Here is a 135,578-nt window from a genome sequence, read left to right on the forward strand (position 1 = left end):
TTTTAACCTCAGAACGTTTTTAGAATTTTCATGTGATTTGACTCATACATATGTGAGAAGGAATGAGAACAGTGGACTAACATTGGTATTTTCAAATAACTTTTAGGTAACTGGAGGCTCCAGTGGAATTGGAAAATGTATTGCTATTGAATGCTATAAGCAAGGTGCTTTCATAACACTGATTGCAAGGGATGAGGTAAGTGTATGTGTAATTTTACTGACTAAACTGTTCACAAAATCTGGATGGGGGAGAATAGTTTTGGACTTGATGATTATTCATACTTCTTCAGTGTATATTTTAAGGGGACCCTAAGCATTCCAGATTAATGTATTTGAATAGCAGAGGTGGCTGCCTTTTTAAGAAGCATAGCCCAACATGGAATTTGTGATTAGCTTGCCTTAACACTTTGTCAGTGCTGTTGCTTTTGTTATATCATTGTCTAGATCTGTGCCAGAGCACAAAATCAGGAAAACCCCTATATTGGTTAAAACTGTAGAATTTCTCTGCAGTAAGTGACATGTGGGAACTTAATAATCTCTAAAATTCACAAACTATACTGGTGTCTAACCAGCATTAGATCATATTTTTTTACTAGTGAAAAACTCTTCATCAAGACAGCTCTGGAAAGAAAAGCATTGTTTTTGTTGTTGTTTTTTAAATAAGAGGTATTCAGAAATTAATTTGAATTACTCTGTTTTCAGAACAGGCTGTTTTATTTGTTGCAAAACCCCTAATTATTCTGGAAACAAAAGAACTTAATTTTTTGGAGGCCCTCAGTCACAGCTGATTTGATAATTCACTTACACTTGAGAACTTACTTTACATAACCTTGAATGTAGTCAGAATTAAGAGAATTTTTCTTGGAATGATTATTACACTTTGACTTTACTGGAGTTTTGGGGTTTGATGATTTCATGCCAGTGATTATTCTGCAGGAAGGTTTATGTAATATCACATAAATATGAAATAGAGCCAAAATAAAGGAGAAGAATCAATACGTGCAGTCTCAGGTGCTCTCTGTAGCATGAAAGAAAAGCATTAAACTGTAGAAGTCATTACTGGCTTTAGAACACAAAGTGAAAAACAGAGAAGTGAGTTCTTGATAAATTTCATGTTTTCATATCTTTGTAAGTCTTCAAAATGACAGTAAATGCTTGACTGGTTGAGGATAACTTTGGGGGCTTTAGGGGATGTTTTTAAACTCTACTGAAGTACTGAGAGCTAATACTGCTCTCAGAACTGCGTTTCAGTTGTCTTTGTGTCCATTTCAGAACAAGCTGTTGCAGACGAAGAAGGAAATAGAAAAGTACTCTGTTAATGACAAGCAGGTAAGGTCACTGCCAGGAGGGGCTGCTGCGTGTTTTGTTTAAGACAGTGACTACAACAGTGTTCACTGGTCTCGTCTTTAAAACAAAGCTGTTTGACAAAACTGAGGGAGGACTCAGTATTTAGATTCAGGAATGCCAGTCTGTTTACATGAGATGCTCTGAGCTCTTGCTATATTTGCTGTTGCCTAGCTAGTGCATTAGCCTGCTTTTCTTAGAAAAAGATGTCTTCATCTGTAGGTGTAGAATGCTTTTTTGGATAGCTGCAATTTCCTGTCACTTGATAAGCATTTTATTCTTTCAAATGGAGTGGAAGAACCAATTTTTTTTTGCCTCAAATACCATGTTTTTGCAATTCATAAATGCAACATCTGTCTTGGGAAAGAAGTTTAGTTGCTTCTTCCCAGGTTTATTTCACTACGTCATGCTTTTGTTCCTTTTCCTGACAAAGTACCTGTTACACAAGTTAAATTTGTGAAGTTCTGAGACTTCTAAACATAGAAGCTGCTTTGCTGAATAGATAATGCACTCGTGCATGAAGGCAATGATTTAGAGCTTGCAGAAGTACTAGCTTAGAATAGCTAAGCTTGCTGGTTCAAAACCTGCAACCTTGAGGTGAAATATTAAAACAATTTTTTCTTACTACTAATAATGAAGGGCAGAGGGGAAATAGTACTGAAACTATTAACATATTTGACTTCTTGTGTTTCAGAAACTTTGTTGATCATGAAAGGAACTCAGTAACTAAGTTCCTTTCATGATCACTAATAGAAGCAATTTATTTGTCCATAATTTTGGGAGGCCCTGAATCCCAGCTCATTTGAAAATTTACTTACATTTGAGAACTTACTTTAAAGTTCTCAAGAACTTTAGAGATTTGAATTGATAAATTAGATATTCTGTTGAAAAGAAAAAAGGAAAAAAAGCTGAATATTTGTGGGCAAAAATGTTTGTATAGCAGCTGATACAAAAAAATTTAATACCTTAATTTATAAGATAAGATTCCGTCTTTGCTTCCTTATATTTTTGTCAAATGGCTCCAGCTGTTCTTTTCTTTTTCTGTGCATGCTGCCTTACTCAGATCAACTTTGTTTGAAAATCTAAGCCATTTGAGGTGAGGAGAAGCTGTATTTTGCCCATTAAAAAAACCCAACCTGATAACCATTTTCTTTTAGCTGCTCTAGCAGTTTCCCAATCTTAGGATTACAGTTAATCCCTTGTCAAACACTCTGTCAGGATGTTCTTGTTAAAATCTGTCCTAGCTTGATAGATGCAGACTTTTAAAAAGACTATTGTTCATTGCATGTACCTAGGAGTTTCAGTGAGCATCTCCAAAAGCTCCTTCAAGGCTGAGCAAGCTCCAGTGTGCACTGACTAGGACTTTTTTTGCAGAAGCAGTTTCAGGCTTGCAGCCAGGTTAAGCAGCTGGCAGCGGAGGTGATGGGCAGGCTGGTCCTCTGTAGCTGCTGTTGGGATGGGAACGTGGTCTCAGGGAAGCCTGACTGATCCGAATGGAAAGAGCAGAACTGGAGAAGGCAGGGAGTCTGAGGCAGAGCTGGCACCAGAACAACAGATCAAAAGCTGTAAAGTGACAGTAGGTGAACAGAGAAGCTGTACAAAAAGATTACTGAAAGGCTGTAGAGAAAGGTGATGCCTGGTAAAGATAACATACACAGACTGTTGATCACAGAATCATGGAATGGTTTGGGCTGGAAGGCACCCTGAGGATTGTCTAGTTCCAATTCCCCTGCTCTTGGCAGGGACACTTTCCATTAGACCAAATTGCTCAGAGCCCCATCCAGCCTGCTCTTGAACACTTCCAGGGATGAGGCATCTACAGCTTCTCTGGGCAGCTTGTGCCAGTGCCTCCCAGTAAAGAATTTCTACCTAATATCTAATCTAAACCTACTTTCAATTTAAAGCCATTTCCCCTTGTCCTGTCGTTACATGACTCTCTTCAGCTTTCTTATAGGCCCCCTTTAGGAACTGAAAGGCAGCTGTAAGGTTTGCCTGAAGCCTTTTCCATGATACATAACCCCTCTCTCAGTCTGTCTTCATAGAGGGGCGCTCCACCCCTTTGGTCATTTCTGTGGCCTCCTGTAGACTTGCTCCAACAGTTCCGTGTCCTTCCTGTGGTTAGACCCCAGAGCTGGATGCAGTGTTCTGGTTGGGGGTCTCAATAGAACAGAGGGGCAGAATCCCCTGCCTCTCCGTGCTGCCCACGTTCTTTGGATGCAGCCCAGGACACATTTGGCTCTCCGGGCTGTGAGTTCTCTTTGCTGGGTCATGTCCAGCCTCTCATCCACCAGCACCCCCAAGTCCTTCTTGGCAGGGCTGCTCTCAATCAGTTCATCTCCCAGCCTGCATCAATGGGGAGGATTGCCCCAGCCCAGGTGCTGTACCTTGTACTTGGTCTTGTTGAACTTCATGAGATTCCCCAGGACCCCCTTCTCAAGCTTGTCCAGGTTGCTCCTCCTGTCCTTCACATCTGTCAGTTGCAGCACCAAGCTTGGTGTCATCTGCAAGCTTCCTGCAGATCTCATTGTCTGTGTCACTGAAGACACTGAATTGTCCTATGTCAAGCTAAGAGGCAGAGATACTCAGATTATTTTTCTCTTGGGCATGTGCTGTCGCTGTTCAGCTCTTGGATGCACACTTGAAACCAAGTTGCATTGACAATCAGTTTGGCCTAGATGTATCTTTAATGTTTCTCTTTTGCCTGTGATTTAGTGCTGATGGTGCAGCCTCTACTGATGTAGGTGTGCACTGGAACAAAATCCTTACCCTTAGGGGTTTTTTCCCAGTATTTTTTAAATGCTTTTTCTAATCTAGAATATTCTCAGTTACTTTACTGAGTTGATCTTTTATTGGGGAAAGCTTTATTAATGATCCAACACCATGCAATATTTAGAACAAAATGTGATGAGCAGGGCTGGGCATAAAAATACTTCTGGTAGCATATTCTGTGTCCTAGATGTGGACCTATGGTCCATATTTTGGAGTAAAGGAAATTAGTATATGGTAGCAGAAAGAATGTATGATAATGGAAGCAAAGAAGTGAATTGTAAAAGGTGATAGTAGTCAGTAAAAGCTGTGGTAGTTTCCGAGTGTGTTTTTCACAGTGTAACTAATCTATGCAATCTGTTAAATTAATAAATTGCTCCAATTTTTATAGAGAGCTGTGATTTACTTCATCTCCTTACTGATCTTGGCAAAGATAGCCAAATGTTAATTCAATGTTGTTTGCGTTCAGCTGCTGTTTTGTTCTTAAACTTACAAAAAATATAAATGTTTCCAGAATGTAATAAATGCCTTAAGGCGGTTCCTGTCAATAACTTGTGCCACAAGTTTACTCTGCTGTCCAACTGCACACGATGCTGGGAGGCAGGAATAGCCAACCTGCTGTACAGGAATGGCAGGCAGATTCTGTTTATGCGGCTAAGAAGTGTCACAGTCTGACCAGGGGCAGGACTGATGAATCACTGGCTGCCAGAGCAGTTGGTTACACTGTGGTGAGCCTTTTTTTATGTATGTGTTTGCCCACGTGATAAGCGGTCATGAGCATACTTGTTACAAACTACTGATGACTTTGTTTTATTTCATCTCTGACTTTTAAATTAATTGACCAAAGTAACAGAAAGGATAGAAGTTGGATCAAGAATACAGGAATTCCTCCTGTTATTGCAATAGGAATTGGCTTTTCTGCTCAAGATGAGGAATTGCCCCAGACCCCTGTTGATGGCTTAGCAGAGAGAGTGGCATATTTGTCAGTACCTGGTGTTTGCAGCACTCTTACAGTTTGGAAGTGGTAACCCAAAATAAGCAGTGCTTTCTTTGGCCAGAAGTTGATTTGAAGGTGCTTGAAAACCTGGATTCTGAGACCATCTTGCTGAAAGTAGTCAGTAACTTTCAAGGAAAACAGGGCCTAACTTTTAGCTGCAAGAAAACCATATCACTATCACCTGTTTTCCTTCATCCTGCCCACCCACCCATCCCCTCTGCCTCTTTCTTCCTTGGTTATTTTAATTTTTCTGTATCTTTCAAGCTAAACCCCTTAACGTCTGATTTTCAGACAAGGAGTAAATATGTACATGTGCCTTCACATTTTGAGATATTTGTGACATTGTGCAATGAGTCAGTTTCTCATAGAATTTTTGTTTTCATTTTGTCCTTGAGGTGTCCCAATTAAATATTATGTAACTAGGTTTACTACTATTCTTGAAAAAAAAAATAAATCATGAAATAAGGAGGTAGTGTGCATTGCAAGTGCTAAAATTAGCAGGTTTTTAACACTTGGTTTCTAAATTTTGGACCAGATTTTTTTTTTGCGGTGCTGATGCTGCCGTTTCAGGGTAACACTGCAATCATGCCTTGATATGAGGTGGAAAAAAACATTTTTTCCTTAAAGATGAGCCTAAGCCATACAAATGGTTTGACTTATGTTTAGCTGAAGAAAGTTAAATATATCACTGGGGAATTTTGATTGTCTTAGTTAAAATAGCTTTTACTAAACTTGATGTAAATAACTCGGTCAATAGTGTGTCTTAGTACAGTAAATTAGAAATTGTACTTTGCACATGAGTCACTGCTTTGAAGAGCATGAAGTGCTTATTTGTTCTTTATGTAATCTTTATTGTACTAGAACCTGTGTGTGAGGGAGAGGAGCTTGGAGGCAGCAGAAATTGCTTTCACCAGTGTGGAAGATGTTCAGAATATCTTGTCAAAAAGACTTTTTTTGTGAAAAGGATATGACATTGGGCTTGTTTCATTTTGAAAGGCTCTAAGTCAACAATTACTGGACTTTGTGTGCTATGCAAATGTGCTCTTGCTTTTCTTTTCTAGGTTGTACTTTGTATTTCTGTTGATGTGTCTAAAGACTACGAACAGGTGGAGAATGTTCTAAAACAGGTGAGGAAATAACTGATTCACCTACATATCTTAAGAAACTTCTCTGTGTGTTGTATTTCTGTTGGAAATAGTTTCTTATTAGGTATGGTGATTCCTCATAAAGAATATCTTAACCTCTGTCCCCTGTTCCAGGCTCAGGAGAAGTTGGGGCCAGTTGACATGCTTGTAAACTGTGCAGGAACATCAGTTACAGGAAAATTTGAGGATATTGAAGTGAATTCTTTTGAAGTAAGTGAGCATACTTTTTTTATTTAATCGTATGATAATTTCTTATTTAACCATTCTAACAATTAGGTTGCATTCCTGTGTCTGCAGACTTGAACAGTGTTACACTTGACTTGTGCTAGCTCTCAGAGTCTCTTCAGATTTGCAAGGGTTGCTTCTAACTTCTCACCTAACGATTTCACATAGTTTCTTTTTTTTTTTCTGGTGAAGATTTTTCAAAAATATTTTTAATCTATTTAAGAAAAATGGAGCAGTTATCAGTGTTCAGTTCTGAGATGCACAAATTGTTTCAGCTTGAGAAGCTGCTGCTCTGATGAAAAAAAGAAGCTTCAAAACACCTGTTTTCTGGTTACTTTTTGCCCTCAGGCCTCCATTCATCTACAGATAATGCTGAATAATCTGAAAATACTAAATGGGCATAATTTTATAATAATTTTGAATCTATTTTATTGTTTGTATAGGCTATCAGTTGTGTTTTAGTTCTTGTAGAGAATGAAATTAAAGACTTCCCTTTATCCTGGCAAAGAATAAAATCTCTGGAACATGAAAATACATAGCATTTTTCCTGTTGCCTGTTTTAGAAAGCTCTTTAAACTTTCAGTATGTTTTCATGCATCATGCATAAATGGATTGCTTCCTGGAGGCTGTTCAGGTTAGATTTTCCCTGAAATATTATTCTTTTTTCCTTCAAGGCCATATGGTTCACAGTATTATCAGTATCCTGGATGCTATTAAGACTTACAGGATTTCTTTTGGCTTGGAGTGAGATTTTTAGCTATAAAACAGTTTATGAAGCTGTAGAATAGAAAACAGTTGTTTCTTTTGCCAGAACAGATCTGGTGAACTTGATTGTTAAAGCAGACTTAAGTAGGGTTTTTTTTTATAAATAAGACCAAACAGATGAAGAATTCTGGATCTGTGGCTCAAATACCCAAATATTAATCTTGTTTGTGCAGAGATTAATGGCAGTGAATTACCTGGGCAGTGTTTACCCGAGCCGAGCAGTAATTGCTACCATGAAGGAACGCAGGATGGGAAGGATTGTGTTTGTGTCATCTCAGGCTGGGCAGTTAGGCCTCTTTGGATATACAGCTTATTCTCCAACAAAATTTGCTCTTCGAGGGTTGGCTGAAGCCCTGCAAATGGAGGTATGTGTGCAATAATTTTTAAATAATTTTGATCATAAATAATTTTGTTTCAACTGTCACCACAGGGCATTTTCATTTAAATAGGTTGGGAGGGGCGTTATATTGTGCAGCCTTGCTAATATCTGTGTGCTATTTGCCCTCATTTGGCAGCAGGACAATCCTATTGTTCTACATTGGTTGAAAAAACTAACCTGATTTCTGTTGCATAAGATAGAATAGATTGAATCTATTCCTAGAACTGCCTATGAGATGTGCAGACATTTTTGAACTTTTTATTTTAATTAAAAGGACTAGATTTTTAAGACTTTTGATTAAAAGCCTTCTTCAAGGTTCTAAGTGCAAAATGATAATGAAGATATGACATGGATGCATGAGACAGGCCAATGATTGCCAGTTTGTTTGAGAGTCTGTGGTAAGTGGTATGTGAGCCATATATGAAACTGTAAAACTCCTAAGCTAGAATTTGAGGATTGTCCACCAAAAAAAAAATTGGGTTTGCAATGACTTGCCCTTCTATATTTTGATATATATGAGCTTTTTATCCTGCAGTGATCTAAGCTTATGTTTAAGACCAAAACCAAACAAACACTATCTTCATTATTCAATGGAACAAGGTGGGTAAGTACATTGTAGTAAGGCAGAGATGACTGATTTGAAAATTACTTTTGTCATTTTCCTGTCAAGAATGTATATTTGAGTAATTGAATGTTTTTATATAAAATGCCTTTCTTTGGTTCCATACCCTTGTATAGTCCTTGTCATATGCCTTGGTCAGGAGAAAAATGTAGGGTTAAACTGCCTCTAATAATTTGTAGTTTGCCAAATAGAACAGTGTGAGTGCAGGGTTTTTCTTCAGACTGGTGACAGATACTTTTGTGAAGACTGAATTATTCAAGACTAAATTAGAGTGTTTATGGGTGTGTGGTGTGGTATTTCAGGAAGTGTTTTCAATATAGAATGTTTCATAATAGAAATTAAAATTATCAATGTTTTACAACATTTTGCTTTATTGTAGCCCTCTGAATATTTTCATTAAAAGCTTTTTTTTTTTTGTATTGGAGTACAGATTTGCATTGTAGCAGTTCGAATAGGGTTGCACTAAGTGATGTAATTCTATGACACGTACATACAAATACATAACTAAATACAATCCTTAATGTAAGACCTTCCATTTTCCCTCACATTTTCCAATTATTTTTTGTCTCGTTAGACTTCGACCTCTTGCAAGTTTATACCATGAGTTCAAAAGCCTTGAGACTCGTAAAGATAACAAATCTGAATTTTACATGTTTGTTGGTTTTTTTCCTCAGTGAAAGCATTTTTGGCCTTGTGTTTATAAATGTTGGGTACTGTTATTTGACAGTGGTTTAGTCTTCTTTTAGAAATTGAAACTGGTAAAATTGTAGACTTAAACTACTTTAATATTCATCCTAAATGTCTTGAAAACCACTGAGATTCACCAAATAATTTGCAAAGTTTTTAGGGACTTTTATTAGAAGAAGCACCACAACCACCTTTTAAAAATCTTTGCTGTTTTGTTTCTCATTTGACAAAGATAGAAGTCTTGAAATTTCCGAGTACTTAACCCTAGAAGCAATTTGAATTCGTGCCTGCTGAACATCTTAATTACAAGAGAAATTGATGAAATTATGAGGGACATGTAAAGGCTGTCAGTATTAAGATAACAATGTGTTTTTTTAATGTTTTTGTAAAACACAGGTAAAACCTTACAATGTCTATGTAACAGTGGCCTATCCTCCAGACACTGATACTCCTGGCTTTGCAGAAGAAAGTAAAACAAAGGTAAATTGCCCTTCAGTTTTCAAAATCAGTATTTTTAAAGCATATTAAGGTTTTAAGAAGTACTCTTTAAACACTTGAATTTTACCAGTTTTTAACTATTCGGAATTATATAGCTTGTAGGATAATTTTGTGTAGTTTCTGGTCCTGAGGCTTTAATACTTGCCTTTAAGATCTGAAACATTGCAGAATATTCTTGCATGCAATCAGAACACTGGTGTGGGATGGTAAATTGTAAAATCACTATTTGTTTTGATACTAAAGCTTAATTAACCAAAAATAATATTCCTATTTTGCATCTTCGATAATGTGTGGGTGTTGCGATAGATGTGACGGATCAAAGTAAACCTCTGTTCCTTCAGTGGAGCCTGCAACCAAATCATATTGTATGAATGCATGCAATGACCCAGTTCAGTAATGGCTGTTTTGTAGTATTACAGTAGAAGAGAAACTCTCTTGCACACTGTGTTCATAGTGGAAATGACAGTATCACTTTTCAGAAGGATACGTCAGCAGCAGGAGGCCTTTTTCCATTTGGATTACCTTAAAAATGAAAGTTTTGATCTTTAGTCACCTCTTGTCATTTGCCATCTCCATATGTGTGAACTACAATTCTAAAAATCACATTCAGGCCCCCTGTCCAGACTATAGCATCAGGTAACCATAAAAAAATTTCTTTATTTTTTATTTGCATACTGTGAACTAGAAGTATCTGAGGCTATTATGTTTTCAGCATGCACCATCACGTATAATTGGAAATTGAGCTTGAATTCCATTTTGTCTTTCACCCTTTGAATAAGAATCAGTAGGGATTGTGTAACACAATTCTTACTTCAACATTTCTTGATACAGATATTCTGTATTAAATGTATACTCCCACACATCCGCATAAAGTGCCCGAATTAGACATCTGCAGATACTTGTATAGCTTGCATATTCTCTAGGACTTTTTCCTTCATAATAGCCTATTTCAAGGAACCAGCAGGCACCAGCAGAATGTACTGTTCATCTAAGATTTCTCTTTGAAAGAGATTCAGAGAGATTTCTCATTTGTCAAAAAAGTCTTGTCTTTTAGGAGAGAATTATCTTTTGTTTTAGTCTACATGACCTCTTTGGATGACCTGCTCCTAGCATGATAGTGTACCTTAAATCTCTGCAGTATTGCATTGCTCTGATATTAGATACTCATTTATTGGTGCATTTATTTAATACCGCTGAATTAATATTAATACTTAATACTACTTAGAACATATGCCTCTATCTTGCATCTCATTTTTCTCTGTAATCATCAAATGTAGTAAAAGAAAAAGTCAGGAACTAGGTTACCGCTTTCCTGTGTTTAATCAGTAAGCTTTTTTGAGGTAGCTGCCTCACAATTGACAGCTGTGCCTTGGCCAGCTTAATAGCCAGATCCAGCATTTATTGGCTGATTTCTGCCTGCCTTATTCCCAACATGTCATGAACTTTAGCTGTTGCTCCTGAAAAGGTACTATTTTTTTCCAAGATTTAGAGTATTTGAATTACTGATCATAACCCTGTATCTCATTCAGATTTGTTTGATGCTGGCTAGTAAGCTCAAAAGTAAATAAGGGGCTGTGAAATGGAGATCTGGTGACATGAGCCATATCACTGTTGAAATGCAGTAAAAGGCTTTTGTGTGTGATTTCTGCTGGCAAAGACACTGATGTGCCCCTGGCCACCCTTAAAATACACATACTAAAAAAAAATAAAATTCAGTGAGCTTGGTCAATGAAATCAGAACTCATAATTCTACAAATATTGCAAAATAGGCCTCTTCCTGTGAAATTTAATTACTGTAGTACTTTGAATTGATGATGAGAAACCTGTGGTTGCTCAACTTTTCCCTAGAAGTGCTTTTTTAAAAAATAATAATCTCAGAATTAAACTAGACCCAGTATTAGAGTAGGCTGGAAAAGAAAAGCAAGCTGTTTTATAGGATCTTAAAATATTTCAGGCCTATCTTATACTTCATTTCTGGCAAAAAAACATAAATGAGCGAGTGCAAGTACTGAGGAAAATAGTTAAAGAGTTTCAATAGCTTCTACTTAAAATAAAATACTTGGGGAGAAAAACCTCACTTTCATAGTAGTAATAAACTATATGCAAAAAAATACTACTCAAGGAAAAGTTGTCATTTCCCTTCATAAAATTGGACTATTATTTGTGAATGTGCTTATAGCTTTGTTTAAATGGATGTTTTAGATGACACTTACTAGCAGTGATGTCATTTGTGACAAGAGACCCAAACCCAACATTTGACATTCATGTATTTTTCTCCTGTGTGTTGTTAGTCAAACTTAAATTGGTGTTTTTCTGTTAAAGCCCTTAGAGACGAAGCTGATTTCTGAAACCTCATCTGTTTGCCAAGCAGAACAAGTCGCCAGAGTTATAGTGAAAGATGCCATAGTAAGTAAATTGTAGTTTTTGAGCATGTTCTGTGTTGAAGAGACTAGGATCACGTGTCACACTTGCTTGAGACTGTAAGATAATGGCTAAGCTAAGTGCAAAACCAATTACCACAGGACAGTTCTCTTAGGTTAGTTTGAACAAGAGCTGTTTCCGTTATTCTTCTTTTGCCACTGTACCCACAAATGATTTTATACAGTCTCTCGGAAGTCAAAGGTATGTGAAGTTGTGCATAGACAGAATAAAATGATGCATCAGTATGATGCAATGTCTCAAAGATGGATTATGAGTTACTTGAAAGCACTGAACTCTATTGACATTTTATGTATCAGATGCTATTTGTCTAACCTCAGAAGCTTGTTGTACTTTATTATTTTTCTTGAAGATGAGTTCATATAAAAATAATTTTACAATAAAGGAATGTAGTTGACCTTTTTTGGCTTTTAATATCTGAAGTATGTGATTTATGAGTGATTAAAATACATAAAATGCTGTTCTTAGTGTATTGCCTTTTTAAGATTTTTTTTCCAATGTTTTGTGTTAGGGAATGCCTCCATTAATAAAGCACCTCAGAATAGAAACAAACGTGAAATTTCATGATTGTAAAGCACACCCATTGCATCCTAAAATCTGCAATTACTTTGCAGTTCCAAATACTCTCAATCTTCAGCGTGGTTTACATCTACAGCAGGTGTTCAATTGTGAAGTTTTTACAGTGTTTGCACAAATACAGCACATAAACACAAAATTATATCTGATTTTGTTTTAGAAGCAAGTACTACCTCAACACAGTATTCTCCTCTGGTGATGAAGGAAAGCTAATCTCTCTCATTTTAAGCATCTGGTATATCTATACCATACTTTCTACACTTTGGATCATGTATTAGTTCAGATATGGTCTTTATGCACTCTGGCCATCAGCAGAGAGACTGAAATAGAAAGGAGAAGGTGTTCGTGTACCCTTAGGTGTGTGTTGGGAAATAATCAGCTCTAATAACCTCTACTTTGCATAGATTCACCCCTAACCCTGATTCAGGAACTCCACCTTTTCCTTTCACTTCCACATTCCATGGATTTAGTTTAGATTTAACGTTTCAGAAAGTCTCTTTTCTGGCATAAAGTCAAATGGAAACAAATAAGAGAAGCCTGGGAGTAGGAGCTGTAAACCTGCAATTTACTGTTAAATAATTAAAGTTGTTTAGTTGTTTGGGGTTTCTTCCTGATGTCTTTCCCCACCTTTTCTCCCCTCTGAATTGTTTAGCAAGCTGTGTCTTGCAGTTAAAAAACCTTGATGTAGGTGAAGGAGAACTTGCTACCTAGCATTTAAAATACACCCCCTTGCCAAATCTCATGTGATAAGCAAGCTAATTTTAACAAAAGGCAAGGTGTATTTGTCATACAATTACAGTACTGGTTGGTGATCTGTTAAAGTATCATTCTGTTTCTGAAATATGCTTATAGCTGCAAAGACTGTCATGTATTTTCTATAGAAGTAAGCATGCCTCAAGAAGAAATTCACAGCCTTTATATCTTGTAGAAATCTGCAGTAATTTAGCACACTCTCTCTAAAGAGAAGTTAGCTTCCTTTTCCATTTTTAAGTGAATGCCTTTTAGAATGTTGCTGTATAGCCCAAAATATTTTTGAGTATTTTGTTTCTTAATGTGGTCATATTTTTTTTACAGTAAAGTATTGCTAGTGATAGTAGTTATCTGTGTCCATCAAGAATAGCAGTTAAAATAAGACACATCATGCTTTGCCACAACTGAGTAAATTACTTTTTGTTTTCTTAATCCTTCCATCCAGCAAGGGAACTTCAACAGCTCAGTTGGATCAGATGGTTACATGTTGTCAATATTGACAAGTGGAATGTCACCAGTCACTTCTATTACTGAAGGTCTCCAGCAGGTAGGATTTGGGAAATACCTGTTATCGTAATTTCTGATAGTTTAAAATAATTTCAGAATGTAGAACATTATGCCAGCATGGTTTATCATTTCATCAAAGGGCTGTTAATACTGTGGCACTTGAGTTTAGGAAACTGCAGTAGTATTTTTAAGCTGAAGTAGCAAGTTGGGGAGTGAGCTAAGAGTATTCCCTGCTACTCAGTCCTGAACTGTTACATAGTTAGCTTGGTTTGGTAAGTTTGTTTTCTGAAGATTATATGACATACCTGCTTAGAACTTCTTCTTTTTAATTTTATGACTCAATAATATGGTGCAATCCAGGGTCCAAAATGAATTGAAAGCTGTTTCTCTCTGTTTCCAGGTTGTTTGCATGGGCATTTTTCGCATCATTGGCCTATTTTACCTAGGAAGTTTTGACAGCATAGTTCGTCGCTGCATGATGCAAAGGGAAAAATCTGAAAGTGCAGATAAAACTGAGTAATCTTTACTTTGAGTGGAAAGAAGAATGTCAAGCAGTCCTGGACAGCTTGCTGCTTAAGTGGGACTCAGTTTTGCTCCGGAAGGATTTAGGGTGGAAGTACTTGCATGTGTGACAGAGGAGTCCCCTCAAAAGCTATGAAAGAAAAAAAAACAAAAGTACAAATCCAGAAAATGCCAAACTATGCAAAAGTGTGAATGAGGATTAGATACCTTTTTTTTTTTTTTTTTTGGTGATTGGAGTTGGAAAGAATTTGGAGAGCTTGTAAGTGATCTGCAGAGTAGAATTTGAGAATGGACTATGGGCGGTAATTCTGGACAAATACTTACGTTTTCTCACTTTGGTGCTTATGGATGAAATAAGCACCATGACAGACCGGGCTGAAGTAGATTGAAGTCCCCTGAACAAGTTGGTGCCTTTTGCCAACGTTTTGGGACTGCTTTTGATTTAGAATGTTAACTTTTCCTTTGGCCAGTCTACAGATCCTTCTGTCAATGACGGCTTTCCTTATTCTGTCCAACATATGACTGTGGAAACCTGAAGATCACAAATATGTTTGTATGATCCAAGCTTTCTCAGTGTGGGAGTAATTAAAAAGTATGGTTTAATATATGCATACTTTCTAAAGGGAGATGAAGAACCCGTTCCCACAGAGAAATGCTAGGAGATGTCATCGGGTCTGTAGCTCTTCTGGCCTTTGAAGTACGTTGTGAACAAAAAAAATCAAACCAATATCAAGTGTGTCAGTTATGACTCAGCATTTTAAGCCATTGAAACAATGTACAATTTTTACAGATACCTAATCTGCCATTTTTTGCTCTGGAAAGGAAAGTGGCTTAATGCCACTGTTCTGCACATTAATTTCAAAGCTGCGAATGATGAGCCAAACCAGTAGTTGATTCTAGAATCAATTGTCATTAAAATGCCGGGCTCTTCCAGTAGCAGGAATGTAGCTTTTTAGGGCAGAGGGGTCAGGAGGGGGGAGAGGGGTGTGTCAGAATGTCAGAATGGCCTTCCACACTGCATTTTATCACTGCACGGAAAAGCTTTCACATGAGAAATTACATAAAATACTCTCCTTATATGACCCACTTCTAATTTGTTTCATTTACATTATATGAAACAAGGCTGCTCAATAACTGCTTCAGAATACACAGAATCCAGTGGTTGTTTCTAATAAATCTCATTTAACACTGAAAAAGCTTGATGCATAACAATGATGTTTTAAGGGTGCACTATGTATACAGTTTATTTAATGGACCACTATAGTAAGTGCCTTGTGAGCTGCTTTTTTTTTCAAAAGCTGCATATTTTGTATTTGCTAGCACTGCTGTGTTTTCAATGTCGTATTTCCATTTTCATTCAGTACTCTGGATCTAAAATTATGTGTAAAACTGGGCACTTTCACTTCTTTGAAAGTAATATTTGACAACCAAAATAAGCAAAATTGATTGCTTTTTTTAGGAGATCCTCTATATATCTATTTAAGAAGAGGTATTCAATTAAACAGAAATAAAATAATAGGTGGTTAACTGGAAAACCTTAGAATGTAATTTATTGAGGCTATTTTTTCCCCTCTGAATTAGGTTGATCACTTTTCAAATTTTCTTCACATAAAATAACTTGCTTTAATACCTGGTTATAAACATTTTTGGAGAGGATCACACTGGCGCCGTCATTTTAAGTGGTGAAAATTCATTAGATTGCAAATGTTGAGGCACTGTTGAATTCTTCACAAAGCCTGTGTTTTAGGTCCTGCCTCCTGATTTTGTTTAGATATGTGAAGTTGTGCATGCCTATAAATATAAGACCGATTTTGATAATATAGTGTATTCCTGCATTTTTAAACAGCTTGGCTTCAGTGCAAAGAAATCTAGTGTGCATTTGTATTTCCTGTGCTGCTTAATGTGAATGACATAAAGGAGCATTTATCATACATCCATTGTCAACATTGCTGTGTTTCTTAAAGCAACATAACAATGCTATTCATAGAATCATGAAGTGGTCTGGGTTGGAAGGGACCTTAAAGATCATCTCATTCCAACCCCCCTGCCATGGACAGGGACACCTTCCACCAGACCAGGTTGCTCAAAGCAGCATCCATCCTGGCCTTGGAACACTTTTTCAGACCCTGTGATCTATGTTATTCTTGTTCTGGTGCAAATCAAATACTCTTTTGACCACCTGGAAAACATACCAAAATGAGTGAATTGGTTGTGTTGTAGTTTGAATGAAATGCTTATGTAAATGACTCGATACCAGCACAAGCTTGAAGGTCAGGACTTAAAACCAGTAAGCCTTTGGATACTTGAATTTTTGGATCTTCAACTTGGAATGTTAAAGGGTTTGCATTTAAGAAACATGACCTAGAAGGTCAGAGCACACACAACGCTGTGGCAGCTGGGCCTCTAAAGCTTTCAGATTGGACATCTTGGATCACCACTCACCTCCCAGTAATGACTGATAGAATTCAGTGCAAGTGTCTGGATAAGTAAGACTACCAGGGGAAAGTTATGGCCCTGATCTACAGACACTTCAGTTTTGCAGACCTGATTTTGCAATCAGTGGTAAGTGCTTGTATTGACAGTGAAACTGTAGGTTGAACCCCTCGGCAATTGTGGAGATTGGAACAAGGTATGTTTTTTAAAACAAGAAGAATAATCTTTTTCATTGTTCTAGTTTCTGCTGTTGCAAGTTAATGATGTTAATTTTAGCTGATAAACTTCTCAACTGTTTTACTGTCAAAACAAGGTAAATTGTCAACTACAGCAACCTTTGGTGTATATTTTGTTTTCTTATGCAAATTCTCTTACCTACCAGTGTACTCATTTTAAGGTCCAATATAAAGTGAAGGAGATGCCTTGTAATCTTGTGGAAAAATGTTTAGCAGTTGAAAAACTCTCGCCAGTTTAAATGTTACAAAACCTCTGCATCGAAATGTTTTAGCAGTGTATTAGATCCATGAAGATCTTCAAATAGGCTCTACTTTCTACTTATTGTCTAATTGTCAATAATTTAATCACTTGTGCCATATCAGTTGGAGTCTTGTCTCTTGTTTTCTTGGTCAGCCTTTAAGATTCAATTTAGGCTTTGATAGTCTTTTTCATTCCATGTAGTTTCTAATGACTGTTTGCTTTATATACAGATTTATTATAATTTTACCTAGTTTACTTCACCAAGGTGTTCACGTGCAATTTAAATAGATTTAATATTTTAATAAGGAAAAATATATAGGTGAATAAAGTTTATTTGCTGTGAAAAACTCTAGGCACTTTTAAATGGTAAAGATATATAGCGTTATTTGTAAAAAGAAACTTTGTGCTTATTGCATCATCATTTTTTGTGCCAGAACTGTAAACTAGTTTTCATATTTTATATTTCTCAAAATAAATGGAGAATCAACAAAGCCTGTAACTTTTAACTTCTTTGAGAGGATAAATTCATTTGCAGGGCTTTGGTGTGGCGGGGTTTTTTGGTTTGGGTTTTTCTTTTTTTAAACCTGAGATTAGTTCAGCAGGAGTCTCTCAGTTTTTGGGACAGCAGAGGGGGCAACGTGTCCTTCCATTTTAGCAGCTTAGGGCAGAGGTGAAAAAGGATGTAAAGAATTCAACTGAGTATTGTCAGCAGACCCAGTATCCTCAAACTATAATGAAAGTGAGATTAAATTGAACAAACCTGCCTTTGTTGCTGGAGGTACTGCCAGTATGTCACCAGTGCTTGTGCTCTCTGGAAATGCTTGAGAATCCTGAGGAGCCAAGCAATGCTCATTCTTCCTAGCAGAAAACAATAGAAGTAATAGTTAGGGCAGATGGCTTTCTGTACCAGCACTGAGCACGCAGCTGTCTAGAAAATCACTGTATTATGTTGGAGCTCTGTGATAGGAAGGGCTTGAGTCTGTAGCTTGCCCCCAGCATAATAGTGAGGGAAAAATAGTGCCAGGATACTTATTCTCAAAGTAAGTTCAAAATCTCAAATGCTCAATCTTTTAAAAAGACATTTGTATTTAATTATCAGAGAGAAAATCAAAGATGGATTGAGGAAAGCATGTACTGTCTAAAATGTGTTGCTGATGCTAATCTTTTAATTCCCCAACATGCTAAGTTTTGAAATGAGAGAAGGCCATTTTGCAACTGGAGCTCCTGATTTTTCCACTTCAGTACAAGTAGCAGGCCAAACACAGATTTCTCCTCAATCTTTGAGGAGATTGATAGATTTCTACTCAATCTTTTTCATAATTTAGCCTTGTAAGTGAAATAAGATTATCTTATAGTTCCATTTAGTTGGGTTTTTTCCTGCCCAGCCAGTACCAGGCATGCTGTAGAGTAGGTTTGTGCATGATTGTCACAAGCTGGTAGTAAAAACTTCATGAAATCATTTCCTGTCCTCTGTCACTGGAGGGAAACTTCGAATGAGGTGTCTGTCTTGCTATGCCTCTCATCCTCTTTTACTACTTCCAACCTAAGTTGCTCTAAATTGGTGGGAAAGGTCAACCGTGGATGATGGCCTGTGGTGGAGGGAAATAGTCCTGGTAAGCTTTTGGACGAAACTTGCACTGAAGGAAGTGGAAAGTGCAAATACTGGGTTTTTTTTAACCCAAAAGATGCATATCTAATTTTTGGAGGGGAGGTGGGGCAGAATCTAATTTGAGGTGGGAGATTAATTTCATAGAATTGATTGGGAAGGTTTGCTGTTTGGGGAAACCTTGATGCATATAATACTAAGTCTTCTCTGCTGTAGAATACTGCCAATCCAGTCTGAAATTATCTTTTTTTAAGTTGAAAACAAGTTTGTTTTCAGCTTGGAGGGGAATCCCCATGTTAATTTTAAACCTTTCCAGTTCTAACTCTGAAATTGATTCTGCTGTCATGCTGCTAGAGCAATGTAAATAAACATAAGGGGGAGAGTAAAACATATATGACTGACACAATCATGCTACCAAGCACCAAGAATCAACTCTTTTGACCAAAAAAAGGTGTTAAATCTATAAAGATACCAACTGTAAATAATGTATATAAAATTAAGTCTAAAATGAAATTTTTTATGACATAGGTTACTTGCAGCTGAGGGGAACAGCCTTTTCAAAGCTAAAAGATGCTTTAAAAAAAGTTGTTAAAATGAAGTGTGTTTGTCTTTATTTCAAAGCATTTACTCGAAGTGCTTTCCCTCTTCTTACTTTAAGAAGTTTTAACAGGTGTAATAAAAGTTTATGAATCAGAGATGGATGTTCCTGTTTGTCTAGAAGACTGTTTCGATTTCCTATTCCTTCGTGCAGAAGCTGCCTGCTTTGCTCCTCTGCAGTTTCATCTGGGAAGTTGGTGTCCAATCCTTTTCCACGCAGCAGAAAGGGCATGGGCGGCACTGCTCAGTCACAGGTTGGTGTCTTGCGAAAGGTGGCGAGACAGCTCAGCCCTTGTGAAGGCAAGACCCTATTGCCACATAGAGTAGCCATGTCAAAGAAAAAGATATCCAGGGCTGGATGCAGCTGTTTGTCTCCTTCCAGTCAGAACCATGGGGCCTATGGATCCTGACAAGAAATGAAGATGGTTGAGGGATGAGTACAGTAAAAGGCATCTGAAAGCCAGGAGCTGTTTGCTATGTTGGACCCTAAGGATATTATCCAAGTATCTCATCCAGCTGCCTTTCCTGATGAGCGCAATTAAACCCCATGAAATAAACCATAATTGCAGGTTGGGCGTGCATTAAGTGTTTTACAGTAGCATTATCTGCTCTGTAAGCGCTTCCAGCCAAAAAGGATCCACTCCACACCTGTAGCATTTGCAACACCAGCAGGATGAAAGGCAATCTCCCATTTTAGGAATGCACTCTGAAGAAGTGAGGGAGTTGGTTCAGGTTAGCATGCCACCATCCTGGTTAAGGAGGAAAATATACATCCAGGCTTCGTGGCTTGTACCTTTTCCTATACTTTTTACATGCAGAAAACTGTTTTTTAAAGCATTCTATACAATAGACTGCTTCTATACAATATTCTATACAATAGCTGCTTCCTAGGCAGCAGTGTTGAGCCACATGTTGAGCAAACCAGATGAGAGAGAGTCTAAGCAATAAATGGTGGCATGCAGCTGATAGAGAATTATGTGCATCCGTGCAAGTCTCTACAAGAATATTGCTTTCAAGGCATTTCATCCAGCTTGGCAGAGAGACCACAGATCCATGGGTATTGTGGCCTCATGGACAGAAACAAACAGGAAAGGTCATGTGGTTGGTGGTTAGTTTTACTAAGGGCAAGTTAGAAAGCTCTTGCAGGAACAAAGGCATGCAGAGTAAATGAATGCTGGCACGGGAGGGAGCAGCACTGAATGCCTGGAACTGAGGGAAGCACGGCAATAGTGGGTGGCACAGGCAAATGCCTCACTGGACACAGCACCAAAAAACATTTACAGAGCCATTGGCTGTGTGAGGAGCAGCTTGCTAATTTGCATATGTGCAAATTCCCCACCTGTGGGCACAGTCTTAGTGGACTCTTTCAGTAAAACCAGTATTTAGGCTGTGCTCCAACACCATAAGGCAATGGACCTCTTCAGATGTCACAATTGCATTTACCTATATTGCCCTAAATATTTCTTTCAGATTACTCAAATTTAGTTTACTGTTATTGAGTTTTTTTGGTTGTTGTTGGTGGTGGTTTTGATGTTTTTCTAGAATAGAAAACCTCTGCAGATTTTCAGGAAAAAAATGTGGCAATGTCCTTGCTCACTGTGAGTGCAAACACACATCCTGCTTGTTTTCGTGCCTGCTCAGGCAGGGCTTTAAGCAATCACTTGCTTCCCTCCAACTTCCCTGCACACGAGCCAAGGAAATAAAAGGGTGGGCAGTTCACCAGGAACCAGGATTGTTGCTGAAATCCTGTTGATATTAACACAAAGGTACAGGGAAAAGGTGTCTGCTTTCAGGTTGTTGGGAAGTTTAGAGTTGCCAGGCATTACAAACCTTTTTTACATCGTTTGTTAACAACACATCTGCTGTACAGTGGGCATCTGGGAGGCCACTGAAGAAGGAGCAGGCTTTCCGGGATCCTGTCTGGTCAGGTACCCAGCATGGATAAGAAAGCCCTCTCAAGAAAATAATCTGTCCCTCATGCTACCAGACCTGACTGATGCCTGATGGCAATGCTTTTACCTCTCTTAAGTGTCAAAAGAGCTTTCTGCAGGTGAGCTGCTGCTTGCATTCCTAATAAAATTCCAATTCTTCATACAGCTAATTCTTCCTATAAGTCTGATTAACTTTGGTGGGCTGACTCACATAAAGGTAAATGTGAGCGGAAGGACTTGCAGGATCGGATCTTGAGTAGTCAGCATCTTATTCTGCTACCTAAAAGCCCTATAATGATTTCTTAGCTGACTTTGTGCACTGATTGCATGTTCTTTAATAAATCCGGAGCTTCTCTTACCATTTCTTCCATGTGCCTCCAAACCATGTTCCTTTGTTTTGGATGTCTTTTTAACTGTTGTTTTATCCTGCTGAGCTCAGGCAAACAAGCAAGGTAAAAAGCAGTGCTGTGATGCAAACTCTTGAGACTGTAATAGATGTTTATCACCCATTCAGGTAGCAAGATAATTGTTTTTAAGATGCCGCTCCCTTCAATTAGAGCCCAACAGGTCAGATGCAATGCTTTTGACCTTTCATGTTAAGAACAAGGCTTTAAATGTGCATAATTTTGTTTTGCTTTTTTACAGAGTCCCAATTTGTCATTCTTCAAGGCACAGTTTTTGTTTCCCATGACTCAATGCTAATGCCCTTGCTGGAAGCAAACACTTCCCAGGATTTTCCCTTGTGTTTTTCATATTTTTTTGGTACAGTCTCAGCTGTGTTTGGTGTTAGCAAGCTTTCCGGTGAACCATGACCACTATTTTCCTATTAAACTTCTTTAAAAAGCTGGGATCTATCATTCCTATAGCAAAGTGCTGAATGTAGAGCTGGTGAGGAAAAAGCATCATCACTAAATCCCTTTCAAACAGGGTATCTCATAAAATTTTGCTGTACCTGTTTCCATCAGGAATCAGTTATGAATTATGAAACTCTTACTTTACTGATTGTGTCCTCAGTACACTCCGTTCATTTAGTTGGCCTCACTTGCATTTCTACATGCAAAATACCTTTAAATACCATAAGCAAAATCAGTGATATTTTCAATTCCTCCTTACAAAAGCCCATTGATTTTATATGCATCTTTTGCATCCGTCCCACACTGATTTATTCTTTGGGCTTTAAAATTGATCTTGCTAGAACATCATTGTGCAGCTTACCCAGACAGGGTTTCTGTGTTACTCAACATCTCTGTCTGATGTATTTTAAGTTGCAGGACCAACTGCATTAGATTCAATCACCAGCACAGTGACAGACTGAATGCATATCCAGGTTGGTTATGGCCATTCTGATTTCCTGTATCACTTGTTCCATTTAAAACATGGAAATGGTTACTTGGAAATGTCAGGTTACTTTCAGTGTTGAGAGACCTCTTTTTCTTTGTTCTCTTTCGGTGAAAGAATATAAAGGTGGTGATGTTACTTGGTTGACAGATCCCTTGTCTGAATTTCTGCCATCAGAAGCCCTCCCATTGGAAACACTTTACTTTTGGGAGTCTTTCATATGGATGGAGGTGAGATGAGCTTGTGGTCCAGCATTAAACCATGCTGTGAGTTACACACACGCCCTGCTGAGATACAGATTGAGCAGAGCATCATCAGTCTTACCTGAACTCATTTCACTTGCTGTCCTGCAATCTCTGTCTCTCTTAACCCCGAGAACTCCACCATCCACAGCCATCCCCGTTTCACACACGGGCAGGCGGGAGTGCACACAGGACGGATGAGAGGGCACCGCCTCGCTCCCTCCGTTTCCCGGGCGGGTGTGAGGGGAGCGAGGGACGGAGAGGTCCCGGCTGTCCCCGCTGTCCCCGCTGTCCCCGCCGAGCCCGGGGCCAGCGGCGGCCGCTGGGTGGCAACAGCCGCCCGCCGGAGAGGGGAGAGAGGAGAGGAGGGAGAGGAGACAGGAAGAGAGGGAGAGAGGGGAGGATGCTGGCACTGGGTATGGTGCCGAGTGCCTCCCCGTGCCCCGCTAAAAAACAGACGCCAGAAGGATTAAACACCCTGAAAGGCTCCTCAGGCACCTGGAAAGGCTGTTTCGTACATGTCAGAAACCAATTCCTCGGTGCGGCCTCGAAACAAATGTCTGGATCACCGGGGGCACAGGTGAGCTCCGTTTAGGGGAATCCTTCTCGTTTGGATGCGGAGACTTTCCCTGTATCTGTTGGAGGGAAAGCCGCTCACCCTTCCCACAGCAGTGCCATTTCCCCTGAGGAGCAGCCGCCCTGTGAAACGACAGCTCCGTGCCTGAAGGAACCATCTGTGAGAGCAGCCTCGGAGGGCAGGGTGCATTATTCATCCCCAGTGCCCCCCGCCCACCCAAGGGAACTCACCGTCACAGCTTTGTTTATGCATTTTATGCATCCTTCTGGGTTAGGAGTAGTTTATAGACAAGATTGTCATCGCAATCACTATTATATCGATAAAAACTGGCAGAATTTATCAAACGTCTCTTTTCCCCTCCTGTACTGAGCAGGGAGAGGTGCTAGAATGTCCCGCTCCCGGCTCGGCTCGGCATTTCCCCGGAATTGTCCCTCATTCCAGCCGGGGCGGTCCCGGCATCACAAAGCCCTGGCCCCAGTGCCGGAGCTCGGGGCGGCAGCGGGGCTGAGCCACCGCTATTTCCCCGCTCTGGGCATTTAACCGGCTCTAAAGGTTAACTCTGCTTCCTTGGTCAGCTCCGGATTGACCTCATCCTCAAGCGGCTGCAGCAGCCCCTCTTCAATGTAAAAACCTCTTCAGGCCGGGCTCAGGGACAAACCCGAGCTCCGTTTGTACAAAAGCTCTGGCCTGTCCCCGGCCTGAGGGCGGGGCGGGTGCAGGTGTGCGGACCCCGGGCGGGCACAGCGGGACGGCCCCGAGCCCTGCCCGCCCCCGGCGGGCCGCTTTGCTTTCTGAAAAGGTGCACTCGGACTTTTTTCATCTGCTTTTCTTTTCCTCCCCGTTTTCATTTATTTGCAAACCCAAATCCCTTTAGCCGGACCCGCGCGGGGCGGAGGGGGCGCGGGCGGGACGCGCTCCGGGGAGGGGAGAGAGGGGAGGGTGGGCAGCCCCCGGTTCCGCCGCCGCTTCCCCCGCACGGGCGGCCCGACCCGGCCCCGGCCCCGGAGCCGCCCCCGCCCCGCCGCGCCCCGCGCCCCCTCCGCCGCCCCGCCGCCGGCCCCAGCCCCGCCGCGATGGAGGGGAGGGAGGGCCCGGCCCGCGGGGGGCTGCTCTCCGCCGCCGCCTATTTCTTTTTTTTCTCTTTTTTTTTTTTTTTTAAAGCACACCCCCCCTCCCCTCCTCATTTCCCCCTTTTCTTGAATGAAGCGTGAGGCGGAGCTCTAGGAAACCACCGCGCCCGGCTACGCCGCGCCGGGCCGGAGCCTCCCCCTCGGGCGCCGCTCCTCCCCGCCTCTCCCCGCCCCCCGCCGCTCCGCTCCGCTCCGCTCCGCTCCCCCCGCCACCGCCGCCGCCGCCGCCGGGAGAGCTCCCCGCCCGCGCCCGCCGCCGCTCGGAGCCGCCGCCGCCGCCCGGAGCCGCCGCCGGCAGCAGCAGCAGCAGCAGCAGCAGCGCGGAGCCCGCAGGAGCCGCCGGGGCCGGCGCGGTGCGCGGGGAGCGCGGGCGGGCGGGCGGGCGGGCGGGCGGGGGGCAGCGGCCGCGTCCCCATCGGCACCGGTCACACCGCACACACCGCGCCCCTCCGCGCCAGCGCCGGCGGCTCGTCCTCCGCCGGTACAAAGCTGCTTGGGAAATGGCAGCAGTCAAAAGCAATTCTCCTTCTTTATTTTTATTTTCGTTTTTTTAATTAATTTTTTTTTGCGCTCTTTCTTGTGAAAAAGAATTAATTTCCTAAATACATACGATTTTTTTTTCTTTAATTTTTAAATTTTTTTTTTTTTTTTTTTTTTTTTTTTTTTTTTTTTTTTTTTTGGTGTGTGCGTGCGTGTGTGTGGAAGCACCGGGTTCCTGCGATCGGTGTCTGAATGAAACTACGTAAATGCCTATGTCTGTACGTTGCACTGGAGGGAAAAACAGAGCACTTCTGCGAGAGCTTGGATTCAAATGTGGTTCATCTGGTCTCCAGGATTTTCCGTCTCTTTGGGGTTGTTCGCCTTCCCGGGCTGCGAGGCGGGATTTTCTGAGCTTTGACACATCTTTGGAGATGTCTGTTAAACAGGAGTCTGGGAAAAAACATTCGAAATCGTAGAAATATTTTTTTTTTTTCGCCCCTTTCCCATCCCCTTGGTGACTTGAAGCATCAAAGCGACCAGAACTTAACGCTTCTGAAGACTTGTGATGTTTGGATTTTATTGTTGCTATTTTTCTTTTAGAGGAAACTTGACAGAGGAACATATTTATAGTCCAAGTAAGTACTTTACAGAGGAAATTTAGTTTGTGTAACTTAACAAAAAAAACCCCAAAAAAACCCAAAACCTAGTGTTGAGGTTTCTAGCATAAAGTGCGTTGGATTAACGTCCATCCAAGGCTGCTTAGCAAATCGTGTTGAATTGCATTTTTTACAGTGCGCGTTCGTCAGCTCCTTCGTGTCCGTGGTAGTCCAGCACCTAGGGGAAAATGCACCTGATTTTGAGTCGGTATAATATTTTTTAAGATGTATTTCAACACCGAGGAGGAAACGGTCCTAAAGTAAATTTATAATAAGTAATAAATGTGCACCTGGAAGTAAAGTATTTACAGCATTTAAACCCCTATTTATGCCGTGCATCTCAAACCAAGGAGGAATCACTGAGAAGACAAAAGTACCTCCGACACCCCGAGAACTCCCCCACACCAGCATGAATGAAACCGTGCCCAATACGATAACTGGATTATAATTTTTTGGTGTTATTAATTTTATTATTATTGGCTGCTTTACTTTTTTGGGTTCATCCTGCTCCTCTTCTTCCTCTCTCCCTTCCTGTTGCTGCTTCCTCTTGGGAATTATGGCTCACCCGGGGAGAAGAGGCTACGATAACCGGGAGATAGTGCTGAAGTACATCCACTATAAACTCTCGCAGAGGGGATACGACTGGGCTGCCGGCGAGGACAGGGCACCCCTGCCTCCAGGTCTCTCTGTTCCTGCTGCTGCTGGGACTTCCTCTGATCACACTGGGCCGGTGTCTCCGCACCCCGAGCCCCCCGGCTCGGCTGCTGCTAGCCAGGTGCCCCCGGCCGAGGGGCTGCGCCCCGCACCCCAGGTCGTGCACCTCGTCCTGCGCCAGGCGGGGGACGAGTTCTCCCGACGCTACCAGAGGGACTTTGCCCAAATGTCTGGCCAGCTGCACCTGACTCCCTTCACGGCCAGGAGCCGCTTCGTGGCCGTGGTGGAAGAGCTCTTCCGAGATGGGGTTAACTGGGGCAGAATTGTGGCCTTCTTCGAGTTTGGCGGTGTCATGTGTGTGGAGAGCGTCAACCGGGAGATGTCCCCCCTCGTGGACAGCATCGCTGCCTGGATGACTGAGTACCTGAACCGGCACCTGCACAACTGGATCCAGGACAACGGAGGCTGGGTAAGTCCCCCGATTGCTTGTTTCCTCTCCCAGTTCTGACCCATGACTGGTGGGACCCCGGGTTGGGCAGTGCCCAGGAGATCACACTCATGGGAGCGGAAGGGGGTGTCTGCACCGGGATGTGCCAAAGCAGTGCAGGCCTTTTGCCAGATGTCACGTTTCACCTCGATGCAGGCTTTGGTGGAGTGGTTTGAGGTGGGGGGAACAGCTACAGCTCATGAGCGAAAGGGATGAGCGAGGCACTGTCTTCATCAGTGGTCTCCACTTTCCTGTGGTCTCCACTTCTCCTGTCCACGCTTGCCTGTTGGCAGAACCAAGGCAGGTTCCTAGCCAAGGCAGGAAGAGGGGGCGGCAGAGATGCCCATCCATCTGCCAGGGAGAAGAGGCACATTGTGGCAAGTCCCGGGCAGTGTCAGGACAGCAGGGACCGCCTCTGTGTGTGTGCATGCAGAACCCTTACCCGTGAGGGCCAATGCCCCAGAGTGATGTGCAACAAACACGGGATCCCGGTGTCACCAGCAAGCAGGTGGTCGTCGGTGACAGTGTCTGCAGCTGTGGTTGTCACTGGAGTGGGGTGTTATGGTGTAAGACATGTTTGGAGTGAAAAATCTTTGTCTTGTGATGAAACAAAGGTTCTGGGAGCCGTGTCGGTGGGATTGTTCTGGAAAATGGGTATTTGTTGTGATCCGATGGGTGGCTGTGTTTTTGGGGTCTCTACCTTTGTCTGGGGTAGGCTTCAGCATCAACTAGAAGGGGAAGATTTCCACATGTGGAAAATGGACAGCTTTTTCACTTGTAGTCAGTCAAAAGCCTTTTCTTTTTCTCTCTCCCCCTCTTTCCAGAATAAGTAACTGCATTGAATTAGAAGAGTATTCCTTTCCTTTTTTCCTTTATTAGTTGATATACTGGAACAAAATGTGCTCCCAGCCACTCTCCCACAAACCAAACCTGATATATATATGTAAAGCTTATGATATTACTGTTTTGAAGGGAGAAATGGCAAAAGTTATACTGAATAAGAAACCTAGGTTGGGAGCTGGCATAACTCACCTGGAAATGGAGGTCAGCTAGGTAGGACACTGGCAATTTCAGGTTCGGTCTCCTGTGAAATACAGGAAGCTGACTCAATTACACAGCACACCTTTAACAGGTGTGTGTAAAAAAATATTGATTACATGTATGTTTCCCAGTTAACATGCTTTTCAAGCCTAGTGTTTGTTAGCAATGAGTCTCTTGGTAAATCAGCATTAGGCTAAATAATGTGCTGCCTGCACTGACCATCTCTGTAAAAAAGTGAAGGTGTTGCCTTCACTGCTGCTGAACCTGCCTGACTAAAGGGGATTCATTCCAGGGATGCAGAGGACATCTGCTGCTGTAGCAGAGTGAGCAAGGCTTTGGGGCCCTTTTCTCAGCAAGAATTCACACTGCACACCTCCCAAAGGAGTGCTGCTGATCCCTGGCTACAAGTCACACTGGAGGCAGGATTATTCCCCTGCTCTCCTCTACTTCCATCAAGAAGAAAAAAATTCAAGATTCATGGGGCCAGAAGGGGGAGCAAAAAATGTGTGTGTGTGTGCATGTGTGTCTGTGTATTATATACAAATACACACACATATACAGACACATGGTTGTGTATATACATACATACACACAGAATGACTCCAGAACTTGGTCGTTGGGACCACACTCAGGAGAGGGAGGTTTATCCCCTGACCCCCTAGATCATGGATCACTACAGAGGGTTTGTTAGTTTTGTGGGGGTCTTTTTTCACAAAACAGATAATTGGAGGGGAAAAAAAAATCTGCAAATGGTTCAGGCTCTTGCAGACCTTGGCTTGTTCGGAGACGAGCAGCTAAAGGGTTAGGGATTTTGTGATTGCACTTCTGGGCTGGGATGCCTAACTTGTGCGTAAGTCCCTCCTCAGGCTGGAAGCCCGTCTGCGGAGCTGGGGCCCTCGGTTCGCTCCAGAGCCAGTGAAGTCATTCTGTTGACTCCAGTGAGCTTTGGATCAAATTGTAAGCGTGCTGGGGATGTATTGTCCTGTGGGTGTATTGTGTAAAGGGAAACATAAATAATGAATAAAACTGAGAATGTGAAAAGACAGGTGTTACCAGGCGTGATTGGCCAGAGGAGGCGAGTGCTGGAGCTGTTGCTCGACAGTTAGAAGTACAAGAAACTCAGACTGTAAACAATGACTGCCTTTAAAAGGAAAGGATACTTCTTATCTATAGCCATTTAATTGTTTATTGAGGATTCCTATCAACAAAAGCTCCAGAATTTGATGCATGTGATACCGTTTACTGTCGCTTGTTATTTGTAATGTACACATGGAAGATGTGCAGAATACTACCTAAAGGTGGCTTTTGCCTGTCCCTGTGGTACATGGCTGGTACCTTCGAGCACTAGCATTATTAAACATGGGCAAAATCTTCTATCTGGTTATAAAGAACAAAAGACTAACATGAAGTTGCAAACACAGCTTTTGGGATCCTCTCCCCAGGCAGAAGAAATCAAGGAGGGTATGGGGCAGTGGATTTTTCTTTTCTTTATTTTTTAAAATCTTTTTCTAGATTTCAGGATCTGTCAGTGTAAAAGGATGCTTTAATATATGTGCTTGGTCTTCAACTTGCCTCTTGCACCATACCCCTGTATGAACCTTATTCATAAATGGCTCTTCCAAAGTAGCCTTGTATGTGGTCATGCTTGCTAGGACTTCAGCACAGCCACCTGCAAGATCTCCCTGTCATGCAGGGTGCTACAACAGGCAGGAGCCCTGGCTGCTGTAGCCTTCTCCTCCTTTATATTTTGGCTCCCTGGTATTTTGTGGAGTGGTCAGTTTATTAGAGGCTGCACAGTACCAGAGAAGAGAGCATCACAGTTAGTCATGAGAGGATGTTTTACACAGCAGGTAACCTGGACAACACTGGCCTTGTGTCTCATGAAGGGGTGGGCCTGTGTTTTAAACTCAGGTCTGAAACTTGGTTGACATGCTTTTCTTACTTGTCTGTTCAGTCTGAATCCATTCTGTAAGTTGGTAGTATGTTTTCAGGATGTGAATTCTTTATATTGCAAGGGAAACAAAGAAGGAAAGTGTACTGAAGGGCAGGGTGGGAGGGGGATATAGCTGGTGGAGTATAAATTTTAGGCACTAGACATCACTGATAATGGTGTCTGGGGTTGTTAATGCCCTTACAATACACAGCCTCATGGGTTTGTTCAAAACTTAGAAAAAGCAACAGATGGGGACTGCATGTAATCTGCATTATTAGCTTGTGGTTCTGGTGGCAAATAAACGGCGCTTTCAAAGATCTTCACTTTGGCCAGGATACCGCAATATTGTACTTTGGCCTGATAACATCTTAATTGTATTAAAAAAGAAAAAAAGAGGAGAACTAGCTCATCTCTGCAATTTTGTGGTACTTAGTATAATGTATGCTTTCTGATTAAAAACTTAATGGCTTCGTTTTGATTTCCAGAGCTGCAGAAGGACTGGCTTGGCAGTGGCCTGTGGCACTTGGCAACTTTTTTTGACATTGACATGGGGAACACTGAAGGGATGCAGTCAGTGTGGGAGAAACAACTGTGTTTGTCTTGCAGTGATGGGTTCCCTCTTTGGGCACTCAACCTAACAGACGTGGGAGCCATGCTTAGCTCTGGGCAGTTTTAGTCCAACATATGGCTTTCTCCCCAAGCCATTCAAGAAAAATAAGAGCACGAGCACTACAGAAGGAGACACAGGCACTGTCATATTTACACAGATATGTACATTTTTGATGTAAAGTAAGCAAAGAAGCCCAGGTGAGAGAAGCAGAAAGAAAATTCAGCCAAGAACGCTTAATTTTAAATTACTATATTTACATTTGAACCAGGAATGCAATGCCCATGTGTTTTCATTTGATTCTGCTCCTTTATTGTGGTTCTTTATATTCTGCTCAAGAGTTAAGGTCGCATGTGGGGAAGGATTTAGGTGTCTGAAGTGGACTTTTGGTGGAACATAAGGGCTTGTATCCTCTGAGTGCCTGCCTAGCCAGAGCAGTGACAGAAGTCCCTGGCTTCTCACTGTTCCTCACCCAAGCTAGTCAGGAGCTGCTTCTGCCATGAGAGAAGGGAGGCACTTTGTGGCTGTGTGGGACACCATTCCCAAGAACCTCCTTGTCCTGAAGCTGGCAGGCACCCTCTGGACCAGCTGCTGTCACTTTGGCGCCATCATCACCTGCAAATGCATCTGAGGAGAAGCCCTCACTTTTCCTGGTGGCTCCTTAGTTTAGGCCTCTCCTGAGCTTTGGCAATGAGACTTTCTCCAGCCTGGCAGTAGTGCATCATCGCATCTCCCCCATCTCAGAAGGTTTACCCTTCCAGATGGCTGCTGATTTTGCTGAGGTGTCTTTCCTTCGGGCAACAGGGCTCCTTCTAATTCTACAGGGGTGAGATTTCATCTGGTGGAGGAGGAAGAGCTAGAGTGTCTTAATTCCTGCAGTCTGATGTGTTTTCTCAGGTGGCTGTCCACAGCCAAATGAATAAATGCTTTTTAGATGAGCAACAAGACCCCAGGTTTCCCTTCTCTTGAGCTGACTGTCGTAATAACAGAGCTTCCTCTTTTATTTTGTGCCTAGTAAATCATTAATTTTCTTTGCTTGGTGGCACACCTTGGAAAGGAAGCTTGGAGGATCGCTGTGCTCTGCAGTGGTCTGTGGCTGTGTCATGAAGTTGAGGCATGGCAGATACATCTGCCTCCAGGACAGAGCTAGAGATCATGGATCAGTGTGGCACAGGGCCCTTCCAGAGCTCCTGTGTGAGGCACTGACCAAAATCCCATCCCTTTTGGGCTCTGTGTTTGTGCTGCTCTGCCAGGCACTCACCTGCACAACACGCTGCTTCTTGTGCAAGTCCCAAGCAAAAGCCTCTTGCTCTATCAGTGCAGGACTTCACCCTGCTTGGAGAGGGATGCCAGGTGCTTTGCCGAGGAGAGCATGGAGCAGAGGCGCTCTGACTTTCTTTGGCGGCGACGTGCGGCCTTGTAACGACTCAATCCCCAGTGGGGCTAACCCCAAGTCACTGTTTGACTGGTAAAAGGAAACTATCTGAAATCCACTCAGTTAAATAAGTGAATTGGCAGTTTCAAGTGTTGCACCTTCTATGTCCTTTGCCAGTCTTTGTGGCTTTGTGGGTTTATAATCGAATTCTCAAAATATTATCAAAATATTTTTCTTTTTGCTGTTGCTGAAGAGCAAGAAATTCGTTCTGTGGAGGATCTGTGCTGAAGCAAGGAGGAGAAGAGCTAGGGCAGAAAGAGAAAATTATTGTGGTTCTCTAGTCCCTTTAATTTATAATAACTTTCTCTGTAACTTGCAAAAACAGTAGGTTGCGTATTTTCTCAGAAGTCTGTTTTATTTCTAGAAAAACAACAAAAAATGTATTGACTGTGACCTTTAAAATTTCAGAACCAGGGGTCTCACTTGTGGAGATGATGTCATTTGCCTTGATCTTGCAAAGAACTGTAAAGTTCAAACAGCAATCCTATTAAAAAGTTTTACTTTACTTTCAATATTGAGAAAGAAGTTTGTTCTGTGCCTGCACTAACACAGGCATCTCCCGAGCTGCTGTGTTAGCTCTGCTGGACAGTAAGGAGCTTAGTTTTTTGAGTATGTAGCTTGAAATTCAGAGTTGGTAATCCATGAAGAAAATCCAGTTGAATTTTTCTGCCGAGGCACAAGCCTTCCTCCGATGGCAAAGCACGGCTCTAGCAGGAGAATCACAAGACCTATGCAATGATGTGTGAAATTGCATGTGGAGCAGAAGCATTTTCCCAGCGGCCAGATCCCAGGGCCTGGGCTTCCTAAGGCAGCACGGGAACTTTGTACTGCATCGCCAGCAGACATTAAGCCCTTGTGCTCGATACAGGTGTCCTGGATGAGAGGGTCATCTCTCTGCAGGTTGGACCTGGCATGGTGGAGGGAGGTGGATGTAGAAACAGGAGTGGCGCTCAGGTGTCGCTCTGAAACCTCTGCTGTGGTTTTGGTCGTGTGGTGGTTTGTGCCCGGCGCCCGGAAAGCCAGCCTTGTGCTCTGCCATCGCCACTGAGGGATGCTGGGCTGGGGCTTGGGGCCAGGGTGGCTGAAGTGGTGGCTCTCTGCTTGCTGGTGCCAGGTGCCAGCAATCGTGCTGTGTCCTTGTCTCCCATCTTGCTCTGTACCCCCTCTCTGAACAGCCCAAAGTCTTTTAGCCCTACGCTGGGGCTCTGGGAAGGCAGTGGCCTCCGGCTTCTGACCTGAGGTCTGGGTAGCCCCAAACTGGGTCAGCAGCCTGGGCAGACATGGAACTAAAAAACAGTGTGAAAGATCTGACTGAATAACGACTATCCTTTTAGCAAGGAGGATTTTTACTTCTTGCCTGATTCATTTCCATCCCTTTAGGTGATCAGGGTTATGGTGAGACATTCTGGTTCTTTGCCTGTTTTTGCTTTTTGCTTCAAGGTGGACCAGCAGTGTTCAGCTTCCTGACTGCCCCCTTCCATCCCTCCTGCTGGCCCTGGGCACTGGCTGCTGGGGAGGGTGCTGGGCTCTGCCACCCAGCCATCAGGAATTGTGTGTTCCAGGTGTGGCTCTGCCCTGCCCACCTCCATCCCTGTTTTATTTTCCTTCACACCCTTGGGAGGGTGGAACCCAGCCCTGTTTGGTTTGTTGGGTTTTTAAAAATAATTTATTTATGAGCACCTCGTGGCTGCCCTCCTGCTGATTTAGTAATAATAATAACAACATTTGTTACTCACTGGCAGCAAAATAATGATTATTTCTAAGGGCAGTACTGGCCTGTTTTGTTTTCCATTTCATATATAATAATAGGATGGATGAAGGTGTGCAATGCCATAAATCTTCTCTTCCCCAGCAGGATAACATCCAGGCCTTCTTGGCAAACATGAATGCTGATGACAGATTTGAGGGATTTTTATTTTACTCTGGCTTTCAGTCTCATTAACAATCTGATGGCCTATTTTTTTTGCCTTTTTTTTTTTTCCTTTTGGCTCCCAAAAGACTATGAAACTAGATAACTTTACCAAGTGCATCTGAAAGTCTGGAATTTATTTTTTGCTATTTTATCTTAATGTTAGTTTGCTGTCATAGTTATTGTATATTGATAGAGTTTGCAAAATTCCCCCTTGCTGGAAAGTTTCTTTCCAGTTTCTGGATTTTACAGTTAATGAGTAAGAAAACAAATCTGATGTTAGAAAGTGTTGCCATTGACTTCAATAGGAACAGGAAGAGGCACTTAATTGGACAATTGTAGTTGTGTTTACTTTGTATATGCAGCAAGAAAAATAAGATCAAATGAAAAAACCACAAGTTTTCAGCTAATAGAGAAAACCAGTCTTTTCTGCAACACATGATTAACCTTTGGAAGTTGTTTTCATGGGAAAGCTGTGAATAGAAGTACTGAGTTGCATTCAGGAAAGGTTTAGATATTTATTTATAAGAGTTAGGAAAACATCTATGCTTCTGTTTGATTCAAATTGCTTGAAAGGGCAGTCATACACCTTAGGGTGAACTTAATATCAGCTGCTGAAATCAGATCACCAGGTGCTGAGGATAGAGCTTTCTCCAGGAATTTCAAAATTATCAATTTCATTGCTTCTCCCCCAGAGCAGCTGGTGCTGGTCAGTGACTGAGGATAATGGGATGGATACGCTGCTGGTCTCATCCATCCAGGGAAAACTTACTCCTGCATGTGTTTTGTTGAGGTAATTGTAAATATACTTGGTGTGTTTCTATAAGAGCACCCTCATTACAGAATTTACTCCTGTGCTGACTGGAGCTTTGCATTGCTGCTTCTCACTTCAAGTTGCATCCTCCTTGTATTTGTCACCGAAGTTCTGCAAAAAGAGCCAGGTGCTGAGTTAGTGGTTTGCCTCGATGATCTTAGAGGTCTTTTCCAAACGAAATGATTCTGTGATTTTGAGTTAGTTGAAAGAAATGGTCTGCATCCTTCAATGCATACATGCTTTTATTGCTATTTTATTTAGGAAGCATTAAAAGAATGATTCCATTTTGTTGATTGAAAAGGCTACTCAGTGGGTTTCAGGGTACTTCAGTGAGTAATTTAAGAATGTGGGCCAGGTACAATCAAAAAGAAAAGGCTTCATTTTACCCCACGTAGTGACGGAAAGGTGCCATCGCGCAGTTGTTTGAGAAGGTAACCAACAGTCAAAACTTAACTTCCTCTTCTTGGCTGTAGTACTGAGTAGATGATAGAAAATGGGGCAAATCACTAATATCTCTCTTTTCCAGTTAACCCATACATGAAATAGGTGTTCTTGCTATACAGCACACAAGGTATGGGGTATTTGTTGTTGCCCATCATGAATTGGGCTGATGGTCTATAATTAAAAAAAAAAGAATGATACAAGGTACAATTTTTAACAAAATGTCCAGTTTAATAATTTGGAGCTTAGAATAAAGCTCAGATCTGTAGCATTACATTTTGTCATTGCTGGAGCTTGCTAGCCTGGGAAAGAGCAAAGTAAGTCAGATTGTGAAACTATCTTGGGTGAGATTTGAGTGGAGAGGAGATAAAGGAAAGAAAAAAGAAGTTAAATGGAAATTAGGCTTAAACTTTTTCAGCTGCACTGTTAGGATATGTTTAGCAATGCTTGTGATGGAAGGAGATGAAAGAGATCTGTTTCAGGTGTCGATTTCTAGTTTTTATATAGGGGAAGGGTGAGTAATGAGAAATGGCAAGTGACAGTATTTGTGTTTTCCTTTTAGTGTCAGCACAGTTCATTGGGTGTTTCAAGAAGAATTTGTCTTTCCTTTTCTATTCCCACTGTACGTAAAAGCTGTCTGTGGCACTTCAGGGAAGGAGTAGTGTAGGTATATCATATGCACCTGTAGGAAGTATCTTTATACGCTTATATTCTTGTGCTTCCATTCATAAGCTTTTTTTTTTTTTTTTTTTTTTTAATGTGAGTAATAATCAAACCTTTTGGCTTAACCATGGGCTTGAAGTTACTCTTAACTGTCTTGCTGAACTGAGGTTTAGAAGACAAAATTCTTGTTGCATGCCTTGGAAAGACTTTCCTGAGTGAAGAGTGCAATCTAGAAAGATGGGATAAGACAGACACCAGGCCAGTGAAATCTATGGGACAGTCCTGTAGCCTGTTTTTGTGATGGAATAACTATTGCAGGCTTTGTCTCTAAAGGAGTGAGCTCCTTTCTTAATATTCTTCACATGTTCAGACTGTGTGCTATAAAATGTAATAGAGGATCCTATTTCTAATCTCTTCTTTTTAATAGAGAAAAATGAGTTAGAAATAAATCAAAGATAAATACACTAGTGAATGAGTTGGCATTAACAGTGACTAGTAAATGAGTTCCATTAGCAGAATAAGGTGGTCAGTGCTGTAGATAGATAAAACCTGTTGAAATTCTCAGGAATGAACTCACAGCTTAAGTAAAAAAGAAGACACTAAAGAAACTGAAGTAAATACTCCTTTGTTCATAACTGAAGCAAATTCTACATTGTGCTCCAAGTGTCTGCAAATTTTTGCCCAAGTCAGACATATCCAAAGCCCCTCTCCTGAAGTGATCTGGCACGTCATATTAAATCACACACTCCAAATATCTAGTCCTCAGTCTGCTGCTGGATGTGCAAGGTCTCAAATACAACTGAGAAGGAATCCTAATGCCTGTGTTATTTCCAGGTTCCAGCTTGACCTGTTCCTTTCTCCGTTTTCCAGATCTGCAGTAATTAGCAGCACTGCTGTGGAGCTTGGCTGAGGGAAAGGCTTTGCTCCTCACGGGGCCAGAGTGCCGCAGCAGGGTGCCCTGACAAGGGAGAAAATGAACCAGTCTCTTGAAATGTCAGGTGGCAATCAAGGCTGCAAGGAAATGAGCCGGCCTGGAGTCTGTTCAGGCTTCTGCAGTAGCTCACAGCTGTCTGCAAAATATCCCTGCAGTAGAAAATCCGTGTATTTGGCTCCAGACCGAATGTGTGGAATCCTTGCCCGTTTGGAGTCAATAGCTATGTTTTTTTTCCATTGTGGGTGCTAGAACTGGTGGTGTCTAGCCTCACACAGCAGTGAGTGTGTGAACAGACCCAGAAAGGGATCAGGAAAGTGTTGTACAGAGCCTTGGTTACAGTGGATGGTTGGGCACAGCTGTGCAATGGTGGAAAACTGGAGCAAGGCTGCCTCAGGCTTTTCCTTGAGAGTGATTTTCAGCCTCCCCAGGCATCCTCACTGTAAGAGGAGCTCATGATGCCACAGACATCCTTCTGACTGAGCCTGTGTGGGACAGGGGTGGTAGTGTCCCACCAGGACCACAGCAGTTTTCTAGAAATTGGTCCTGCTCAGCTTGGCCAGTAAAGCTGTTCTTCAGCCCCAGGGGCAAGCTGGGGAGCCCCCCTGGTGCTGTAGGAGCATGAGAGGGGGGCCCTTCCACTCTGCTCTCAGTCTGAGTGGCACGGCTGGTGGGGAAACCTGCCAAGGCATACCTTTGTACCTTTTTTCATACCTATTGAAGCAGACTGCTTCACAAGGGAATAGTGTATTTATTTTACAAGCAACTGGGTTTTTCTTGCCTTGTTTTTAAAAAAATATTTTATTTTCCCCAATGTGGTGAGAAGGATGCTTATGACATGGTAGTACATCCTGCAGACTGGGACTTCTGTGTGAGTTCAGTGGACTGAAGGAAGAGGCAGCACTGGCACAATTAGGCTGTGTAAACTGGCCTAGGGTTTGTTTTAGAAAACGTGCTTTTTTTTTTTTTTTTTTTTTTTTTTTTTTTTTTTTTTTTTTTTCCCTCTCTCTACTCCCTTCTTTCCCTCCCTGCAGACACAATACATCATTCTTGCAAACACAACTGTTTAACTTTAATAACTGGCCTAGAGCAAAAACTGACAGTGGGAGACGAGCTGTTTGGTTTGCAGTTGCTGACAGCTGGAATAAACTACCTGTTCTTTTGGAAGGGATGGACAGGCGGCTTGTTTGGTTTTCAGGAGACTTTGATCCCTAAAGAAACTCCTCTCAACAAAAGAAATAATGACTGGAACTGTGGCAGTTCCATGTTACTGACTGCTCTTTATATGTAAGGCTCCAAGTTCGATGGGGAAGCCCTTTGTGCAGGTGTCCCTTGTCTCTGTACTTCAGACCTTTCTGCTGAGAGCAACTCCTCATCCTGAAAGGTCACCAGTGCCTTGGGAGAGACCCAGAGTCCTACTAAAGTCAGTTTCCTATGATCAAGGTCTCCATCAGGCTGGTTTGACAGGAGCTCTTCAGAATAGTTAAATGGCTTGGGTTCTCAAAACCCTGCCTTGAAGCAATGAAGGCTGAATGATTAAGTTAGAGATTAAATAATTTTGCAATGAATGGTTCTACCTCTGGCTCCTTAAGAAAGTCAGCCTTCTTACTTTGCCAGTTCTCAGAAGAAAATGGCAAGAGTCCCATTTCCTCTTCTCTTCCCTCAGGGCCTGCCACCCTTTTTATTTTTATTTTTTTCCTCCCAGGGCCATTAGACAACATGCAAATTATCGTTAATAGGGCCAGAACAATACTGCATTCCCAGTGGGATCGTGAGGGTCAAAGCCACCGTGTGCCAGCCCTCAGTGTGATACTAATTTTGGCCATGTCTGCCCCAGGGTTTGGAGGTCAAGTGGAAGGGAGCTGTTGAGCACAAACCCAAGCAGGACCTGCCCCTGCAGCCCCCTGCCCACCACAGGCTCTGGCCAGCCTGTGCTTGGGGCTTCTTTCAACCTCCTAGCAAGGCTGGTGTGCTGCAAGGCACTGGCTCCTTCCTCCACCTCTTCTGCAACCTCACTGAAGGTTCCTCAGAAGGGACAAGTCCTCCCCTGCACAGGGACCTTGCCACCTTGAGCTTCGGTGCAGAGTCTGCAGAGGACAGGGACAGGTTGGGGAAGCTGAGGAGAGGTTACTCTACCCCACATTTCCTTCGTCTGCCAGTCCCTTCCTCCCAGGAACCCTGAGAGTACTCCCATGGAGGAACATGTTGGCAATGAATCTTTCAACATTGGCTTTGGAAACTGCCTGGACTGTGTACCACAGCTCAGAGGGAAAGGAAGGGCAGCTGCCTTCAGGCCTTAGCCTTGGGCTGGGTTCTGTCTATTGCCTTTGCTTTGAAGTCATGGGATTTTGCTGTTGGAAGTGTTGGCAGGGGGATTAGGGCATTTGCAAGACTCCTTTTGTAACACATTTTGCAGGGAAGTGGTTGTAACTATATTTGAAAGTGAGTGTAGGGGACAAAAAAAAAAGTCTGACATCACTGAAGTAAAAGTAGAGAGAATTGGATGTCTCTGTCAAGACTGGGACTGCAAGTTCCTTTTCTCCTACAAGACTTGCTGAGGGATGGTTATGCCTGCTGCAGAGCAGAGGCTGAAATACCCACCTTGGTTGCACTTCGACAAATGGCAAGACCTTAGCATCATGTCTTCAGCCTAGGTTTTGGTGGATGAACGAAATTTAAAAGGAATGCATTAATTTTTATAAAATACTTCCAAGTAATAGTTTGGCTGGGCCTTTTTTTCCCCCCCTTTTCTCTCTTTTTGACCTTGGCAAGGATTCTGTGTGCTCCCCAGTGCTGTGAATTCAGTCGTGCTTACCTTTAGAAGGTAGCAACAGACTTGCTGAAGTCTCTGACTTCCAGGGAAGCAGAATGAGAGGGCTCAAGCAGAAAGTGAAACTCTTTAAAAACACAAATGTAACAGAGCAGCCTTCTTTCATTTTCCAAACTGAGCATAATGCAAAAAGTAAACAGTTGGCACAAATTACTAATACAGGTTTGCCAGGAGGCTGATCAAAAACACACTGAATTCAGCAGTATGTTTTGCACGAAGTTCAGCAGGTTTTTTGCATCAGATTCGTTGCAAGGTAGAGAAGGATATTTTTGAAAGAAAAATGCCATTTGAAAAAATGTGGAAAATTCTCCTGCTCTACCTCCTACATGTTTCTATTGTCAAACAGTCACTGATCTTATTTTAGACTTGACCTTCGTGTTCTTTCCACAGCACACAGGCTGAATGACATGTTATTCAAGTTCTCAGACAATATTATGATATATCTGCTTTTATATTTAGCTGTAACTTTTATTCTCCTTATAAACAAACCCACCTAATGCAACCACCACCTATCCAGGGAAAGTATTTCCATTCCCCTCGGCTTAATCTGTACAAATTTGGCATGAAAACATTCAATAGTTCCATAATAACCTTTGCAACAGGATGCCTGCTGTGCTGACATGCAGGTCTAGAGCGACTTGTACCATGTGCCAGGAAATTGCATTCTTAAGAAAAATCTAGACATAAATTCTGAACAATCAACACTTAAATTTTGAGAAGTCTGGCAGCAAGCTGTTATCTGCCTCATGGGTTTTCACTTTAATGACTTTTTTACTTTCTGAGCACTGCCTCTCTGTGCTTTATACAGACTGTATGCCCCCGGCCCAAGTAAGCTGAGCTTTGGAGAGTGGAGAGAGGAGGCAATTCCCTCTTGTCACTGTTGTGCATTCCAGCACTGCACCTTGACATGGCAGGATGGCTTTTCTTACTAAAAGAAAGCAGAGCTTAGCTGGAAGTTACATAAATGGGCATTTAGCTCTCAGTGGGCATTCACACAGCTGCTGGGCTGCAGTGTAGTTCAGCCTTGCCTTCCCACCTGGCGAGCTGGAAAGAGGATGGAGGATGGGAAGGGATGGAAGTACTATCAGCTCCATCTATCCTAAATCAGCTAGGGGCATCTTTACCCTGGGGCAGAATGGTATGTTGGAGTATGAGGGGACTGAAGACAGGGAAGAAAAGGTTATCCCTGGCTTGAGGTCTCTGAACACTTAATTCTTTTTCACCCATCTCACTGAAAATGGAGCAAGCAAAGTGGAGCAGCATCATACGGATGCCCATCTTCCAGAACTTCTGCCCTGCTGACAGCTTGGACAAAGGCTCCACGATTCTGAAACATTCCCCAAACTTCCATTGTTCCTACTTAAGGGAGCAACAGCATGGCTGGAAGACCTTTATGTGCCTCTCTGCCAAGACCTCCTAGGTGTGCATTGCATGTTACATCAACAAGAAAAGGGTGGTTGTAGATCCCTGAGCTTTGCTGCTAGGAGATTGCAAGAAAAATTGTCAAGACACACACAGCTCCTTAGGAAAGAAAAAACCTGCTGTTTTTTGTGATGAGTTCAGTACAGCAAAGGGCCAATTTAATCAGCCAAATATTAAATGGGGTTCTAGGAGGAGGCAGGGTTGGGGGGGGGGCGTTCCGTGGATATGAACTTGAAGCACAATGAAGGGCTGAAAAACCGTGTGAACTGAACCCCATCAGGAAAGGCTTACTAAAACTTGAGCCAGGAAAAATTACAGAGTTCTATAAATAGCTAAATTGAATGAGTTTGTGTGTGTGGATGCACACATCTATCTATGAGATCATGTGTGTAACAGAAATACAGTAGTACTTCATGTGTCGAGGTTTTTTTAAGTAGTGGAAAATGTTTTAATGATTTTTTCTTTCTTTAATTTTTTCCTAGAGACAGTACATTATGTTCTGTCCTTAGGGCCAAAAACACAAAGTGCCTATTTTCATGAGGAATCCTACAGAAGGAAGAAGGGAAAGTATTATGCAGTGAAGCAAGAGTATAGTAGCCATTCCACAGTGATTACACATCCAAGCAAAGCCTGCACTAGAAAACTCAAAAATATATTAGAAGCGGAAAACAAGATGTGTGAAGTGTTTCCTATTCCCTTCCCACACTTAATGAGAAGCAAGCAAGCAGGGAGGTGATCATGGAGTTTAAAATTTAACCCCTTGTATTTGATAATACTGTATTTCAGTGGCAGGCAGCAAGCGTGTTATGTACACACTAGATTGAGGACTTCCTCTGCTTATTAATTTTGCTCCCTCAGAACTTTCAGTTATTTTCAGTATGTTAAAATAGTCCAGACACAAACCAGAAGTGGCTGGAAGCACTAAATAATGCAGCAGACTTTGAAGAACTAAGGTAGTTTAAATGAATCCCAGCCTGAGTAGCTCCTTAATTGAAGTACAAAACTGTTTTAGTTTTTACACTAATAATTTGTGATTCCAAGTCTGACACCGCCCCCCCCCCCCCCTTACTTTTTAATACCTTTCATTCATCCGGTGGTGGTCAAATGATGAATGGAATCAGTCTTCTGGGAAAAAAAGAGCACTTTTCCATACAGAATTCAAACTAATTAAAGAATCTGTGCAGTTGTTCAATTTGATTGAAGAGCAAAACACAATCTGGAGTGGTAATGCCCTCATACCATGAGGGAATCAACTTTGTATTCGAGTCCCCTTTGCCGGCTTGTTTAATCGTTTATGATAACATCAGTAGCTTGGTAAATGATGTAATGGGAGTTAAATCAGGATGACCAACATAAACATCTGTCAGTGCATGTGAACATTTGATGTATGACCCCAGGGCCCAGCGCAGCAGTCAGTATCTTGGCAAGCAGTCCTTGGACATCCGCGTCAGTCGAGGTTTCAGGATCGCACGCCGCCGAGGATCCGTGTCCTGTGCTCCGTGCCGGTGACGGGGTATGTGATCTGGCTGCTGGGTGTCGGGTGTAGCACTTGGCAGCAGGTCCCCTCCTCGCTGTGGGCACAGCTCACCCCAGTGCCGAGGGTCAGGCCAAGCCATCAGTGAGACTTTGCTGGCACTTGGTGTTGGGCAGGCTCGTGCTGGTCCTCTGAATGCAGGGGGGTTTTACAGAGGTAACCAAGGTTGGTCTGAGTAGCCATGTTGTTTGAGATTCACAGTCCAGTTTGCACCCAAAATAATCAGCCTTAGTGTTTTGTGAACATAATTTCAGACGAATGATTTCCCAGGCTTGGATTATGCTGGTGTTATTTTCATTCAAAATCATCTTGTCATCATGTTCTTGCATAGATTTGTAATTTTCTGAAAGCAAGCTGGCTGGTATGTTCATGCTGCTCGTAAATCTTTTTTTTTTAAAACTTTTTTCATTTTAATGGAAGTCATGTGGGAAGCTAAAAGTATCTAATACAGGCAAACATGTAAGTTACTGGATGTGTTTGCCGTCCCCAGAAATGGACAGAAAGGATGTGAAAAAAAAAATGTGTTACAGAGGAAGCGCAGAGCTAAGGAAACTCTGCCTGTTATATTTTTGATTAAATTGGAAGGCAAAGGTCTTTCTTGCAGAGGTAACACAGGTGAGAAATGCCACAATGAAGAGTACAGGGGGGTGGGGTGCTTGTGGCTCCTTGGTCATCAATGAGCCTCAGTGTAAGCAAACATGAAACCATGGTTGGTCCCATGTGCCTACTTTGAGAGCAGCTTTGCTTTAACATGTGGAGATAGGGGAAAACTCTTCCCATTTATGCTGCATCCTTGCTGTTATAAAAGTGGTTGCTTTCACACAAAAATTAGTCATATTTAGCTCCATTTTAATTCCTTCAAGGTACTGCATGCTTGTAATTGACTTCAAGAAGAGCCTTTTATCAGTCAAGAGTAGGTATATGAAGTTGCAGAATGTAGCCTTCCTATTGCCACGAGTTTTCAAAAGAGAGCTGGCAGCACCTCTTGTTTTTTCTTATGGATATAATATATAGAATCTGTTGGCAAAGAGAAGGAGTAAGTTATATATTCTGTAGTTTTTAGTATTTTTTTTTAGATGAAGTGCAAGCCATTCAGGAATGCAACTTAAGCTCAGTTACTTCAAAATAAAGCCATAGAAATAAATATAATTGCAAGCTAAAATATTTTGTCTCTTTAAAGAGGCACTGCCAGCTTTAAAAATGATCATAATTAGCTGGATATGTTAAAATTAAAAGTGCCAGAACACCACACAGTTATTCTAAATGAGAAGGAAGACTGGAAGAAGAAACCACCCCTCCTTGCCAGCAGTTGTACACACATGCACCACACATGCCCAATTTGGTTTTTACAAAGTATGCTGTCAAGTGAATACTGTCATGTTCCCTGTTTAATCAGTTTCCTGTTTTATTTGTGCGCTGTTGTATATAAAAGGAAATCTGCTTGTAAAGTCAGGCTGTTTAATAATTCATTCAAAAATGATTAGAGTTCAAGGAGAAAGTTGTTCCTTTAAATGACTGAACCAAACAGGAAAAAAACACGGGTAACAAGAGGTTGAAAGTCACTTCTCCCAGGATTATGTATGGTATATTTAAATTCCATGTTCAGATCTAGACATTTGGCTTAAAGTAGAATGTCAGTAGTTATCATCTTTATTTGGGTCCTCCTTTATTCCCCTTTTGGGTAAATTTTGTTTGTTCTGGTTCTTCAAAGGTGCTTTCTTAGGCAGTAAGATAAGAAAGATGATTCTTTTCCTTTGGTCTTTACATGTACTGTGTCTTCCCCAAACAGGCTGAAAAATCCCGGTTGGAATTATTTTTGCCAGCGGTAGTTTTCATCTTCTCTTCAGACTGTGCTCTACAAAGTAACGCAGTACCCATCCCTGGGAAATGTCCCCACTTTGGAGCTGGGTGCTGGGCTGGCAGGGGTGGGGTAGGAGTGGCAGTGAAGGAGCTGGTGGGTGGGGTGGCAGGGCTCAGGGCTGGCCGGGCTTCAGCCCTTGGGGTGATTGCGCCTGTGCCCTGGGAAAGGGCTTGCAGTGGGATTTTTGTTCAATGTTTTCCCTCCTTGTGCAACAAAACAACTACCAAGGGCCTGGATTCAACAATGTGTTTAGACCAGAAACTTCTCTTTGAAATCCCTGTCAGCACTTTCCCAACATTAGCTGAGGCAAAGAAACAACAGAGCATGGGGACACTGAAGCAGAGATGAGAGCCTGTGCATTGTACTGACTTCGACCTCCAGAACTACCCACGTGGCCCCAGAAAGCATCTTTCTATTAATGGGAATATTTCCTTCAACTGCTTTGCTTTCCAGAAGCAGCCTAACCAGCTGTGACCCGCACTTGCAGTATTTGCTGGGGGCTGTTTCCCTGAGTGCTCCTCAGAGCTTGCATGGTGAGACACAAACCTTTCCAATCAAGAGAGGCTCAGCTGGGGTGGTCTGCACTTCCCCCATGCAAGTCTAGTCTGTTTGCATGTGATTAGCATGGGCACCATCCTGGGGGATGCTGCTGTGCCTTGCACTTGGATTCTTGTCCTCCTGAAGCCACTCTAGAGGGAATGGAGCAGTGGCATCCAAGTCACTCGAGTGTGATGATCCCACTTAAATGTGACTGAAGGCCAAAAGGTGATAAAGATGTGAAGAGGAAGAGAGATAGCACTTGTCAGATAGCACTCTGGTCAGCAGAGCAAAGGATATTTATAGGTCAATGTCACACGTATGGTCAGGAACACTTTGGGCACGGAAATGCATCATCTAATTTCTTGAGCCAGAACAGCCTTTATCCATGCCCCTGGTATCACATAAGATGGTTCAAGTCTCAGCTTTAGATGTCTCAGCATGGGAAGGAGTTTGGTACGTTCCAGCAGTGTCATTGGGATGTATCCACCTTGTTGTAAGTGACAAAAGGACCCTGGACCTAGTGGTGTCTTGGAGGAATGGGCAAGTGGCAGCTGGCCGTGGCCTGCAGGCAGATAACCAGTTTGATGCTAGGTACGGTACCAGCAGATGGTGCTGAAGAATGGATAGCACAGTTCCCAGATTTTGCAAGGACCCATTAAGACTTCTTGTGGCATTTTGGGAGCTCCTTGCACACCGGCCTTTGTGTGGAGGTGGTATTGTCTGCTGAGTGCAACCTGGGCCTTGAGCTCTGAGCCAAACAGGTTATTGAGTATATCACAGCTTTGGTTTCTCGTGCTGCACTAAAGATGTTGCGTGTTTCAGAATTGTGCATGTCACCACTATGGCGCTTCCTCTACCAAGCATGCCCTGAAACTGCTTATTCACTAGTGGTAAACAGTGTTATTTAGCAGCTTACCCAAACACCCAACAGCTGCTCATTTTCATCGAAAGGCCAATGGTTGTTGCCCTCCCGCTATTGCCTCTGCACTCTTCTGCACTCATGCTCTTGCCTCAGAAGATCTGCAGTCCTTGTGGGCATTGTCCCAGTCCCAGCAGGCTCTCACTTGACCTTGGTACAATTTGAGTCAGAGTCGAATCCATCTTTTTTCACCCCGGGTGGTGTCCTACTTGTTACAGATCAGAAATGCTGGAGTTCATAACTGGGTAGGTCATTGCTAGAATGTTTTCCATTTGAAGTAGGAAACTGTCTGAATGAGGGGAGAAAAAGTAGAATTTGAGATTGTTTCATGAAAAATAGATTCTGTATTTTACAAGTTTAATTATGACTGATTTTCCAGTTTTAGCTTTATATGCTTTTAATGTTGAGTCTAAATTAGGCCACAGGAAAAGGATGGTCTATCTTCAAAGAAACATTTAAGCTGATTGTGTTCTTCAGATTCACGGAAAACAGCTGTGGGTGTAGCATTAGCTCTTGAGTTCTCTTCCATGCTAGCACACAAGATGCGGATGCAAGATGGATACTTCTGCTGTGTGGGAGGTTTGGAGGAGAGGCTCAATAAAACTGGTTGGCAAAATTACCACCAGAGCTGTAGAGCTGTAGGACCTTTTAGAGTATGGAAGCCAGGGGAAGTGGACAAGAGGAAAGGCATCCCACATCCTCCTCATGCAACTATGAAGCGTCTGATTTTCATGGGCAGAGACCACATTGCATAGATGGATGAATACATTCTTTTTCATCGCTTCCTGCCTGTTAAGAAAAGTTTCTTTGACTACATAATTATCATTGCTTTGATTGAAATGCAACCCTGTACGTACATATACATTTATATACACACACACACACACCCCACCACAGGTGGAAGGTGATACCACAGGGAGGTCTCCCTTGGAAAACACGTGGTGATTCTGCCAGCAGAGACTCTGATCTTTTAAGATTTTGTAGTGACTGTTCCAATTTCTTAACAGCTTTTTATGTAGCTCATCCAGGAGTGTTAACCTCCACTGTTCATATTTGTAGTGATCTGTGCATAGGTGACTAACATTTCTCACTAGTCTATAGCTTGACATTTTTGATGACGCAGATGTCCCCTGATTTCTCTACTCATGTGTTATTCAGAAATAGTATGGAAGAGAGCTGCTCCAGAACAAGTCCATGAACCAGTAGTCTTTTTCTTTTTGAAAGAGGCCACATTGCTTCTCAACAGTCTTTCAGGTATTGCAGCACTGGTTTTGGCCGAAGAGGAACAGAGAACTCTTACTGCAGAGCAAAGAGTGGTAACTCGTGGAAGAATTCATAAATAGCTGCTCTTCAGTAATCCCACATGAAGCTGGGCTCTGTTCTTTCAGTGGACTCTGTAGAAATGCTGCAGGGCTTGGTTTAGGCCTGCTGAAGACCTGTCCTCACCATTTATGTTATGTAGTGGTTGTCTGAATGGTGACTTCTGAAGCACCTAGCTTGGCAGGCAAACTGAACAAGCTCTGTTTAAATAACCACGCAGGTACGGAAGGCTAGCTGACGTTTGGAATTGTCAGCAAATGATGTTGAATAGATATTTTCAGAAAAATTGTTGTATGTTTCCACTTCTTCAAAGCACAAATTCAAGGATGAGGATGGTTTGAGAATATTAAAAGTGCAGGGGTACAAGTGCTCATTTGTGAGGTGCTGGAATTTTGTTTGGGCAGGCAGCTATTTGCTGCTTTGCCAGTGGTAATAGAAGGAATAGCTGGGCCTTGCAAAAACATGTGTTTCTCTTCTTTTGAGAAGCTCCAGCTCTTTCAGCAAATACAAAAAAAAAAAATTGGAAAACATCTTAATTGTTTTGGTATTATGGGTTTCATCAGCACCTGGAAGAGGAGTGCAGTTCATAATTTAAAACCTTTCCAGTCTCTCTTCCAGCACATGATGGTTGGTGTTTCTGAGAGGCTCTCTTCACGTGGATGTCTGTACAGGACCTGCAGCCCATTTGCTTGTTTTAAAGCTGAAAAATAAAAGTACTTTTGAGTGATATTCACTCTTCCTAATTTTCATAATATGTTGCCTCTGGGCAGGCTGCAATGCCTTTGCATAGAGGACTGGGGCTATGGGAGAGTAACTGCTGAGCCTCCCCAAAGCTCAGCCTCCCCAGAGCTGCTTGCCCTGGCCCTGAGCTGCAGCAATGATCAGGCCTTGTGGGCTGCAGTTCTGCCCCAAAAGCCAAGAGTTTTTATGTGATTTTTTTCTGCAGCAAATGACAGTATTTCAGTCCTTTGAATTACTCTTTGTCTCTTTGGACTTGCAAGTTACTGAGACGTAGGAAGCTTTCTTGTTTATTGTTGCCTCTCTCACTTTCACATGACTTTTTATTGAAGACCCAAGCACTTCTTCAGCAAAGTGTTAGATTCAACATTCTTTTTAAATTAAATGTGCTGAGGTGACCTAATCAGATGGTAGCTGGTTGACCACAGAAATGGGAACTATGATACTGTGTAATCTAGTTTAACGTTAATTCACTCTGTGACCTTAGGCAAACAGCTTAGTTGCTGCAAAATGGGAATGATAATTCCTTTTAAATGTTGACAGAAAGTTGAGTAAATAAGCAAGTTCTACTCTCTGTGGGTCAGGCAGTCTTATCCTCAGAGAGACTTCAGAACTTCCATTATTTCAGATTACTTTGGAGTTAAGGGGTGTAGCACAGGCGTCTGGATCACTGAGGACTAACTATGCTTACCAATACTGATCCCCATACCTCAGCTTTGTTATGTGTCTGTGATTCAGGATGGAGTGAGGAATTTGTGGTGGTTGGGCTGGGTAATCATGGGGGTCTTTTCCAACCTGTGATTCCATAACTCCTGGCCTTGTCTCCAACAGCAATGTCATTCACCATCTTACACTTCGTGGCATGTAAACACAAGACTCTTACACCTTGTGGCATGTAAACACAAGACAGATGGACCTCTTACTTCCCCTTCAGGCAGGAATGTGGCACTCTGTTCCATGGTGGTTTTAGTTTTGCAGTAGTGCATCTTTATACTAAATAATGACATAAATGATCTCAGCTCTGTAGGGTTAAGAGCAGCAGTGACTTCATTTGCCACCAGTGAGTTTGCCCGAAATGTCCCATGAAGCCTAAAGCAGACTACTTTCTGTTTAACATCCTGGTGACAAAACACCTCATGACAGCAGAGCAACCTTTACAGTTTTTCATTTCTCAATTGCATTTCTTAAACTTTGAAGTGCCATTTATTTTGATACCTGGTATTTCTCAGCCCATGCTTTTATTTGGTAGGAATAGCATTAACGTGTATTAAAGGCAGAAAAACCTGTGGAAATGGTTAGAAGTTATTCCCAGAATGTAAATAACTTCCTAAATTTTGAGCTCTACAAGTCTGATGTGTTTTAAATGGCCTTTTAGAGAGCAAAATGAAACTCAGTGTGGCATTTAACCAACAGTTTACAGAGGTGCTAGTTATTCCACTTGGCTATATTTAGGAGTCCAGGAAACAACAATGACAAAACACTCTTGCAAAAAAATTAAAGGAACAGTTTCAGCTATAAAACTGATGTCTGCAGCAAAAAAACACAGCTGCTAAATGTTACAAATCATAATAATTGTGACAGAGTTACATCCCGATCTTTCTTTAAGACATCTTCACCCATGTGAAGGCCTCTTGATTTAAACAGGACTCAGCAGCAGCGGGGAGGTTTGTGTTAGAGGATCCTGGTAAAATTGGACTGCTCATGTAAATCAAGGCTTATTTTTGCATTCCAAAGGGTGAAAAAGTCACATGAGGGGAGTGAGATGCTAGACGTGTGAAGAAATCCGTATACAGCGACTCCATGCTGGGGAAGTCTCAGCTGGATGCTGTGCCCTGCTTCGAACAAAAAAGCAGTTGACCACTGTGAGAGGGAGTTTTGGGGACTCCCCCATGGCTTGGGGAGCATCGTCTGCAAGGAAAATCAGAGCAAACCTGCTTGTTTTGCTCTGTGAAAAAGTGCAGAAGGCTGAAGGATGGAAGGATAAGTCCTCAAATGAGTGAGGAGTAGACAGAGAGCAAATGGACAAGAACAGAAGTGACAAAAACCACATAGGTGAGGGATCGCTGCTAGCATAATGAAACCTTACTTAGTAAAGATGAAAGAGTACAATTAATGTGTTTTAAGTGGGTATAATTAGTCCCTCTCCATAAAATGAAGTAGGTGAAGTACTTGAGCTGATATTTTGCACTCTGCCTTATGAAGTGATGTAACTTTTACCAATCTTTGAAATACTGATTGTGAATGAGTCAGTGTTTCTCAAGGGCTTTGGTCAGCTGTTCCCATTTACTGGTCTGGAATCTCACTTTTATCATGCAGTCTCTCTGAGTTTCCCTTCATGTGTTCAAGTTAATGTCAGTATACCAAGAGACTGTCATAGTATCATGGAGGTTGGAAATGCACTGTGATACATGCTATTTAAATATAAAGGGAGACAGAGTTACCTGCTTTTGCAGGTCTGTGGTTGAATTGTTTTCCTGCTACAGTACAGTTCATTAAGGCTGTGAATTCTTGTCACAGCACTTTTACAACCCTAGTATAAATGCAGATTTATCATCAAAAGGGTGTTTTTTGCTGCAAGAAAGGAAAGGAAAGGGAAGAAAAGGAAAAGAAAGAAAAAAGAAAAGAAAGGAAACACCACTCATCTGCACTTTTCCCCAGGATGAGTGGTGTTTGCACCACCTGAGCTCACCTGTGCAGCGAAGTTGCCTGTTAACTTGGTCAGCTCTTCCTCCTGCTGCCCCAACCTCAGCACAGCTTTGTGAACCGAGAGGCGTTGCAGTCTAGAGGGCACCTGCTTGAAAAGGAACATCAGTGGGCCGGCTGGACACAGACACCGTATTGTTGGGAAGAGGAGGGAATTTGTCTCAGAGGTCTGGTCTCAGCATCCTCCAGCTGTGCCAAAGGGAGAGCCTGGGAATGACTGTGTTAAAGACTGGATTCACTTTTAGCTCTCCTGTTTCTCCTCTACAACTTTCACTGCTGTTCAATGGTGATCACTCAATGGGCAGAGCACTCCTTTTGCTCTGCTCTTGGGCAGGTAGCAAGTTATTCCATAAACAAGCACCCTCTTTTGCCTGTCCTCCCTCCCACCCCCGGCCCCTTGCCATGAGCAGGTCAGCAGCAGTGGTCAGAGGCACCCTTAATGAGGTCCCTAGCTGCTCGCTGAGCTGATTTGGTTGTGGTTTTTAATAATGCGAGGTTATTTTGTTAGCGGCTTTACTTTCCAAGTCTTTTCCCCCTTCCAGCACCCCTAGGTACAGCTCTACTGGATCAGTTACCATCTGCTCCAGTGTTTGCATTTAGCCTGCAGGGCCTGTGATCTCAGAAATATTTCCTGTAAATGGGATCTCTCATGCCAGGCCTGTCACACAATAGATATATAATTGGATAAAACCTAAACTGAAAACAACAAACAAAAAGAAGAAAACTACATATTGTGCCATACGCAGCACGTGAGCCGGTCCGAAATGAGATACACTCCTTGTTTATGTCTGAAGCTGCTCTTGTATGTCTTTTTTATTCCCTTTTGCTGGTTAACAAAATCAAATTAATGTAATAATTAAATTCCATGGTGCATTTTTTTTCCTACTTACTCTGGAGCAGCTTGCGGTGTTCCTGCAGAGCAGCAGTAGTGCCACAGCAAATGCAGTTGCTGGGTTTTGAATCTTGATCCTGGTGTTGGATACCAGGTAGAGTCCATGCTGAAGTCACAAATCCTTCTCCTCCATGGTTTGGCTGCGTGCAGCATTTCTTGTTGGTTGGGAGGCAGAGTGATGCACAGCCTGGGAACAAGACTGGACTCTGGGGGAAACACCAGGTAAACCACAGGCAGCCGATCCCCTGCTCACTGAGAACAAGGGTGAAGATGGCATCACTGATCCTTGCAAGGGAGAAAGAAATGCAAAATTTCTTTCAGTTCTTTAAACCCATTTTGAAGGCCTCCTGAGCAGAGATACAGGTTTGTGTAAGATGCGTGCTGCCCTCTGGGACAGCTTGCCTTTTGGATTTGCCAACCTTTCTACAAGGTGGTGGAGGTGATGAAAAATATCTGATGCAATGAATCCATACCTAAACTAAAAAAAAACCCTAACTGATTGTATAAATCAGAAATTGTTCACTGTGATTTTCCCCTTGCTCATACTGTGAATTTTCTTCATCATTGCTGCAAGAACAAACTGTGTGAGTTGTATTTGTGCTGTTATTCTGGTAGTAATGAGCTTACAAATATTTTTTCTGTTTTGTTGGAAACTGCAAATGCTCTACTCTAGTCATAGCTTGCAAAAGCTGCTCAGAAGTGCACTGCAGAACATCAAAAAAAAGAATTGAATTCAGCTTCAGTCAAGAGCAGTAATTGGTTTTCATAAAAAAAAAAAATCCCCAACCAAAGATGTTCATTTGTCTCTGGAAGATAAAAAAAAAAGCCCAGAGTTTGGATTTGGTTGCCTTCCCCCTAAAGTAATAACAGTAATCCTAATAAGCAGGCAGATTTATAAATTTTCACCAACAGTCAGTGCCACGATGTTATACTAACTTTGGTTTATTTATGACAAATGCAGTCTAAAGCACCAGAAATATAAACCTTCAATCCTTTTAAATTCCAACATAAAAGGATTACATTTTATCAATATAGCTTATCTCCTAGCACTCTGCCTTTTTTATGAACCCACAAAACATGCATTTTGTCTTCTTTTCTGCTTTCTTTTTTTAAACATAGCCAGCAATTTCTAAATCAGGAATGCAATCGTAATGCTAGTGCCATTTTTGGCGATAGGCCGTTTTATTGATTTCCACAATGCTGGCATTTCATCAATAACAGTAGAATACAGGCCCATAAATTCACCCTTCCCAAAAAAAAAGTGGCCTGATCTTTCATAGCAGCTTCCCTTTGCCTTTGAGTTGAACTGTAGGTTTAGTGGTTCAGGAAAAAATCAGGTTTGATGAGCCTTAAAGAAACAAATAAACCAAGCCAGAAGCAATCAAAAGTACATGCGAGTTCATAAAAAGTGAGCCTTGGTTTCTTTGTCTAGAAGATTAACACTTCCTCAGGAGGGCTGTAATAGGATTGAGCCTTCCCTGTGGTACTTCAAAGACATGTGCTCCTGAAGACTTTTACTGAGTAACTTACAGTATTGTTGAAAGCTTTGCCTCTGCTTTACTTCTGGTTTCTTCCACTACTTCGAGGAAGATCTGAACTGAGGATCATGTTACTCCTGCTTATTTTTATCCCCCAAACATTTTCCCTCTTCTGTATGCAAATATTGGATCCTTAAAGAAAAAGAATAATATAAGTTGTGTAACAGTTCGAGATTTTAAAACATAAATACCCATCTCTTTCATGTTACTACTTCAGTACTTTCATGTCATATTTTTGCATTTAATGCCATCTCCTTTTCTCCAAACTTGAGCTCTTCTCCCGACCTTGGTTCAGATGCTTAGGCTGCTTTTCATGGTGGTGGAAACCTTGAATTCCATCAGACTGGATGCAGAGAAAACCACTCCCTATAAATGTTAACTGCTGGCCTGGAGATGGCCACCGTTCTGTGCTTAGAGAAAAGAAAGGAGCCGTGTTAGGTGGGAGAAGCTGGTCTTGTGCATGGGTAGGGATTCTCTACTGGTTTGGCTCCATAGCTAATAGATCCTACCTGCTTGGGTTGGGCTGCTTTGAAAAGTGAAGTTGTGGTGACCCAGCAAGTTCCGTAGCTCCAGGGCTATGTGGTGCCTGGCTGGGCTCCCTGGTTCTCACTGTGGGTCTTACAGAGACATGAAGAGCCCATGTCCTGTTTAAATGCTTGCAATTGCTGTTTCTGGATCAGACCATGAGTTGATGTGCCTGAAGCCAGGCAGGGAGCAGAGAATCAGGCCTGGGTACGTTTGGCCAGTTGGTTGAATCACAGGATGTAACTTTCTCTCGATGCCTCTAGAAGACATCAAGTAAAGAACCAGAAAGTCCCCAAGCATCATGATAGTTTAGTTCTTTTTCTTTCTCTGACAAGTTTGGCTCTTGTACTGATTGAAATGAATGGGATTAGACAGGGAACACCATTTATGATTTAATTTCTCACTTCGAATGTGCTGTCAACCTCAGTAATTCTATTGCCAGGATTTCTCATAAAGCATCTTGGTATGCTAGTTAATACATTTAAATCTACTTAAAAAGCCTCTCTCTCTCAAGAGCAAATGGAGCCCTGCTTAGCATTCCTTATCAGCTTGCTTAGGGGGAAAAAAAACAGTTGTCCTTGCTGTATTGGCTGGCAAGAGGAGTTGCATTCTTACTCCATGTACTTTACTAATTTGTAATCTTTCACTCTAACTAGGTTGTTTCCATGTTCTAGAGATTCAGTTGTTTTAGTATCAGTCTTGACTAATAATGTGGTGCAGCAGCTCAATTTCGATGACCACAAATAAGCAAGCAAAAGTTGTAGACTAATTCTGGTAGTCAGAAGTACCCAAGCAGAAGTTTCCTGCCCACATTCATGTAAGCCCCAGTGAAACAGTCTCCTCTGCCCAGCCTCTGGGCCTGCTTGTCACCTAAGCCATTACCAGGAAACATTAAACAAGCCATGGAAAGTCCCCTTTGCTGGCAATTTTCACATTACTAATCAGCACACAGGGGCTCCAGCTACAGGATGAATAATCCCAAAGTTCACCAGTATGGCTTGGTGGTGGTGGTACTTGTCACTGGGAGGGCATTGAAGGCTTTTTGGAGCAACTGGGTGAGGTGGGACACACTTCTTGTCCTCACCCAAGGGGGAAGGGGTGGTGGGTACCTGGGGTGGCCCATGCTGCAGCTGGTGACATTGTCCAGGTGGGACCCAGCATGCAGCTGTGGCCTGTGCGATGGAGGGGGAACAGACGGTGTGTCACTGACTTCTTTTAAGTCAGGAATGGGCTCCTGGTTTATTGCAGTCCTGTAAATTCTGCCTGTGCTTGCTATAAATTAACCGCCGTATTAAGTGCAAAGTCCAGAAATAAAAGGACATAAATAGTTGCATTTGAAAGCTGTATCATCGTCTGTAGATGTTTAAGTGGGGATTTTATCCGTTAGATTAGAAATACCACTTATCTCATCCTTCTGGATATTTTCACTACCCTTCTAACTTGGAGATAAATATCCCTTAATGGTTTTTTTATGTGTTTTATTTCTTTTTCCATGATGATCAGATCAGTTCTGACTGAAAATGAAGCCAATTATCAAGAACAATAAATAAAAAAGTGCATGTTGCTCCTTCTGCACTGAAAGAAAGAACAGTAAGTTGAGACAAAACAAATTTGGTTGCCAAGTCCAAGTACCAAAGGCAGCAAGGAGAACTCAGGCCCCATCCTAATTAAAGAGATCTAAACACAATGAAAACATATTGTACTGATGTCATATGTTAAAATATTTATAATTGCACAAAAAGGAATTGCAGCCTATTGAAAACATTTACAGAGCTTGCCATTTCTGCAAGCTAAAGGGAAGAGGGACCAAAAGGGACTGGTTTTGCTCAGCTGTGAAAGTTTTGCTCTTCAGGTTTTTCCTGTGAGGTCCAACATTACCTTGCCACTTCCTCTTATCAGTCACTAAGATAAGCGAAGAGCACTGCTGACACTGTATCTGAAGGCAGGAGATGGTATCTGTCAGGAATTGCTGTTTCCCCTGGGCATTGCATTGCAGTTGGCTCTGCTGGAATAATTTCAGCTGCTGGGAAGCCACTTGTAATGCTGGGGCCCTTCATACACATCCAGAATGCCAGGTTGGGTGTTGGGGGGGCCAGGGGCTCCCAAAAGGACAGGGTGTGGTGGAGGAGAGCAAGGCAGGCACTCTCCTCAGATACATTCACCAGACTCAAGATTTGGCAAAAAGACATACCTTTGCCTGCTTGCCGCAGGGAAGTAGTGGGGGAAAGCTGACGTGTGGGAAGTCACGCTCCCTTTCAGCCAAACCAGAGAGGCAATGGGAAAAGCCACAGCCATGTGTGTAGAGATCTTGAAAATGCTGGTGAGTCGGGCCGAACCAGTTTTCTGTAGCGGTGTGTGGCAGGGGTGGTGGGCAGAAGCCACTTGCAGGGCTCTGGAAATCTGCTGGCTAAACGTGAATCCACCTGAGCGCCTTGTGTGAACAGGATTCCTCCGTATATGTTCCCACAGAAGCCTATTGCAGATGTGCTCACTTAAATACTTTCTGTAGTATAAAAATAGGCTTTTGGCTGCACACCATGTACTCATTGGAGAAGGAACTTTTCAACTGGGGCTTAATTTAATATCTTCCTTGTTTGTGTTTATGTTCCTTGATATTGATTTCCATGTTTTTCTTCCTCAAATACTGGCGAGATCCTTTTATAAGTAAATAATGCAAGCATGTTTCTAAGTTTCTCTAGTATTAAAGAGTTTTATGGCAACATATGGACATACTGAGACTTCTTACTAACATATCAAAGAGGAACATTTATTAGTTAATGATTTTATTAGGAATTCCTGTTGCACCAGGAAAGTGATTGGAACTTGAAATATTTAAAGCATCATTTTAGGGAAATAAGAGTATCTTTGTTTAGCTAGTTAATGTCTACCTATGGTATTTAATATGAAACGAAAAACCAGCTTGTCAGTCATACAAGAGAGGAAAAATGTCGCTACCTCTGTGGAATTATTAATGAGCCAAGAAATGCTATTGCATTTCTGTATGACTTGGCTGAAGTTGGAAAAATTGACACTTTTTGTCAGAGAGAGATTGATAGCTCTGCAGGGGTTCAGGAAAGAACAAAAGCAGGTTAGTGGGGGAGTGCTAAAAGGGACATGTATGAGGAAAGATGCCTGTTGTTTTCCTAAGTGGTTGTGGGTCACAGTGAGGGGATGCAGACAACCCTACACCTGAGCAGGGTTACCCACTAAGGGGAGCTTGAAGGTTAAGTCAATTCCAGGCCAAAATTCATGTCTGTGTGTGGTTGTGAGGCTGTCCCCAAGGTAACACACCTGCTGGGGAGTGGAGACAGTGGCTGGAGCATGGTGCCACATGAAGGTGGCTGCATGGCTTTCCAGTGGTGTGGAGGTGGTTCAGCCATGGGTGGCTGGAGCCACTGACTCTTGGTTAGCACAACTCACGTAATGAGGGCTGACAGTCAGAGCACAGCAGGGGCAGAAATGACATTGAAAAAGCCAAAATTTAGCTTAACTGCCAAGGAAACCTTGCTACATTAAGGGCTTTGAGCGTTTAGTATTGCCTTCTCAGGGAAGTGAAAGATGGTAAACAGTTTGCAAAACGTGAATGTAGATTGGTCTCTTAAAGCCAGACCAAGAAGTGATGACCCCAAAAAGGGATGGATGATGGCTTAAGCCTCTGAAATACACTCTCTCTACCCCTCATAGCAGTGGTTCTGTGTCTGTGGCACACACATGGCCATGCTGCCCCAGCCTAAATAGCACCTGACCCTTTCTTGGTCAGAAGGTTTGGGGATCACTTGATGGCTTTTGTCTTTTTCTCTCAAAACAGTGCACAGCCAAAGCCGTGTGATGGCTTGTTTCTCACAGGTTCCTGACCTGGGTTTTCTGTCGGTGCTCCTGACAGGGTGGTGCTGGTGCCTGCTTTCCAGGAGGCCAGCCCAGGGCCCCAGCACAGCTCTTGGCTGGAGTAGCATGGCGGCTTGCCCTGCCCATTGAAGCAGACCTTAGCTTGCCCTTCTGCTGCAGAAGTCTCCTCTGTTCGCTATTTACTCCTACAACAACTCAATTAGTTTGATGGAAATGAGATGTCAAAATGCCCCAGGCTTCAGCGACTTACCCAATGTCACTCAGAAAGCTTTGGCAGGGCGGCTGCCTCCTGAAATCTACGTGCCCTGCAGCAATGGGCCATTTCTCCTCCTCACCTTCACAGACAGCTCAGCCCAGTGGAAGTCTGAGGCATTCAAGGGACAATTACAAAAAAATCGCTTGTTTATTTAACTTTCTAACAATTTAATCAACATCCTATTATTCTAAGGAAGTTTAGATACGGCTCTATTTTTTTTCCTCTTCCTTAATTCAGCTTGACATATGCACTCCTGGGGTCAATCCTTTTACACAAAGCTTCAGCCTTGGCAAGATAAATCTAGACTAACAGAGAATAAACATATTTATATGATTTGTTTAATAGTGTATGGACATATTCCTACAATTCAGTGCTTGGCAATTAAGGCTTACTATAAACGTAATTTGACTATAAGGCAAAAACCTCCTCACTTACATTCAAATACTGCATGTGAGACCTGCCTAGCTGACAGATTACAGAGCAGGTTTTAAAGTGGACATGAAAAGAATGCCAAATTCAGCTTTCCTGGCAATAATTGCCATGGAAAGAAGCTGGATTAGAGCAGCTGGAATAAAAAGTAAAGCACTAAAAGAAAAATGCTAATTACCGGTTTCTCTAATCATGTAAAATAAATGTTTTATGACATTTTAATATGATGCTTTTAGCCTTTCCTACTTTGTCAGTGCCAGCATCCTCTGAGCAGCTCATGGATGCTATAATTATGTGCTCTGAGCGATCAGCTGCATTGTGCCTTACCTGGCTGATTCAAGCTGAGCTGGAGACATCACATTCTGACTCAGTACTGTACCAACCACCACTCATCGGGAGGCAGAAATGAGGACACCAAAACAGAACCTCCTAACAGGTACTATAGGCTTTTGGGAGGCTTTTTTTTTTTTTTTTTGGAAATCAAGCCTTGAGATCCATAGATGAGCTTTGCATCTGAGATGTTTCAACTTGATAAAGTATCTGAATGCAGATACATCTGAATGAATTTTGATATAGCTTATTAAAGATATATGGGCTGGTCATAATGTCTGGATATAAATTTAGACTGTCACAAAGTTTAGGAGCAATAGGATCCCACCTTTAGGGCCCACCCTGGCCCTTCAGTAAGATGAAAACTCTTTAGATACTTCTAAAATTCAATTTGCCTGCCATCATCCCCTGTCTGGTTTTGAGACGGTTGATTATAGATTTATATTTGAAAAGGATGCACTCATCTACCCTTTCCTTTTCTTAAGGATTAAAATTTTCCTAAGGTTGGCATTGATTCTCTATTGATCCCTAATTTAGGTGGTGAGATTGGCTTATTTACAGGCCGATTTGGGTGCACTACTATTGAAGTTAAATCTGCACTTTAATTTCCCTCTTAAATCTGTTTCTTCATCAGAGAGAATCATTATTTCTTGATAATACTTTGTAGGAGGAGAAGGCTGCTGTTACTATTTTAGCATTGCACCTCAGACATGCAGGATTTGGACTTAATGCATCTTAGTGAATTGCTAAATTCCTGTATTTATTCAGGTATATGATTTTTCATAATATGAGAAAGTAAGGGGAAAATATTCTGATTTTAAGTGGTCGGTGCAGACTGTATACAACTGTTTTCCACCCTACCCCCATCAGGATGTGAAACAGCTGGTATGTCTCTCCAGAGACTAATGTGCTGTCTCTAGCTCCATTTTGCCTTCATAAGCCTCAGGCATTACTCTATAAGTGCACTCCAGGAATTAAATTAGTTTACAAGCTGAGGAATACGCTCTTTCTCCTTACTTACAGGTCTCAGGACTGCTACTGTATGGTTGGGAGGATAATGTGCATGTTGCTGTTGAGACTAACTAGCATCTTCCCAGGGCAGTCATTGCGTTGAGCAGGGCAAAGGCAGTCCTGCACCCCATCTGCCCGTGTCGTTTCTGCTCCCAGTAATGTTAGCTTACTAGTGAAGTTATCAGGAGATAATTCAGATAAGCTGTGCCTCCCCTGGTCTTAGCCTTTATCCCTGCCATGCACAAGTTTCTTGAAATACCAGTTTTGTTCTTCAAAATCAAATCCATCCATTTAAAACCAAGTAATTCTGAACTGTCTCTCCAGAAGATGATTGCTTCTGGGACCTAGCTTCTGTTTTCCTGGATTAAAAAATGCAGTCAGTGTCTGTCTTTGAACCAGTTCAAGTTCCAGCCCCAAATGTGCTCTAGCTGGCTATAACCAGCTAATGAGAGCAATCTATGCGTTTTTGTTCATGTCAGTAATAGCCTTGTCATTTGTAATTTCTGCAGTGGAGCAGTGGTTTCTCCCCCTTTGCCCAAGCCCCCATTGCCAGGCTGTATGCTTAGGTGTGCTGCTGCAGGGCTTCATTCCTGATGTCCCTGGCATCCTTGCCTGCCTTCCTGCACTGAGGTCCATCAACATACGCATTTAGTGCCCACCCTCGTTAGCACTGAAATAAACCAGGACTTTTCTCCCGCCCTCAGCTGGGATAGGATTCGACTTTGCAGTGAGACCAAGATAAAATCTGGTCTTCAAAGCTCTCCTGAGGGTCTGCACAATGGAGTAATTGGAAAATAGGGAAGTATCTTGCTTCATACTGTATTATTCTATTAAAATAATTTTTGGACACAATTGGGCCCTTATGTTTCTAAGTGCTGGGTACCTTTAATCTGGCTGGCATCCCCTCTTGGCGGGCTCAGCTGTCCTCCGATTGCTTTCCACCACGCAGCCAGCCCAGCAACTTGTGAAATCAACTGAATGTTGTGCATCCAAAGTTTATTTTTCTGTTTCTGTGTTTGTTGCTAGGGAGATTTGCTATACCTTGCCTCACGCCCCCTCCCAGTGAAACACCAGTCACAGACGTGCTGTGGGTTATAAAGCAAAGCTGCACACCTACAGCAGAGAGTGAGGGCACTGGCCCTGCTGCGCGCTGCTGTTGGAAACCCAGCGGTCAAGCAGCAATGTTCGAATTAGAAAAGCAGTTTTTAAGCTGCTGCAGAGCATAATTCATGTCATGGTGCAGGAATGCTGAAGGCTTTTTGATCTTTGTCATCGTGGACCTAAAGGTGAAGGGCTTTTTTTCAGGGGGGTAGTTTCTTAAATCCCCTGAGAAAAGGTAACTATAACAATAAGGGAGCAGATGTGTGGGAGTAAATGCAGCTGTAACTCAATCCAGACGCTCTTCTGTATGTAGGGACATGAAGGGAATGTTCCAATAAAATTCACGTAATAAAAATCTGAGCCCCCCTTTTTTTTTTTTTTCTTGCTTAAACTTGGATTCACATGTGTAGAATTCCTGTGGACTTTGATGTGGATTGACATTAGCACCATACAAAACTGGGCTGGGAGAAAGATTTTTAACAGGCATGGGGTATTGGAAGGTAAATCATCTATGGAGACCTGCAAATTTTAAAAGAAAAACACTTTCCCAATTAAAAAGAGTTTAGCAAACCAGATATTTAAGTGATGCAATCACCCTAGTAGGATGAACTAGCTGGTCTAGTAAAGAGTCTCAAACTTTCTGAAAGCAGGACTGCCTTTCGTCTCACCTGTTTTTGTGCCACCCTGAAAGGCATGCAGAAGCAGTTCAGCTCCTGGGGGAAAGGAGAGCAGAGGGAGGGGGAGCTGTACTCACTGGCTGGAGGTGCCTCCCCCCAGCCCAGGGAGAAGAGCTGCTGCCAGCGACTGCAGGAGGTGAGCAGTGCTCTGCCGCAGGTAAAGGTTCCCCGTTTGTAGCTGCTCCCTGCTCACTCTGCTCTGCTCTCTAACTCCAAGTTTAAACTCAACTAAATGAAGTTCCTCGTGGTTGTTGCTGCCCTCTGACACTTGCCAGCCCCTCACCTCTCTTTGAGTTGCCCGGGATCATGATCTGCAGTGTGAGCAGCTCTCTTTCTTCTAAGAAAAAGGAACGGGCAGAGCGGCAGGGTAAGCCATCCACTCCTCCTTGTTTTCCTGTAGTTCAGATAGCTCTGTGCTGAATTAATTTTTATACCAGACAACTTACATTGCACAGTAGTGTATTTTGTTCTTGCCCCATGCACGCTTCCGAACGCAGGCAGTACCAGACATTTCAGCGCGGCCAAAAGCGCCTTCCATCTGCCTCCCAGCAGCTGAAATCCTCTTTGTATACAAAAACAATTTCATTGAATGCACACAGACCACGTTTGCGCTCGGGATGGAGCAGGAACACTGTGTCGTTGTCCTGGCGGGACATCTGTAGTGCCTCACTGCTTCTTCGTGTGATGTGGTTCCCCTGTATCCCCTGCACCCATCTCACTCCTTGGCTGGGGAGGGCAGCAGCCTCACCACCAGACTTGGCTGGCTGGGTCTCATTAGCCTACTCGGCCATGACTCCTGACATGTGGGCTTGTGAGGGTGCCAGCGGTCACGGATTGTCTGCAGGGCACGGCACCGGCTGAGCAGGCAGGACTGGGAGTATTTGCTGAGATGCTGGGTACCCATATAAGGCTCTTCTATGAGTCTGACTCTGACACAAGACTATTTAGTTTGTCCAAACTCCATCAAGCATCAGTTTGCATAACAATTTATCAAAGAAATGCTTAATGATTGCTACATGAAAAAGTGGTGAGGTCTCTGAAGCATTGGCTTTTTGTAGATTTTCTGAGAGAGATATACATATTTCTACTCCATATAGCTGTTGGTTTAACATTGTTATTATTATTATTATTAATAATAATAGGAGGGGGGGAGATGTTCAGTTTAAAGGAATAACTTGGGGCTTACTCAGCTCCTGTCTTACAGCTGTCTTTAGTGGGTGATGTCAGGAACTGAGAGAAATACAGTTGTTACTGACTTGTTTGCAATTGTTTGGCCTTCTAACCATTTAAATATTTAGTTGTTACACTACTTGCAGAGGAAAATTCCAGTTCTTGTCCAAAACTACTTGAGAAATATATGTACATAGATTATCTCCTTGGTGTCTTAACTGTAAATATGTAGCTATATGTATCTCACTGTAGCAGAAAAACTTCACTGAAAGACTTTTTGATGTACCAGACTACCAAGTTATTCTTTCTTATTTCTTTGGAAGATGTAACCTGGAATTGCTGATGTGTCATAATGATCTTCTGCTTCTGTTCTGTTTTAAGTGTTTGGTGCCCCTCACTATGTGACAGGGAGATGCATCTGTCCAGGGGAAACAGGACACAGCAAAGACTGTTTTGCATAGAATTGCTTTGCTGAAAACTGTCCTGCCGGGCACATCCCCCTTGAGCGCCTATAGGTGATGCTCTGCAATGCTGAGCATCCTTTGCACCCTTTTCCTAGGCACTGGGTGCTGCAGCTGAGGGTGGTCTGAGCCTCAGCATTCAAGGATGCTCCAAATGTGCTGCTCTCTCTGCTAGCACCAGGCTAGGAAACCCAGCTCTTTCTGTGGTGTGTTTTGATCACAGACTTTCCCACTTTGAGGAAAATTTTTCTATGCGTAGCCTGATTCTGCCATTGAAAATTTACTCAGTGTGGTCGGTGGAAATGTCGAGGCTTCTCTGTGTAGCAAATGCCAGCTCTTACCCGGCAGGGGCTGGCACATGCCCACAGTCGGGCTCCGTTTCCCCTGTGCCCAGCACACAAAGGCTGCGGTGCCACCGCCTCCCGAGGCGCAGACACGGCCTTTATGTACCTAAGGAGGCCCAGGAGCCCAGAATGATCCAAATCCCACAGTTCAATGTCTAGCTGGCAAGGAGTGAAGTTGTTTTACATGCACTTTGCACAGATGGAAATGAGTATGGAATTGGTAGGAGGGTGCCAAAGGGGAAGCAGGAGACACAATTTGTTAGTCTCTCTTCTTTTATTTTGCCAGCCTTAGTGTGGTTACAGCTTTACACTGGAGACAAATGAAGAGGAGATATTAGGGCCTGCTTTTTCAAGCCTCAGATTGAGTTTTAAAATCCTCTCCACCTATGGCTCCTAAGTTGTGGGTAATTTGCCAGAAACTTCAGGGAAACATGGTGACCCCATCTCTGTCTGCATCCTGGGGTGGGGACATCACTGCGCTCCTGTTGACTGTGGCAGCACAGTGCTGGCAGCAAAGCTGGGGTTCCCACTCTCCCTATGGACACAGGGAGGCAGAGGGATGCAGTCCATTATCTCAGGAGCCTTCAGGAAGCAACTGCCCACCTCAGTGGCCAGTGTCCATCACCAGAGGGGACAATGCCAGTGGGTCAAAGGGAGGGTGGACTGCCCCACAGGTGTATCCCAAGAGCACCAGTGGCCTCATGGGCTGTTGCCACTGCAGCCTGAGCAGTGCCAAAAAAAAAAAAAAAAAAAAAAAAGGGATGTGAGGATGTTCAGAGGTCATCTGTAGATGTTCTTGTGCCTTCCATGGATTGTACTGGAAAAACAAAACTTTTTTTTCTTAAAGAATGAAAAGAGGAAGATTAGGCTATTGAAATCTAATCTGTGCAAAATTTATTTAATAATAGCAGTATCATTCATTGTGGTTTTATAACCTTAATGACTAATGAAGGGTGATGGGAAAGCATCAGGATTGCATCAGGATTTCCTTGCTAACCAACCTTGCTGTACCTGAGACACAAAGAAACTGAATGCTGGATGGGGAGAGAAGTGTGGGAGAAAAGGAAAAAGGGGGAAAGTAGAAAGTAAAGGAAAGATAATGCATGAGATAAAGACACTGAGAAAGAGATGATATTAGTTCCATGGTCTGTACCAACAAAATTTTAGCAATGTTTCCACAACTCTGTGTTTTAGCAATATAAAGCCAGACAGTTTAGTTTTTTGGTTTAGTGTTTGTAGCCACAAGAATGTGTATTATTTCCTTCTTACCCACAGTGTACTCAGAGTCATCCATCCAGTACAGAAGTTAATCCCAAATAATCTTGTCACCCAGAATAAGGAAAGTGCCTTCAGTTTTATCACCCTTTATTCACTTTTTACTTACATACATACTTCAGTAAAACTTGTGTTACAACGTTTTGGGGTTTATCGCCCTCTCCTTGCTGCATTTTTAGAGAAATATCTTCCTTAGCAGTAAATCATGCTTACTGACATAATATACTTACATAGTAAGTATGCATATACTTTTCTGTCATGGCATAGTTCACAAACCCGGCATTGGAATGGGCATGCTGAGAAGGAGTTAATTCATTGTAAAGTAAAATGTAATATAATCTTTTCTCTGAATTCCAGAACTTAAGCAGAGGAAGGGCCTCTATTTTTTGTCAGCTGTTTATATAGAGAAATATTATAGTGTTAGGAGTTGTGGAGACATGCGTAGTATATTCAGGCTCACCTGTCACTACGGCCCTGCCCCTACACCTGGTGAGGGAGTTGTTCCATTATTATTATCAGAAATGCAGTAATTTGATGCTGTTATCAATAAAATTGTCCATATAACTCAACAGGAGTAGTTCCCAGAGCTTTGATCTTTTTCTGACTGTATGTGTCACATCAGGTCACATCCAGAAGCTTTGCTTTGCGGCTGAACAGTGTAAGACCTGATTGCACTTAAAGTAAGGAAACTGCACTTTGAGGCAAAGGGGAAAAGTCCATCTGTGACCTCTGCACATCCACTAAGTCCATTTTTGCTCAGAGGTTTTAAAATAAGTTTTTTGGGGAAACAGATTTAACAAAGAAAACCAACCACCTCTGTTCCCCCTGCCTATGAAATCAAAGAATAAATGGTGCAGTTGTGCAAGTGCACGAATTACACGCAACTTCACAGGCAGGAGGTCATAATTTCCCAGTTGCCAACCCTAAAACCCTGAAGTTTTCTGTGGTAAAGCAGTAACATATGGTGCAGAATGCCCAGGGTTTCAGTTTTAGTCGCTGTGTTTTTCATCATGTAGGCTTTAAAACATTTAAGTAAAAATCCCCAAGCTTTGCAGAACCTCCCTAAAACCTGTTGGTAGCAGTTTGGCATAAAACAGGGAGAATTTTTTACCCTGGGGATTGCCCATAAGAGTGAAATCAGTCATGAAATAGAAACTCACCAGTTTGAATTTGAGGCAGTCTATCCGTTGGCTTGCCTGAGGCACTTGTCACTGTGGGAGCAAAGATGCTTTTTATCTGTCTGTAGGTCTGCTCAGACAGGCCTCTTGGGTTTGGAGGCCTTTAGGGCTGCCACCTACATTGGCAGCATTGCCAAGTCTTCCTCACAGGGGCTGAGTCTCACCCTGACCGATGTCCTTAAGACCTCCACTTCTGGAGTTGGCCGCAGAGAAGTTTCTTGGTTTTGGAGGAGTCTTCTGAAAGCTCAACACCAGTGCAGCCTAAAAGAGTCAAAACTGGAGGCTTCACAAACCCTTTGGAATTACATTTTTTCCAAAACCCAACATGTTATTTTTAAGTTGATGGCTTGGAAGGGGTTTAGTCATATGGGAATTCACTGGGGAGTCTCCCCAAGAGGGGAAACTCTCTGTCATCTCTGTAAATAATTCCTGCAGCAAGATCTGTACTGAGCTCCATCTTCTTTGGAATTGGACATTAAAAGTAAAGTGAGCAACAGACACAGAAGCAGCAGAGATTTGTGTCCAGATGTAACATCAAAGTGGGCTTGACCCAGGAGCTCTATGTTGTTTCAGGCAAGATTGGGTCTTAAAACAGCACTCATTTGAGAAGGAACCCATCTGGCACATGACTGGCAAGAAAACACAAAAGTAACTTCAGCCCCTCCTAAAACATATGTACAAATCTAGAACTACAGAAAAAGGTGTGCTGGCTGCAAAGTTTATTATATGTTTGTATTGTCTTCCTCACCACCTCAACTGAGATACTTTATTTCAATTGTGTGGTGTGCCTGACAAAGTAGTAGTTTCTTCTTGGAGCATTGTGGCTCTTTTGTTTGTTTTCTGTCAGGAGAAACTGTTGAGATTATGAAAATTAAGCATTTGGTATTTTTGTAATTTCTGTCAAAGAATGCTAGATAAAACTCTTCTGTTACTAGCCTTAGAGAGATGCATTATAGAGTTTATTAGGTATTTTGTAGAGATGATGATGCTTTTCTGCATAGGATGGATTTGAAGTATCTGAAAGTTAGACATCCAACAGACAGACACTTTCAAAAGGTGATTCATCTGGTTCTAAAATAGGTGGTGCAAAATGAGATGAATCATCCAGGGAGCAAATCTACATGAACACTTTGTTTAGGCTTGCAGTTTTAAGGCAGCTCAAGCAAGGTAAAATACATCCCACCCTCCTTTTTTTGACTTCTCTGAGCGGCTTCAGGGTCTGGGCAGAGACCTGACTGCATGGGCTCAGCCAGTGTCACGCTTTGTCACTGAGTTTATCCCTGCCTGCAAACACAAGAGCTGTGTTTATCCCTGCCTGCAAAATGGGCCCAATTCTATTTCCATAACCAGCAGCTGACGTATGAGTGACAGAATCCACAAGCACTTAAAAAACATCTTTGGATTCTCGGGCTAAATAGATAATATAAAAAGCCAAGGAGGATTACCATGACCTGGAAGACTACCCATTTATCTAATGGCAACAAAAATTATAATGATGGCAATTTTCATCTCTTTCTCCATTGTGGGAGAAAAGGGCTGTAAGATTTTCCTATTTCTCATTCCACTGCTATATTTAAGAATAATTAAAGCCATTCTGGCTAAGGGTGATATAATGCATATATTCAGAAGCAGGCTTTCAGTTTAATTTTTCCAGCTGGTGGGCCTGTTAGCCCATTTATTTGACTATTCTTCACACATTGACTGAAATAGGTAATTGCTCTGTTCCCCCTGAGATTTCACGTCCATTTTTTTCAGGCATGAAAGATATTAGGCTGTGTGTATTTTAAATTCAAATACACTGTAGGATAGATTTATGTCCTTAAACGCTATGCAGATCTAGCTATAATTCATTTCATATAGAACTGGAAAATGGATTAAAACAAGAGTGCTAGACAAGAAAATCCAGAGTCTTATCTGATGAGGCTGGAGTCCTTTAATCCTCACTCCTTGAAGTGACAGCAGTATCTCCCTTCATTTTATGTTCATTTCACATTTTTATCTTAATGGGAATACAGGGTTGATTTGTTTGTTTGTTCTTAGATTTTTCAGTGTTTCTTTAATGGATTGCTGTGGGATTGTGGATAAGATACCGACGGGGTGTAAATCAGGATGTCTCTGCTGAATGTGGTGGGGTTGTATTAGTGAGTCCAGCAGTCAGCCTTGCAGGGTGGGGTGTGCAGACCCTCACCTCGACATGAACAGGCTCCAAATATTTTTAATAGTCAAAGGCTGTGGACTGGTTGTATTCAGAGCTGGACCTGTGCCAGTGAAAGGTTGCTAAAGGAAAGAAGCAGCAAGAGTTTTAAGGTCCAATAGCTCATAAATCACCAGGGATAGAAACACATGCTGTATCTCACGGGAATGCTGGGATTATACTGTTGTACCACTATCCAAACAATCTTCTAGCTCCATACTATCTGAGGATACTAACCTTATATAAATAAAAGTCTTTATTCATGTATATATATATAGAGAGAATACTTGTCATCTTAATTCAAATTTCAACATGCTTTTGCTGTTGATTGTGTCAGGAACGATCAGACATTACAACCACCTTCTTCATACAGTCCAGAAACTCAACATTCAGGATCTGCAAAGCAGGGGTGGCTGGTCCAAGGAAATTTTAGCTACTGGACTGATAAAATCATTTTGGATTTAAACAGCAGGGAGGAGATAGAAGGAGAGGATTCAAGGTGCTATTTAGTATCAAATGTGACTGAAGTACCTGATTTTCTCAGATAAAACTCCTGCTTGCAGGATGTGTTAAGTTTCCTGAAATGAAACTGGAGAAAGGGAGTGATGTGGCAAAAATTTCTGAATTGATATGCAGATGTTTTCCTAAGTTTGTTTGGTTTTCACCAGCTGTTCTTGGATTACTAGTGTTGCATTTTTTATTGCCTAACAAGAGAGAATGGCATTTTCAGGTAAGAGGAAATATTAATGGCCAAGCATTGCACAGTGTATAATATATACATGTGTGTATTTCCCCTAAGGCAAGTTTAATGTCTTCTCCATTTTTGACAAGCTGCAAACTCTGTGACTTCTCTTAGTTTATTCTAGTGGAGTGTAGTTTTCTGGGTAATAAAATAGGGTTGCACTTACATTAAGTTCTTTGTTCCAGATTATTTATCTTGAACTTTGGAAATGATTGAACTAAACCCAAGTCTTTGCGTTACTTTTAAATGTGTGGGTGTTGCTCAGAAGCCTATTTCTTATTATTACTACTTAGGTAGTTTGCTCTGCTATTAGTCAAAATACAATCCAGAAGAATGGTAGGTCACTATATATTACAGTTGTCTTTCACAGGTACCTTAAAATTGTTTGATATTTTGTAGCTTTTTAAAGAACTGGGTTAAAGTTTTCTTACCTATTTGCAGCTGCAAAAACCCCAGTTTGGCTTCTTGCTGTTTGGGAAAACATTCCAATATGTCACCATCTGGGAAAAGCATGAAATGCTGGCTGAGGCCTGGAACCCATTGATTTCATAGATATCTTGTCCTCCAAATATTTTTCCCATAAACATGAAATTGCATCACATGTTCTGTTTTTTCCTTCTCCATCCCCCTCCCTTCCCATCTAAACACTTGCAATGGAGCAATGGAAAGAAAAACTTAATTAAACCCCCTTCTCCCACAGACACTTTGGGCTACAGAGTTTGATTGGAGCATTTTCTTATCTTTTAAGGCCACTATTGTCATTGATAATGAGCAGATAAAATAGATATGAGAAATTATGAACTACATCTTTTCCAGTGCACTTAATAGTAAAGGTTGTCCTAATCCCATACCCTTCTGGGGCAAGACTTTAGGACTTAATACCAGGAGAAATCATAATCCACAATTTAATATGGCTATCATCTGGTTTTAGCTGTCTGTGAAGAAGATTAAATTCCAGATGGTAGAAGTTATAATCCAAGCCTGTTATGATCACCAAAATGAACCAAATAACCAAATGCAAAATGGTCTCACCAGAATTATTTGTTCAGGAGCTTATCTGCCATAGCCGCCTAAAGATATGCAAAATATCAGCAGTGTATGGGAAAGGATTTGGCCAATGGTGCCCCCCAGCAGAGACAGCTGCTGTTAGGCAACTTACTGGATAAGATGAAAGCATGTCCTAGATCATCACTGCAGACCAGCCTTTCAGTCCCCTTTCTACTATCTATGAGCCATACATCCCCTCCTCGTGTACATCAACCTTTGGAGAGGAGGAGGGAAGGAATGATGAGAACAGTAAGGGAGGGTATGTGAAATAAATGCAATGAACAAGTGCCCTGCAGTGATGTTGCTTGGTCACACTTAAAGAACTTGTTACTTAACTGTCAGGTTCTGCTGGAGGCTGCCAAGAAAACACCAGAAGCAGGGGAGAATTCAGTTTCCAGCCCTGGTGAGGTATGGGGTCATCTGGCTGCGTCACCCTGAGATGAAAGTGGGGATGGTAAAAATGCCATCCATGCCCATAGGTACCTTTGGTTTCCATCCCAAAGGCCTTGCAGTCGGATAGAGATTTGGCAGATGTGCTTTTAAGTTGTGCTAAGATTTGTAGGGTTAACAAACGCTGCCATCTAATCAGTGGTTCTTGCACTGCTTCCCTAGGAAATTGGACTGTGACATCCCTCTGAAATTGCATAGGTCAATTGTGAAAAGTAGGTAAGAGGAGCAGTTTACATTTTAATGGGCACTACCAGCAGAATTCATGCTGAATTATTCATTTGGAAGCGATGTATGAAATGAGTAACACAACACGCTTCTTTGGGGTCATTGAGGGAAAGATTTCTTAAAACATAGCTCAGAAGCTGCATTTCAGAGAGATGTCAAAAACGATGCAGGATGCTCACATGTGTCAAACACATGATAATACCTCCCATTAACAGTGGCTTCCCCGCACAGAAAAAAGCATAGCGTGTTTTCATGTAGATAAGCAGACCTATTTCCATTTTTATTGAGGAAGAAATTGAGTTGCAGGGAGGCAAAACTACTTATCTGCCGTTGTCCTTAATGGGAGCTGGACAGGGCACAAAGGCAGGTTCCTCACATCCCAGCTTATCTCCTGTGTGCCCCAGTTTCTCCAGTCATTCCAAAACATTGCCTCCCAGTCAGCTGCAGAGATTTCCCAGTAAACAAAGTTACTTCATGTAGTCACATGCAGGATCCCTAAAGGATTTATTTTTTTAAAGGCTATGATTTATAATAGCCCCTTTTCAAGAACTAGCTGTGCTTAGGTGAGGTTAAATCAACGATTATTCCGAAGTCCTGTTTTCAGTGCAGGCTCTCCGGATGGTTGCTGATTTTGTTCCATTTAAAGCATTTTGTGGCATGAACTCACTTTGTTTCTGCCCACATCACTGCATTCCTGGGATGTTTTTCACAGGCCTTAGCAAGATCATCTGACAGCAACTAGTGAGGTCAATGAACTTTATACACAATTAAACACTTGAAGCTAGGAGAATTAATTGTTATTTTTTTCCCCTGCAAAGTTAGGGAAGGATACACGGTACGTTATAGTCTGTAACAGAGTCAATGTTATGTGTGGTAATCAAGCTAGTTTCACATGATTTAATGCTGAACAGAGTCAGAAAATGATTGCATCCTTTACATGGGCCTCACAGAGCAGTCACCACCCACACTGTTTATTCAGACTCGGAGCTCTGCCATTCACTGTTCAAGCCAGAGGAGGAAAAGAATCCCTTCGTGAATGCTCTTGAAGCCATGTATTCTCAGCGCAAAGTGGAGCTGGGGGGTGGAATCCAAATAAGGTCCTTCCAATTGCTGCAGTTGTACAGAGGTGAGATTTTCTTCGATCCTCCAGTACCACACTAAAGGAAGGATTGTTTGGAGCTGGTGATATGGGGGTGCATCAAACTAAGAGTTTGTTGATACCACTAAAATTTCCAGAGACAGCTGGGTAGCTTTTCTGCTCCTAGCTTTCCCATCTGTTACTACCTGAACAAAGAGGTAAAGCTACCTCCTCCACTCTGTGCAAAATTGGTAGGCTTTGCTGTAAAGTGATGTAGTGGTGTGGATTTTGTTCACCTTGTTTCTTTCAAGTGTGAAAAGTTTTTCCTGCTGTCTTATGCCTTAACTTTTTTTGGTAAGAGAAGTGTTTGGGAAACACTTTGCTCCCTCATGCCTACCCATCTTTTACAAAGGAAGTTCTAACCAGAAAAGGTTGTGAGTGAGTATGCAAGACATCTGTGACAGCCTAGTAAAATTTTATATGCATCCAGTGATAGTGTTTTTACTCCTTCTATAGCTAAACTTATCTCATCAGGAAGGCTTTTGCTACTCTTCCATTGATATTTTCCCTTTTACAGGTCTTCACATTTCTTCTGCGTAATCCTGTTCCTTTTAAAAAGAGATTCCTCACTTCCCCAGGCACTTGTATTTTAAAGTTTCTACAGATCTAAGCTACTCTTTTAAATTTATATCTGCAAGTTTCTGAGGTTATAGAAATGCCAAGAGCATATCATCAGTCAGTCTGGAGATATAAACTAGAACACCACCAACACCACCACCCCCATTAATTTTATGCAGCATTTAAATTTCTCATGTTAACTGTTGGCTAATCTGAGTGGCAAGCATGAACTAAACAGTTTTAGTTTCTCATCTGAAACTGGTTCTGTGCTGTGCTCTATCCAACGCATACTTTTGGGTCCATGAGCAGGAGATTCTGTTAGTCCGCTCCCCATCCTTTAGCTGCTCATCTGTTAGATGGCTTTTTATTCCACTCTGATTTGTTTTGAATAAGAGAAACAAGTATTCCCTCACTTAGTAAACTTCTTATGATAATAATTGTGTTATATATAGTGATGTAGCGTTAGACTGGTATATTCCTGTTTTCTTAATGCCTTGCAATTTTTCAAGACCCAGTCGGTTTGTGTATTCCTTTGGCTGGAATAATTTTATTCCAAGCTCAGGTATCTCATCCATTTTTCCACTTAAGAACTGATCATGAGATGTGCAATAGCTGCGTCCACATGCTTTTGTTCTTCTTGCCAAACTCTTGCTTCATAAATTAGAGCTTAGCCACAGTAAACCCAGGGATATGGAGTGTCCTCCAGGTTGCTGTCTAAAAATACCTAGGGCATTTTTCCAGTCCACCAATATCTAATAAGATGGATTTGCTCGTTGTAGTTAAACATTATGGGTGAAATTCTTCTTGGAGGAGCATAAATGGAGCACTCACTGACTTTAGGTGGTGCGAACCGGGGAATAAAACTTGTCCAAAGTGTCTCCTGTTGGGAGCTTATGGAGCACTGTGAGCTTACAGAGAGCACAGTGACTATTTTGGTCATCGTTTTCCTTGTTACTCAAAGCACTTACTTAAGGCAGTGCCTGGAGGGAAAGAAAGATAATTATCCCCAAACAGAAACCCCTTTAGATATAGTAAGGGTTATTGAAGCAGTATTTATATTTCCAGCAGAAGGCTGCTTTCCCACTTGCCTTTGAGATATGACAGAAATGTTCCTCTCCTCCCGCCAGTGAATACGTTGCTAATACAGAATTCATTGGTACCAGAATTATACTTCTGTTTCCACACTGGGTCAGTTGAGTACTTTTAACCCATGTTTGCCTCATTCCTCAGCAGTCTGAAAATTGCAGTATGTAGTATTTTGGCTTGGTCAGCCTAGGTCAAAGAGCCAATTGCACCTTCATTCTAGCCCTATGTACTTTGATAACAGGTGCCCCTCCAAATCACCTGGCTTGTGAGGAGGAAAATTATTATTTGCTTTATGAAGTGAGTGAACTTGATGTAGGAGTCCCTGTGGGATTAAATATCTTTATAGATACAAAATAATCATGTTTGATATGGAAAAGTGAGTCACCCAATGGTTTTGGTTTTTTCCTAGTCATCACTGGAGTCTTTCCACTTTCTTCCCAGAGCTGTCAGCATTATGAGGTCAAAGAGGAGTGCATGAAATCTTTGCCCAACACAAGCTGATGAGGGTAGTAATTAGTAACTAAGCAGTTCAGTGGTGCTCAGAGCCTATTTAGATCATGGTACAAACTATTGATTGGCTCCTCAGGGCTGCTCCTTGAGTCAGCTCTGCCCATTGTCCATGGGCAGGCACTGCCGGGCTGAGCTTGCACATCCTGCTTTTACACAGCCTCTGTCCTGCCTATAACTGCATTTTAGTTCTGTCCATGTGGTCACAGCTCTGTTAGCTCTCTTGAGGGCTTGGGGAACTAGGAAACTGATTTTTCTCTTACTTGCTGTTTATCACAGGCCCTGCCCCACTGGTATTTGCATGTCCTGTGCTATTGTCTACCACTAAGATATAGGCAGTTGTCATTTTACAGCTAATACTGCCCAGAATTGCAAATAAATTCAAGGAAGATCTCAGCAATTGCTCTGAGGCTTTGGTACAGCCAGTGGCCACCTTACTCTGCAAAGAGTATCTTACCTATTACTTTTGAAGTATTGAGACAGGTTTCAATTCTGCTGGATTTCTTGCTGAATCCTGGCATTCACCTAACAACAGAGGCCAGAAACTGTCCGACCGTGGTCACCTGAAGCCTCTTCTGACAGATAGGATTTATTTGACTTCCCTTTGTCAGCTGGAAACAAAGTCCTTGCAAGCTGGGACTGAAGGTGAGGCTTGTTCATGGTAACACACAGCCCCTTGACTCCTGAGAAGCACTGCCCCTAAGTGTTTCAGTGAAACTGCTCTTTGCCTTGAGCTACATGACAGCAGGGTTAAACCTAGACCGAATAGAAGTCTTTCAAGTCATCTAGAAAGCTCCGTGTTGCTCTTAAAATGTTAGAATGTGCTAACAGAGCCTCAGTTGAGTCTCTCTACCTTCTGATTCCCACCTTCAAGCAGATGCCTTCAAGAAGACTGTGCTGGGACAAGACCTGTGTGCCCTTTGCCTCCTCCCCCTGGTTTCTTTAGAAAGGGTCAGACACATGTAAGCCTGGAGAAATGTGGAGCAGGATGTGCCCCACAAGTGTCTCTCCTGAGGACAGTCTGTGTTTCTGGAACCCAGATTTGGGTGGCATTGTGCAGGTGCAGCACTGTTAACTCCTATTTCTTCTTGACTATCTGAAATTGTGGGAAAAAAAATCCCTCAGAAGTAATGTTGCTGGCAGTTTATCATGTAGAATGATAGAATCATAGAATGTTAAGGGGTTGGGATGGACCTTAAAAATCATCTAGTTCCAACCCTGCTGCCGTGGGCAGGGACACCTCCCACCAGATCAGGTTGCTCAAGGCCTTGTCCAGCCTGGCTTTTAACACTGCCAGAGCTGGGGCATCCACAACCTCCTGGGCAACATGTTCCAGTGACTCTCCACCCTCACAGATTTCTTCCTAATATTTAACCTAAATTTCCCATCTTACAATCTGTGCCCATTACTCCTTGTCCTATCCCTATAGTTCCTGATGAAGGGTCCCTCTCCAGATTCCCCGTAGGCCCCATTCAGGTACTTGAAAGCTGCTATAAGGTCTCCATGCACCTTCTCTTCTCCAGGCTGAATAGCCCCAACTCAGACTGTCTTCATAGGGAAGGTGCTCCAATCCTCTTATTAGCTTTGTGTCCCTTCCACTGTTCCATGTCTTTTTACACTGGGGACTCCAGAGCTGGATGCAGCACTCCAGGTGAGACAGCACCAGAGCAGAGTAGAGGGGGAGAATCACCTCCTTTGCCCTGCTGGCTGTGCCCCTTTGGATACAGACCAGGGTTCCATTGGTTTTATGGGCTGGGAGCACACACTGCCAGCTCATGTTGAGTTTTCATCAGCCATCACCCCTAAGTTCTTCTCCTCAGGGCTGTTCCCAAACACTCCTCTGCCCAGCCTGTGGGTGTTCCTGTGAGTGCCCTGACCCATGTGCAGGACCCTTGGCTTTGTTAAACCTCAGGAGGTTTGCACAGGCCCAGCTCTCCAGCCTGTCCAGTCCCTCTGGATGCCATCCCTCCCCTCCAGCATGTCAACCACCCCACACAGCTCAGTGCTGTCAGTGAACTTGCTGAGGGTGCCCTTGATCCCACTGCCCATGTCACCAACAGGACATTGAACAGTATCGTCCCAGGACCGACCCCTGAGGGACACCACGGTCACTGGTCTCCCTGTGGACAGTGAGTCAATGACCACAACTCTTTGTGTGCAGCCATCCAGTTCTTTATCCCCAAGCGGTCCATCCATCAAATCCAGGCCTTCAATTTGGAGACAAGGATAACCTGCAGGACAGCATCAAATGCTTTAGGTAAGCACAGATAGATGATGTCAGTTCATCTTCACCATCTACCACTGCTGCAGCCCCATAGCAGAAGGTCACCAAACTTGTCAGGCATGATTTCCCTCTGTGAAGCCACGTTGGCTATTACCAACCACCATCTTGTTTTCCATGTGCCTCAGTCTAGTTTCCAGGAGAATCTGCTCTATGATCAGGCATAGGAAAACATCTCCATGGTCTGTTTTGTTGTGCCATTCCATAAGCCGTGCCTTTCTCTCCCTCAGGACAGAAGCTGCTTCGCCAAATATTTTTTTATAGCTGCACAGCTATGGATACCAGTTTTGGATACCAACGCACTGTAAGAGCTATTCATTCTTCTCCACTGGAAAAATCAAGTGAGCCTGAAGTGTCCCTGCCAACCTGGCAGTGCTGGTGAGCTGGGACATGCCATGAAGCCCAGACAAGCAGTAGCTTGTGGAGTTCACTAGTCCCACAGGTCCCTGCTAAGGGTTAACTGTGGGCATTTTTAAAGTGTTTCTGAATCGGGATGCTTGCTTGTTTTGGAGACTGATTTATTTCCTCCTGTACGTGTTTGGGATCAGAGCACTTGTTTCCTCTGACTCCTGATGCCTCTGTGGTCTCTGTGGACTGCAGCTCTGTGAGGAAGGGACATTTAGTTTGCTGAGAAGCTGGCACACTAAGGCTTCTTGGCATCACCATAGCCCAGAAGATCAATAATAATAAATAGTGGAGACATTTCAGATACCTTAAATCAAACATTCATATGGAAAAATAGTTTGTGTTTCCCATGGCTGTAATGTGAATGCCTTATAGGTAGGTCAGGAGGTTGTACTAGGTGTCCAAATGCTAGATGTGCATCTCAAAATCCTTGCTTTTGGATGGCAGAACCTGGGGAGTGGAGGTGAAGGTGGGATTTAAGCCCCTTAATTCTATATAAATATAGCTCTGTGGTTTAATGTGCACAGCAGTACTCTGTGGTTTATCATTTACTGAGAACTATGCTTTTCTAAGAAAATGCTCTCTTCCTGGTGCATATCTAAGCCAAGGCCTCCGCTGTCATTTTGTAAACTGTAAGGATTACTCTTTAAAATAGCTGTTTGGTAGCAATAAGGCCAAACAATTGCCCGATTCACGCTGCAGGTGAGTTTAACAGAAATTCATATTGACTAAAGCTAGTCTGAGCAAGACAGCAGTGTTGCATTTGAGTATTTGCCAAGAAAAACCTGTAAGTTCCTAAAACTGGCTACAAGGACAAGGGATTAGCCTGTCCTTCCAAGTCTGTAAATAAGGTCCTCAGACACTTTTTCCACTTGGGAACATGAATACTGACTGTTTATATTTTTAAAGAAAAAAAATGAAAAATCCCATGATTTTGTAGATAGTAAAAAGTCAGCTTTGCAGTTGCTCAGCTACCAGCATGTGGGTAGTTTGATGTTCTTTTCTAATCAGGAATGCATTGTGATACTGCTGTTCCTTGCAGTGAAAGGTCACTGCATTTTTAATTTCTATTTGCTGTTTGTATTTTTCTAATAAATCACACCCTCTGATAAACCAAATGACTGGAACCACGGAGCAAATGAAACTTTGAAACAAACCCTTTCCTGTTGTACATGTATGGATCCTGAATTCCAAAAAAAAAGGTGCCTTTTCAGTGAAGTAGCCAGCTGTTGGGAGGCAGGCTAGATTAGAAAAAGAAAGGTGCATTCTATATAGCTGTGTGACTTTGAGCTGCTAGTACTTTGTGGTGCTTGTTTGTAAGCACAGATATTTAGTTTCAGAATTAGTACAAGACCCAAGTAGTTGACAAACCAAGCTGTTATGACTATATCCACAATGCAGAAATATATTCAAGTGGAAGTTCCAAAAAGTATAACTTGATATTTATGATGCTGATAAAAAGCATGATCTGCACTATCTGTTCAGGAAAGACCAAAACCACTGCTTCGTTGCTGTATTTTGTGCATTGCAACTCCCATGAAATGCTTCCATGTAATCAATTATAAGTAGAGGGTCCTTTCTTTTCTTTCCTCTGTCCCTTCCTTAAAAAGAAAAGCAATCTGAGTTTTATAGCTAAGGGATTGCTTGCTTTCAAATAATGAGTGTTGAACTGGTGGAAAACTGGAACAAAGCAGGATTGAATCAGACTCAGAACTTCATTTTGTCTCTGCTGGGCTGCACAGTGGGACAGAGCTTGGGTGCAGGAGGGACTGTGTCCAGGCTGGAGCTCCCTGGCTCGGAGCTGCTTGGCTTCACCTCTCCCTGTCATTCCCCTGCTGCTTAAGAAAATATTTCCATTTGTTCTCTCCAGGTACTTTATGGCAGTGCGACGTGGCCAGAGAATGCAGTCCTCCCTCTGTGAGAAAGGCAGGACATATGTCCTGTATTTCAATCACTCACTGCTTCTGGTGATGAGCAGGCAGTCTCAGCTCTGGCATCTCTGAACTTTGGAGTACTTGCCTCTGCAAGTTAAGGACTCATTTGGTTGGAGAGGATTTTTTTGAATGTCCTGTTGCTGTAACTTACGGGGTTTTTTTTCCCTTAATGAAAAGAAAAGGAAAAGAGAAGACATACGCTTTGTTTTGCAGATTCAGTTGAGATACAAAGAGTGCGTTGTTCTGACCTTCCCAGCATGCTGGTAAATTTTTTATGTTGGCAAAAGGGCCTGGACCTCAGAAGTCCTGAACACTTCTGGTTTCCTATACGAGAGCTGGGGCCTGCAGCGTAAGCCAGAACAAAGTCTGAGAGCTGTGGTCGGCTGAGTGAGCCTGCGCGGGCAGCCTGCGGGACAGAGAATTCTTTTGGGGTGGCAGAGGATTTTCCCAGCATCGCTTCCCATCTCCCTTGAGCATTGCTGCCCACTAGGCAATTGGATAGAGATCTATAGGAAATGCTTGAGGCTCTGCAAGTGCCATTTGCAGGCATCTGACTTTCTCTGCTGTGCTCTATGCGTACCCAGCAAGTCGCCTGCCTCACCTCATGTGCTGCAGCACCAGGCATGGTGCTGCCGAGCCTAGGTCTAAAGCTGTCAGGAAGATACCTGGCTCTGATTTAGTGTCCCAGACCCCACGCATATGTCATGAGCAAGTTTGGTGCAGCAGAGAGCTGCCTCCATGAGTCGGTGGGAAACCTGCCTTGCAGCCAGAAATCCTGGTAACTTTGGGGGGTCCCAGGAGGTCTGGAAGTATCCAAGCAGCTGAGCACAGCTGTGCTCAGGGTAGTGGGGGTTGAGCTCCTTTGCAGCACTGACCCTCAGCTAATAAGGCCTAAGACAGGAGGATTGGACAAAGGTGGCCCAAACATTATGTTCATTTTCTCCTTGCAGTTTTTTTTTCTGGCAGGTAAAATGACTCCCTGAAGCAAGAAGTGTCATTTAAAACAGAGCAATTGTGAGTGCACGGATGCATCACTGGAGTTCAGAGGCAGACTCCTACGTCTGATGGGCAAAGATTGTAGCTGCGATTCACTTACAGGAGGGAAGGGCCCCATCCTCACTCATGGGGTTTGTTCCCTTGATCAGAGGCATCTGGTTAAACTGCTGCTTTGCACTTTGCCTATTGTTCGAAGTTTCAGAGGGAAGAAAACTTCAGAAGATGCGCAGCAGAACTTGCTGCTGTTTAACCCTGTGTGTCAGTCAAGTATGGCAAGAGAAGAGCAGAGGATAAACTTTACTTCCTCTGGTGGGGTGTTTTCATACACTTTGTGCTCATTCAGAGGAACAACTTGCTTTTTAGTTTTATGTGGAACCAACTTTTACCATGAAATGTTTCACCTACATCCTTCCTCTCTCCCTCTGGGGTACACCCCTGCAGACCCAGGACTGGGGCTTTGGCTGCAGCAGCAGGAATGCTGCAGGCTTGCCCTGAAACCTGTCCTGTCTCTGCCTTCTGCAGGAGCCTCTGTGAGGAGAGTGCCACTTTTGCCTCTCATGGGAAATGCTGACAAGGCCATTGCAACTAGCAAGGTTTAGGATGCCTCTGCCTGCCCCCGCCCCCCCACCCCGTTTCCCCAGGGCCACTGTAATTCCTGATCCCTACCCACCGCCCCAAGAGGGATGGCACAGGCGCTTCTGGTCCCTTCCTGCCCCATCTCAGCAGAGCAAGAGCCCAAACAGAGGTATCTCCATCAAGGCACAGGGACCGCCGAGAGCCGGGTAAGGGCTGGGGCGGAGGTAACCATAGATGGCTCTGATTCATTTGGCTTCCTGTCTCTCTCTAAGAAAAGGATGTAAATAGCCAAAGGCAGGGGATTCCAGTGAAAAGCGCCCTGCGGTGCTGTGCTGTGCCAGCTGTGGCCCTCGGCCTCACGGAAAGCCGGTAGTGGTGAAAGCTGGGGTTCTCAGAAGTGGGGGAGGCGCGGGCTGCTGCGGCGCCGCATCGCCCCATCGCATCACAGAGGCTTCCTGCACACCGAGGAGATCGTGGAAGGAAGAAAGAACCTCTGCAGCGCCCGTGACCTCGCCCCTGACGGCAGGAGGGGAGCGCCCTCGCCTCTGCACTGCCCTCGCAGCCAGGCAGGCATCCCTGTGTTTTGGCCAGCCCCCGGCACGGGGGAGGTCCCAGAGGATTGATGGCTGGAACTGCAGTGACATTTTTTCATGGGAACTTCATGTCTTGGGGCCACTGGCAGGGTAACGTGGGCAAGTTTTGTGTGCATACTTCGTGCTTGTACCCATGAGTGTTGAACGACTGCCTCCTTACAGAAACAGACTGTCATCACCAGTGTTGTCTGTGTTGCCAATGCAATAGCAAATTGCAATGATCCTACAGAGAGGCTCACACAGCAGCATTCTGGGACCATAGGAAGGCTGGTATCCCTCTGGTCTTGAGGGCATTGTGTGGTACCCTGAGCCCAGCTCTGCTGGAGACACTTGGCAGTGAGGCAGTGGTCTCCATATCCCCAGCTGATGTCACACATCACACTCACAGTCATCAGCTGACTAGAGACACCCCACCAGTAGTGCCTTCACCATCTGGCTCCATAGCCCTTCTTCCCATTGCTGTTTTCTTGCCCCCAAAAAGAGAATGCTGAAGAGGCAATCCAAGCAAAGATGGCACAAAGGGGTTTCAGTTTTGTAGCACCAGCAAGTGTGTGCCTGTAATTGATATAACACTGTCAAAGGACTTGAGAGGCATCAGGCACCTACTGCCCACTGGCAGCCAACAGACATGGATGATCACCACTGGCTTACCTGTGATGGTAATCTCTGTATAAATCCAACATCCCAGTACTGTTTGGATGAGGAAGCAGGGAGGATGGCTCACAACATGATGCTGGAATTGCCTATTTGGTGTCCAGCTCCATGCTTTTGTGTCGGGGAAAGTGTCACCTCTTTAATCAATTGTCTCTAAGGCTGTTACATACATGTTCCTCTTGTGTGAAGACAGGCTGAGACAGCTGGGGTTGTTCCATCTAGAAAAGAGAAGGCTCTGGGGAGACATTATAGCAGCCTTCCACTACCAAAAAGGGACCTGCAAGAAAACTGGAGAGAAACTTTTTACAAGCACATGTAGGGATAGGACAGAGGGTGATGGATAGGTATGAGGAAGATTTTACTGTAAGGGTGATGAGGCACTGGTACAGGTTTCATCCCTGGAAGTGTTTAAGGCAAGGCTGGATGCAGCTTTGAGCAACCTGGTGTAGTGAAAGGTATTCCTACTTGTGGCAGGGGGTTGTAAGTGGGTGATCTTTAAGGCCTCTTCCAACCCAAACTGTTCTATGATTCTGTGATTCCATATGTAAAAGATGCAAAAAGTACAAGAGCTGAGGGCAGAACTGAGGCCCAAGACAATAATCTGGTGCAGAGTTTGAGATCTTTTTTAGAGTGCAGCTTTCTGAGACAAGGTTGCAGTGACAAAGTTTGTGTCACTTTTGGAACCTGAGTGTGGTTCATACAGGACAGGGTTGTTAATACAGCTCTTCCTATTTAGAAGTAGCTGTGTCTATAAGTGGAACTCAAAGAATTTATTTCTCTTCTATTTTCTGTACCATAATCCTAAAAACCTTTCTTTGTCATGGAGAAGTTGCAGACAGGAGGAGGTGAGAAACACAGTGTTTTTTATAGGGAGCAGTAACCTAATACAAAATATGTTCAAGGCAAAAAAAAAAAAAAAAAAAAAAAAAAAGGCAGAAAAAAACAGGGCCAGGTAAGGATGAACTAGCTAAATCTTCTAAGTGGGGATGCTTCAAGGTTAGAGGTAATCTTGTTCATACATAATGAAATAATCAATGCAACAGATACTAGAAAAAAACCCAAAAATTTCACATACAGATTGGTCATTTAGGAATACATTTGCGAGTAGCAGACAAAGTTAATCAAGGTGATCCCTTTTCCTCACCATCTTATCTTCATTTCTCTGCCAATGCAGTCCTTTCCCTTTCAGACTGCTCAAAATGGATTCTGCTGCCTTCCTGTAAGAAATTCAAGCTCCACCTGTGTTTAATTAGATATTGGATAACCTGGGTTGTTGTATTACGAACATCTAGGCCAAAAGTCTAGAAAAACTAATCAGTGCTAGGTCAAAGAGCAATAGTTCCAATTTTAAGCCAAGTGAAGTGATAAAAGGTATGGAGAAAGACACCTGAAAAATCTAGGAAAATTGTTAAAAAAAAATAATTAAGTAAACCTTGTTGTGTGTGTCTACTGGCTTGTAACATATTTGTGATTACATAAAGTAACAAACATATAAAATGATCTTTCTCAAAGACACATGAAAATTAATAATTTTTACAAGAGGTTCTTTTACATTCCCTTCTTGCTGTTCTACAGGACATTTTAAATACACAAGGTAAATCCTACTTGAAAAAGCAAAGGATAAAGAAATTATTTTCCTTTAAATGTTCTGGCTGGTTTTTAAACAAAGGAAAGAAAGCACAGTGTGCACACCTGTAAAGGGAACGCTCCAGTTGTAACACAACATTTCTGTGGGCTAAGGTACCACACAGGGAGTGTGGGGATCTGCAATTTGCTGCAAGGCCAGTGATGGATAGTGGGACAGGCAGGGTTTGTAAGCAGCAGTGGTATCTTCATAACATTCCTACCCCATTGGATGGTGGCAGGTAACAGATGCACTTTTGGGCAGCCATTCTTTTTTTCCATTCATGCTGGATCTTACATGAATGAGAAGGTTCCTGGGTGAAAGCATCTGCTGCTCCATCATAGGGATTGTTCCTCCCTCTCTCTCAACAAATTAGCTGTGAGATGTGAAAACACTACAGCAGGAGGGGCTTGCTGCATTTTCTCCTCAGGGTATTCAAACCCACAGTGTTGAGTTTGAAATGAAGTGAAATAGTGGGCTGCAATCCCTTTGGGCTGGGAATGATCCCTAGTCTTCCCATATCCCTGCAGAGTGGGGGGAGCCCAGACCCTCTGGATTAGATCAGAGAAGTAGTTTTGGAAGGAAGAGGAAAGCACAGGCCTCTGGGTTATATTTTTTTCTTTGAAGGAAAGTAAGTGCTTCCAAATGTAAGTGTCTGAACTCCCTGAGGACAGAGGCATTGCTCTGCAATCCCGAGTTAACCCCACACTTTGGCCTTGGGGTGAGGGCATGGTTTGTCTCCCACATTTTCTCTGGTTTAGCTCATCCCTTAGCCAGCTGATTTCCACTAAGTCTTCTCCTAAATGTTTAAAACTCTCTCTGCTCTAAGCAGAGAAACCCCAGCCCCACACATGGGTTTGGCCAGACTCAAAAGCCAGCTGCTTGCAAGGCTTGAGGCTGTCATGAATAAGGTTCTCCCAAGGCAAGGTGAGTAGGCATGTGTAGTGCCAGGGGCTGATTAGAAAGCCTGTGGCTTTGGCACCCTCTGCTTGGATATGTGAAGATGTCCTTAGCTGAAAGAAATCTTTCTCAGGATCTCCATGCCGCAGGATTTTGTTTTACTAGCTGCAGGCCCAGTGCAACCCATGCCTTGTCTGCAGCTGATGAGCCTTGAAGTTCATTGCAAAACCTTCCAGTATTCAGATGCTGAAATACATGACTCTTTCCCCCTGCCCACCCTAAGATTACAGCAGCCCAGTGAGGGTACCCTTACTCCTGTAACACCCACCAGGCTTTCCCTCCTTGCAGGGCTGCCACTATTGACAGTCTATGGCTGAACTCTCTTGCCTTTGATTTTTTCCCTTTGGGAAGGGGCTCAGCTTAATGACAGACACTCTGGTGGCCATAAACATCCTCATCTGCTGACCTAAGAGCTCTCCTGCCATGCTTACGCTGCTCCTTAAGAACTTGTGGTCTCCTTTCACTGCAAAGGCTCAGTGAGTCAGCAAAGTTCCTTGGAGTGCTCGTGTGCCTTTACAAAGAGCTTTGTAAATACTGGACTTTGTTTTTGCAAAACAGCCAAGTAAAAGTTATCTGTTTATGATGTGATACCTGCAGTTGTATCTAAATACTTTGCAGCTTGCATTTGTTAGGGCTGGCACCGTTCCTCAGCCACCAGACCAAGCCCAGTGCAGCTTTGCATGCCTTCTGCCTTGAGATGAAGAGCAGGTCTTACATTGCCACCTGCAACCTGGCTTGGAAATGAGCTTGCCAGAGGGTAGTTAAACTTGTTTCTTATCTGTGGGAAAGAGTAAGAGTCTCCTTAGATCTGCAGAAATTAGGGACGTCATAGCTACTAACTCACTCACACACTACTTGCCTGTGTGTCATGCATAAGTTTTACCCACACATTCATTTGCTAAGCCTGAAAGATTTTATATTGCAGTGTTTGGAGCAACAAAGGGAGAGGAAAATGAAGCATCCCCAGATGGGCCTAGAAATATATTCCAGATGATCGGTGCAGGTGGTGGGTCATAGTGATAGGCTTGTCTCCCAGATAATTTTTGTCATTCTCTCTTGAGCTTTCCCATGTGTCTCTAAGGTGTGGAACCTTTCTAATCCATGCTGTGCCATTCTTGTGTGGGGCTGTGATGTGCAGGTTCCAAGCTACCTATGGGCCTGGAAATACAAGAGCAAGTCAGGACAGACAAACACAATATTGCACCATGCTGTGTTACCCCAATAGTCTCATGCATGGCTCCCAAATGTGGTGCTTCCCCATGGCTAAGTAAGCCTTTCATACCCCTTTCACTGTCTGAGGACCATGGAAAAAGGCATTCAGCTTTTCACACCAGGCTCCTGTGGTGATTTCTAAATCCTTAACTGAATATGTCCTTTTGGTTTTCCCCTGTTTTATATTGTGTTAACACTGCTTCTGTATGTTCTTTAGTATAAATGCCTTTCTATCTAGACTAGTAGTTTTAGGCTTCTTTTGTTGTGAATTTGGCTGTGGAATTGTGGCTGTCTTTTTATAAAACCATCTTTTTGCCAATTATTTCTCTTGTTAATTATTGTTGCCCCTCAGTTATGCTATTACGTCAGATTTGGGGATACTGACACATTTAAATTTATTTTATACATTTCCATGGTTGATGTTTGATTCTACTTGACCCTAATATGGTCATCATTATACACAGCCACCTGCTAATTCTTCAATCTGTAAATTTTTCTTACTTTTTGTCTGTCTGAATGAGGTCAGTACTCATCTCAAGTGTGCTGGGTGCATGACCGTCTAAGGTATTTTTTGAATGACCACATGAGATCTCCAGCAAATATCTCTGAGGCTGAAGTCACCAATGATGGTAATTCCTCTCTCTACACATTACAAACAGATGGTTGAGGAGATGTTCCATTCACGGGTAAAATTTGTTCTGTAACAGATGCCTGCCAGCTGCCATTCCCTGTCCTGCTGCATGATATTATAGAGCTAATGAGATTAGAAACTGTTGAAATTGATTTTTGCTTCTAAATACAGCAGATCTGATTCTGAAAATGTAGGGAGGGCTCTGTCTCAGGTGGTGCAAGCTGGCGCAACTCCAGTGAAAAGTCAGTGGAGCTGAACCACTCCGCATCAGCCATGGAGCTGCCTTGAAGAGCAGCTCTCTTAAACTAAAGTAGCAGCATTAAGAAAACAACAACAAAAAGAAATTTCCCAAGTAGAACAGCAGCACAAAAGTGGGACAAATGGAGAGTTTGGGGCAGTTTGAAAAAACTACCCTTCGCTCACACCAGCAGTTCAAGACTGCTGATACATCTCGAAAAATGCCTTTCAGTGGAAACTCCAGTACATCAGATAGCTCATTGCTCAGCCTCAGTGCCATGGCAGGAGGTTGTTTTTCAGCCTTCAAACTTGCTTGCTCATGAATCAACACTTCCCACCTGTAGCCAGTGGGGCTGAAGCCACGAAACCTCCCAGGCTGAAATCCTTCTGCTGATAAAAATCTAGATTGAACTCGGCATGAAGCTGTGGAAAAATGCAGATGTGTATTTTGAGAGTCTATGGTCAGGCTTCGAACAATCAGATGAGTATTAGGAGAAAAAAAAAAGCAGTAGTTTAAAAATAACAGATCTACTGCATGGCAGCCATAAAAGGAGATTTCAAGGAAAGGAATAGAAAATCATGCCAGACGAATGCATTAGGAACAGCAGTTGATATGGCATGTACTAATGACAACATATATATCCCCTTTCTCTCCAAAATAGATGTGAGAACCTTACAGGATCAGGCAGAGCATGCTGTTTAAACTCCATTAGTACAACATTCACTGCATTTTACCACTGCAGGCTTTTGCTAAACACTACTACTGGTGCTTATGCCTCCAGACAAAATTTAAACTGAGGTTAAAGCTGTAAGCAGTTCCTAATTGAACAATCCAACTTAAAGCATTACAGGCTGTTTGAAAGCCTCTGTGACCCGACAGATTTGAATACTGAAAAACATGACATCAGAATGACCTTTCCTTCTGCACTGTTCTCACAGCTCCTTTCTTCTCAACAGATACTTGAATCTCTGCTGTCTTCCTAGTCTTAGTGCCTGATACGCTGTGTTTGTTCCATCCATCCATCCATCCATCCATCCATCCATCCATCCATCCATCCCACTAAGACCTTTAGTTGCAGGGGCATTTATTGCCTCTCCTCTGTTTTGTAAAGGGATGACAAGACAGCTCCAGGTCTCGGCAGTATCCCCCAGCTATCCAGACACCACCATGGGCTTCCCAGACACCCTCATTCCCAGAGAACAGAACTCTGAAGTCAGTTGTGGTTTGAGCTAACTGACAAAAGTGTTTGGGCCTGCCATCACCACCCCGCAAACCCAGCCCATCTTAAATCACAGCGTGCTGCCTACATCAAAAGTCCTTTGTGAAGAGCACAGTTGCTCCTCTGTAACTGTTCTACATGGAGCAGGTCATCAGCTGTTTATGAGCTTTCTTTCTGTTTTTAATTTTTTTTTATCAAAAAAACCCACAATATGAAGTAATATTAGAAATAAAAAGTCTCATCCCTCTCCTCTAATTATAGAAAGAGGAGCCTTCTTAGGCTACATGGGATTTTCAGTGTCAGCTCCTCACCTGGGATTTTGAGTGCATTTCCTACAAGTTACAGCAATTTGATTCAGCAAAACCTGAAATTAAACGCTCTATTTTCTGTAAATCCACAGAATGATATTTGAATTACTAAGCTTTTGTCAAGGTGACTTTGAAAGCCATCTTCCTTGGCCCAGCAATGAGATCTCTGTGCATGGCATACAGCTGTGATGATCCCTGGAGAGTTTTGTCCAAGCCAAGAAATTAAGAGCCCTGTCTAATGGGGTCACCGGCTGCTAATGAAGTTGCACATTCATAAACTACAGCTACAGCTCTCAAGGGAAACTCCCCGTCATCCCTGCTTCGGGAGATGCAGTTTGTCTGTGTCATAGGAACTCACAGGACCTGTGAGAGCTGCTGGAGGCAATCTGCTGTGTGGGCTTTATTTTTAACCCCACCTCCCCAACCCCTAAGCAGGTTCTTCTTTCATTCCCAAATTGAATTGAACAGAGTTTTAATTTTGGTGCCTGTGTCAATTTGTCAGCAGTAGTCAAATGAAAGAGGAGTTATTCAGGTTTTTTCCTCCTGTGGAGGATCAAACAACAAATCTGTATGAGGAATTCCTAATGGAGAAGCCTAAAAGGAAGATTTAGAATTTTCAAAGCCGTGGCCTTGTAAACCAAGCGTCTCTGCAGACATCATGGAACAAGAGCTCATTAGGAGTAATCATCTAAAACCTGACTGAAATCTCTGTAGCTTTTCTAACTTACACCAGATGCAGATCGGATCCATTCACCTAGTTTTAAGTCCAGACACACGTTCTTGTGGTGGATACATAATTTCCTCTACATGCTGTAACCAGTGCTCTGCACTGTGACAAGCAAATGTTTATTGGGCTTTGCAGGCCTCAGCAAGAACTTACAGCACATTTCTTTATGGCATTTGTTTTGCTATACATGATGTATATTTTGGTGGGTTTGCTGGTGCTTTATTTGATGCTCAAGATCAATCATTTCTGAAACATAAGCATGACATCTTGGGAAAACTAACTTCCATTGACTCAGTACTAATCTATCATGTTGACTTTATTTCTGTCACAGCATACCGAGAGCAAACAACTTCCTACTACTCTGTGCTTTTCAGCTAAATGCCTTTTCCAAAAGGTTAGGGAAATGCTTGTGTCATGGAAAAACAGAATCCAGCTACGCAGAAAATAAAGAGGTGCAGTGGATCAGGCTTAGTTGAGCACTTAACAGGCTCAGACTAGCCTGAGCTTACATTAACTGAGCCACTGAACCCATCCAAGCTGAACAGATGTAGAGCATTGGTCTGTGCAGTTAAGATACACTTTAGCACGGGGCTCTTTATCTGCAGGTGGTAGCACATAACCACCTGGGCAGCCCCCTGGAAATGAGTCCCAGCATGGGCAGGGGAGAGGGGCATTTTGCACCTGCACAAGGCAAGCTGCTCTCAGAGTCTGTGCACACAATATCCCCCTCTGCCTCTCTCAAGATGGAGCTAAGTTTTTCCTTGTGCTTTTTTTTTTTTTTTTTCTTTTTTTCCTCAAATCTTTGTCCTGTGAAAGAAGTGTTGGGGGATGTTCTCAGGATTTCAGGTGGCTTGGAGGCAGAAGGGCTAGTGGATGACTTTGTCCTTTCTACAAGACCTTCTCTCTCACATGCTTCTGATGTCTCACTAGTGTGATGCTACTTCTTCCTTTCTAAGGAGCCCGTGTCTCAGTTAGCATGGGAATTGCCCCACAAATCCCCACCTGACTGGAAACAGTGCTTCTCAAGCTGAAAATAGTGCTTCTCAAGCTGAGAGTTAGTTTTTGCTAACTAGACACTGTCACAGCTGTTGGTCATTCTGGAGTATTTTCTGCTAGACTTTATTTTTGAGCTGGGGAAAAACCCCAGCACTGTGCACTATGTTAGCTCAAACAGGTGATAATATGCCTGTCTTAGGTGATCTGAAAGGCAATTGGTATCATTACTAGCCCTGCATATAATTTAGGATTCATAAAAGTAAATGTTCAAGGGGGAAAAGTGCATGATTGCAGTTTAACATCATGGTATTACGGCATCCCTGGCTCTAGCAGGCACATCAGGAACATTGTAGCTCAGCATTTTCTGGATTGTAGGGATCTATCTGTTGGCTTAGGCTTCGCAAAAATGTAAGTGGTATTTACAATTGCACTTGGCAATGAGCTGTTTTTTTCTGATACAAATCCAAATGCTAGGGTTATAATTACTGTGAATGTTGCATCCTGCAATCTGGAAGCATAAGCAGCATACATTGGTCTGGTCTTCACAAAGAAATTGTTGAGGGCTGCATTGGCCATCCCTGAGGAATCTTCCCATGGCCCTGAATTATGTAGTAAGCCCACATCTATGTAATCTGCTCTCAATACTGTTTCATTTTGCCTGCAATAACTGTATTAGACACCACTGTAGATTGACTCTGCAGGCTCATGCTGGTCCAGACATCAAATCTGGGATTCATCATCTTTCAGGGGCTAATTTTAAATACTTCAGACAAAATGGAAGACCTTCGGTAGAGAAGATTTGCACTTGAAAATAGATGCTCTTTTATAGAGTCTTGCAGGTCATGTTATACTCCTTGTAATGATCAAGGGAGAGAACAGACCTCGATTCTTGGGAGTAGTAGCATAAGGAGAGAGGTTGCCTAAATTTGGGGCTGGCATGGGTAAGATGACAGCTAAGGTAGGAATCACTTTGTAGGCCTGCTGTATGCTGTTGGCATTGAAGGGTTCCTTGTTGCCAGCTGCCATGAGGTAAACCTGCATAAGGGATGGATGATGGACACCTCACAGGCCAAAACAGCCCTTGAAATCTTCTGGACTTAGCAGATGAAAACTGAAGCTAAAACCACAGCTGAAAGATTGGACCAGGCTATAAATAAAGTACCTGAGTAAACTGAGGAGAAATTGTTTTTAAAGGAACAGAGCAGAGGGAGAGACCCATGTACATGCCTTGCACTTCAGTGTTGGGATGCAGCTTAGTTGAGGGTTTTTTTTCTGGTGGATAATAGACTGTGTGCTCACAAAAAATACATTTGAACAAACATGGATGCTACACAATGTTAATGGGATGGGGCTTTTTTCCCATAAGCAATTTGATAAGTTTTTCTGTAAAATTTGGTAAAAACAATCTATGCAATTGGTTAATTTCCTATGCCAAACCCTTTGTCTTACAGACATATAGTAAGAGAAAAGTAAGAGATTCTTACACAAGACACAGGTAAGCTCACAGTCTTTATTTTATCTATAAGGAAAAAGTCCCCTGAAAGCTAAATAGGTCTCAAAATACTCTTCTCTAGGTTTTGGTTTTGCACTGTATTATGAATTTGACACAGCAGAAAATTTTTCAGCTAAGGATAGAGGGGGTTTTATACAGACAGACTTACTCTTTCTGTCCTGTGTCCCTACATGTGTCTTTATATATATGTCATTTAGAGAAGAAAAAGATGAACTATACCCTCTTTGCTGAACTATACCCTAGTTGGCAAAGACTAACTCTCAGCTCGAGAAACATTATTTTCAGCTTGAGAACTTAGCTTTGTAATAAACTCAAACTAAAGTGAACCCAGAGGAAGACTGGCTGTGTGCTCAGCCTCTGTAGGTAGAGTCTCATTTCTAGCTTACTTTATAAACAGACTCTTTTCTTCCATTATTTAAAACTGCTCAGCTGCTTCTCTGCAAGAAAACAGCAAAGGCAACTGAGCACAGTCTTGGTCACGTAAGTGGCTCTTGTCTCAAAAGCTAGTTCGTATTCAGTGCTGTCCTAGTTTTTCTTTTCTCAATCCCATAAAGGTCCTTTTCAGAGCTGAAGAAATTCCAATTAATGAGCACTGGAATCAGTGTGTGAGCAAAAACAGTACAGTATTTAGCATACTGCTATAAAATTACGGATAAATATTTACATACCTTTTAATGTCCCTTCACATTCTCTTAAGCTGTTGGGTTTTTCTCTAATCTTCATTTGACCATTTCAAGCATGACAAACATATTTTGAATTATTTTTACACTTCCAACATCTACTCTGTAAAAACAGTGCAGGTGGCTGAGCTGAGTTCAAAAGATTAATTTGCTGAGGAGAACTAGGACTTTCCAACTGTATTTCTGTGCTTGAGTTTCTTAATAAAGCTGCCGTGTTATCCTGAACTTAGGCTAACTCCATGGTTACGGTGGTGTCGATTAACCATAGTGTCAAAGAATCACTCAGCCTGAAGCAGCCAGTACAGGGATTTTTATTTTCCTCTCCTCTTTATCCAAGCATGCAAAAGGGGGCAGGTTGCTACGTATTCTTGTTACACCTTATCTAAATATATTGATCACTTCCTCCAGACTCTTATCTGTTTGCTCTGCAGTGGCTGTGGTTCATTCACACTGGGATTTGCAGGGAAGCTGAATGGATACAGCCACGTGAGAGGTACCGGTGGGCTGGTTCAGGCGGGGCAACACTGTGCCTGGCTTCTCTTTTGTTTCTTCTGGCCGGTTGTTTGACATCCGCCAGCCTCTCTGTTCATTAAGGCGGCGTGATGAATGGAAGGCAGCCAGTGTAATTGGGGCAGTCAGGGCCACCTGGTTCATAAATATAACAAACATCCACTAGTGCATCTCTTTCAGCACCACATGCACCAGTGAAGTGCAAACTGATAGTGAATGGAAATCATAAACTGATGTGAAGATCCTAGCAGTTCCCAGAGTCACGCTGGCTCCTCTTGCCCCAGCCTTTTTAAGGCCCATAAAAGAACGTTTTCTAAGGTGGGGTTCCCCCAGTAACAGAGACTACATTCATGTAGTATTATTGTTCATGGAGTTTTTACACTGGGATAACTTCATTAGAGTAGATCCTGCCCCAAGGGTGGGTGTACCCAGCCATATGGAATTGAGCTGGCGGTTGCCGTGGTGGTTTTTGTGCCATTTGTGCAACGCATGTGTGGCACAGGTAGCATGCTGGGGAAGGCAGGAGAAGGGTTTCGTGCATCCCTGGTAGTCCTTGTGCAGAGGAGGGAGGAAGTTCAGCCCACAAGAGACTAAACACCAGCTGATTTAAACACCAACTTTGCACTTAATGTTCTCAGACTATGCCTTCTCTTGAGCTGAGCTGTCCAGACCTGACTTGAGCAGGGCTCCAGTGGGCAGAGATGTGGAGTCATCTCGAGTTGGCAGTATGGACATCCCATTGGTGCCCAGGACGGGATAACACTGACTCGTAGATGTGACCTTGGACTCAGGAGTGATCAGTGAAAGCAGTGCTCACAGTGTATGGGAACAGCCCCATGCTGGCCAGTGAGGATAATGTCTTTAGCAGACTTTGCATCATGAAGTGGTTAATGAATTCTTTTGTAGTGAGAGGCTGGATCCAATAAAAAGTTTCTGGGGCAAGTTACCATAGCCTGCCATACTACAGTGCATCAGGCAGACCCTTGTTTTTTTTCCCTTTTCATTTATTTTTTCTTCCCCTTTTAATTTTAAATTAAGTGCAGCTGACTGCCTCCAATGCTGTTAACAATGGCACTTCTTTCCCTGGAACAATGTAATATTTAAAACAGATAAAAGCTCATGTGGGGCTAATAAAAGTTTGCCCCTATCTTCATTTCTGTAGGACAAGTTCCCTCATCGTTAACATTTTAAGTAGCTGCTCTATGAATATGAATGTAATTGACTTTTACACACTATTACTCATCAGCGGGTAACTCCGAACAGGCATCGCTGGAGGGATGTGCTGGATCTCAAACTTTGTGGCCCAGCAGCAGGAGACAATGCTGTGTGAGATGAATCCTCAGCTGGGACTGGGAAGTAAGTGGGTGAATAACTGCGGGGACCAGAGTGCTGGGCATGGAAGCCTAGCAGCCAGTCCAGCACAAATAGCAAAATGAGAGGACACACAGGTGACCCTCAGCAGCCTGTGTGCTCCTTCTGGTGGTTGATGGAGAGAGGGAGCAAGTCAGTAGGTTCCCATTCCAGATTTTCTATCAGAAAGGCTTGTACAGGTTGGGTTAGGGGTCCAAATGAAACCCTCTGAGCATTGGTCTTTTGTCCATATCAGGGACAAGGAAAGGCATATCATTTACATACCTTCTTGGATGGAGAGTATATATTGAATGCTAACAAAAATCATTATTAGCAACATTGATTTTGAAGTCACTATAAAAGTGTAAGGTTTTATAAATGCATTTTAAGGTGACTTCTTTACTGATGAGTTTCTGCATGATATATATGTGCTTTTACACAATCAGTCTAAATTCTCCTTCAGTCAGCAAACCAACTAGTTTTAAAGTAGTCTGTGTGTTGCAGGGACATGTGTGTTTGACTGTTCTCCCTACAGAATTCAATCCAGAACATCCATGACTTTTCCTTCCTGAATCTTCCTTTGCCTGTGGTGATCTTTGGATTAGGCTCCATGTTGCTTTGCATATCCATGCATCTTTGTGAGAGGGATTTTTTAAAATGGTTTTAAAGCCTCGATCAGTGCAATAATGGGAAGATGCCTCTGTTCTTTCCTCCACCTCTTTGTATTCTCCTTGTTGCTGGACAGTTCTTGGTTCCCCCTCAGTTGCTATTGGCTGTAGCTACCAAACCTACTCAGCTGCAAGGCTGAGTCCCTGCCCTGCCTTTCCCACAAAAAACACACATCAATAACAGGACCAAAGAGTTGGTGCATTATGCACTGTTTATGTTTACAAATTTAGAAATATGATTGCTCCCCACCAACGTTTACCAATTATATATTCCAGCCAAAGCAGGAATGAGTCATTTTTACATTGCTCATAGAAAATTTTAAAAGGCTTAAACACCCACAAAATTTGCTTACTCTTCAGGTGTGGCCCCGGAAGGGTGAGGACAGCTTCCGCTGTATTCTGATTGGAAACATCACTGAAATGCCTATTGGGAAGTTGAACAGTCCCAAACTGGTGATGGGTGATGTGCAAAAAAATATGGAAAAGGCCATGAGGTCAGATCCTGAGAACAATTTAAAAAAAAGGCTGGGTTGCAAAAAGTGTGCTTGATTTCAGTAAGGCCTTTTCATGACATGTTGCCTGATGACTCTCTGTAGTGTTTGTAGAATTAAGCCAGTCTTTATCCACAAAGATAGGAAGTCAGATCTTTTGATGCACTAGTGGCTGTCAGCAAACTGATACAGATGGTCATTTTGTTCAGAACAACGTGCACAAAAGTATCCCAGAGGTGCAGCTCAAAATACCCACATTGCTCTCGTGTGTCACTCCCTCTGTTTCCATTAATGCAAAATGACTCACAGGCTTGAAAAGGCAAACATTGATCAAAAGACCGAAGAGTGATTTACTGGTGCAGGATGGGACAAGATGTTGTTTTAGCCCAACAAACAGTAACTGCATTTAGAGGTATTGCCAAGGGAGTCCGAGGCGGTGCTTGCTTACTAAATTGGGTAAAATGCAGGGATTTCACCAAATGCAAATGACAATGAACAATATGTATGACTCAATATATCCGCTATGCTTTCAATGTGCAGTCAGAGGGTGGTATAGCTGACCTTTTAAAGTGATGCTTCTCAAACCACATTGTTATGATTATCAAAGTGTTCATTTTAGAGTACAATATTTGGACCCGCTCCTGTTAATTTTCTCGTATATCACTTGAAGGCTGTTTTCCCCACTGTTTATAGGAAAAGCACTTCCAGGCAACCCCTAGAATATCGTACATTTATTTCTCTATCTAACCAGGGAGTGAAACTTGCCATCAGTTCTCCGAGTCTTGACACACACCTCTGGAGTACTTCAAGTCACAAATGGAATTAGCTAAACTAAGTTTGATGGTAATTTTGTGAGACTTTCCTGTGTGCCAGAAATAGTCTTCAAGAACAATGTAGGGCAAGAAATACACTCTGCTCTTTAGCCTCAGCTTCCTCCTATCTAAAAGCTGTTGGTGGCATCTCTGGCCATGCCGAGCAGATCCCAGAATGGCTGCGGAGTGATTCCAGTTTTGCAGTACTGTAAGGGAAAGAAAATAATCTGGCATCGGATTTGTAAATTTAAGTGTAGAAAAGGCTTTAAAAAAATAAAACAATCACAGCTCATAGTCAGCCCAAGGCCAGCAAGCAGACTGGAACAAGGCCCTTGCAAATCCAAGAGAGGCAGTTTTGCTGGGATGCATTTCCTCTCCGGCCTCCATCAGCCAAGCCAAAAACTTAACAGGAAAAAAATAAAAAGGAAGCTGTACAGAGCAATTTGGCTGCACAACTGGCTGCACTTATCACAGATAAATAGCCTGGACCCAGCTTCTCCATGGTGTGGGGGCTCAGTGCTGTGCTCAGGGGCTGGGTGAGACACTGCTGCCATGACCAGCGATGGCCACCACGCTGCTTCCCACAGCACTGCTCATCCCTGAGCAGTCACTCCTCCTGCCTGAGGGGTCTGGTACAGGCTGGGCCCACCACATTTAAAGCACAGCTTTCCTGGAGCATGAGCTGTGATGCTCAGATACTCCCATCAGGTGAAGAGTTAAGTACAAAAAAAAAAAGTAGAATTTTCTGTTGGGTTGAGGATGCCTTATTTTGATCATGGAGGTCAGACACAGACATGGGAATTCCCCCAAGCTGGTTTATTTGCAGATTTGTTCAGACAGTTTCTTTTTTTCTTTTTCTTTTTCTTTTTCTTTTTTTTCTTTTTTTTTTTCTTTTTTTTTTTTTTTTGGTGACATATCAGCCTGTTTTTTATAATAATCTCATCTTGAAACTTGAGAGGAAGGGAATGTATGGGTGAGCAGCTAATATCAGTGAGTTCTGGAAACTCCCTTTTTATGGTCTCTCTCATTTAGCAGCTGTTATGATACTTTCATTGCATTAAAAACTTATTTTACAAGACTGACAATAAATTAACTTCATCTCTTTCAGTAAAACTAGCTTCAGATCACAGAAAGTTTGAGAAAAGGACTACTAAATAATATTAATATACAGACAACGGGGCTTTGATCTAATATATCATGAAGATATAAAGCATTGGAGGTGTTACAATCAGAGAAGGCAAAGCAATTTTCCTTCTTCTTTACTGATTATTCCCCTGGTTCAAATATTATTTGAAGAGTGTATATGTAGGATCTAGTGACTCCTAGATGCAAACACTGGTTTAAAATTAATTTGAAAATATCTCTTTATACGAAGCAATATATTTACTGATTTAAATCATACCCATCTGGACATGTTTATCAAAATCAATCCTTGTCTACTATAAGCCATTTGCTGCCATTGCCACCCACTGGCCAAATAGCCGTCCTGTTACTGACCCAGATCAACAAATATCCTGATTAAATAGACACATCTTCCTACACATCCAACTGCTTCCTATTCAGCATCTTGCCTTTAACACAAAATCTGGCTGGCTTTGTACAAATTTATTTGCTGTTTTTATCTTTAAAACATAAATCATAGTCTGGGAAGGAGGGGGCAGGGGGAGCCTGTTTTGCAGACCATGAACTCTGATCTGATAGTTTCATACTTCTGTCATCTCTTTAAATGTAGTATCTAAAAACTGAAGGATCTCATCCTTTTATGTTTCTGTAAGATGAGATACAGTTTTGGCAGTACATAGTAAAATAATGAAACTGAATTACAGACTGTAGGGAGCCATTTTTCTCACATAGGGGTCAGCAAATACTGTAATACTTTGGATTAAGGATGAAATTACTACGGGACCGTAATAACTAACCTTGTTAATCTCTTCTCATTTTCTTAAGAGTAGCTCAAAAAGAAATATTACAGCAATGACAGCTTAATAGTGGAATTCTTCTCTGCTTTAGTCAGAGTCCTTTATATATTGTGATTTTGTGTGCTATTTTGTCCTAATATTACTAACAATTTTATTAATCATGTCTGTTGTTGGTTGGTTTACCACTTTCCTTCATATATGATTTTAGGGACCAATATTTAAGCCTTTTCTGAAAAACTGATACAAAAATTATTCTTCTTAGAAGAGCTGCTCTTCACTTAGGTACCCATGAACAAAAGCTCAACCAGGCCGTTGGACTTGTGTTCCCTGTGCCTTTTGGTACCATACCAGGTTCATACCACCAATGCTGAGACAGGCTTCTCTACAAATGAAAGGCAAAGAAAGGCAATAATGTTTTGTTCTCTGCATCATTAGTAAGGGGGAAGGAGGAGAAGAAATTAGCAGAACAACTGCATCTTTTGTTTTTAAGTTCTTCGGAACAATTCTGCCAGGCAGCGCGTTTTCCCTCTGTTTCATTTGTCTTTGTTATTTTCCTATCTAATTAAAATTCTGCAGTGCCGTCATGAAATTGTTGTCCGTTTAAGGTCACAAACAGCTTCTGTCCTAATGAAATATGAATTGCATTAGTTAATTGAATTGTGCACTTATTGTGTGTTGTGAATGGACTGAGCACACTTATATTCTTAACATATACTGAGCATTTTATCAGTTTAGGCAGTGTGTGGATGTAGAAAATGCTGCTATCATTCTTTGCATCACAATAGGGAGATTTAATTGGCAATACATGGGACTAAGAAGTGTTTGTGAAGGACAAGAACTCTAAGATCTCACACAGGCATCTGCTAGCTGCGATGAGATCGGCTCTTCAGTGGTCTGGGGTCAGGGCACAGTCCCGAGCGGAAAACTCGAATAAACCCTTATTATGCATGGTGTCTCTATGATGTCTGTCAAGATAGGAAGAACCAAGGAAGAATAACGAAACATCTGTGGCCTTCTGCAGCAGGAGGCTTTCTGGGTTAAATGAACCTCGTAATTGAAGCCCTCAGTGCACAGTCCAGACTGTTCTCTTCCAGGTCTCTGTGAACATACTACCCCCACACCCCTGGTAACACAACAAGCTGAGCTCTGGGGTCCTTTTCACAGCTGGCAGGTTCTTTCTTTGAACAGTGGGAAGGTTCACTTTAGAATGTTGAGGACCTGATCAAAGTCAAATGAAAACAAGAGAACTCTTTCTGTTGACCTCAGGGCTGTGGATGAAGCAGGTGCTTACAGGAAGTGCAGGTTCTGGCACTGAGCCTTTACAACTTGTAAGATGGATGTTTTGCATTGGTAACCACTCAGTGGTGTACTCTACTAATGAACCAGACTATTTTAGAGGATGGTCGTTAGCTAGGAAAACAGTAACAGAATACTAGATTTAATTTCCTTGCATGGGTCTTAGTTTTTCACTTAGTTCTTCAGATTGTTCAGCATCATACATACACACATATGTATTGTTGTGTATATATATACACATATGTATATACATATAGATATATGTATATCTCCAGTGTTTAGGCATTTGATTTATTAACAGGGAAAAGTATCTTTGGATTCTGTATAATATTTCTGTAAAGTAGTAAATGTGAATATAGTACCTTCCATATATTCCTGAACTCAACAGGCATGGAGAGGTATGTTTTTTTCTGTCAAATAGTGCCTCTCTTAGCTTGAAATGGTACTTCAACAGTAGGCTGAAAGAAAAGATAAGTAGTGTTCAGGTTGAAGAGTTGTTGAGAAATTTCTTCTTGTCATTTTCCACTCCAAAACTGAGGATATATGCAAATGAAAGTTTCTTTTACTATAGCAAACTAATGCGGGAATATAAAACCACTTAAGATAAACACAGCTAAAAATTGACTTGCCACAATACACAATTCCCAAAAGGAAATACCATGACCCTTTTTATAAGAAAAACAGAGAGACTAGTGTCTGTGCTTGATCTCAGCAGGCATGGACACCCCCTTTGTGGGGACTTCCCAGCTCTGTGCACATGCAACGGCACTTGTCATTTCCCACTGTGGGTTATCCTCCACAGCTGCTGTAGCACTCACCTTTCAGGAACACTTCTCCCTGGGCCCCAGACAAGCAGTTTGTTACCACCACCCACAGATGATGCACTGAGATAGACTAAAGAGGGATAGACTAAATGAGGGATTCTGGTTCAGGTAGGTAGGCAAGGACTTTCCCTGCATGCTCAATAGATGGGAAGAGAGGTTTCATCGGAGGGCAGTGTGGGGGTAGCTACATTAGGTGGCTGCTTCTCTGAATCACCTGGAAGAGTGATTTCTCAATCATTGTAATTACTGAACCCAAGGGGACCTGCCTCAGGGTGTAGTTGTTGCACTGCAAAAGTGCTTCAAGCAGATGAGTTTCCTGCCCTCCCCAACTGTTCCGAGACACTCATAGCTGCTTAAACTTCTGACTGAGGAGTTTCCCATCTAGTGCCCGTATCACTTGGCTCTGTCCTCTCTCTCTCTCTGAAATTTTTGCATTGGCCACAGTACCGAGAGCTGTAGCTGAGCAACTGATGTATATCCCTGCCCGCATGAAAGGGTTCAGGAGGTGATTAAGAAGGGGTGGGTGTCTGTAATGGTTTGGTGAAGTAAGTCCTGACAGATTCACAGGCAGTGGGCAAATGACTGAGAGCGAAAGTGGTGGGATGGGGCGTGAAGGGTGATTGGCAGTGGTTGCTTAGTGGTCTGAAAAGGGGTGAGTGAAAGTACTTGAGGGGAAGGGGGAGGGGAGTTTGGGAAGCACAGCTGATGGTGAGAAAGACACTACTGCGTTATCCCGTGGCACACGACAGGTGTACAAGCTGTTTTCTCTTCCGTGAAGCAGTTTTTAAAGATTTGATGTCATTAAAAATGCTCATGTGTTTCTAATTTATATAATGTAATGCTTCATAATTAAGCAGGGGAGGAAATGAAAGAGATTCAAGGAAGGCTGAAAAATAAAAATAAACTGAGGAGTTCTCTAGGGAGTGTAGAGAAGAAGCAAAGACTCATGAAGTCCTGCAGACTGATGTGATTTTGCTGTCTTCTGTAGTAGCACCACCACGTGAAGGGAGATGGTGACTCTGTGTCCCTGCTCCTTACAGTGTCCTTCCATGAGGATCCTATGTCCCTGCTCCTGCAGTGTCCTTCCATGAGGATACCTGTGTCCCTGCTCCTGCAGTGTCCTTCCATGAGGATACCTGTGCTCAGCCTGCCCCTCTGCCCCTGGCTCCAGCCAGCCACAGGATCCAGTTGCCCATCTACGGTGTGGTGAATCCTTTTCCACCCCAGCACCATCAGCCATACTTCTGTGGCCTCTTCCAGCATTCACTCCAGCCTCAAACAGAGCAGGGAATGCAGGGGTGGTCCTCAGAGCAGCCGGGAAGAGCGTCCTCCCCTGCTGTGATTAATTCAGTTAAAAACCCATGGCTGACCCGTCACAGTGTCTGTGGCTGGACAAAGGAGTGAAGGCGGCCCTACGTAAACAGTAGCATTTTATATGCTGGCACATGGTGAAATTCGAAATTCCATATTGTTACCAGGTTTTTTTAGCTTTATTTTCAGTTAAGTAACGGAACAGAGCTGTCTCTTTTTTTTTTTTTTTTTTTTTTTTTTTTTTTAATACAACCTCTTCCCTTTATGTTACTGTCATTACATGTTGAATTATAATTTTTTTCCATTTGGATAAAGCACATAAACAAAACCTGATTTTTGTTCTGCTTGCTTTTTAGTTTTCATTAAATAGTTTATGAAAATGTTTCTTTTAAGATTAAACAACTTGCCCATTCTAAAAATACGGTTTGAACTTCTTTTCTCAACCTTTCATTATGCCTTGCATTTAAATTACAACTTTTTTAATATTAAATAATCCCATTAGTTTTGCAGATAAAAAGACATACTGGAATTTTTTTTTTAAGTTAAAGGTACTATGTTGCTTGTATAGAATTTTTTCAAATTTCCATACAATTCTTACTTTAAGAATCCATGAATTTCATCTCAATTGAAGTCTTTCTGTTAGATGAACATGAAAAAAATTAGAAGAATGTCTTTATAAACACTGAAGGACACAAAAATCCCCTGCTCAGCTAATACATAATTATTTTAAATTGTCCCTCTTTATTGGAATCATGATCAATCTAGCACAGACACTGTCTGTGACTGCGCTGAGCACCACCTGCTTCAAATGAAGGCAAAAAAAATGCCCCAAGAGGTGGATTTAGGATAATGCCATCTCCCACCATTCCCCCTCTCTTGTATAGTCCTTTTGAAGATCTCACACTAATCCCAAAAATCAGAGATTTATTTAATCCTTCAAACAACAGCCTTTCATTATAATTATTATAATAACAACTATTATTACTACTATTGTTATTGCCACCATTATTATTACTACTACTATTCCTATCATTTTGGATTTTGTTTACTGTAGAAATATTTACTTATTCTTTGAAGCTCACTATAGCAATTATCTAATTTAAATAATTTATATAATAAGATGGTCTAATTGAGGATGCCATGCAGAAGTATGCTGTCTTACCAGCTTTGAATTTCCTGTCCTTCCTTATGTTATTGAAATCCTTCTATTTCTTTCACGATGAGGACCTGGAGTGCTGAATCTCCATCTGCGCATTCTCTCTCCCTGTCATTCATTGACTCCTTGTTCATTTAGATGGCTACATTCCCAAATGGCTTGTTCCAGTGCTCTCCCTACTGAAAAGTTTTCTGTGTTCTTATCGTCTGATTGCTCTACTCTGATCCCTGTCAAATATAGAGTGCAGAAAATTCAAACACCATTTTCAGAAAAGATTTCTTAAATCCCAACAGCTTTAATTAAATTACTATCAGTGCAAAGATTATTAATGCATAATATTAATGTTTTAGAAGTGGGATCAGGAATTTAACTGATTTCCTCTGTCCCCATCCAAACTGTAGCTTTGTAGTGTATTTCTTGGTCCAAGACTTTCAATATTTGACACCTGCCTAACTTCAGACCACCAAGGCAGGAGGTCCCCGCTGGGAAGCTCAGTCTACTCAGGTGTCTACTCATGGGTTTAGGAATCTAACTTGAAAGCATATTCTTTGAAGATTTAGGTGAGTGGGATACATTACAGTGACAGTGAGAAAAAACTTGCATGGGCTATACAGTACTGACAGTTGTTTGCCCAGCCAAAAGCCAAACATTTTATTAACACAAGCAAGTAGATAAAAAGACAGTAACTCTTATTTTGACTATGGAACTGGTTAAAATATCTTACCTTAAGGACCCTTGATCTGACACAGCTTCTGCTTCTTCACTTTCAAATGTTCTGAAGTCCCACAAATGGCTGTGACAAATTGAGGAAGCTCAGAGGCCGAAAGGTCATTTGGGAGGGGAAGGGTGGCTCTCAGGCACGAGCTGGCCAAGGCTTTGCTTTAAGAAGCCAGTCCCCTGATGGCTGCAGAGTGGAGGGTCAGATCATTCTTTTATGGCAGAGAGTGCGACTCTTTGAACTAAAGCTGGCTTTTGCCACTGGTCAGGATGAGACTGGTGAGGCAAACACCCCTAGTTGTCCCCAGGAACATGGTTTTGACAAACACGAGCTCAGCAAGCTTCCTAATTTCAGCCAAACCAATGGATATTATGAGGCACTGGATGAGCTTTTCTTACCAGTAAGTGGGAGAAATTGTCTGGGAAGTAACATCATTTGGCTAGACAGAAAACTCTGGTCCAAGACAGGGCAAATGGCTACCACTCAGCTGTTCCCAGTTTCATATGCAAGTCTGATGAAGCAGTGAGATCTGTGCCAGTTCTCAGTGTGGCCAGAACAGACTGTGCAAGAAGGTGTTTTATTTTGTTAGACAGAGAGTACAGTAACTGAGTGAGGGAAAGCCTAGAAAATGGAGAGGACCAGAACAGAAGTAGATCCTGCAAATAAGCCAGAAGTTATGAGCGTCTGGGGAACATATTAGTCAGATATGTCTATTAAAGACATCTGTATATATGGCAGCGTCTTGTGAATTCAGAGAACATGATGCCAATTACGACCATCGGAGAGTCGTAATTTTGGTAAATGTAGAAAAGGGAATTCAGGAAAACTGGGAAGGTATCAGAAAAAGGAGTTGAATAGCGTAACTATTTAGACAAAAGTAACAAGCTTAAGAGCAAAAGAACAATAAGTGTATTTTGCCATGGAGCATGATTTTAATAGCAATGGGTGGTAGGGAAATGTAGTGGAACAACATAATTATCTACCTACAAACTGTTCAGGAAAGAAAGACTGGGCCATGGAGGCAGAGGAAATATTCCCGTATAGAAGGATAACATGAACATTATTTAGCTGAAGTGTAAGTGGGAAGGGCTGTGCAACTGAATCTCTGAAGACAAATAAATAAATGCTAAAGTAGAAATTCCAAAGCATTTTTACAGCTTCTGAAAAGTAAAGACATTAGCAGGTCTTTGTTGCTAATATCCAGCTTAAGAAAAGGAAACGGAATGAGCATTGTTGAACTCAAAAGAATTGTTAACAGATTTGTGGTAATGGGGACTTGGGCTACTCCCCTAAGCCTGGCCAAATAGATCAGGAGGCACACAAATTAGAAGAGCAATTTTCTTAACACTTGATGTAACACTGTCTTGAAAAAGTTAGAGACAGAAGGAAGAAACTACTTCTAACTCAGGTATTGATCACAAACTGATTGTAGCTAATTCACTGAGTACTAACACTTAGGTGGACCAGAAACCTAGTTTGGTATGGCAGTTCAGGGATCGAACTTTCACCTCTTCGAGGTGATGCTCTTTTTGTTTTCTTTAACCTCTGTGGCAAAAGTATTTATTTTAACATCTAAAAATTCAACAAAGAGCAACTCCATCTTCCTCCTCCTAAATCTACCCTTAAAAATTGGCCAGAGGTGAAGTAATAAACATAGCTTTATGAGCTGCTCCTCCTCCCAGGAGTGTGAAAGCCTTCACAGAACTTCCCATATGGCTCAGCCACTACCAGCTCCTTGATAAATCATTCAGGTGCCCCGTGCCTTCTACATAGGAGGTTTTTGTGTGCAGGTCTCCAGCTGTACCATGCCCAGGTATTCCTGCTTTCTGAGCATGGTTTTGTGCTGGCTTCACAGCAAAGCTGACAGAACTGGTGTTGGATTAAGCCTTGTTTTAAACATTCCTACTCAACCCCCGCTTGCTTCTAGAGGAGCACGACCTCAGCTTGGGTTTATTTGAGACACAAACTGGATCTTGAGCTATCATCAAGTACTAGTCAGGGCTAGTCTCACTGCAGGCTACCACTGTGTCACAGCACAACCTTGAAGAGTCCCTTTGGCGCAACGCCTGCAGTGACTTGGCAATTACATCCACCTAGGCTATGCTCAGCGTTGTGGCAGCCAGCTGCAGTTAAAACCTGCTGGGACCACGGCTCAAGCATGATTAGCTGGCACAATGACAATCATGTGTTTGTCTCCACTAACTTCTGCTCCGTAGACAGGAATAAGCAATATACCATCAAGGAAAGGCATAACTTGTGTATGGACAAATGTTTTGTGGAAACTCTGCAAGGCAGCACTGAATGCCTGAAAGTGAATAGTGAAAAGAGAAGTAATGAAGGAAAGTTAAACAACCAGAGGAAGAAGGAATCACACGAGAAATGACAGAAGAAATACGCACCAGAAGGAAAGCAACTAAATGAACAAAGCATATAAAAAGCCCCCAAGGTGTGAAAGGAATGCAAATTCAGAGGTACAGCTTCAGAGTGAACACAAATGGCAAAATTAGACTGAAACCAACATATAGGGTCAGGTCGGTATGAGAAGAGCCTCACTGACCCTTTCATGGTTCTTACATGTGTAGAAGGGCCGTTTGGATGGGACAGAAAACATTGGGCAAAAAGGATGCAAAGCAACAGTGTATTTTTTTTCCAATCAAAAGCCATCTATAGCCTGTGCTTGAAAATGTCTTTTTTCTTCAAGCATAGTAACAGTTTAATACATGATAGTATCACTGGTGACACTGAGAACACTGGCCTTTAATAAATCAATAGATTTGTTTCATCTTTAACTAATTTGAACCTTTAATCTTCTTGCTTGTACAAATTCTTCCTTCAAGTCAAAGTATTAAATAGGCTCAAGAAGTAAATAAGGAAATAAATACCAGAAACCCCATGAGGAACATTGAAATTAAAGTTTTCTAATAGTCAAATCAACTTAATGCTGTGATTACCAGCTCAGTTCAGCTTCTTTCCATCACCCCCTCCCCCCAGCTCTATGGCTAAAACTGTGGGAATAAATCATCTAAAAAAGGAAGGTGCTTTGGTTTTCTTGCAGTTTCTTGATGCTTGTGTTGCTCTAGATGGAGGTTGAAGGTCTTCGTATTTTAACTGCTCTCACTGTGGACATACAAATGACACTATGGACATCTGTCTTTTACTATGAAGATATGTAAAATAGCCCAAAGCATTGGTCTGCAAGTTCTTCCCAATGTTTCATGCCTGGTTTGTGCCTTACTGTGCGCCCATGTTGCTGATGCATCCAATTTTTTTTTTATGGATATAAGTTACACTGGTGTGAACCGTTCTGTAGACAAAATCTTGCTGATTTAACTGTCTTCCACCAGCACAACATATTTCAGTTAATGAGTCAGAATACATTTTGATATCAGTATAAATGGTTCCTCCTGGGGGGAGGATTGCTTCTTTACTGTTAAAAGTGTAGATAAGTTCTGAATTTTTCTCTTCCCTTACTTGTTCTTAAATCAATCAAACCTGTATCTATTATTTCTTATTCAGAAATAATACACCTTTTTTTCATCACCTTTTTGACTGTTGGTCCCTGTCTGTGTTCTTGCTTTGATTGTATGGTCATCAGAAAAGGGTATATCTAAAATCTTCCTGAAAGTAGAAGTTCTGTTTCAAGTGACAGTAACCACAGGATCAAACACCTCCAATCTTAGAAGAAAAAAAACTGACTCAAAAGTTTGAAGCTAACAAATGGTTTGTAGCTGGCTGTATAATTAAACACTTATATTTAATATCGAGGAAGCAATGACTTTCTGGTCTCCAGTGGAGCATCTCCTAACCAGACAGACAGGCACACAACGCAATGAGGTCTTAATGCTGAGAACTTCTTGAGAACACTACAATAACGTTCTGGCAGGCTGGGCTCCCTTGGCTCATGCACTCACTGCAATTTGAATGTCTCTTTCAGTTTAGCATGATACTTGGCAAATTTCCCAACCTTACATTATCTGGGAAAGGAAGACAGGAGAAGCTGGTACGTTCAGCAAATCTTTGAAGAAGCTTCTTTGCAGTTTGCTTGTAGCAAAAGTGTTGGCTGCAAAAGAGTGTAGAAGTGTCAGGACTGCAGCTTAGCTAGCTTGAAAAGGGTTTATCTGACTTGCATCCAGGCACCAAGATGCTCAGATACCACAGCAATGTGTGTGGTATAAGAACCTAGATAGAAGATGATTAGATAGCGAATCAGACAGAATTTTGCATGTGATTTCCTGGGTTTGTCTAAACTTATAGCAGCAACAGTTAATTATAGGAGGTTCTGAAGGCAGCTCCTGGGTGGGTTTATAGCACTAATACATTGGATTCCAGCCATAAAGTGCCAGCTGAGAGTTACCACTGTGGCAGGAAGCCCTTATTGATGCAAAGCTGATGGAAATCATCTTTGGGCCTTCCCACTTTGGGGTAGGAGCAGCAGATATCGATGATGGAAGATCTAGGGGGAGAAGAAGCCTTTTGGCAGCAATGGCAGAACTCCAAGGAAAAGAGCATTAAGATGTGCATGGGACATCACTCGAAGAGGGACAGAAGCAGGAGGTGGTTGCACACAGGAGTTACTTGTGGTCATCCTCTAGATCGTTGCTGTACCTACTTCTAGGTCTAGTGCCTCTCCTTCCACCATACATTAATTCCTCAGCCCTTTTAATCGCTTCCTCTGGCTCTTAAGCCAGGGCAGCACTTTAATTGCAGATTAATGCATTAATGAAATTCTTGAGGCTACATTGAAGTGACTGGGCAGGAGAGACTAGGCTTTCAGCAGCAGCTTCTGGCACAGGAGTCACAGCTCACATTGCTCTACGGGGAAGGCAATGCCGGAAGCAGGAGCAGGATTCATCATTTTTTCTCCGGTAGTGCCGCAGGGCACATCTACACGGCAGAGTGCAGCGCTGCACAGGGATTCTGGAGCTGCCTCTGAGCAGTGGTTGTGCTAGTTTCACAGCAGGAATATTCAGTCTGCCTGGAATGCTATTCTAATATACCCACAGTGTTTGCACCCCTATCCCTGACCCTGAGGTGGCTGGGTGAGTGCAAGGTGAGCTCTCCCTTCTCCTCTGTAGAACTGCACTCTGCTGTGTGCTCCCACCTGCTCTTAGAAGAACTTAAAAAATTAATTATAGCATTTATAAAAGACTTTATATCAATTTTAATCTGCGATTTCTGGTCTGTGGGGTCGTATTTCTTTTAGAAATTGGGGAGGCTTTCAAGGCCAATTTCATAGGTGATGCTTTTTTGTTTCCTTGGCTGACAGTCCTGATTTTGTTTTATATTCTTTCCTTTGAATATCTGAAATTTTGCATGAAATTTCTACTGACTTGGAAACACCAACACATAAAGTAATTACCAGTCTTTCCTGCCTAAGTTAACAGCATTCTCCTTCCTTGTGATCTTAGTTCAAGGTCACAATGATAGAATTTTATCCTTCGTGAATTTTCATCCGACTAGCTATCCACAAAAATTGTTGATTAAAAGACCCAATTTCCATTGGCATTTTCCCTTTCAAAGGATGTCAACAGGAAATATAAATGTGCAGCCCTTTGTGAATGATCTGCAAGGACATGCAGGCTTATGAAAAAAAAATAAGCAGCAGTTAGCTAAATCCTTTAGTTTCTGTTTTGAATGACTGGCCATAGGAATGCAGGCAAAGCTGTATTTCAGCTGTTCCCAAGGATCTGTATGTGTAACTTGTTGATAGTGGTTGGTACATCAGGCTCCAGTGACAGCTACGTGACCACTCTGATGATCACTGTCCTGTAGCAGAACCAGCCCCTGCCTCCCTTCGAGAACACCAGGCATGAAAGAAAACAAAGAGGGATCTGTTTATTCAGAGGGCTGGCACTCGTACCTCCTGCTTTTTACTGAGAAAAGAGAGATCCTAGGTCATTTCAGCTCTCACTCTATTCTCCCAGCAACCATTAGGTTGTAAGGAACTGCATGACTTGCTCCAGCAATTGATGTGAATTTCTGATACCTGGGAGAGCTGAGACTTTCGCCATACAGGGCCTGTGGGGAATCTGATTGATAGGAGTAAAACTCAACACCCAGAACACCAGCTTACTTTATTGGGAGCTACCCATTACCAACAAAAAAGAAAGGAAAGCCCACCAGAGTCTTAAAGTTTCAGCATTATGTTTTTAAAATCTTACCAGTGTCCAAGGTATGTGTCTTTCACAGTGAAAATTACTTGGAGTGTGCTGTGAATGCACAGACACAGATCAGTGCTGAACATCTGGTTAAAATAAATTACAGTCTTATTTTGCAAATAAAAATTCCTAGGGTCTACATGACAAAGTCTGGCCAGCACAACTATCTCATGGGGAAAAAATCACATCCTTAGCCTACAAAGATAACTATTTTGGCATGATTCCCTTCCCCACTATGTAGACTTAGGTAGACTCAGACCAGATAGGAGTCCTTTGGCCAGTATAACTCGCACTGTTTGGGAGATTCTTCAACCATGCTGGCAGACTCCTGCAGCTGGTATAAGCCATGTTTCCATCAAGGAATATGGCCAGAACAGTCACACCAGCAAAGCCCCTGAAGTACTTAAAGGATAGCATTTTTTCTCCTGCTACCAGTGTCTAATATTTTTCAGTATTAGAGCTTCCTGCTAAAAGGAAACACACAGAATTTGTGCCCTTCCTTATATCCTCAAGTCATTATTTCTTGTTACAGAAGAATTAAAGTATACATATGGACAGGAGCTATGTTGCTTTCCAACACCCTGGTGGTACTTCCTTTGAATGGGAGAAGTTTCCAGTTCTCCTGCAGGATGCCTGTTATATGGTTATATGTCTTGGTGTTGGAGGTGAAGAGGCAGAGATGGTTTGCCTTTTATTAGGTCTATATTTTGGTTTTGCTGGGTGGCATTTAAATAAATCTAATGGTCAGAGTTAATGAATTACAACTATGTATGCAAATGAATTTGAGCTGTTTTGAATAACAAAACAAAGTCCTTTACTCTGTTTGTGACTTGGCTCATATTCTTACACTCTTACTGGTCTTTTTTTTTTTTTTTTTTTTTTATGTGGTTCCTGTTAGCTCTTACCTGATAACATTTACCAAAATGGATGGTACTAAAATTTTCTGGATGAACCCAAAAATTGAAGATTTACCAGCCCACCTTTACCTATAAGCCCCCTGTCCATAAAGCAAGGCAACACATAAGGCTGTCTTGGCTTAAAAGCTCAGCTTTTTTGACAACAGTTTTCACCTGTCCCATTTAGTTCATTTTGTCCAAATTTCTACATGCCTCAGTCTACACAAACTCTGCTCATTCCTTTCCCTGCTCCTTCACCCTCCATTTCTCTACCAGGTCTCGCATTTTTGCACAGGTGGTGAACAGGACAGAAAGGACAAAAAGTGGGGTGTGGGGAGGCATCCAATTAAAACTAATCTCTTCTGAGCAGATGCAGACCTGGAACTTCCCCCTTATTTTAATTTCCCATTATCACTTAGCTCTGAATTGATGAGGACATGGAGAAAGATACCCTAAAGAGGCCCTATTCTCACATGCACCACATTGGAAGGGGAGAATTTGCAGTATTCCATCAGACTGCCAGGACCTGTCTGCCTCCTGCAGCTCCTGGTGGGAGGGCTGACTTAGACATGGCAAAAGACAGCAATGACCAAAAAACACTGCCTCTTCTCTGCCTCAAGTAAGGCTTTTCCAGGTGAGCAGAAATGGTCTGAGCCGCTAATGAGGTGTAGGCTGCCAAAGAAAACACATGGGCAAATTCGTATTTTCCAAGTGGCTGGTGGTAGAAATGTAACTGTCCATTGAAGTCTACAGCATAGCCTTTTTTTGCACTTACTCATTAAATTGCAGATTTATCGTGAGGTTACTTTAGCGTAATGTTAGCTTTGTTGTCTCACTGGCCCTGTAAATCAGTTGCTTGTCACAAGATTTAGAAAAAAAACAAGTGCCTGCATCAAGTCACGCAAAGATTGGGTGGCACTTCTACATGGTCTCTTGCTGCTGGAGCACCATGGAGCACCACAGAGCACCATGGAACAGCCAGGCCACCACTCCAGCTCTGTGCTACTCTTGCTCAATGCTGAGCACGAGTTTGTCAAGCCGAAGGGGTTTGATCAGAGCAGAGTGTTGAAACAACAAACATGAGATGGACCATATCCCTGAGGGATGTTAAAACAAGCAGTAGAAAAACTCATGACTGGTCTCTGGGGGTGCAGCTGATGGGACAACCTGCTCAGACCAGTTGGATTTCACCCATCTGGTTCACACGTGCACTCAGTCTTTTCTGGCCAAGGCCACCCTGAGCCAGGTCCCTCCCCAGGCTGACAGCTTTGCCACCTTGCTGTCCTCTTCTCTGCCTCCTCACAGGTCATACCTGTGCCTTGAGCCTGGCACCACTGGATGCGCTTGTTAAATGAAAGTCTCTGTGGCCTGGAGGACAAACACTCTGCCGCAGCACTCTGAGCACTTCTACAAGCAGCTACTTTCATTTCCCATTTCCCAGGCGGTTACATGATTTAACTCTTCTGTGGCAGCCCAAGAGCAGCCCAAGCAGCTGGAGCAGGCAGGGAATATAATGGGGGATGTGTTCACATTTCCCTCTACTGTCAGTGCAGCATCCACTGTAGACAAATCTTCAGAGATTGTGCTTTTAAATTGGCTGGGCTATTTGCATATTGAAAGCCAGTTACAAGCAAGATGGAGAATTTAAGTAAGATTTAGAGAAAAAGAGGCTGCATTAACATTCAAGCCCATTTTGTCTTTTTTTTTTTTTTTTTTTTTAAGCCATTCTGAAGATGTGACAGGGGTCTTAACACATCCAGCCTCCTTTCGGAGGATGCAGGTATAAGAGCAATGTTACAGGGTGAGATGAGTCTCCTCAGCAGAACTGTGACATTTGCTCTCTCCTTCAAAGTGATTCAAATGGGTGTCACTAAATTTACTGTTGCATGTGAATGTAAACTCTTTAGAATGGGTTTGATAATTTAGGGAAGAATATGATCCACTAATGACTTGGTTTTAGTGCAACTGAGATTCATGTGTAGGGATACATTTGTTTTCTAGGTAGAACAGTTTATAGCACTCTGTTTAAGTAAGATTCCTTCAGAAAATTAAATAAACCAGCAAATTATTTAAGTAGGACTATGAACCTACAAAAGATCAGAAAATTGTGAAGGATCAAACAGAGCAAAATGACCATGTTATTTGAACACGGTATTTTGTCCAGAAGGTCCTCTCACCTTCTTTTCCTCTTAATTTCTAATAGTGCTCCCTCAGAAGTGGCACTCGTCAAATACCACCAGCTAGCTGCTGCAGTGACATTACAGCTGTTATCCTGATGCCAGAAATACCTCATTTTATAGTGTGGGCCTTTCCAGGAATAAGAGAACGAGGCAGCCTCCATTATGTCTGGGCTTTTGCATATTGCAGAACCACGTCTAAATGAATTAAATAGAGACGCCAAGACTAAATTACTGAAACAGTCCTCATGCTGACTTGGTTTGACAAGAATGTGGCCTAGTCTGAACACTGGATGGATTTCCATCCAAGCTAAGTGATCAACGCCTTACAAATCCTGTGTTTAAAGATGTGGCTTGACTATTCCTCAAAGCCCGGATTTACCCTTCATCTCACACGGATCTGGAGAAAACCTGCCTGCCAGCAGGGTCACTCTTTAGGAGCACAGGCAGGAGGGCTAGTCATCACCATTACTGTAACTACCCACATTTATGTATTTCTAAGCAGATGCATCACTTTTCAGGGCAAACCTAACCACAGTCAGTCCTTGCTCCTTAGATGTCTCCATCTGAGTGATGCTTAGTCAGTCATGTAAGTAATATTTCCACTAATGCCGGTTCACACAGCCTTACAGTGAGAGTCCCAAAATTGCGGGCTCACTGATGCAGGAATTTATACAAATAGATAGTAAGGACAAGGAACAAAGAAGTTAGGCAAGACTACTGTGATGAAAACCAGTTTTGTTCAAAGTCAGAAACCTCAGACAACACTGTTTTGGAGAAACAAAATAAAAAAGTCTATGCCCCCAGCATCTAACACATGAGCTTGCAGAAACAGAGAATTCAAAACAGAATCATAGCAGGTTGGACAAGACGACTAACATCATCAAGTCCAACCATTAACCTAGCACTGCCGTGTTCACCACTGAACCATGTCTCCAAAACAGACCCAATTTCTACCACGAGTGAAGGTGAAGGGGGAAAGAAAAAAAACACAAATGGGAATTGGTTCAGGGGTTCACGTGCCAAAGCTACTCCCCAGGCAGGTTTTTTCCACGATCAGCAGGGGTTGTGTGGTGACACCTTCTTTTCCTTCCCATTATAATTTGTTAATGTGCACCTGGCAGGACTACCAGCATGTCGGCACTCCCAGGTGTAAAAGGATATCGGCCTCTCTAAAGATACGGAGCTTGTGAAACACCACACCTCAGCACAGCACAGCACAGCCAAGGGCTGAGCTGCCCTTATTTGCATGTACTCACGACTTAGGCTTGCATAAAAGACTCATAAACTCTTTGGGAAAAGAACAGCTACACATTTGTCTACTCTTTGTGTTCCAAGAACTTTTCTCGTTAGCTGCAAGATGACATTTTAATGAGGTTTCACTGCATAGAAAACATGGGACGATTTAACCAGCTCTATCCACCCCCTCCATTCCCTCCCTCCCCGAACTCTTTCTGAAATGAGTTACCATGCGGGAACAAAAGCTTTTATGAGAATTTATGTCATCTGTGTGGAGGCAGGGGTGACGGAAAAGTCATTCAGCTGCCAAACCTTGGCATCAGAGTGTATGCCATTCCCTCTCCTGCCCCGTACTGGGCGGCAAAGTGGCCTTGTTCAGACCTGTGCAAGTTTCTTCAAAAGCCGGGGGCTAGCGTGTATTTGTTTGTTTGTTTTGGAGTCACAGAGAGGGCAGCGTAAAATAGCTGCAAGGCAATTCCCGTACAGTAAAATGGAAGTCTCTCTGGGTCTTCATTCAATACACTGTGGCTCAAGAGGATATCCTGCCAACCCAATGATAACGAGGGAAATAAAGTCACTTCCTCACCAGCTGTTTGATTCAGGTAGAAAAAGGAAGCGCTTACTTCCTCATGTTTGCTCTCCTCGCCGCCCCCTCGGTCAGAAGTGCCAGGCAGAAATTGCCTTCTCCCTCCACAGTTGTGGTAAGGAGCTGTCAGATCCATAATGCTTCTCTGGGCTCAGCCTGTGGGCAGGCAGTACATCCTCCTCTGCGACCGAGGAGCTGTGCCTTGCCTTTCCTTCCGGGGTGCAAGCTGAGCTGCAAAAGGACCGAGGCTGAACAAACTTGGCTCATTCCACAAGCAAAGAATGCCCGTGTAATTAAAGATGACATTTGTTTCTTGGATCAGAGCTGCCGAATTTGGGCCAGCGGAAGAGCGGGATAGTGTGATCTCTTTGTTTTGAGACTGCCCTGACTCAGTGCACTATTACGCCTCCTAATCCTCCCAGAGTGACAAACTCCACTTCTGTCCTGGGTTCCCTGCAAATCCCTGGAACTCTGGCCAGGAACATGCTCTGTCCTCCCTATATATAGTCCAGTGCGCAAGAAGGGAGTAAGGGGTGCCCTTGGGGCAATTCTCATGGCTTCCAGTCAAAACAGGCAAGGTGAAGTAGGCATCTCAGGTGCTTTGGTGCCTAAGAGGAGCTCAGGCAGAGCATCTTTCTCTTCTCCACCACCACCTTTCTTGTTTCACAGAAACAGTCAACACAAAATTGCACAGTAAACCAGCAACGGACTGATTTGACTTAATAAAAGCTTCTTAAGAAATGGCTTTTTAAAAAGTTACAGGGCTGAATGAAGAGTTCTTTTCCATATAATTTTTAACAACCCTGATATAATTTTACATCCAGGATATAACTTCCCATTAAATTTTGAAGCTCTTAAAAGCAAGGTCTGCAATGATTTTCTTTCCAATTGTAAGACTTCCAGAAAGGTTGACCAAGCCAGAACTTGCCTTGGTCTATTTGCCAAGGGGACCCTTCCTTTCATTATTAAGAGTGCTTTTCAAAGGACATCAAGTGTTTCAAACAATTTTCCTAATCTTATTTATTTTAGCTGAGATTCTCTTATTTTAAACAGAGCAGTTCAGGTGACAAAAATCCAGTGACAAATACATGGGTTTACAGAAGACAAAACCTTATGAAACAGTTAAGATTCTGTTTAGGGTTCTCTTTGTGCTAAAATAGTTTTCAGCAATGGGTCATACTTCCCTCCTCCCACCCCCCTTGTTTTAGTACATAAAATGGACATGTGTTTATTTAAAACAGGTTTGAAACTTAAACAAATAGTGACAGGCTGTTCAAACAAGCTTCGGAAATAGGTCTAATCAGGATGTTTGAGAAGGGGAGGGGGAACGATCATAAAGAGCTACTTGTAATATATAGTGCAGACACCATTAGGTTGGGTTCATGTTATTGTAATAATCTCGGACAAAAAAGTACTGCATGCTGCACATTTTTTGTTAACATTCCTCTTTTGAGCCATTGGTTATGCCATATTTTTGTCTTGTATCCAAGTTTTACTGTTCCTCTCCGTCCATCTCCATACCCAATACCAGAAGCTCTATGGAATAATTGGAAATGGTCTCACAGAAAAACTGGGAGGAATGCTCCTGAACTGGGATAGATGGGAGGCACAAAATATGCTCATTTTGATATTGATACTGTGTATGCATCAACTGTCATGAATATACAGAAGTGAGACCTTCCCCACAGAAAAAAACCATGAAAACCATAACGTTTAAATGTTTTCACATGACTTGTGTTTCCATGAGGGGTTTTTTTTTCTCATTTCCTCTCTTTTCCACCCATAATAATATCACCAAGTGTTGAATTTTACCCTTGTTGTATTTTTATAAGGCCTGATCTTGAACTCCCTAAGACAGGGCTCCCATGGAAGTCAGTGAGTCTGTACTGGCGACAACAGGATTTAGCCCAGTCTGTAACATTTTAGGATATTGTGTTACTTCATAGCCTTAAGGAGAAATAAAAGCAGCTTTCCAAAGAGCTGCACAGCAAACTGAGTGTGCTTTTTTAGCTCTGCAACAGCACAGCAGAATATTAAGGCCAGAGTTTGCAAATGTCTGTGTCAAAAAACAGGCAGCTAAGCAAAAGTTGCCAATTTCTCTCTGAAATGAAGAGTTTGCATTAAAATATTCCATCCTCCCCACAAAAGGTTAAGCTGCTTTCACCTAAGAATATACCTTTGGAAACCCTAGCTGGAAAATGATTGCCTAGAGGAACAAGCATTGAGAAATAGCAAGAGGCAGACGTGCTTTCACGTCACTCAGTTGGCCAGAGCCTGTGGCTGTTCTGTTACCAAGTCTTACCTACTTACATCCACTCTGACCTACAACATGTACCAGTATTACTCAATATAATGACACATTTTGGAAGCAAATATCTATTATTTGTTTGAATCTCACTCAGTGTCTAGTGCATAGAAGTCAAAATATTAAAAAACCTTACACGCCCTCTCGTGGTAGAACCACAAACGCGCCTCTTCTGACAATAACTAGAGACGCCTGATGAGGGAATTAACTACCAAATTAACTACAGAATTTGATTATCATTAACTCGGTTAGAAGGTTCACATCACTAATGGACACCTTTCTCTCCTCAGTTCCCGCTGTAAACCATAACAATATATGCATTATTAGAAGACAGGTTACCTCCTAGCATTATAACATTGCTAAACAGCTAAAGGCACTATAACTGTAATAGAGAATGTTAACTTCTAACAAAAATGGGAACTCTAGGGTAATAAAAGTAGAGACAGAAACAGTCACATTAGATAGCTCTTTCATGGGCCTATCTCAATAGCTTGGGAACAGACCTTAATTGGCCACACAGTAAAAGAGTTGCTGTAAATGATGCTATCAGTTTTGTCACATTTTTAAAGTCATTCAGCTTGGCTATTTACTGCTTTTGTGCCATACGGTGTGATTTATCTGTCTCTCAGGAATGCTCTGAAGCTTCATGCTCATTAGGAATTGCAGTCTGAAAGAAAGGCATTACGTGCAGAGTATCATCAATACAGTAATTTGCCCGGTCAAATCCCACTCTATTTATGACTCACAAAAACTTTATCTTTGCTACTTAAACAGCCTTTCCATTTGGTGCCTACGTGCACGACCAGATTTTTCTGGAGCACTGGATCACGGCATCACCCTTTTTGGTGACAGTTGTGAAAGATTATTATAGGTGTAACACAACCCTAACAACTTCAGTTCATAAGGATGAAACATCTGTGGCTACTACACAAAGTCTTCTGAGCCCATCCCAAGGGAACCAAAAAAATACTGCCTTATTTTCAATGAAGCTGACTTGCAATATCCAGTGGATATTGCTCCTTATCCAGTGGAAATGAAAGATTTGGAGAATGAAGATTCATCTACTTCCTTTGTCTATGTTTGTATAGACAGCATTTAGGACCCAAAATAGTGGTAACTTATAATTTAAAATGCTGCTTCTGTCTTTTCTGTTAGACTGGGCATGCCGAAAGCAGAAGTCACAACCATAAGTAATACCAGCAATATTTATAAAGAAATAGGCAGGAGAACTTTTTTTAAGCACAAAAAACAGAGCTCCCAAATCACTGTTTTAATAGGTTTGTGTGGTCTTCTTGTGCCAGCAGGATTGTTCGGTGACCCCTGAGACTAAAGAAGTTGCCTCCTTTTCCCCATTCCCCCCAAAAAACAGTAACTGCAATTCTGATATTCTTTTTCTCATTATTTCCCTTTCTAGGATGCCTTTGTGGAGTTGTATGGCAACAGCATGAGGCCTTTGTTCGATTTCTCCTGGATCTCTCTGAAGACTATCCTGAGTCTGGTTCTGGTGGGAGCTTGCATCACTCTTGGCGCTTATCTTGGACATAAGTAGAGTCACCCAGTTTATTGTGGATTACAAAAGTCTTTCAAAACAACAAAATAATATTTTTTTTTCTGTAGCACAACGATATTTTATGAGCAAAGCAACTTCCCAGCGAAAGATTAAATCAGCTATTACTGCCAAAGGAAATATCATTTATTTTTACATTGCCGGAAAATTATTTATTAAAAGATATTTACATTTTAACCTGCTATTTTCAGAACCTCAGCAAGCTGTATCTGTCATCACATCATGTTGTTATTCTTAACTTTAATGAGCCCCAGAGTATTTTACGTTCTTTTTTTTTTTAATTAATGCCGCTGGCTGGATTATTTTATCTCTGAAGAGTGAATATACTGACAAAGACCTACCTGCTTACATTTACAAGGGCAGTTACTTGAGCTGCTAAAAACTGCCAAATTGTGTTGAATTTCCTAGCATTTTCTGGGAGGGATCTGAAAGACAAGGTCAGCTTGAACAAAGTTCTCACCCTGTCCTGCTGGCAAGAACTGACATTAAACAATTCAACATGGTACATACATGGAGTCAAGACAGAAACTTCTTGAAGGACACTCGGTTATCCCTACAGGAGAACAGTTGGAAATATGATTGCCTATGCCTTTTAAATGTGTTTTCAAGTTACCAGCTGTGCCATCACATCATAATCACGATACCCACACAATACATGTCAACTTTTTTTTTTTAATAGAAGTATGAAGTTAAATCTTTGGGGCTCGCAGGAAATTGCTGTTCCAATAATTTTCTCAGCAGCAAAATGTTTTTTGTGGCTACTGACACAGAAACATCAGGAGACCTTAAGTGCCTGCTTCAACAGAGCAGAGCTGAAGTCTGAAGACCTGACCTGTGTCCCACTTTAGTGGGCTCGTATCTGCAACTAATCCTGCTTACTTACAGAGTTCCTCCAGGGGTTTGGAACCAATTAGATGTGGTTTTTAAATCCCTGAAAGTTGAAAAAGATCTTAATTTTATTTGGCAAAAAAGCAGACCTCAGCTAAGTTACAGATTAGCTCTGACTATCCTTGTTTATCAAACTGGACACCAAAATCAAGTTCATTTTCATAACAGGAAGGGAAAGTGAGATTTATCATCCTGCCCCTCACCCTCAAAATATTTTCATGCCAATAATCTCCTAAGACTGTCTGCAGAAGAAAAGTTGATGAAGAAACTCAAAATGCTCTCTCTGGACAGAGACTCTTTGACACCTCTCTTGTCAGGTGCCTACTGTCATCTCAAGTGAAAATAGGGTGAAGAAAAATGGGGAGTGGCAGGTGTGAAGTCATCTGCTCCTGTTACAAAATGCAACACAAGTCAAATTAATGCAGAGAACATAATACAGTTTTATAAACAGACCTGTGTTCAAAGCGGGGCTTTCCGTGAGCTCGATGGGGGCCAGGAGTCCCCTGGAAACCGAAGACTCTGAAGCCTTGAGTCCCAGGGGCTGCTCTGAGTCATGGAAATGTCCAGCTTCAAATGTTTAAAATCCTGCGCTTCTATTTTTTCTATGAAACTTTGGAAATCTAGGATTTGTGGGTAAATGGACGTCCAGATATAAAAGGAAAGTTTGCAAAGCTCTGGATAAAATGTACCATACAATACATAAGTGCTGAAAGGGTGAAAAACACACAGTGAATAAACTGTAGCTCCAACCTCAAGATTTCAGCTGAATAACTTTGTGGCATTATATGCAAAATATCTCCAGTAACTCGGGAATGTAATATGTTCAATGTTAAGGCTGTAGTTGATGTTGTGTCTTCAAAGCTGCTTTTATGTTTGGTTGGTTTTTTTAAGAGTTGTACATCTCAGCATTTTTACTGCTATTTAGTCGTGGCACCTACACTTTGTATGAGCAAAGATGGAGCAAGCTTACATTTCAGATTTGAAATTACTTAATTTTATAGAAACATAGAAAGGAAATATTTCTAAGAACACAAAAATGTGATCTGTGCTTGATTAAAGGAAATGGAAAAATCCCACCATCAAACAAATAATACCTGCAATGCTTTCAGAGTGCTTCTGTTAAGAAGTGGGCATGATCATGTAGGGTTTTTATGAAAAGAAATTTAAATCAGAGAAACTGAGGAGTATTGTAGATTGAGTGTGGGCTTTGTTTTTTATCTGAGCTTAAAAATTGAATTTATTTGCAGCCAATTGCACAACTGGAATTGGCTGCTATTGAGCTTATGTTTCATTTCACAATCTAGTCTTCGTTTCGATTTGTGCCCATATGCCCATTAAAGTTTATGAACTATTAGACCTCAAATTGTTTCAACATCGTTTGTTTTATTAAAGGTTTACATTGTCAAAAGTTGTAAAAAATATCAATTCCAGTGCTGCTATAATACCAGAATAATTTGAATGGGGTTTTGGTTTTTAATACCTTCCAATGGCTAAAGTTTTTTAAAGCTGCTTTAGAAATAATATGAAGACGACACATGATACACAATTAAATGAATACTGAGGATTTTGTGTTCCATTGTGTCTACTCACTGGACTTCCCAGTGTATTTGTTAGTACCAGGCAAAGAGAAGAGTCATGATGACTGTTGATGAGTTTATTTTATTAAAGAGCTAATGGAGTTTTCCCATCCTGACTGCAGAATAGTACAGTATTGTGGCTGCATTAGGTATAATGATAGTTGATAATACATTTATTAAGAAAACATTTTAGAAACATTGAATGTATATAAAAGCTTGAACTTCTTAAATAAAATCCTCTCTTCTCCTGCATTTCTTTTGCAATAATTCCTGTCTTTCCTACTCTTCATTACACTTCCATGTAAGATTTTTTTCTCCACAGAATGCCTTACAGACTTCCAAGCTCAAAGATTATGCTTCAGTGAAAACCCATCCTCTGTCACTGTGTATGCACAGACATCTGATCATTCCCAACCATATCCAAAATGTAAAAGAAAAAAAAAAAGAAAAAAAAGAAGAAGAGGGACCCTTCTGAAGTGTTTAGGTCTAGAGAATCAGAGGTCAAAATGGAAGGAAGAGGTCAAGAAGTGGAGGGAAATAGAGAGATCACAGGAACATCTCCCTGGCTAAAGATGTGTTACCTGGAATTTGTGTATCTTCCATCTTTTTCATTGAAAAAGGGCAGAGAAAAAGCTTGCAGAGACCCCACAATTATTTTTCACTATAGAGCTTTGTTAACACTGAAGGCAATCTTTTTAAAAGCAATGAATGCATAGGCATCAAAGAGAAGTATTGGATTTTGCTATATTCAGCTTAGGTGTCCTTAATACTTTTTCTCTCAATTTTTAAAGAAAATAATAAATAAAAGTATTTTGCTTCTGAAAAAATACTCTGTAGGATCACCTGAGATCTGTCATAAATCAGTAACTTAAGAACAGATGAAAAAATTGTGCAAAAATATTCTGAAATCAGAGGTGATACAGAGGACATTTCTTATTGGAACAAGCACTGGATCCACCAAAGGACTAATGGGGCTGTTGAGGTAACAGAGAACATACAGATGAGAAGGGGAGCTGGAAGATATGGAGAATGACATTGGTATGTAAGAAAATCTTCAGTTTCACATGTTGCAGGAGTTCACCCAAGGTGGTCTGAAAATAACTGTAAAGTAAAAGCAGCTACAAATGTGTGCACTACATGGCTACAATTACTAAAAATTTGCAATTACAAAATGATGTGTAAATTATTTTAAAAATTATCTAGTCTGTGAAAGTTCATCAGTTTGCTGTTATGATTGGGGATTGTATAGCCTGAGTAGTTTTGCACTAAGAAGGAACAATTATGGAAAAAAGAAGTCTGAAACCAGATTTGTAAAGGCAACATGAAGGTGATGCAGTTCAAAGAACATGGTCCCAGTCCCCCCTGTCCATGCAGTCTCCCCAGCTGAGGCAGCAAGAGAGTCTGGACTGCATGCTTTGACCCTGAAGCATGACACTGCTTAGCTGTGCACCTGCACTCCACTTCACAAACCTATTGATTAAAAGTACCGTGAAGTAGCATGTTTAAAGCCTTTCTTCTTTTTCCTCTCTCCATCTCTGAACAAACTAGCAAAATTATTCATTTCTATCATGAGTTTATGGCTCAGTACTATATGAAAAATTATACGTATTTTAATTTATGGGTATAAAAATTCTTTCTCATTGCAAGAGCCTGGCTTTATTTTTCATTCCTATCTCTCTTTCCAACAAGGCTAAATACAAGGAAGACAAAAGAGCTAATTTAATCTGTATTTGGTTTAAATCGCACTTCTATACTAAGTTAATGCAGCTTCATCACTCAATGAAATTATCTTCAAAAAGTAATACAGCATTAAGAGTTCCACACAAAAAACTATATATTTTTATAATTTAAATAGCAATTTTTTTTCTTTTTCTTCTGAATATTTGAATTTTAATTATCACCAGCATAAATGTACATAAGCAGATATTGTTTATCCAGTACCTTTGGATGATATATGTATGGTAATGTAGTTTGTCAGTTTATCATCATTTAATATGATTATGTTGTTCTTTGTCTTTAAAATGTTATAAGAACATGCTGTCATTAAACTTTCCATGTCTGTCTAGTTTATATTGTGAAAAAATAATAAAAGCACACTGTGAGATACTTGTTGCGCATTTGCATTGTTTAGGATTTGTTGATAAAAAGCTACTCGAACATTTTGAGTGCAATCCCCTAAATGACACATAATGTTTCCTTCCTGATAGTTCTGTTCACCTGTTCTGCTCAGCAGTGGCCAGTACTCACAGCCTTGGTCATGAAGATGCAGTGATCCAGGTTTGAGTAGCTGCTGCTGTGTGAAATACAGCCCCCAGGTGTAGCCTGTGCTTTGGGAACCAAGGACAGTGTCACCCTTTCCCGTTCATTTGATGCCTTGCACAAAGTGCAGCAAGGCTCTTCTATTTGTTTACCAAAACTGGTTTTCATTCTTGCAAGCAGGACCTGGAAATGCACATGAGCAAGTTTCAACAGGAGCAGAAGAAATATTTTTGTTTCTGCTGAAGGTTTCCTATGGTTATGACTGGTTTCGAAAAAGTGTTTTGGTATTTTCCTTCTTCATGTTGACTGGCCCTTGATTCACGGGGTTGCCTCTTACCTTCTGTGACTTTAACTCAGGTAGAACATAGCTAAATGTGTCCAGGTAATGAGCATTTAACTGCTTTAAGAATTTATCCAGCTTCTTGAGTGGGTTTTGCAGCCAAATGTGTGCACTGTGCTGTCATAGATGCACTTTTTACGAGTGCCTGAAGTTCATAGTTTAATGCTTTTCAAGCAAAATTCAGGCATGCGTGCAAAAATCTACCCCTCTGTCTGCATCCAGGAAGACAAGAGAAGGTGAAGGAAGTCAGCCTGAAACTGAAAGAAGCAGCAACAGCAACAGAATGCAATCCATGGACTGTCCTCTGAGCTCTGGGATTTGACTGTCCAGCACAGAACAAGGTTACTAAACCTTTGCAAGGTAGAAGGTAAACCACATTGCAGTAGGGCAAGTACTACAATTTCTCTCTGCCATTATTTTTGAAAAAAAGAAGACAAGGACTTGGAGGAGAGCAGCCCCAGAACTGCATTTTTTCTAGCTAAAACCTAACAAAGGAAGATGGGATTAAGTTTCCACGGGGAGTTCAGCAAAACCAGGTAAATTAGTTCAGGGATTCTTCTCTTTCTGCCCAGTCAGATAACTCCAATTTTTCTTAAAAGCTAACAGATCAGCACCTGGGATTAAGTGCTTACCTTACCACTGGGACCAAGCACAGTGAGCAGATGGGGAGAACAAGAGGTCTGGATACAGACAAAATGAACATTAGACCTGATAACTAAGGTGGGTTTTGGCTGTCTGAAAATTAGCTAGGCGCACCCTAAAAAAAAGAAGTTTTGCAGGGGCAAAAGCAGAAAGCTCCCTTCTCAAAACATTCCTGAGTGGTTTCAAGCACAGTAAGTCTCCACTGAAGCTGCAGAAGCAGCAGCATGCAGTTGTCCCTCTGCAGCAGCAGGCTCTCCATCCCATAGTACCTACAGCTCTTACTTTTGTCCTCCTCAACTGTTAAATATTTAATGGGAGTCTACAAGTGGTAGAAATTGAAGTTCATTCCACTATGAATGGCTGGGTACCAGCTGCATGGCATTTCAGTTTCACGTAGCAACTGACCCTAGAAGGAGCTAGCCCTCTGCTTGGAGCTAACTTTTTGGTATCCAGAACTGCCTCTGAGGGCATTTTATTCTGGGCAAAAGACAATGCAAACAAAATTTGTGCACTGCAAGAAACTGATTTGCACAGATGGACAAACAACAAAGCAACTCTTGAAATGTCCCATCATAGGCTGTTGTTCACTGCTCCCCACTGCAGTTGAGCACAAGTACTGAAAATGTTCAGAATGGATCTCTAAAATCTCATGGAGATAAATACATGTCAGTTAAAAACATGCCTATCTAATTTTTTTGTTTTTTGGTTTTTTTTGAGACTTCTAAAGGTGCAGACACACTCCTTGCTATCCTGCAATATACTGAAGAGTGTTTCTGGATTAGTTCACCTGAAAGATGCCTCTTCCTCTCCAGTTGGGAGTACCTTTACCATAGGTGCTGACCTATGCAACTCATATTAAATGTGGTGAGTTGCCTCTTGGATATCCTGGAGAAACACATCAGCCTGCCCTCTTCTGCGTGTGTCCACCAGAACTCCTGTTACAAGCACAACCATAATAGTGGGAATGCAATGCATTGATTGTGGTGAAAATTTGGACTCAGAAAAGGTCCTGGTCATACAGCTGAAAGTGTCCACTTGGAGCAGACAGTACTGATGCAAACCTTTATAAAGCTACAGGTGTCAGAGACAAAAGTCAGCCAATCTGTTTATTTGGGGATGAGATGGAAAAAGAGTATCCTTCCCCTTTCTTTGTCCACCGGATAAGCTACAGGCACTTCTCTGCCTATGTGGTCAGAGATGCTGCCCAATGCTCTAGTTAATGATATCCTTGAGTTTTGTCCCTGTTTAAATCTCTCGCCACCTGTACACCCCCACTCCTAAAAAAAATGCTGATATATCCAGTAAGTAAACTTTTCCCTTTCCTACCTGTGTCTTCTAGATTATTACTCTTCTTACCCCTCTGGTAACACAAAAGACTCTTTGGGAGGTAAAGTGCAATATATGTGGATGACACTGCTCGTGGATCCTTTACAATAATGTCCAAAGTGTATGTTTCAGGCTGTGCTACTGTGAGCATAAGCACCTTGGAGCTCTTCGCACTGGTAGACCAGTGGGACAGAAAGACACTTCTGACAAAGCAGCCACAGAGCATGCTAAGGGGCTGTAGGGGTATGAATGACATCTGATCCAGCACGATCTAGTTAGAATAGCACAGCTTTATCTCATTGTATCATGTTTGCATGGCAAGGTTTTGGTAGCTGTGAGGCTACAGGCGTGTTTATGTGAGAGCTGCCAGAAGCTTCCCCCATGTCCATTACAGCCAATGTCCACTGGCTCCAGGATGGACCCACTGCTGGCCAAGGCTGAGTCCATCAGCAACAATGGCATCACCTCTGGGATAACTTATTTAAGAAGGTGAGGGAGGAAAACCACACAATTGCAGCTGGAGAGAGGAGTGAGAATATGTGAGAGAAACAGCCCTGCAGACACCAAGGTCTGTGAAGAAGGAAGGAAAGGAGGTGCTCCAAGCACCAGAGCAGAGATTCCCCTGCAGCCCGTGGTGCAGACCATGGTGAAGCAGATGTACCCCTGCAGCCCATGGAGGTCCACGGTGGAACAGAGATTCACCTGCAGACCATGGAGAACCCCACATCAGAGCAGATGGATGCACAAAGGAGTCTGTAACCCCATGGGAAGCCTGTGGTGGGGCAGATTCCTGGCAGAACCTGCAGACCCATAGAGAGAGGAGCCCATGAGGTTTGCTGGAAAGATTTGTGACCCCCTGGGGGAACTCATGCTAGAGCAGCCTGTTCCTGAAGGACTGCACCTTGGAAAGGACCCATGCTGGAGCAGTTTGTGAAAAACTGCAGCCCTTGGGAAGAACCTGCATTGGAGAAGTTTGTGGAGGACTATCTCCTGTGGTAGGGACCCCATATTGCAGTACGGGAAGAGTGTGAGGATTCCTCCACCTGAAGAGGAAGAAGTGAAAGAGACAACATGTGATGAACTGACTACAACTCTAATAGCAGTTCCTCTACACTGCTCAGGGGAAAGAAGGTAGAGAAAATCAGGAGTGAAGTTGAGCCCAGGAAGAAGGGGGGTTGGGGGCAAATGTTTTTAAGGTTTGGTTTTATTACTCATTATCCTAACCTGATTTGATTGGCGATAAATTAAACTAATTTCCTCAAGTCAGATCTGTTTTGCATGATGGTAATTGGTAAGTGATCTCTACCTGCCCTTAATCTCTACTCAGGAACCTTTCATGATATTTTCCCTCTGCTGCCTAGCTGAAGAGAGTGATAGAGTGGCATTGGTGGGCACCAGGCATCCAGCCAGGGTCAATCCACTATATCCATTCACCAAAAAGCCCTGTTGAAGGAAGTTTACTTACAGTAGCAGGGAAAACATTTGGTCAGCTTGACCCAGCAGGGGAGAGCTTACACTGGAGAAGCACTTTGTGTAATGAAATTACATAAATACATGCCATAGAACTACTTCATAATCTTAAAAAAAACCACTCTTTTAGTCAATTATCATGAATCCCAAAATTGGATTTATTGTTCCACTGACCCACAATGATAATTTTTATGAACTGATGAGCACATCTGATGCAAACACATAAAAAATCACTGCATATGCAGTCTACATACTAGTGGGCAACAGCTTTGATAGACTCTTCATCTTTCTCTCTGTTGGGGCAACTACATCAGAAATTGTGAAAGGAGAAAATGCTGTGTTCAGAAAAAAGACCAGACAAAAAACTAGACTATACATTACTGTTGCAGTGGAAGTAATTACCCATGATTTAAAGTTTACTCAAAAAAACCCTGAAAACAAGTCACTTGTCAAAAAGCCTTTTGTTCTCTTCTGGGTTCAACGCTCCAAGTCACTAGAGTGACAACACACACCTCCAGTTACCTGAGCATGAATGCTTAGCATTCAAACTGCACAGCCTTTCACAGAATCCTAGAATGATTTGAGTAGGGAGGGACCTTCAAAGATCACCTAGTCCACCCCCCTGCCACAGGCAGGGACACCATTCACTAGATCAGATTCCACATAAACTCTGGCCTCAAACATTTCCAGGGATGGGATATCCACATATGATTGGATAGTTTGAAAAGAAAGCAAAAGAAAACAGCAAAAGATTGGAAAGTTAATCCACAAGTCACATAAAACACCCTAACACGCATCAAGGCACTTTGGAAATGCACTTCTATTAAGACAGGATCGCTGGAAAAAGCTGAGAGGCATCACGCACATGCTGTGCTGTCATCCCACAGCACTGCCAATGGCAAACCAAAGAGACTTTGGCTAAACAGCTCCTCTTCCTGTCCTGGGCCACCTCCACTGCCCTCTTCCCAGCAACAACCGAGGAACCCACTGGCAGGGCCCAGGGACGCCAAACACGTCAGCCAACCTCAGACATGAGTTTTGGCAAGGCCACTTCCACAGCGTAAAGATGCCAGCACCTTGTAATGCAGCAGGCGGGCGGCGCAGAGGCACGGAGCTGCAGGATAATTAATGGTGCCTTTCAGCGGGGAGCCGGGGCACAGACGTGCTCTGTAATGTTTGCATCGGAGCCCGGCCAGGAGCCTGGGCCGGCTGCTCCAGTGCCCAGATGCCGCGGCCTGAAAGGGACCTGCGCTGCCTGCACTGCTCTGTCCTCCGACAGTTCTGCTTGAAGTCAAAGCTGGCAGCAGACCAAAGTGTTCTCTCATGAGACTGTAAATTAATGTTGCTGAAGGAAGCTGGCTAGTAGTTCATGTGGCTCTGGGTTTGCTTTACATCTGGTGTCAAACCTTGAATTCCCTCTCCAGCTAGGAATAAAACAGGTGAGGTGCCTGGGCCACTCAGCACCCCCTACACATTACTAATTTCCTTTCATCCAGGCCTTTAAAAAAAAAAAAATCAGGCTACGGTTTTGAAATGTTATAGAGTTGGGGGGTTCGTTTGGTTTTTTGGTTTGGGTTTTGTTTTTGGTTTTTTTTTTTTCTTTTTTACTTAAAAAAGCAGCTGTTATTTCTCTCCAGGCTTTGCAAACATTCTTCCCGTTAAGTAATTCATTTACTGCTAACAGCAGGCACAGCTTCCTCCAACTTGCAACTCTAAAAGAAGCTGATACCTTTTACACTTGAAAAACGTGACCATGGAAAAGAAACAGATGTATTTTAAACAAAGATGCTCATTTTCAGCTGCTCCTCACTCCTTTGCCTCACAGACCAAGTACCTAAGAAGGCCTTCACTCCAGCTGCCTACCACCTAAATCAGCACAATTCCTTATCCTTGTGTTTTCATTAGGGACACAAAATCAATCTTTAACCAAGGACAAATAGCACTGCTTCCAGTTACATCCAAATAACAGCTTCCAGTTCTGGAATTAGAAGTCAGTGCTGTTACTTTGTAGCTGCTTCCTTGCTTTCTACCAAGATAAAAGGGGGAAAGGATGGGCAGTCCAGAGGTCATAAAATATATTCAAGAAGTATAAGAAGAAAAATTTACTCCAACAGCTACTCCAACAAGAGACGAGACACAGCATCCAAGGTTTAGATAGGCCTAACCTCCTCTTCACATCATACGCTTTTCAAAGCATGCTACCCACTTGAGAACTACTCCAGTCATCATCACTGGGAAACTCCCATCAACATTAACTGCAGCTAGGAAGAGATATTTTAGTACTTGCACTAGAAGTGGAATCACTGATAGCTGCAGAACAGCTTTAACTTCTACACAAGGCTATTCAACTCCCTGAGAAAAGCCTGGATCCTTCCTCAAATACCTTTACTTTCTTTAAAGTTCAAATTGATTGCGATAGGAAGCTATGTGGCTGGGGGAAAAATCAGCCAGGCGTCCCAAATATTGCTCATCCCTTATGAGGAGAAACCCCAGCTGTCCCTTGAAAGCCCCCCTTTGAAACCAACAGCAAAATCCACAGTAGTCAGAGAGGTATTAGGAAAACAGACCATGACACACAGTTGCAACATGTGTTACAAGTGATCACTGCACATACAAGCAGAGATGTGCCCTGAACTAAGTGGTACCCTTTGCTTTCCTTTGTTTATTTTGCATGCTTGACAAGTGATATTTCACCTCATGCTTTCCCAAGTCTTTCTGGAAGTAATTTTTCTGTTCATCTCCAGAATGCCACCAACAAGGACATGACCAGAAAAGTCTTCATTTGCTTGCCTTAAAATGTTCAAGTTCCACTCCTACTGCAGAAATTGTATTTAAAAAAAAAAAAAAAAAAAACAACAAACAAACAAACAAAAAACAAGCAAAGAAATTAAGTCAAATAATTTTTCTTTTAGTAGATACTTGGAAAGAATTAGCTAGTCAAAAAGATATGTCGCTTTTGGCAAACAGAAGTATACACACCCACATTAAAAAAAAAATCATTCTGTCCTTCATTTTCAACTGTATGTCCACTGCTGAATCATCCTTTAATTACAGCTGACAATTGCACAGATGTCTCCAATGCAGTTTGCTCATAAAGACGCATTCATTACAATGAGATACATGACAGACTTCACACTTAACAGTTGTCAACATAACTTCATTAATGTGTCTTGAGTACTTACTTGCCCACCCCCACCCACTTCAAAACCAAAATTAAAACCCACTTTTCTTCTGTCATCACATCCTCCAACAACTATCACCACTCACTCAAGTGTTAGGAAAATAAGTCACCGCTTTTTCCATAATCCCCATCAAAAATTGCTACTTCCAACAAAAGCAGTGTACAAACAAACTCAGTCACAAATGAAAGAAGCCATTTTCATTTCCCAAAGACCACATCTATTTATCTTCTTGACCCATCCAATTAAGTGGTATGATTCACCAATGACTAGTAGCACAAACATACATTGATGTGTTAAGTTCTGTCAAAACATTACAAAATTAGCAGAGAGCAGCTACTGTTGTAAATTTAATGATGTACCTATGATGACTGTAGCTGGCAAAACAAATGTTCCAGCATTATAAGAGCCCTTTTAATACATAAATATTTCCTCTAAAAATAAGCTTGCATGCTTAGAAGTCATTATCTTTATGGGGTAGAAAAGACCCAAATGTTCTCACTTACAAATGTCAGACAAGCTTATGTATGTGTGGGGCAGCAGGCTAAGTGGAGACAACAAATGGGATTCTAAACAAAAAGAATGCCCATGTTTTGTATTTGTCTACACAGGGATTGACACTACGTTGGAACATGTCTACAGATGGAGCCAATTATCTGAAAACAAGAGATGTTCACAGATTTCAGTTTTTGATTAAAGACATTTATCAGTCAAAACTACATGTGAATCATGCTAAGATTAAGTTTTTCATTATAACAAAGAATTAAACTACCTCTTGGTGTCATTATTGAGAAGACTGATATTCAACCATGCCATAAAGGTTTCTTGACTAGGACTTGGTTACAACACTTCTCAGTTTTCATACACTCACAGGAATAGAAACAAAATGTTAAACTCTGGTACCTCTTTATGAGTATTTGGACTGAGGTAAATCTCTAAGGTAGAGGAAGTAGGGTTCAGTAGGTCTTCCCTATTCATACGGGCCTTTGGATTTTGCCAGATGTTTGCATCTTTAAATGCTAGACAAAACTAAGGGTGTTGTGAACCTTGTCAGGGTCAAGCCTTTGGTGACCTTCAGAGCACTGCAACCTGAAGGGAATATCAATGCTAGGAGCTGGAGCACCAACAGAGGGAAATTTCCCTTCTTATTCAGTTTAAGCTTAGGAGTGAGTCCCTTTGAGTCCTTCCACTGATGTCCCACTGTGCATCTTTGCTGTCTCCTCTCTTTTGCTCTGCAGATGTGTGCACATACACAACTGTAACTTCAGTCCCCAGTGCCAAAGAATGCCATCCTTATTGTCACCCATGTCTCCCCATCACCAGCTATCTGAGCAAGAGCATTTATCATCACAGATACATGCCCTAATGGAACAATCAATGCTGTGAGAAAACTTCTTCCCTGAGTTTCTCTCTCTCCTACAGAGTCCCTTGTTTAGTGGGAAGATGGAACACAGTAAGGAAAGGAAATTATACAGCTGAAAACACAGTAAACCTTGGAACAGTTCTTCAGTGGAAAAAAACCATCCACAGGAGTTTTAAAGTCACTCTAATACTAATGATATTCTAATGATATACTAATGACATATCTGTACTGCAGGAAGTGTGTGGTAAACATTTCTTTGTAAATGTGGTTTGAACATATGTAGGCAGTACTGTAAGACAAATTTTAATTCTGGCAAATGAAGACTTTCTATTACTTTATACTCAGCTAAATAAAAATTCAAAATTACACACAGCAACATGAGAAAAAAAGCAGTCAGACTGACAAAAGTGTGTGTGGGGGTGTTGTTTGGTTTAAAATGTATTTATTTTGCCAAAAAATCCATCTAAATGAAAAACCTTAACTATGATGCTGCTATTCTACCTGTATAATCAATTCAATGTCTCTGAAGATTTAAAGAATAGTGTAGTAATTAAGTGATTTCATCTTAATGCCAGCTTTAAAATGAAGGGGGAAAATCACTTCTGAATGCCTCACAGAAACAAATAATTGCTTTAAATCCATCTTCCTTGAAAGCAAGCTGTAAACTCTTCAGTTTCAAAACAGACAGATCAATCTTATGCAATTTGTCTGGTTTCTAATTAATAATATAATTCATAATAAAAAGCCAGAGGGGGTAGAATTAGGTGCTAGGGAAAGATGTTTGGGCACACATCAACCACCAAAATGGATTAAGATCAGATGAAAAAGAGAGAACAGAACAGCTATTAAACTTCTGCCTTGTCTTCACTGGGGCTGTTGTTAGAAACTTGGAGTACAGCTGCACTTAATGAGTTTGTGTAAAAGCAGACATTATACAAATGGGAAAAAGTAGGAACTTCATCCAATTAGATAAGAGAATTGGCCAGCAGCCTTCAATGAACTGAAAAGCTCTTCCAAGTTTAGGGATGAGAGCTAATTATAACTCTGGTTTTTTGTGTGTACAATGCTACTAAATTATTAAGAAATATTGTTCTGTCAAAAAACTATGTCGTATGTACTGATTTGATTATTACAGATAGAGGATTTGCCAGAGACAGGGCTGGAAAGTGATTAGCCTTGATAAAAAGAAAAGTCATTTTGCCATCAGACTTCAGGGTGCAAACAGCTTCTTTTCTTGAGTTTCTCCCAAAATTTGGGCAATCAGATGGAATGGCAAGAATTTTTATTTCTTCTTCTTGGTACCTAGGATGTGAGGAAGAGAGGCTGACATAGGTAATTATGTGCCTGTTAAGAAAGATAGCTCAAGAGATATTCACTGTTGAAGCTAACACGCCACCCAGGGTATTGTTCCCTTTTGTTCCTTTTTCTTTTAAGCACACAATAAGACGAAGAATCAGAAATAAGTTAGATATGAATGGGCACAAAGGTTTTCACTTTTGCTTGATAACAATTAAATACCTTGTCCAGAGAGTAGACTGAGGTACAGAGAAAACAAGGAAATGATGTTCTATCTCCTCCTCCTTTGTCACTCCCAAATATGCCTCCTTAACACACAATATAACAACTATTCAGGGTGTGCAACTCTCAGTAGCCACAGCCCAAACACCTTTTTGGGCTCCATGGCCAATCAAGTCCTCCAGCCAGCTCCAGACTGTCCATCAAGTTGGGCAATTTTCAGGAAAGAAATTACATTTTACATAAGGGAAAAGATGTGTGAGGGGGCATGTGCTCACTCCTCCCTGCATGCTGAGGGCAGCAGGGAGGGAAAGTGAAATGAGAGATTTTATTAACTTAGAAAACAGGTTCAAACACTGGACCCTGCTATTTCACTTCACTCATGTCTCCTTTGGAATAAAGGCTGCCAACAAATGCCAAACAATGTCTCTCCTTAGAGCCAAACATCCAGGTTCTGTGCTTACTGACAATCTGTGCACACTGTCCTTATGAGCATGAAATGTAGTTTGGTTTTCTTTTCAGGACAAGGTAGAGCCACTGGGCTCCTTGAAAGGAGCCAGGAGAACAAGACAGAAAAATCCCAGAGCAGACAGAGCACACTGGAAGGCTGACACTGTTAATGGGACAGCTGTAAACAAGGATGAAAGACTCAAATTCAGGATTAAAAAGGGCAATGGGAAGAGTCCAGATGAGCAGTGTGTTCAAATCTAGCCAAGCCATACTTGCAAACTAATATATTTTACTTCAATTATCCTTGAAGCAAAAAAAGAAATTAACTTAGACTTAAATCTTCAATAAGACAACCTCTCAAGAGACTTTCCACAATCGTTCGGACTTTGAAGGAAGACTACCAGTGCCGGCCCTAAAGCTAACAGAGGCAAGAGAGAGGTTTAAGGCTCCTAAACACAGATTCAGCATGTCAATTCTGAAATGCTAAATAAAAGCACTGGTGTCTTATTCAACAAAAAACAAATCACCAAGAAATCAGCTTTCAGGGATGTACTGAACTGCCGCATTGTACTTGCTCAGAAAATTACCCAGCAGTTTTTTCTGAACGAAGAAATACAAATCAGTTTTGCTTAGCAAATGCAGGAGCCAAACTCTTCTATTGTGAGGGTTTCAATAGACACTCAAATAACTTTGACAGCAGCATGGAGGGGGAAGGGTGTCTCTGACCCAGTTTCTGTATTACAGCATCGCTTGGGTGATGGTGGTATGAGTGTTCACAGCAGAACCTCTTTTCTTCAATTTTCCTCTACTCCTTGCCCACCATCACTTTGTTTAAATAATCCAAAGATATTATCATGGGCACAAGAATATGGTTAATTGAGCTTAATGATTGCTGGCGGCTCCTTATATGCATTCAGCTGGTGATTCTTCAGCAGAGAGCCCTTTACACAGTGTGAGAGGAAAATTTGTTTTTTTCTTTGGCTTTCTCATTTCATGGCCATTCTGAGAGCAGAGTTCTCATTTTTTCCTGAGATCTTTGCCCAAATCCTTTTAACATGCTGTGGGAAATTTTGAAGGTCAGGCCCTCTTCACCTGGTAGAACCTAAATTATTTTTTTCTAGGCTCTTCTTTAAGAAGTTTCTCACTACTTCTCACACCACTGATTCAGGAGAAGTTTAAATTGCTCCTTTTTGTAGAGCAACAAAAACCTAGAGAGGCAAGGAAGTGAAATACTGAACAAGGGGATATATACATGAAAGAAAGGCTTCACCTACCCAGGCAGCAGGGAAATGGGGACTCCACATGTGCAAACACCCAAGACCAGTATCCCTGCCAGGAAGTCAGGCAAGAGATGTGACAAATGATCTGGGATGAAAAGTCTGAAAATCTGAGCAAGAGAGGCAAAATTCAAAGGATGCCCATAAAGCTAGTGTCAGAAGTTTTTTTCCCACAGTAAGGGCTGAAATACGCTTCTGAGTCTGAATATGCACAATGAATTTTTTCTTGTAAAAAACCCTCACTGCCAGCTATGTTTCAATATGGTTTTCAACAGATCTTGAATTAATATGAACCTTTGCTTGTCTGCTTTTATATGTCACAAGCCATCACTAACCTGACAGCTCTCTGGCAGTCTTTCAAGCATCTTCAAAAACACAAAACTAATCTTGCTTTTAGTGTTACTTTCAGCTCCTAAACCAAAATCAAATTCAGAGATTTGAAAAAAAAAACAGAATCAGAAACAGATTTTCACAAATGTCCTGATTAAGAAAGCTGAAAGTAAAGAGTTACACTGTCAAAAGCAGTGATATATTGGCAGAAGAAAAGCAGGAACAATTTTATGTCAGACTGCACAGTGGTGTATGCCACAGCCTGGGGTAAGCAGCCTTTGAGAAGCCCACAGATAATTCTGCTATACATAGACTGAGATTATGCCAGGTGGATCCCAGAAGAAGTGCATGAATCTGGGGCTACTGCACAGTGAGAACCCAGGCCATGGAAGGAGGTGAGCCAGCAGAAATTGCTAAGGAGATCCTTGTTCTACTGGACAGTAAAGCAGCCAAAGTCACAAGGATCCACTGTGATCAGCCATAAGACCTCTTCCCAGCTCTCTCCTTCTCAATTTCCTTGGCTAATGAGTGTTGTCCAAAGTGCTGGTGCAAATTTATTAGGGTTAAGGAGATTGGTCGCACTTGCACTAGTCAGTTAAAAAGAAAACACTAAGAATGGACAGAGGAAACCCTGAAAAAAGATGTATGTTTTATTTTTCTACAAACAATACATTAGCATTTCCATTTCATTGGAGAAACCAGATCTCTTTTTTGCTTTCTTTCCAGGTTTTCTTTTTTGTTTGTTTTGCTTTGGGGTTTTGCTTGTTTGTTCGTTGGCGTAGTTTTTTGTTTCGTTTATTGTTTACACTAGGGAAAAAGACCCATCCAAACATTTATATTTTAAACCTTATAAATCTAACTCATTTTTGTTGAAATCCAATAAATTTTACTTCACTTTCTCAAAATAAATACATGTTCTGCAAACATCTTGTATCATTTGGAAACTCGTACTTGTTAAGAAAATAGTGGTGGTAAAAACTTTTGACCATTTCTAGTGATTCCTTCTTTATGAGAATTGTGGCACTTCCCTGGAAAACGTTAGCTAGTACACTAACTTCAGTACTGTTAAGTTCCCTCAGGTGACAGAACCATAATTTCCTCTGCTGCCAGAGACTTCCCTCTTGACTTTGGGCTATTCACTTTGCCTTTGTGTTCCTCAAATCCAGCTATAAAATGGGTATAAAATTTGTACTTTACAGAAGCAGAACGAGCATGAAACTATTCATTACTTGAAGCTTTTGCATACTGTGGAGGAAGAAGGTATAGAATCCATAAAAGCCCACTTGAATAGGCTTTAGAAAGATGCTAGGAGGATGATGGACCTGACTGAATTACTGTGCTCAACTGAGCAAAGCAGTGTTGCTTCCTGAATGACTAAAGCCTTAAGATGCTCTTAAGCTTGCAAATAGCACTACAAAATCTCTAATGGGTTACAGATAGGCAGGACTGCTGTTTTATATCTCAGCCAGAAGACAAGAATTATTCTGCTGCTCAAAAGGCTACAAACATGCAGTGGCTCAAGCAGACTAAAAGGAAAAGTACCACAGAGTAAAGACCAACAAAATAAACACCATCATTCCCAAAGCACTTTAATTTTATCTCTAGTGGAAAAGCCAGGCTCTGCTCTGCTTTGCCAATGGTATATGAAGAATTTGCTGCCTGATGCAGTGTGTTTGTGATGTCACTTCAACACTAGACATTTGTAGATCTACTCCTGCAACTTAAAACATATTTTCTGAACATGTTTAGCCTCAGCTAAAAAACCCTTTCCCATCTAGAACTGATCTCATTCACTTGCTGGTATTTGACATCCCTCATCTAGATTCAGAGTGGTCTGTTTGCCTCTCTCTAAAGGTGGAAGCACAGGTCAGAGTTGAGCTCGACGTGGCAAGGTCGGTAGCATCCCATAAAGACACGCTAGCAGGGAACAGCCGAGAGCCCAGTGCCCTCCTCCTCTGCCAATTATCAGCAGTACCTGGTA

General features: G+C 42.1%; 2 protein-coding genes across 3 annotated transcripts in view; both read left to right on the top strand.

Moving 5' to 3' along the window:
- Positions 1-18,848, top strand: part of KDSR (3-ketodihydrosphingosine reductase) — a 25,781-nt gene extending 6,933 nt beyond the window's left edge. The window contains exons 2-10 of the mRNA XM_083865014.1: positions 107-196; positions 1,273-1,329; positions 6,169-6,234; positions 6,367-6,462; positions 7,416-7,607; positions 9,327-9,410; positions 11,751-11,834; positions 13,639-13,740; positions 14,101-18,848. Of these exons, the coding sequence (XP_083721140.1) occupies positions 107-196; positions 1,273-1,329; positions 6,169-6,234; positions 6,367-6,462; positions 7,416-7,607; positions 9,327-9,410; positions 11,751-11,834; positions 13,639-13,740; positions 14,101-14,220 (891 nt within the window). The 3' untranslated portion in view covers positions 14,221-18,848. The remainder of the gene's footprint in view (positions 1-106; positions 197-1,272; positions 1,330-6,168; positions 6,235-6,366; positions 6,463-7,415; positions 7,608-9,326; positions 9,411-11,750; positions 11,835-13,638; positions 13,741-14,100) is intronic.
- Positions 18,849-25,556: 6,708 nt separating this feature from the next.
- BCL2 (BCL2 apoptosis regulator) lies at positions 25,557-121,541 on the top strand. Of its 2 annotated transcripts, XM_083873372.1 has the most exons (4): positions 25,557-25,668; positions 25,826-25,897; positions 26,266-26,812; positions 116,829-121,541. In XM_083873372.1, exons 2-4 carry the CDS (start codon positions 25,878-25,880, stop codon positions 116,961-116,963), a joined length of 702 nt encoding a protein of 233 aa, XP_083729498.1. In that variant the 5' UTR covers positions 25,557-25,668; positions 25,826-25,877; the 3' UTR covers positions 116,964-121,541. The 2 variants fall into 2 exon arrangements, with proteins under 2 accessions (XP_083729498.1, XP_083729497.1); XM_083873371.1 differs by having other exon boundaries at positions 25,826-26,812.
- Positions 121,542-135,578: the final 14,037 nt, after the last annotated feature.

Source organism: Zosterops lateralis (genome assembly GCF_965231275.1).
Source record: "Zosterops lateralis genome assembly, chromosome: 1".
Classification (NCBI taxonomy): domain Eukaryota; kingdom Metazoa; phylum Chordata; class Aves; order Passeriformes; family Zosteropidae; genus Zosterops; species Zosterops lateralis.

Excerpts from the sequence above, each read along its gene's own strand:
- BCL2 (XM_083873371.1), top strand. The coding sequence starts at position 26,246 with ATGGCTCACCCGGGGAGAAGAGGCTACGATAACCGGGAGATAGTGCTG. Across the intron at positions 26,813-116,828 it reads TCCAGGACAACGGAGGCTGG|GATGCCTTTGTGGAGTTGTA; the intron begins GTAAGTCCCCCG and ends TTCCCTTTCTAG.